Source organism: Erigeron canadensis, chromosome 4, assembly GCF_010389155.1.
Source record: "Erigeron canadensis isolate Cc75 chromosome 4, C_canadensis_v1, whole genome shotgun sequence".
NCBI classification, from domain to species: domain Eukaryota; kingdom Viridiplantae; phylum Streptophyta; class Magnoliopsida; order Asterales; family Asteraceae; genus Erigeron; species Erigeron canadensis.
Window position 1 is genome coordinate 41,705,587 of NC_057764.1, and position 106,508 is coordinate 41,812,094.

The following is a 106,508-nucleotide window of genomic DNA, read 5'->3' on the forward strand; positions in this document are numbered from 1 at the left end:
GTGAAATGGCTTAACATCATTTTATTTATATTCAACCCACGTTTATAGTAACTTTGCATAGTATGTATGTATACTGTATAGTATGTCAACTTAAATAAGAACATGCAAGGACGGTTGCGGCTTGGGGGCAGCGGGGTCAGCTGCCCCCACTTCAATTTTAATACAATGTAATTTTTCAAAATTTAAATGGTATATTTGTAATTTTTTTTTATAAAAGTAGAAAATAAATATAAATGTTACCTTCGTTGTCAACTTGTCATAAACTTATTATTTGGATCTCATTGGTCATCGAGCAGTAATTTTAAGATAGATCTTTTCATTAAGGTATTAAAAAACTTAAGTTGTTTTATTTTTAATAGAAAGAATGAAGTATAGTTTAAGAAAAAACTTTCGTTGTTTGAGTATGTAAATGTGTAGTACATTATAGTGGAACTATTTATAGAAAATGTAATTTCTTTCAAATTATTATATATATATTTATCATAAACAATTAATTATAATTATCATAAAGCTAATTATATCCAAAGAAGTATATTTTTGGGTTTCTTGCATTATATGATTGAATACGTTTTCATTTAATAATACCTTGTTCGATACGTGTGGTCATTATTTATTAAAAAAACCAGTATTTTTAAATATAAGTGTTAGACCCGGTGTAGATAACAAATTCTTTTGAGAGTCCATTTTCTATTTTCGAGATAGGCCCCTTTTTTTTTCCATTTTCGAATACGACTGTTATAAGTATGACAAACAACTTTTAGATTTGCCCCCTCGCAAAAAATTTCGTGGCTCCGTCTCTGAGAACATGTATGTTCTGATCTATTTAGACAATGTTTAAAGGCATTTAAAAAGTATACGGAAGATCATGTTGGTTGTTATTTACATTTGTTGATTACAAACCAATAAGACTTTTTATTATAATTGGAAATAAACATATTATGTTATTATAGTATAATGTATATACTAGATTTTAGACCCGTGTTCAACACTAGACACGGGGCTTACGATATTATCAATATTAGATCTTCATACATTTAATTTATAAAATCTTATAATTTTGAAGATATACGGTCTAAGTGTTATAATATGCAAGTTGTAGTACAATAATCGCATGCTCGTCACTGTCATATTAGTTGAGACATATTGATGGAATTGTTTGACGTAGTCATTCCACAAGACACATGCTACAATAATTTCCCTATTATATAAGTTTTTGAAACCAGTTATACTCATAATTTAATATTATTATTAAAATATAATTAAGAATTAAAATATAACTATTCTTGTGATCATGTACTTGACATTCAAGTATATGTATGTAGTCATAATGCAGGCTTTTTTTCAATCACCTTTCTTATGATAATTAGATAACAATTATGATTGTTTTCAATTTCTTTGATAACAATTAGGATTCTTAATTTGAGTGACAATTGTAACTTTAAAAAATTAAATATAAATACTTTTTGTAACTTTTTTTTAGAAAATTTTAAAAAAATCTTCTCAAGTTGATGGTTAAAAATAAATATAAATTAAGTATTGAGGGCTAAAAAGTGTAAATTGTTGATGAAAACAAAAAAATGTAAATTAATGAGACTTTTTCTACAAATTAATATAAATAATATTATAATAATATATTTGGATAATTATTATTAGGATTTTTAATTTATTGTTTATCTAAATGACGACATAAGTAAGAATCAATTTGATAAAATTGAGCGATTTGATTGATAATAAGTCATTAGTTCAATTGTTTTATAGTATATATTAAGATTAAGATATGGGTCGGGTATACGGGTTCAGGGCGGGGATCGGGTATACGGGGCGGGTACGCGGGTTTTCATCTAAAACCGTCCTCGGACCCGAACCTGCAAAAAAACTTAAAACCATCCCCATACCGGCCCTAGACCTGCATACCCGACCCCGAACCCGGACCAAAAATATTGGGTTTCGGATATCCCCGTCGGGTACGGGTCTATTTGTCATCCCTAACTACAGTAAAACCTCTATAAATTAATAGTGTTGGACAAAGATATTTTATTAATTTAGCGAGTCATTAGTTTATCGAGTGTTGATTTACACTAACCTCTTAAGTTGGGTCTAGATAAATTATTAATTTTATCAAGGTATTAATTTATCGAGTATTAATTCATAAAGTTTTGACTGTAATCTTAATTGAAAACAATATCAGATATTAGCATCCGTAGATGATCGCCCTTGATTAGTTGTTACTTTTGGGATAAATGTAACAATATTTATAGGGATATGGCTTCTATTATTGATAGCTCCGGTTAGACTAACCGGAGTGGGGCGAACCCGCCCCCATTTTGCCTATTATATCGCCATCCACACCACCCCTATGTGGCGATGCAACCAAAAATTTGAAAATGATGACTTATATATATTGTTCAACTTATACAATCAACTCTCTCTCTCTCTCTTTCTCTCTTTTTTCTTCTCACTTTATCACCCTCAACCAATCACCTAATGTCATTTGTCGGAAGTCCCTTTATCCAACTAGATAACCTCACTCCCCTATTTTCCTACCAAATTCTTGTTGCTTACGTGGCGGCAAATGGCGGAAGTCCCCTCCTTGGGAGGTTGCCTCACTCCATTCAACCTTAGGACCGACAATTTTGTTAACACGACATAACATGTTCTTAACAAATTTCGTGTTGGTTCCCATATCTTAAAACCTGTTAAGATTCATGTCTTAAAAGATCTATACCTGTTAGGACCTGTTAAAATTTTACATATGTATACAATATTAAAAATTGATATTATGATTTAAAATTTGGTTTTTAACAGCATAATTACATAAAATTAGTGACCAATGGTTTTTTTTAATCATTAATCAACATTATTCTTATAGTAACAACTAATTTTTTTTCTTGTCCCAAATTAAAAACTCAAATCACTAATATGATTTGAAGACATTGATATATATATATATATATATATATAGAAAAAACGCAATATACAAATTTACATGAAAAGGTTTAAGAAAAAAGTGTTACGTTTAGATGTACTGTAATATATATAATCTGTTCGATTTGTGAAATTCTTTCGCTTTGGATGCATGTGCTTATGGTATGTCTAAGAAATTTTCAGAAGCTTATTAATTTAGTTTTTTGAACGGCAAGGTCAAAGATGATGATAAATGATGATGAGTGTCTATTGGTGTAACAAAGATTTAGAACTACAAGAAGCATTGGTAACAACAATTGCATTAATATGAGTTTGTTGTTAGTTGTTTATCGTTTGGGAATTTGAATAAAGAATTGGAAAAATATGGAAAGCATGATGAGATAAACCCAAATTTATTCGAAAGGGCACGTAATGTGTGCCTTTAAAGGTCTATATAAGGAATGCTAGACTCCAGTTTCTTACTTGCACATAAAAATCAAACAGTAGTGTGAGTTCTAATACAATGAAACACCCCTGGTCTACTATACATACCATACTCGCTAAGTTAGAAAGGTAAAAGGGAGGTGACAGAAGAGAGTGAGCACCCATGGTCTTCTTGCAAATACTACTACATTTTCATATGCATGAAGCTATGTGTGCTCACCCTCTATCTGTCACCCCCGCCCCGTTTATCATTCTCAATCTCTATTTTGCTTTCTCGATGTATTTTGTTGTATACATTATTTGTTACAAATATTTTCTAGTTATACCACAAAAAGGAAATTTTGTAAAAATTTTGCGTTATGCACGCCTCTTCTAGTCATGTGAAAGCAAGTTAGAAAGAGTGGCGAGTTCAAAGATTTCAACTTCTTTTTAATAAATATCTAGTGTTTCAAATATGAGTACAGAAGATAGTGAGCACAAATGGCTTTTTCTTGCATTATACACGGAGTCATATATCAAAGAATTGGCACGGCAGGTGTTGGTTGAAGCTATGTACGTGTGCTTACTTTCTATCTGTCACCCAATAACACTCTTATACGGTAGCTCTTTCTCTAGCTAAGAGGCTTTTTTTTTTTTTTTTTGATTAACATGTCCTTAAACTTGGATCCAATTTGTTTGTTTTAGGAGAAAAAGGGAAACACAACATTGAAACCAAATGGATGCATGATCCTAAGCTCAAATAACATTGAAATAACATTCAATTTGTTTGCTAATTAAAATTTCTCTTTTGTGCCATTCCTAGCTAGCTACTTGATAGTCAAGCCTAAGAGAACTATATGGACTCTGGCCTATAGTAGTGCTATTATTCCTGTTTGTTTACTCATTATTTAATTAATTAAAAAGATTGGTCACTAATTAATTTGTTCACCACACACCAAGTTAGTGAACAAAAAATTGGTCACGACTTCTCATGTCTCTTCTATATATATATATATATATACACATACATATATATATGTGCTTGTTTTCTAATCTAGTATACAAGCTAGGTTTGTCTCTTTATTTTTCTCATCATCATGTAATTAAAATCCGAGTTTAGGTTTGCAACCGTCAAGTACATTTATTCAAAACCGATGCTTCTGGGGCTGGAAAATTAATTTTTGTAGAACTAATTAAGATAATGTCTTGAATCCTAAACATGTCATTCCAAAAAAAACCATGTCATTACAAAAAAGAGTACGGGTACATGGTAAGTGGCAGGTCATATATGGCCCCGGCCCCTTGTTTGGCACCATATATTGAGTAAATAGCAGTCATATGAATGGCCGGCGCGGCTTTGAGGTGATCGAGATTGTGACAAGTGACGAAAGATATATCAGTTGGAGGCTTTGATTAATTGCTAGCTGGTCCGTCGTCAATAAATTTTTAATAATGTCACATTTTCAGTTTGATTAATTAGTGCCAATATATGTTTGATTTTATTTCTGTTAGTATATATATATGGCTTTTGTCATTTTGATTATGGTTAATTATGTTTTAATTAAGGCCGGACGAGTTCGTGACCAGCTAGTTTATATATATTGTTGAACTTTTTATTCCAAACAGATCGATCTACAAATATGAATCTACTATATATATATATATATATATATATGCATGCTTATGATCAATGTAAATGTGTGTCATTAATTGGTAGAATTATATAAAATGTACGTGTAGAAGTACTATTCAAATTTGTAAGCTTCCAAAAGTGGGAAATCATATGTTAGACATGTGTGGACTACTTGATTAATTAATAACAGAAAAAGGACGACGTACCGTCGGTCCTAGCTTATAGACGAAAGCATCAGTCACCTCCTAATTGACATGATACGTACCGATCGATCGGAGATGCCTACCTACCTAACTTTATAGTTAGTTCGGTACTACTCGATCATCACAAGGTTTTGGTCTAATATTGAGACAAATCATGCATTACGGTGTGGGGGAAAAATCAGTCTCTCCAAAGAATATATATAATCAGAAGATATCGGCAAATATATTACCAAAATACCATATCTTTTACATTTTCTTACACTTAAAAAATGTATAAATGAATTCACATATGTAAAAGTGTGAACATTTATTACATTATTATATTTCACATGCATGGAAAAAATTCCACACTTTTAAATATATAATACGAGTAATATATTAATTGTGCATACTTAATTAAAATGTGAAAATAAAATTATAACACCAAGGGAGCGTGAAGAACCGAAGAAGTTAGGTGTTACAAATTAACTTTCATATATTTAAGTGTGAAATTATTTAACGGATGACGGTGTGAGTGTGAGGTAAAAATCAGTCTCGCCAAAGAATATGATCAAAAGATATCGGCATATATTACCGAAATACCGTATCTTGAATGTTAGATGTTGAATAAGTTAACTTTATTTACATTATTACGAGTATTAATAAAACTATAACAATTTGACATACAATTTCCACAACTATAGCCTGCGGTATTATATGTATGTATGAAAGTGTATGAATATATGGTAAGAGATAGTGATTCGACTTTAGCTAATTTTTTAAAAATCCAATTCTAGCTATTGAAGTTTGTGAATTGTTGACGATAACAAATTTGTGTTTGTATTTATATATTGTCCCACTGAAATGCAAGTATCTTAGACAACAATGTTACACTACAAATAATGTTTTATTTTCGTGTAAAGAAATTTCTACAGACTTTTATTTCTATATAATTTTACATACATAAAAGCGTGAACAAATTAAATTTACTCATGCTAACTAAAAGTGTGAACAAATACAACATCGTTTGTAGTGTTAGTTCAACTGGTTGAGTCACTAGGTTTTACATCGGAGTCGGGAGTTCGAATCCGAGTAAGGACCCAATGATACCATTCCAGAATTGTCGTTTTATTCCATGTTAAGACAACCGATTAAATGCATCTTGTTAGATGGCAGAGGTTAGGTTTATTCCAGAAGTGTCGTTTCGGGGTATGAAAAAAATGCAAGTCTTAATTAGTTGTATCAATACCTCTAAGTTTGGTAAAAAAAATAAAATTGAGTTCCACCATTCCATATATGAAAAACCCAATGACTACTGCTTGTTGTATAGAAATACTGCCATATGCTAGTTTGAATGTGTAAAAGGCCTTTTTTTTGACGTTTTGGTTTCTAATTAAAATCAAATTGTAGGTATGTTGAGCAAAGTGAACCTTACCTACTTTAGCACTCCATAATTAATACAATCAAACTCATTATTCATATATATATATATACTCATATATTTCAAACCCAGCCACAACCACAATGTATCAAAGACATGGCCATTATTTGCTATCAAATTAACTATCTAATGCGTACAGAATCATATTATACATAAGCATATAGAAGCGCGCTAGCTAGCAATGTATGTAAAAGAAAATCAAAAAAAGTAGGAATCTAATCAATCAACGAAGTTCCACTTCCGTGGTTGGGGTGAAATAATATTAATATATATACTGTAGCAAGATCGTCCGCGTATATATATAAATAGTGTCAAGTGGGGCACGAGGGAAGCTACACGTCAAAGATGCTATGGAATGGGCGAAAGTTATATATATATATATATAGAGTTGAAAGAGATTGGATGCATAGATAGATGAGAGAACATGCATTTATATGGCGCAGAAGAATTGCATCCACTATATAACTATCATTAAGTCAATCAATTGAGAAAAGAGAACAACAAGAAAGGTTACACACTTACATGCATGCTTGAAAAGATGCTAGCTAGCTTTATGATTTGGGAACCTTTTGTGCCAATAATTAATTATACTTAATCTATTTTTGAATCATTACTACTGTAATATGTAGCATGCATGAAAAATCATTGCATCATATGATGCAAGAATAATCAGATTGATCGAGTGATTAGAGGGCCTGATTAAGCTTGAAAGGCTTGTTGTTTTCATATACTAGCTAGGGAATTAGTATATATGCAGGTTCTTGCATTTGAATAAGTAGGTGATTATTTTCTTGGTAACTTTTTCCATACAACAGCATTTCTCAAATATTAACTTTAACATATACTAAAGCATATCTTGTATATATATAATATATTATTATCAATAATAATCAATAGAAAAGCATAAATACTTCAGGTTGCTTTAATTTTCCTGGTCTAAGATATACTATATATATATATATATATATATGCAGGTTCTTGCATTTGAATCGCTCTGTCGACATTTGATTGATTGCTTCTTTCATCCCTATATATATATATATATATCCTAAATTTAGTTATGAAATACTTACATATTTAATTTTTTAATCCATAAAATTTATAGGGTCAAACATTTATTCATTAAACAAAAAAATTATAAAATTAGTATGTGAGAGTTACACATTTAAGTTTAGGTACCGGACAGACTTAAATTCACTTTTCTAGTTTTCCATATATATATATATAGGTTTTAGGTAAAATAAAACAAATATTAATGTAAAACAAATAAAACAATAGGTTTTTCTATAGTGATAATCACCGTGCATCATAAAAATCATAGTACATCAATTGTTTCGTGAATCTTCGTGCATCAATTTAATCATGATCTAAGGGTCAAGATCTTGTCCTATTTGTTTTACTTTAATACTTGTTTTACAATACCCAACCCCTATATATATATATAATATATATATATAGGGAAAGGTTATTTTGAGAACCCTTTTTATGCAAGAACCTTTGAGAACTTTTCAAATCAAGCCCAACCGATGATCTTTACAAGAAAATTGTTTTTTGATTGTTTTCTGAATAACTTATGTGTAATTTTTGAAGTTTATAATTGTGTGGAGGCATGGATTATCATCTGTTATACAATTATATGAAGATTTAGATTCTTGATTACATATGCACGAATATTTCTATGATCACATGTATGCAAGTAGATCACATGTAATCATACATTCACTTCCCCCTTAGTATTATATATAGATAGATATGTCTTTATCTTTTGCTTTTTTTGTTAGAGAGGAGGAGGAGGAGGACTAGCACATGGTTTTTCGTCAATTTTTGTCTCTAAAGTTTGAATTGATGCCGACCACACCCTTCATTCGTTGATCCACTTCTAATAAGCTAGGATGCATGATCGACTCACATGCACTTATTGAAAACTATTTGTCCTTTTCTTGCTTTTATCGAAACAAATATATAGTCAATGTATGTAATGTGTTACAAATGAAAATATAACAAAGGCAGGAGTCAGATGAGGCAACGTACGAGTGGTCTTTTTCTAGCTAGAGGTGGATTTATAATTGGTTATCTAAATCGGGACATGATCTAGTTGTGGCCCATGATCTATAAGTGGTCTTATGCACATGGATTATAAAATTTCAGTTTAAATTTTGATGTGTTATATAATACGAAAACGGTATCCGCTCGTTGTGGCGGTGATGGAGGTGATCGATAACGGGGTGGTGATGTAATGGCGGCGGCAACGGTTATCCGGTGATTTACCTGACGGGATCCGTCATCGGATTTAAAAATTCGTCGAAAGTATATCGAATGACCACTCTAATGAAAGAGCATGAAATTTTAAGAATACCCATATAATTTTTATAATTTATCGATGTACGGTTTTTGAGATAAAAGATTTTGAATGAATTAGAAGGATAAAATGATATGCAGGAGAGACAAAAGAAATGATTGATTGAGATTTGAGGATATAAAAAGAGTATTGTAATTATTTTAATTAAATATAGAATAGATGGAAGAGACATTTTGAGAAAATACTTAAAATTAATATTAAGAATTAAGTTCAATATTGAAAATATAGAAGAAATCTGCTTTATAATATTATATAGATATAGATATAAATTTATTAAAATTTATATGAGTTGATTGAGTATTAAACGTGTTTTTATTGGTATAATTTTTGTCAGATACGAGTATTATAAAGCACAAAATAAAATTTTTCAGTTCAAAATTAATAACTAAAAATTTTAAAATAGAACATTTTTAATGTGACAAATAGAATATTTTTTAAAAGTGATAGCACGATTCTAAGAGTCAAATAACATCTATATCATGCTGTGTTAATGTTACAACTGACTGGGAAATGTACGATATGAACCTATACATACATCCAGAGAGTAACTACCTAACAAACTATACCCAAAAAAACTGCCTAACAAACTATACCCAGCTTGTAAGCGCTTAATGAGTATTTACAGTAAAGGTCCTTGTAGTTTCTGAAAATGATGTCTTCAGTCCTTGAAGTTGAAGACTAATTTATATGTCTCCAACTCTCCATAGTTACGCATTCTATATCATAATGATATTTTTCTACTGATCATTTCCATTATATTCAAAATCTTTAAATTAGGTGTTTTCAAATAAACACCTTAATTTGTGTGATTTTATGCGAAGCATGGAGGTAATGACGTTATGTGGAGGTCGTTTATCCATATATATCAAAGTGAAATATAATGGCCGGCAAAAGAGGGAAAAAAAAAAACTTTGACCTTTCTTTTAAGTTAAAATATAAAGAGTGAAAATTATCTAACTCACATCAGTTTATTTTTAATCATCCAATGTGGCAGATCCTTTGGAATAGTTCTTAAAAATGAAATTGAACGGAAAAATAAATTGAAAAAAGTTACTTGTACTTTTGACTGATTGGTAGTCGGCAATATATGGGTGTGACGGCACGGCGCGGCGCTCTTGGTGGATGGCAATTGGGAATGATGTAAAAGAGAAAAGAACAATTATCGGTGTTTTGGGAAAATAAGAACAAATCATGATTAAAAACATGTTGAAAACTTAAGTTTTATCTTTTACAGGTGACGGGGGATCAGAGAAAGCATTTTGATTAAGTTAGTTAGAATTAAAGAACCCTTACAAGAGATTTCAAGTTAATTTGAAACCATGCATCGATCATGGGTAAAAATCTTGAGGGTGACTAATTAGTAAATATATAGTCGGAAACAGTCACAAAGATGTCCTAGTTAATTAATCCACGTATAATACATCCGAGTAAAATTAAAAAACTTAAATAAACAAAATTTGAAAAGAGAATAAAAGATTGAAATAATGATCGAACCAACATTTTAGAATCTCATACGTACATAAAATATATGGTTGGGGTGCATTATATTATATATAAAAAATCCCTAGCCTAGCTAGCTTCCGAGAGATCGATTAAGTGGAGCACACTGGAAGCTAGCTACACGTCAAGCAAGCATGCTGCATATATATATATGATATGATATGATAGCCGAAAGTAATTTAGATCAAGATTGGGTGATGAGAACATACATGGGCAAAAAGGAATTTCAATTCGATCCATCCACCATTCCAATATAAGCTAGGCCAATCAAGAAGAAAGTTGTTCTAGAATAGTAGTAGGCCATATTATCTGATCACTGTATACATCTTTATGCTTTTCCAAACATACATATATAATCATACCCACTGCACCTTAATTACCTTAATCTATCTTGAGATGATGTTTCTATATAAGCGCGCGTGATATATATGATTGACTAATTAATTCCATAAAAAAAGCATAAGTTTATTGGATTAACAAGTAAGTTATTGCATTATTCGATACAAGCTAGCTAGCATATGAATATATGATGACATGATGGATTAATTAGAATTAACCTTAATCCTAGATGGTCCTAATTAACTAACTAATTATTGGCCTCAATTCAGATTTAATTTGCTTCTTTAAAGTATAGTACTGTATCATCATATCCATAAAGTAGCTACTAGCTAGGTAAAGTGCCTATATATATATGTGCGTGTCTCAGCCAAACCTATCAACCAATTAAGCATCATTAATTATTGCATATAGTTTATATGTATAAAGCATATATACTTTATTGTCCAAGATACTTGGTGTAGCTTGCTAAGGCGTGTTGAGCTTTGATTGATTTTATTCTTTTATCACCCCATATATATTCCTTTAGATCTTTTTCCCGAATTCCCTTGATTAATTATATATATGAGGAGCCACCATTAACATGCATACGTACTTATCAACACTAAAGTTCTTAATTATATCTTATAATTAATATATGTAAGTGTCTGTGTACTTATATACATATGTCCTAATATTTGTTTAAGAGATATATATATATATATATATTTATATTTATATTTATAGGGAATCTCCTCTATACACACCTACCAATTCCGCATAAACATCCACTATACGCGAGTATGTTCTTATACGGAAAGTATACTCATTTTGACTAGAAAAGTCAAAGTGTCATATGGGAAGTATCAATGTATACTTCCCGGTGGGTGTTTAAATACCCACAAACACTCACCATACGGTAAGTATAAATTACAAGGTGGATTTTATCCCAACGCATACAAATTGACATAAAAGTAACGCATAGTACTCTAAGCACTACTACAGAAAAGCCCAATAGCTCGAGACCGCTTTTTGGGGTCATAGAGACCGCCCGGTCTCTATAGCTAGTGGTCTGTCACGTTTAACCGATCTCTATAGTAGCTATAAAGACCTGGTACGTGGAGGACGACATAGAGCTTGGAATGAAAAGGGAATTGAATTCAGTTTCATCAATTCTAGACGCATGCATGGGCTTTGTGCATGGTTTGATGACACCCATATCTTAGTAAGAGTATAGTAATCAATTACGTACTATGATAATTTTGTTATTTCCTGGAAATCAATACTACTATTTCCTGGAAATTAAATAAACCTTTTCAAAAAGTGGAATCAAATTCAGTTTCTGGAGACAACCTGATGATGAAGTCATTTCACTACTCAGAATCAGCACTCGAATTGAATTCTATGAGTAACTATATATAATTAATTAATTAATTATCGTGGTATCTAACACTTTGGGGTCCAACTACTTACTCAAATGAAAGGCGTATCAATTTACCCTTTCACACTTTGCATCAAACATTATCTTCTTTAATATCGATTGTCAACTAATTAACGCAAATTAAGCTAAAATAAAGGGAAAATCATCTTGTGTGTTCGTGAAATCGATCGATCGATCATCTATTTATGAAACTTAGTCGTTAATATATATACTACACTGATTTAATTTTTGAACTGATGATGGAGGAGGAGAATAATAGCACTTCACCAGATTAAAATACTAATATTTTTGAGGACATGGAAAGTAGCTTTGAAGAGTCTATATATAAGGATGAAAACCCTCTACTTCTTACTCACATATCAAATCATGTACAAGAAAATGTATTTTCTAATAATGCATGGTACAGAAGAAGTACTACCACCAACCAAATCAGGAAAGCTAGCTACCTATATATATATATATATATATACATACTACGGTTTCCTTCTATATATGGCAGCCAACAAAAAGTCAGAATGTTCCTAAATATATGAAACTATATGTAAAGGTAAAGAGCGGTGACAGAAGAGAGTGAGCACCCATCGCCCTTTCTTGCATGGTACATGCTTGAAGCGATGCGTGCTCACCCTCTATCTGTCACATCCTCTACTACTCTCTCTTGATCTCTTATTATAATGTAATAACTACCTTCTTTTTAGTATTGATTTAGATATGCTAATTAAGATCGATACTAATACAGATCAGTTTTATTCGATCATCTTTAATTGGTAAGAACTTTGTAATCATCACTAGATGATCGACTTAAATTTTAGTAACTCTAATAAATTAATTTTTGTTCAAGCTAGCTTGTGAGATTTCAATCAAGTTAAAGATGTAGATCGATTATATATGGTAATTAATTATCTGCCTCCTATTATATAGTATGGACAGTTTCAATGGATGAGTGTCATTCGATCATATAGCTGTGTACATTTTCAAGTACGTCCTTTAATACAGACGTATATATATAATATATATGATCGAATCCTGCTTCAAAAAGTTAGTGTATTTTTATCTTTTGCCTTGATTGGTATAACCACTGAAAATACAAGAGATTAGATGTGGCTATGTATATTAATTATTCGTATCCAGAGGCGTAGCTAGTAGGGTACGTACGTACTAGCTAGGTATTTGGCCCCGGGCCTCATAAATACTACTAGCCAACTCACTATATAAGTTAATTTGAGCCGGGTTAGCCTAATTAAATCCATATAGAGTTTTAATGAAGATTTAACCATCAATGATCCATTGATCTAGCTAGGTTTGGAAAAGGGCGAAAGCAACAAGCAAGCAAGCACCAAAACATCAAATTAATTGAAATCCCCCGGCCGGCCAGGATCCTAGCTAATTACCTTCAATTCTATTAGCCAGTTGTATTATTCATCATATATATGATATGATCGACTTGTTCCTTTTCTCTCTTTATTCAATTCTGTGTACCACAATTTTATTACGTAAGTGCGCTAGATAATTACAAAGTTTAGACATAGAAAGATCAAGGATCAATTAATTTGCCAAATGCAAGTTTACAATATTTTCTTACTCCTCTACTACATATATATATATATATATCTCCAATTAAAAGAAAAGTAGAGATGGATGGTACTACGACGTCATTGAAGATGGCTAGCCTCCGGTTTGGTTAATCTCCTTGAGATCGATGGTTGAGGTGGTGATTCGATCTCCCATGTAACGTCCATGCATAAAACTAACAGTTTGTATCATATCATCAAATTGATCGACACTGCATAACATTGGGGAGGCCCGGATTACCAGCCCCAAGTCAACTGGTCAATGCCAGATGGATAGACTTATTTGATTCTTATATATATGTACATATTGTTATTATAGGAGCCTTCATTTAATTAGTCGGTATGCCAATAATTAATGAAGAACGATAATAAAGAAGAGAAGCGAGAAAACAACGACATATAGCTAGGATCGATCTGCATGATATTTAATTGCAAAAAGCTGTAGTTAATAATTAATTATGACTAGCTAATCATGAAACAAACCCTTTGCACAACTGCATGTGTGATGGTTATCAAGTGCTAGTAAAGACAATAGTTATAGTGATTATTGATGTATATATATATATATTTGAGGTTTCTTGATGTATAGAATAGGAATTTTGATTTTAAAAGGGAGCGCTGGACATGTCATCCACTGTAAATCAGATTGGAATTGTAATATTGGTTTTGTGATATAAATAAAATGGAGGTACTTTAAATCAAAATGGTCTATCAATGAAAGTATCATAACTTTTGATTTATTTATTATATGTACAACTGTTACTTCATAATATACAAATTTACAATACATATGACTATGATAAATTAAAGAAAAGTTTTGATACTTGGATCATCTCGCAATCTATAGTCTATTCTAAATCTATATACAAATATAAAATGACCAAGTATCTTGGAAACCAAATATTGTAAAAATTTAAAATCTCCCAACTAGAACTAGGACATTAAATGCTATTAAGATGTTGAGCTGTGCAAAAAGTTGACTTTTACAAGCCTCCCAATACGACTCCCCCCCACTATCTCTTTATAAAAATTCAAACACAATTTCATTTCCCATATTAAAAAAAGTCAAAATCCCCAAAATTTCTCTCTTTCATTTTCCCCAAACTTCCAATGGCCAATTACAGATCAAACTCATACAATTACAACAATCAAGACATGCAGATAGATACATACAGTGGTGAATTTAAGCCTAAGCTTCCTGATTTCAGATCTTATAGTGTATCCTACAAAGCCCCAAATTCAAATATGGATATTGTTGTGGCTGGAAATAATGATTTTAAGCTGAAAAAAGGAAAGTCAACAAACGGGTCAGCCTCAAAATCATGGAGGTTTAGTGATCCAGAGTTTCAAAGGAAGAAAAGGGTTGCTGGATATAAAGTTTATGGAGTTGAAGGCAAGCTTAAAGGGTCTTTTAGAAAGAGCTTTAGATGGATTAAAGATAAATATACTAATGTTGTTTATGGACATTAAGGTGACATGTTATAGTTATCTTGATTTTATATATTTTGTTATATATTTGTCTTGTTTCATAATTTCCAACTTTGGATGGTTAATCAAAGTTATTTAACCAACTTCATTAATTATGAGTTATATCAATATCAATCTTAAATGTGTGTATATAGAGGAAAAGGTTCACATGAGAACCAGAATAACAACTTTTGAATTATAACTTGATGTTCATATGTAATAATATATGCGACGTTCACATATGAACAAATTCGTTCACATACCGATCAAGTTATACATAATACTACCTATGTCCAAAGCAACATCTATGTTATATGCAAATCATTTTTGGTCATAGATATATTGCAACAATGTTTGTTTGTGTTAAACATATAGACGAGTTTTTTTAAGGTGTTCTTCATTCATGTAGATGATTGCAGGATTGTTATGTATTTGGATATAATAAATATGGTTGGGGTCACAGGATAACCGGTAGGCCAATGCTGGTTGTAAACTTGAGTACCACAAATTGTATGTGCGGTTGAATGTAGGAATCTGTGTTCAAGTTGGTGTCGAAATATGAATCTTACCAAGTCAATGTCAACTTTATAAAGATTGGAAGAAATATACTTTTCTCATATATATAATCATCTATGTGATAGTGTGAATATCTGTGTGAAATGTCTCAAAGTTTTTCTTTCCGGCATATGTTCATTATGTTGAAATAATGAAAGTTATCACTCGTATATGTTATACGTCGGACTTCAAAAAAGTTAATGCAGAAAAGATACAATAATTTGTAAAAAAAAAAAAGAAGCCATCTAAAATATTTTGATGGCTAAATCATGACGGCCAAGACTAGTTCTTGATGACTTTGTGATGAAAGAGTCAAAGCTTTAACTTTGTGATTAATCGTTGTATTTGGTTATGTTTAAGCCAAGCTTCAGGCTTACTAGAGAATTAACATTTCAAATTATACATTCGGTGTGTTATTAATCATATACAGTAATAGCAAGTTCTGTAAATCACAAAGACATTACATGAGTATACAGAAAAACACTTTAAAAGGTTTATTCTTTTTCTAGACTATATATTATCTAAAATGAACCAGTGACAGGACAAAACCGATTAATTATAAAAGTTGAACATTAACTACATTTTAATACATGCACTTTGACCATAACTAACCATTGACTGTGTAAAGCTTATTATAAATCTACCTTTCATTGTTGAAGATGACAGCCTTCAGTAATGTATTCAACATAAACAGTTGTGATGTTCACATCTGCTGCCATCATTTAATAATTCTTTAAACAACAATTCCATTGAAGTTAAGTTATTGACTTATGTAATATTTAATTTAAGCTAATAGCTAATTTGACCACTAACTGTTTAATGGGAATGGGGATATAGAATAAGCATGACATAATGTTCATCAAAAAAAAAATAATAAGCATGACATCAATTGTGATATTTTAAGAATATAAATCCAAAAAATTAGTGAGGATGAAATGTTGTGTCGTCAATAAAAAAAATTTTGCTCAACGGTCAAGTCTTGATTACAATGTCACTTGGAAGTCACAACGAACATGTTTTGAGGAAACACTGATAACAATAGGCTAAAGGACACTCCTGGTAAACTAAATGGCTAGAGAGTGAAATTTTGCATTGTATGAAATATTCAATGGTGTACCCATATTTGAAGACATGGGATTTAAAAATGTGATAGCTAGGAAATCACAGAATATGCACACAACACAAGAGAAACACCCAATTTCCTCTCTATAACATACAAGATTCCTTGCCAATCACCCCTTGATCTTAAGTGGAACACAGGCCCAAGAACAAACTTCAGTCAAATTCAGCACCACAAGAAAGGAGATCAAGATATTCAGATGCAAATAATCTTGCCTTATGATCATAATCTAAGATTGCATAGTAGCTAGTTACGATAATTTTTTTTAAAAAAAATATGCTGAAAATTATGTAAAAATAGAAGAAATTCAACCAATTTTAAGAACCAGGATACTGCTCGGAAACTGCCATTTCAATTAAGCAACTAAAACTAACACTAAGAAGGCAATATCTAGTTCAATCAAAGCTAAACTTCTGATTTTACAATCAATAAAAAATGATTTTTTTAAAATGTAAGAAACTATGTGAAGAATCGCTAAACTGGCAATCTGTGCTCCTGGGATCTATGTTTGAGCTCCAAAATCCTTTGGCAATTGTCAAACCTTTTACACTACATGTGTTGGCTTCTTCTCATGGATAATAACCACATTATGTGGATGTCTCAAGGGACAAAAAACTATTCATAAATCATGCGGTGAGTATTTACATATACCTGCTCAGCTGTAACATTAGTCCTCCATATTTACACGAGGCTCTTGCTTTTTGGATGGACGGAAAAGGACATTCAATCTGCTGGCGTTGATGTATCATTTTGTAACTTTCATGCACCCAGGTAATATAGACTCAGACAAGTACATACTCAGACAAAGCAGCGGCACCTATAAGTCCTAGTAGTGTCATAACAGATAGAATGTTTGCAATTGGCGCCGAAGAAGCCGATGAGAAGTAAATTTTGTGGGAGGTACTGTCACCCCTGAACCCTCTCACAGTCATCGCCTATTAAAATCCCACACCAGAAATTGTAAATATCAGGATGTTAAATTCGAGCAGTGGTCAACAATGTGATACACAGCGGTCCAAAATGTTATTCACTAAAGAATAAAAAATGACTAAGACAGAAATTAAGTAAGATGAGTATTGCAAACCTGGGTAATCTGCTCCGCATGATTAAATATATTTTTGAAGATCCGCCGGATGTAAGTAAAGAAAACTGAAATTTAAGAAGGTATGGTTAAGAATAGGATGCTAATGAATTCCAAGAGTTGCCAAGGGAGAGGGAGGTCAGGTAGGTAGGGTGATGGACCAAAAATGGGTGGTTTTGTAGTATGTGTTGGGTTGATCAGAGGCCTTTTGTTTCCCGTTTCAAGAAAATTTTCATAAATTAGTACAATAACAATAATTTTCTTGGATTAGGGGTTCCGACCCACCCAACCCACTTGAACTGTTGCCTTTTTGCAGCTATTTTCTACCCATTTTATAAATTTCTTAATGGAGAACTCAAGAGCAAATTACAAAGTTTATGCCTACAATTGAAAAGAGTGGCTAGATCTCATTATCATGATGTATTTGAGTCGTAAATACCTTCAATTGTCTCCATAGTAGCCAACTGCTGCCAATCTATCCTCCGAGACACTATCCCTAATGCCACAATCCGAACCTGCCATAATAAAGGCACTTCACAATCTAAGAGCCACCTCATTTTGATGAACCTCAAACACAGTGATGAAACAAATCCACCTCACCTCATCGAAGACTAGGTTGATAAATCTCAATGATAACAGAAGGGTAAGAATAACTTCGGCAACAGGGACACCAACATATGCTAAAGGCTTCATAAACCATTGTAGAGCATACGCAAGCTGTTCTGGTGTAGTAGTGGTCAAACAAAGACTTGCACTTTGAAAAATCTACAACCAAAATAATTAGAAAGGACCAATTCAAAGAAGAATCATAATTCAATGGAATATCTCGTTGCTCTTCAAAAATAAAGATATTATAAGATGTCAAGGTTCCATTTTCTATTGATAAAACTCATGTCGACATATGCAGTATAAACTAATATGGTTCTAAGAAGTTATTAAGGGATTTCTGGATACACTATTCGAGATGATGAATAGGACAATCGTGAGGGGAAAAAAAAGGAGTTGCGTCTTGTGAGACGGGATTGGGAGTTGCTCTAAATTTATGTTATTAGAAAGGGTAACAAGTTAAATTTGATTTCCCTCCCACAGTTGTAAAAAGAAAGATTTAGTTTAGAAAAGGCGAGAAAAGAATTCACAACGAGTGTCATTTAGTATAACTGGTATTAAGTATTAACCAAGTCCGTAATCTGATTGTTGCTACAAGATAGTCACTAACAAGCATGTGAGTTTCTTTACCGTTTCAAAAAGAAAAATAAATAGAAGAAAAACTTACGGAGAAGGTTAAACAAGCAGATGTGCTAGCCACAGCCAATCCTTTTCTTGTCATCTGCAATGGTCCTAATTTGAACAATAAATATGAATACCCATCAAAAGAAGGTGGGATACTGGGCAATCCCATCATTGAAGGCGGTGGAGTCCTTGACTGGACAATCATGGGAGCACTATCTGCACCAAGCCCCAACATTATGAACAAAATCCCAGATAAAAGGGAAACTCTTCCCAATTGATCCTACAAATAGTATTTGGGAGTTCCCCTGATTAGCAAATTATTATCTTCAAAAAATGGCGCATAAAAAATACATCAGATATTAAATAATATGGTCATACACACCATCCAAACTTGTCTAGGCTGTATCCAAACTGATAAAATTGCCAGAAACGCAATTAATCCAAACCGCATGTAGATATGAGACCGTGCTGGTAAAACCACCAGAACAAGAAGCCATACCTGCACAACCAAAACCTTATTCACTTTCTAGAGACATTATGTTCAATTGTTCATATAAATGATAATTTGCTATGCCCAAATTTCAGATGAGCCTGAATTATTTTGCACAAGAAGAATCAATAATTCAATAATCTGTAACAAAATCTCCTAAAAACCACGAAACTAATATTTAAAAGAATGAATAAAATTGAGCAAAAAGGAACATTCTACAAAAAGGGTGACCCGAACTCGAAGACCCACCCGCATATCATGTACCCAATATGGATGGGGTAAATTGCGATAACTGCATAAAGGGGATGAATGATAGACATCCCCTAGGTATAAATTCTGTAATAATCGAACTGACTTGGATAATGCTCTGATCACTATAAACTTACTTTTCTTAAGTAGTATTTCAACCCAATCAGGTCCCTAAGGATAAGCAAATTCTACTGCAAGACAATGCAAAAAATAAAAATAAAAAAAAATGCAAGAGCGTGAACTCCGCACCACCTAAAGTGCATTAAACTTAACTTTCCCGGCAACTAAGCTACCATCACAGAGACTACTAGTGACACTCTATCTTTTCTTACATAAAGATAAAAACAACTTTTTATACAAAAAAGCACGACCATCAAAGCCATGGCTATGTTTCACAACATATTTTCAACAACAATGAACAAATTGAACTAACACATACTAAAGCATATAAACCAATTTACAAAATACCCAATAAAGCAATACCCAGGAAGAATTGCAAGAATCCCCTAAAAAGTCATGGAATTTATCAACTTAAATCATAAAAGCACACCATCAGAATAAATGGGTAACTGACCCATTCCCCCTGACCAGCCCAACACTCAACATGAAAGAAGAAGGTAAATCACATCACAATATGGTTAAAGACTTAAAATTATCAATAAAGAAAAAACCCAAAAACCAATAACAAGAATTTTCAAAAAAGCAACAAACTTTACCAATTTAATCCTGGGGTCAACAGAGTGCAAGAAAGTAGTAGGTGAAGAGATGAACTGACAAATAGGACTAGAAGTTGCCCCAGCAATTGACCTCAATATTTTCTCAGCAGAGATTACATTCTTTGGCAACAAGTTTTCCCATTTTGGTGTATTAGAATCGGCATTTTGAGTACAGTTTATGAGAGTTTTGAACAGGGTTTTGTGATTGTAATGAAAGGATGAATTTGGGGGTCTTTGGTTTATGGGAAATTGGTGACTGGTGTTGATGAAGATAAGGGGATGGCTGGAAGAGATTGAACAGGGTTTGAAAGTGAAGATTGGGTGAGTTTGAAGAAGTTGGGTGTACATTTGGGAGACTGTTTGGAAAGACAAATAGTTTTGGTTTCAATGGAGGTCAAAGTAGTATTATAACCTTTTTTTTTTTTTAATGTCTTCAGCCTAAAGTTAAATAAAAAGGTGAACGAGCTAGAACTCTTTGGTCCTGTAAACCGCGGATCATTTCATAAAACATATATACTATTTTCTTATCTAGCTCGCACACCACATAAGACTCATATCCGATAAATCATTATTCTCACACATGGATCACAAGATATATGGTTTCTCCACTTGCTTTAACTTTTATATGTAAGATCGTGTGGTCACATGATGGGTACCACTAATCAGGTAAAATAATAACGAACTTTGATTACATTATGGAAACTACAAACCATGTAACCAATAATAAAAACTATCTATAGACTAGTAACCGGTTGAATGTGTAATACATTGTTAGTTTGACAATGGTTGAAAGATGGTTTTTACTATTGTAATTTTAGTAGATGATTTGTGTAACGATTGTTTCTATAACCAATTACTAGCTACTAGATGATAACATTACCGTAGAGACATTTGTTTTGATCTTAATCCATCAAGGTCTGAACAATCCATCCTTTCCTAGTTGGTCGGTTCGTGCATATGATTTTATTATGACCATTGACCAACACATACATGTTTCACATCATTGTATGATAGAACACATGTTTGTGATGTATAACTAAAAAATGGTAACGTACATCATCGTCATTTTTTTTAACTCGTTGAGATTCCTGACTGTGATTCCACAATATTAAGTCCATTGTTTTCAAGCAGGGAGGGCAAAAGAGATAGTTGTATATTTTACTTAGTTAAGTTATATAAATGCTTATTTAACTCTCTTGTATTATAACTCTCGTTGTTGTTGAAGTTCTAGTGTTCTACTGTTATTTAGCCTCCCTTTTCGCAGTAAGAATTGTAAGTATGAATTACATCATTTTCCAATTTTAACGAAATAATTAGCATTGACAAGCAATCTAGTAATAAAATTGACCAAAAAAGGAGCAGCAGCCCATCTAAACCGATTGATAATTATATGATATGATCAAATGAAGAGAAAATACCCCCAAAATGTGAGGGTGCTTTCTTTAAATCAAGAAGAGAAAATAATGTCTGCTCAGACCGGGTCAAGTGCACTTGTGCACACTTCAAATTGTGCATAAACTGTCCAATAATCATCTGAAAAACACCCATTTGCTAAAAATAGCTTGAATTTGAAGCAGTGATGACCTTTATTTACAAGATCTTCAAGAAATCAACTAGAAACAGGAAACCGAGTTTACGAAGAACATGGATGAATATGCATGTTGACACTTTCTTCGTTGTATATCACCTCGTGGGAGAGTCTTACACATTCAATGCCAACTTCTGGGCAGCAAGTGCTTCAGCCTCAAGGGTAGGCTCCCAAAGGATGGTTGTTTCGGCGAGTAATCCGGTCACGGTGTACGGGTCCATGTTTGATGCCGGGCGTCTGTCTTCCAAATAACCTGCACATAGTAAACATGACCCGTGAAAAAACAGATTTCGAAAGAGAATTTTTTTAAAGGTGGAAATTTAGACTCACTAATGAACGGTCAATTTAGGTTATTTCAGAAAGAAAAAATAAAAATAAAATCAGTTGGCGATTTGTGATTCTAATGCATTACACCTCCTAAATCGATTAATTCAAGAAGGCAGATTACTGTTGAAATTTTATAATTTCTGGAAACATGTTTGGTATATTAACAATATGTTTATGAAGATTTTGATAATTATATAAAATGTTTATTTGGTCATCCCAACACGTTGAACCATAACATATATTTACCCAGTTTGACGAGTTACCAATATCCAATTATCCACCAATGATAAAGACTGTAGTGTGAAGATAGCAATACCTTTGCCTTCCCTCTCAGTGTCACGCCCCACACGGATTGAGCAACCACGATTTGCTACACCCTGCAAGTTCACCGAATACAAAAACCATCAGTTGAGAAAGCTTATGAAAGTGTAAATTATTTTTTTTGGTTTATCTCTTATAATTCGATATAAAATGTTTTATACCCATGAAAACTGGTTAATGCTGGCAGTTTCGTGCTTCCCTGTCAATCTTCTCTCATTGCCTTCTCCATAAGCACTGATGTGCTCAGTGTGGCGAAGTGACAAGTTCAGAATCGCCTTTTTAATTACTTCAAACCCACCTTCTTCTCTCATGGCCAATGTACTGAAATTTGAAAGCACAAAAGTAAGTGAATGGATTTTTAATATAAGAAAGAAATCAACGTTCACACACATTAGAGCGTTTCAAAAACAATACGCAGGTCTATTATGAGTAAAGAAAACAAGTACCTGTAGTTAGTGTGGCATCCTGCTCCATTCCAGTCTCCCTGCCAATTCAAATCAACAAGCGTTGTGTAAGTTAAGAATAAAATCAGAATCATTCAGAGCGGGTAGAGGTGGCAAATTCAACCCGTTTAGTTATCAAAGGGTCAACTGAGGCGTTTTCTGTGCCTCCCATTGTTAAACCCAATAGAAGTAGCTTAAAATGAAATCGACACAAATGAGTGACCTAAAATGTATACTTTTATTAGCTCATAACACCTCCTGAAATTCCTTTTTACTCAAAAAGTTTAAATTTTTGAATTTTAATATAGCTTGAATTGCCAATTATCTTGTTCGTCTTTTTTGTAAGAAAAACAAAAGGAAAAAAGTGTTTATGGTCAACTAAGCTTGTGTCATCAAAGAATTGTACATTTGGACACATTAACCAACATGCCTATCTAACCACCTCTAATTACAAAAGAGTGACATTACATGTTGCTCAAATGTTCTCCCTAAGCAAGATTTGAACACTATGATGGAAAATTGAAGGAAAGTAGTCATCAAACAAGATATATCTTACATCAATAGGCTTAGGGTCAAGGGTCAACACGACACCAGCTTGTTCAGTAATTCTCTGTTAAATACAGTAAAGTCACAAGAAACAATTAGATATAGATTAAAAAAACACGGTAGGATATATTAAGTTGTTACTGTATCAAATTGCTGAAGATGATTTACCTCAAGGAGGTATCTAGCACACCAGATATGGTCTCCAGCTTCAATTCCCACACTAGGACCAACTTGAAATTCCCACTGTGAAACACAATTGTTGCCATGATACTTCTTTTCATAATTCATTAGATAATAAGGTGAAGAAGTAGAAAAAAAACCTGTCCAGGCATAACTTCTCCATTGGTCCCACTGATGTTAATTCCGGCATACAGGCAGGCCTTGTAATGTGCATCCGATATGTCTCTTCCAAACGACTTATCAGCTCCAGCACCACAGTAGTATGGACCCTGTAGTTTCAAAAGGAAATACATTTAATAAGAACACTTGTTTTTAAGGGTGGAAAATTTCATTCATTGCTTATGAAAGAATCGCTCTTCAGTTATGCTTTATCTCTAATGGTTCAAACGAGTGAATTTAGTATAATGGTTACTCAAAAAAAGATAAACTATTTTTGAAATTAAATGATTATAACAATATTTGGCACACTAATTATAAATAGGGAAAACTAAAAAATTAGTTTAAAAAAAAGTCTTTCAGGTCAATCTAGCCCACTCATTTTGCCACCTTTAGCTTTAACTGATATTAAATCCCATTTATAAATGAGGAAGGTGTAGAAGTTTACAAAAGTTAGATCATGAATAGTACCTGAGGACCAGGGTAGCCTCCAACAGGCCAACCCAAAGGCCACTTCACATCTGTCTGAAGCAAAGTGTACTCTTGCTCAATTCCAAACCTAAAACCAAATTTAAAATCAATTTTACCGGGAAATAAACAGAGGCAATATTTGTTTATTTTGTTGTTTTAGTAGAGTATCCCCGTTCACATAAAAGGGAGGTGTATGTTGACTAATAAAGTCAGACCTATCTGCCCCTTATTCATGTGACAAGAAGTTTAATGTATGTATCAATTATCAAACACAGGGATTTAAGAGTTTAGTTCTATGGGGGAAAAAAAAGAACATTTTCACCCAAAAAGCCTACCAGGGCACTTGCGATACAACTTTAGGATTACTGAAAATCTCAGCAGCCTTAGCACGTTTGTTAGTAGGGATAGGCTCGCCTTGCGGAGTGTATGCGTCACAGATCACCTATAAAAACAGTACAGAATCAGTTTAAGCCATATGTTGTCCAATTTCAGTTTGTATCCTTATTTTTCAAGGGGAAAAAATTCGCATGCACTTGTCCATATAGAACTCGAAACTGCAACCTTTTGGTTGGTGGGAGTTTCTCAGCTTATACATAAGACTTTATAGTATAATGAACCAACGTTATACTCACCAAGATGTTGTTGCCACCACGGAAAGGATCCTTAAAGATTGCCTGGGGGCTGAAATACAGAATTTCAACTTTGGTTACATCACCACATGTAAAGAGACTTGTGATTTTTTGAAATAAAACTTACTATAAGATAACTTCACTATCTTCTCCTGGAGCTTGTCCAGTACTTGATCCATCATAGTTCCATTTTGGAAGCTCAGAAGGATGCTCAACTGGTTTTGAGAGTGTCTACAAGAGATATAATGAAACATATATTACAATCTTTCCTTTTAGCGAAGCTATAGATAATTACTGAAAGAAACCAAAGCATCAAAACCCAACATACCCTTGATTTGCTGCGCACATCTGTCCCAGAACCTCCAATCCTGTTTCAGAAAGTAGAAAGCATAGGACTAAATAAGAATTGAACAAGCCTTTAGAGTAACGTAACAAACTTTTGTTAATATGTTAGTAAGCCTGAAATTTGTATGGTAAGTGTATCCAAAGAATGAAATATACCAAATGTATTCAGCAATGATCTTATTGGTGTAAGGAGTGACATCCAAGTTTAGTAGGTCTTCCATCCTGTTAATGGTTCCATTTGCTGAAGCACAGATGCTGAATTTTGTGGCGTTCTTAAGTGCTCCTTTCTTGCTTTGCTTCAAGGACAAAGAGTTCCACATTTTGGATGACATAGAGCTTGATTCCATACCATTTTTTGTTAACCTCATCTGCCATTGTACTGAAGGAGCCAAACATTGTGCCATTTTCACCTACCCATATTATCAGACACAAAAATATCAATAAATAAGATAAATGGTCAGCAATGCAGGTTCTTGTGATCATCGTAAGTACAGAGTTTTTAGATAAGAGGTTACACATTTTTAAAACAAGTAGGAACCCACATCATTCAACTTCAAGTAAACAACTTTTGTCTTATCAAAAAATCATAATTCACACATGAGAAAAATGAATCTTTAATATAAACAAGGGGGGCATTGCTGCATTTCTATTATTAGTTAATATGTAACGAATCTCGTCTATTAAGATCTAGGATCAAAGTAACACTCCAAGCTTTCGCCCGTGTCTGTAATGTACCACTGTACCAGTTCGGATCCAAAAATTTATCACAACTCTTTATACATTTACTTTTCATTCGACACACTAAATACAAACAGATGCAAAAATCATAAATGTTTAATTTTGTATATCTTTTCAATTACGTCCCACCAATACCAAGCCCTTTCTAGCTCCGGACTTTCAGCTATTGCTTATCAAGATCCTTTTACCTAAAAGTTAAAACTTATCATTCATATATTTATTTTTCTAAATTTATTTAACAATATTCAAGTAGCTGGCCAAAAAAAGATCATCAGATTCAAAAGGCAACATATATAATCACTAGCTAGATTAGTAAATATATATATAACCTTTTAAATTATGAAAAACATTGAACAGCATGGAAGGGCATTTTGGTCCTTTCATCCTTAGCAGATGGAAAAACATTTTCAGATGCAAAAATGTTTATATTAAAATGTTCATATGAAATTAATGATTAATCAAAAGTAGCAGTTTAAAAATAATAAAATAATCAAGAGTAGATACAAGTGTGTGGTGATCCTCCACTTGGCCTGGATCAACAGCTACTATTATCATCTGACCTACCTCCATCCAGGTCAACTAATTTAACCACTAACAACCCTTCCACATTTTCAGGCCTGGTTTTTATTTTAATTTTTAATATTGAACAAACTTTTAGGCTTGATTTACTACTTGTAGTTGCCATCATACACTAATAGGACGACGCCGTTTCTACTGATTTACTACTACTTGTTATACATCGTCATTTCGAGTAATTAACACTAGCAAAGTTATATATACATACACACACACACGCATATATATGCTATGCATATATTTGATATCTCTCTGTGTATATATATATATATTTAATATCTCTCTCTCTGTGTATATATATATATAATGGCTACATTTCCGATCAAAAAATTTAGTTCGAGTGTGCGGCTGATAAATCGCAAAAGTTCCGTACAAAATTATATGTATACATTAAGTCATATGTTTGTGTGTAAATAGTGATGAGTAAAACAATGACGTAATGTAGGGAGGGAGGGAGGAACGTACCGGCCGGAAAGTAGAGAAAAGTGATGGTTGAGAGCGGCAAAATGAATGAAAAGAAGAAAGTTGCAAGTTTGTTTGATAAATGGATGTAAAAATAAATAAATAGTATATGTTTTATTTTAATAAAAAGTATATATAAAAAATAAAAGGAGAAAACAAAGGAGGGGAGATTGGCCTTTCCTAAAGAGATAGGGGTGTGGGTGGAGGAAATTGGTTTTTGGTCTCTTTTTAAGGTCATCATAACAAAACAAAAGCCCCCCTCTCCCTTTCATTCCTTGCCTCAACTCAACATATATGATGAGAAACTAGATAAGGCTTTTTCTCACAACCTCAAACTATTTTTTTTTTCTTCTTATTTTCCTTTTTATCATCATGAAAATAAAATTTTGGATTCATTGATTGATTCATGGATAGTATATATGGAACTTAAATGTGTTGTTTGTTATGATTTGTCAATAGCTTTTTTAAATATGATTAATATAGAGACTTTGGATATAATAATAATATAAAAAAAGCAAGTTTTATCATATTGTACTTTGTTGTAAGTTATAATCACCACATCACAATACCAAATCGAGTTGGGTTAATGATCATAGACGTAATTTAATATAGGTTAGCATGTTGTAATTCATATGGAAATATGTGCTTGGTAACGTTATTTCCACAAGTAGAAGTCTGATGGTATGATATATATTGTCTTTTTCTAGCTAACCTTTTACAAAAGTATATTCAGGTGCTTAATAACTTTGTTGTTATCAACTTTTGTTATGGACCATATAGATTATGAGATGATTTTTTAATTGGACATTTGTGTGATATTAGTTGTACTTAAATCCGCCTGTTGATCAGGTAGTTAACGATTTAAATAAAAAGTTTGAGATAAATCACATTAAAAAAAAAAGAGTTCTTTTTCTAAATAGTGATGATATCAACACCGTTTTTAAAGTTTGAAAGGGTCTTCAATCTATGATATTTACACAATATCATCAGTCATCATACATAAAAAATATTTATGGCATAAAATCTTTCTGAAGGTTCATAATATTAATATTAACATATTTTTATAAGCCAATTTTCATGATGATTCAACACTTATAGCTTTCTAAATAAATTAAATGTCTTAATTCTTAAAAAGAAAAAAATAATAAATTATCTAATTTTGGAAAGGTCTAAAATTTTGAACCTTTTCAAGCCCCATCTTTTCAAACCACATGATCATAAAAAGGTTAAAGTTTTTTTTTTCTCTTCACGCTTTGTAAATTTCGTGTTAAAACCAATGTTAGCTATGCTTGAGAAACATACGCAGATTAGAATTAGAATATTTAGAGAAGAAAAAGGAAAAGTAAACGGCCGGACAATCCGTAATAGTAACGTTCAATTATTTAATTAGCATTATTATAACAAAATTTAGATCATAAAGGACAATAAATTAAAGAACATCATAATACGAGTAGTAAATAACTTAACTAGACGAATCAATTTGGCTTCAATAAATAAATATAGTTACTGAAAAAACTTTTGACATAAGTTTACGGCGTTTTTGGTAGGAAAATTGAAACAGAAGAAACGTGCCTTCAGATGGCAAATCCATCCACCATCCCCAAGTTTAATCTTAAGAATTGTGTAAAACATAATTGTGTCAAAACAACAACAACAATAACAACAATATCATTATCAACAAAAAACAACATGTTATTTTGGAACGAAAGAAACATAGTACATTCATCTGACAATAAGTGGCTACAAGCAAAAAAAACACATTGTTTTCAACGATATTTAACTGATTCATTGATAACAAAAATTTACCGGGACATTTTATATCATCCCGTTTAAGATATCACAAAATTGAGGACCAACCTTAACTTTAGCATTATTGAAATTATTACATATTCTATATGTACATGAATATTGTTTTTTGAAAAGCTAAACTCCGAATGTATTCTAAGTTCACCGATGCCAAAGATTGAACTTTGTGTTCTCCTCAATAAATAAAAGCCCCTATTACGCAGTTAAAACTAGAACAGCATATGACATATATCTTGTTTCATTGGGTTGAAGATTTTGGCTTTGTTATACTGTAGTTTGCTATTTGGTATGTGGTTTGTTAAATGGCATGGCCAGCACCGGCTATTTTCATACAATAAACGATATGACATTTTACTCTTAGCCATAAAATGTTTATCAAAGATTTGTTATTGCGAACACATCATTGATAGAACCTCAATTACATTGGGTTCTACCTTACGGTGATGCTAGGTCTACATATAATATACACAACTTTATCAGATTTGAGCATATCGCCTTAGGAAAAGATAGTTGTTTGAGATGGGATAAATCACCTTTCTATACAAACCACATGAATCATAGAGCAATGGAAACAAACACGTGTGTTTTGGACTTTTGGTTGTATATGTATTAACTTTCTCGCAAAAGTAAGCAATATGGTTTCCCATTTCCTTTGACTATTTCTCAACCAAAAGTAATCTGGGCCTTTACGGCCTCTTAAGGTTAAGAAAAACAACCCGAAAACCCATTGTGGGCCTTTAGGGCCTTTTAAGGCTAAAAAGAAAACATTTCACTTCGGTATTGATTTGTCTCATTGTCTGTTTTGGTTATAAAGGGATTGCTTAAAATGAAAATTTTAGATGCTTTTCTCAAATTAGTGAAACTACACTCGTTAAGTTACTATACAAAACTAGTGTGCATATTAAAAAAGAAGCATGGCCATGACTCCATGAGCATGTGAGAATGGAAACATGGGAATTGGAATTGCCTTACTCACAAGTCACAAGTCACAGTTATCAATTACTATGTCTATATTTCTAATAATATATTCTCATGTATATATGAGTAGATTAATATAATTACATTAGTTAGATATTTAAATGACTTTATGTATAATGACATTCTTAATTTATATAATCCATATGCTCATCGAATATAAATATTTATATCTATACTTATATATAAAGCATATTTTCTATCACTCCATTCATCTTTAATATGATAAATTAAGACTATTCATTCTAATATTGTACTAAGGACAATATGGTTATTTGATACACTTTTTAAATTCAATATAATAAAAAGTAATGGTCATTTCATATTTGTGGTCTTTATGGTCCATTTATATTTTTTTCTCTTTCTCTTTCTCTTCATTTTCTCTATCCTCTTCAAGAATTCACCGAAATTATAACATTCGCTCAAGTTAATCACGCATCTCAAACTTCTGAGTCAAAAACATGTATAAAAGTAGGGACTATTATATCCGTCGTTAGCGCGGACAATTTTTCTAGTATATATACATATATATTAAAGTTTTGTAATATTTTCTATTAATACATTTATGATAAATTTTTACCATCAAAATAGATAAATGTTCTGAAACATATAGTAATAAATTTCATACTCGTGAACAAGAAAGTACAGAGTATATATGTAATAAAGTTAGAAACGAAGTTTTTTTTTTTTTTTGAAAGATGAATTTCGTTTGAGAACTTCGTGTCGCAATACGACAGTGAGAGGTCTAACATACGTTGTTTTAACCGGGTCCGCGTTAGAGAACTCCTTCAAAGTAGAAATGCATATTTCAAATATCCGATGGGGGAAAAATCCCTACTAATCCGCCTGAAGACATGACGATCAATAAGGTTAAACTCTGCCTCTTCAGACTTGAACCTAGGTATACTCAAGTCATGCCTTCATGGAAAGACTTACTATATACTTTCTAAGTCTTGAACCCAAAAACTCTTGCTTATAAGGCAGATACTCAACCACTTGAGCTAACTAAGAATTAAAAAGTACAGTTAGAAACGAAGTTAGGTAACGTATAGTTATGAAACGAAAGAATTAAATGTAACATGACGAGAAAAAGGCATTTTGGGAAATGCTAAGCACGTGCCACACCACACCACAAACAGAGAATACATTTTCGTCTTCAATTTAGGGAAAAGAAAAAAAACGACTTTTAATATATACAGTATCAAAAAATACAAAAACTGTGTAAACCGACCCACCGTTGACACACACCAAAATTCCCAGTTTTTTTTTTTTTTTCATCAACAAACGAAATCACTACTCTAATTCCGATTTCACAGACTTATTAGGGTTTCACGAATCCAAATATATACATACATATATATATACATATAATAACTTCAAACCATACATATACACAAAAGCAAATTAGATCTATATATGGAACAGCTTATCAACTTCATCATTCGTCCACCTAGGTTAATTTCTACATCCTTTCACTTTTTATTATGTATACGTATACATATATATGTGTATATGTTATGTTAGATCCATAATTTACATTTGAAATGTTTATTTTGTGTGTATGAATATGTATTAGTTTCTTTCGTGATCTGAATTATACAGATTTTTTGGTTGAATTACTACTGATTTGGTTTGTATCTATAGGTTTTCTAGGGTTTCTCCTTAATTAAGTTGTTTTTATGCTCTAGTTAACTTTTTAGAGGAATTTGTATTGTATATTTGTCGAGCCGAGAAATTTCCGAGGTCTGATGGCATATTTAACTTTTTGGTGGTTTTTGATAGTGTTTGATGCTTTAGAATTCTTCGGTCGATATATTACGGTACTTATGCTTGTGTGTTTGGTAGTTCTGACATAGTTGAAGTGAATACCTTAAGCTAGTGTATTTCTATGTTGGATTTGCTTTTGTGGCGACTATGGCCGAGGGGTGTGTTTTTAAAACCGAGGCAGTCTGTGTGGTGTTTATGCTTTGTGGTATTAGTCTGGTTGTAGTTGTAGTGATGTTTTTTGTTATTTTTGTGTGCATATTGATGGACATGATTAATACACGTTGTGACTCATGGCAAATGTTTCTTCTTTTTGGTGGCAGAGCCGAGTATGAGCCTAATAATGATTTACTAGATCAAGAATTCATGCTTAAAGGGAAATGGTTTCAAAGGAAAGATATAGAGGTAAACCTTTGTTTTGTTGATGTAGTTCGTATTAGTTATAAGTGAAGAAATGCGTTGTTGTAATGAGCTTTGATTTCTCTATGAGTGCCAAAAGAAAATAAATTTTTTGGTTTACATTAATCAATAGCATTTGTGCATACATGTAGTTGTTAATTATTTTTCGTTGGTGCAAATTATTTTGGTATTGAGTTCAAGGCTTTGTTGTATTTCCAGATTTCAAATAGCCGAGGATACATTCTTCAGTGTAGTCATTACTTGCCTATTGTGAGTCCTGAAGGAAAGCCTTTGCCATGTGTGATATACTGCCATGGAAACAGGTTAGTTAAATACATGTTTCCGTTGAACATATTAAAGTAGACGCATGGATTTAGTTTGTTAAAAGTTATTTGAGTCCGAATTCCAAACATTTAATAAATTGGATCCAAATTTAGTAGCAAGATGTCTTGAATCTGAAGTTGTATCCGAAGGTAGTACATAGTCGAACTTGTAATCCTAGATTATTTGAAGAAGGTTTATAAAATTTACAAGGGGAATGGAAAATGTGTGAAAAGAAAATCAACAAAGCCCATACGATAGATAGAACACGATGCAAGTGTCACAAATAGATTGTATTCCGTCAAGGAGAAGAACATTGTAGTGTCCTATTATAACCATCCAAAATAAAGGAAAAATCTCCACTGAATATTTGATAGATATAAGATGTATGATAGTGAGTTTTAGCAAACCAAGAGGGTGAAACACACACTTACTGATACATAGGTTACATCATGGTTCATGGATTACTAATGCTGACCAAACTGCATTCATGTTTTGGCTTATCAGGTAACCATCCAAAATAAAGGAAAAATCTCCACTGAATATTTGATAGATATAAGATGTATGATAGTGAGTTTTAGCAAACCAAGAGGGTGAAACACACACTTACTGATACATAGGTTACATCATGGATTACTAATGCTGACCAAACTGCATTCATGTTTTGGCTTATCAGGCAAGGATAACTTAGTCATTTAAGAATTAGATATTGCATGTAGTCTGGTTCTTTTATAACTATTTCTAGATCTACTTACATTCTGAGCAGAAATACTGCTAGTGCTAACTGAACGTTATTAATCTCTTGATGAGAGCTACATGAACATTATAATTAGTTTTACCCCGCCACCCCGGGAATTTTTAATAAGTTGCTGTTTGCAAAAATCTATCATATGTCTACTTCTGAGCTGCGAAATGTATTTATGTTGTAGTGGGTGCCGAGCAGATGCCAGCGAAGCAGCTATAATATTATTGCCATCAAATATTACTGTCTTCACTCTTGATTTTTCTGGGTCTGGACTCTCTGGAGGAGAGCATGTCAGTCTAGGGTGGTATGAAGTAAGTGAATCTGTAAACCTACTCTGTCATAGTTGTGATATACATAAAGTTCTACATTCCTGCCTCATTTTTTATATATATATTAAACTTTCTTATAATTCGACTGGGCATTTTTTTGGTATGTATGTCGGCACGTTCTTATCTTGCGGTCTATCTGCCAGTTTGTAAGTTTGCATTATTACAACATGTTGATATGTGTATGTTGTCGAAGGGCCGTAGAACATTGGCAATCCGTGTTTTCAGGTGTTTGGTTATCACTTTCAGGGTCAATGTGAAAGAAGTAGTTAAATTTGGAGCATGCAACATTTATGTTCTTAAGCTTTAGCTGTTTATTTGTGACCTTCTGAGTTAATTGTTGGTTCTGTATTATTAGTACCCGGGAACTGAGTCACCCCTATCATGTCTTGCTCTCTCCAGTGCTGTTCTGTCACTTTTTATCTTCAGTAGTTTCCCTAATGCTTGGAGTATGGTGGGTTTTTTTTGTTAATTGGGTGGATAGTTACCAAAAGGCAAATAAGTAATATTAAATATTAATTGAGCATGAAATTTGATGAACTGTGATTTTGGTTATTAAGACTCACTGTGAGCCAAAATGTTGACTGATTTTTCTCTTATTTGATTGATTACTTTATTGTCTAGTGGGAATTCTTATGTGTAGTGCACTAATGCCACTTTTACCCTTCATAAGCTGGTAACATCTAGAATGAATACCATTGCATCATGTGCAAATCCAGATAGCTAGCTAGCATCATCAAGTGTCGATGCCATTTTCATCCTCATCTTTATATCGATAGAAAGTGTTGAGCATTATTTGGAAGCGTTTATACTCATATGATTGAGTACAAATAACTTGGTTAAATAGTAAACATTGGTGCTTTAATGATGATTTGTAATAGCTCCATATTATATCACTATTGATTGTAGCTAGGCTGGGCTGCTTTTTAACCAGCAACTTGACAAGGGTTGTTTTATTGCCAGAAAGATGATTTGAAATCTGTAGTAGATTATTTGCGGTCTGATGGAAATGTTTCATTAATTGGCTTGTGGGGAAGATCAATGGGTGCTGTAACAAGGTACAAGTTTCATTTAGTTGCATTAAATGATCTAAGATTGAATGGTTTGTGTGTTTAAAGAAAAAACCGTCGGTCTCAAAAAAAACCTTTGCAATGCATTTGTATGTCTTAAGTTGAAAAGATCAATACTTAAGTGATGCGTCATATCATCTCAGTTATCTCACTCTCTGACTTAAAATGTTGATGCCAGCCTGATGTATGGAGCCGAGGATCCTTCAATTGCGGGAATGGTTCTTGACAGCCCCTTCTCTGATTTGGTTGATTTGATGATGGAACTTGTTGACACCTACAAAATTCGTCTGCCCAAGTTTACTGTAAGTTGCTTTATATATATATATATATATATATATTACAAGTCATATGAATTCTCTCACAAGTTAAGTCGATGCTCTGTATTATTGTTATGAAGTCTTCAGTTTCTTAGTTAGCTGATAACAATCAGAATATAGAGTGATAGATGCTGCTTCCTGTGCGGCTGTGCTCTTATCTTATACTTGATTTTGTAATGTTTATCTTCAGGTTAAGTTTGCTATCCAGTACATGCGAAGAGCTATTCTTAAAAAGGCAAAATTTGATATTGTGGAGCTCAATACCATAAAGGTTTACACCAGTCCCTTCTTTAGTATTCTGGAACTGTATCTGGAATGGATTATACGATCATTGCGACATTAAGTTGCAATTATCAATTTTTATTGTTTGGATGAGTAGATTTTGCGTTTGATTATATAGCTGTCAAATAATTAGTTTTTCATACTAAGGCTAATAAAAAAGATCACCTTAGGATAAAATGTGTATCATTTTTCCCTCACCAAAATGATTTTTGATCATTTTTTGTATTGTTTTATTAAATAATAGAAGTTTGCCAAACACTAGAACAAATGAGGCTGCCTGCTTACTCGAACATTAAACAGCAGAAGCACACTCAAACAAAAGTTTTGACAACCCTTTCGATGTAGTTCAATTAATTCTGGGTATCAATATATTACATAATCACTTCCAATATGCATTGATTTTTTTTTTGTTTATAGCTTTTGTCAAAAACTGATGTGGGTTATTCTGATTATAGGTTGCGAAATCTTCTTTTGTTCCGGTTCTATTCGGTCATGCTGGTGATGATGATTTTATACAACCACATCACTCTGATCGTATCTATGAAGCTTACATGGTATTTACCCACTATATTATGTGTTATAACAGCAACCAGACACTTAATGTTGTAAAAGATGTATCATCTACGTCCCCAGTTTTATTAAAAGTTGCATTAATAATTATATTTTCTATGATATCTTCTCAGGGGGACAAGAATATCATTAAATTTGAGGGTGACCATAATTCTCCACGTCCCCAGTTTTATTTTGATTCTATAAATATCTTTTTCCACAACGTCTTGCAACCACCAGAAGATGAAGTTAAGGGGAACTTTTTTGATTCCTCCCTTGATTACCTCGGCAAGGTATATTTTGCACTCGCGTGCACACACACACACACACATTACACATATATGCTATTCAGAATAGGGGTTATGATATTAAACCTTGTTTTTATAATTAACTGTTATACATTCAGGAAATTCATGGGGTTGGATATGAAGATGATTTTTTAGTTGCACCTCAAGGTATAATATTTATAATCATAGCGTGTGCAATTGGGTGGTTTTGATTGCGTATTCTTTTAACAGCATGTGACTCAATAATTTATGTCTAATGAATCTATTCAGCATCAAGTAGCACTGAGGATGCAATTAATCAACTCCGCTCTAAAAGGCCTATGAGTAGAACTGAGGTTAGTAATTCGTTATATGATTTACATATTGTGGGATGTGCGCCTTGTGTTTTTGTCTTTTTGCATTTTTGGTACACTGGGCATAATGGGCTTTTAGTATGCTTGAGATCCAAAAATGGACTTTAAGTATGCATAATTTCCCATGATATTGTGAAATCTTACTTGTCTATATCAATTTTCAGGTTCCTTCTGATATCCCGTCAGCAGATAAAAAATGTAATTCTGAGGTATCTTTCTGTCTCTTATAGTTTGTAAACTTTATTGTTGTAAATTTTTTCTGATATTCTTTTAGAACAATGCATATCAACTTATGAATCTTTAACATCAGCTTACGGTGATACTTAAAAGTTGAATTTATACTCCTATTGCAAAATTAATATGTTATGGTGTTTGCATATAGTCTAGGGCTTTTTAGAAGTGAATAAGCAATATATTAACTTACGTTGGATATTACTGTTGCTTCAGGATGAAGGGACTACGAATAAACCTACGTCATCTTCTAAAATGATAAACATTGAGTTTTCTAATGGCCATCCTTGCTCATCAGCAGAGGATCACGAGTATGTCGAGTACCCACTTCAGCACGTGGAAGGTTTCCCATGCGATGTCGAGGAAGAAGAAAGGGTAAGCTTTGTACCTAGCCATAGAGTAGGCAAAGTGGGGAGCTCAGACAGGTTGGGTAACAGGATCGGTCAGAACCACTATCGTTGTAACATGAAATTCCTGGGTTCGGTTGTGTTGCAAATAAATTTATTCCATTCTCCTTGATTTTAATATATAATCAATGTATAAAGTACGACTTATAGAAACAATAATATTAATTTTGACTTTTGTTTCAATATTTGCTGTTTAACCAAGGTGTTAAACTTACTCCTTTGACCTGTTATAGGTAAAAGTAAACCCGAGTCAACCAATTTCATATTGAACGGGTTACAGTTTGCCAGAAACATGAAAGGCCTAAAATACCACCAATACACGACGTTGTTTATTTTTTGGGTAGGTACTTAATTTGATTATTGGCCGTTTAACTTTTTCAGATGCTCATGGAAGCCGTGCTCCTTTCGCTAAAAGATTTAGAACCGAAACAAGCTGGCGATCAACTACCGGTCAGTGATGGCAAATCTTCAGTGGCTAATGATTGCCCTCCAATTAAAATTGATCCTACACGGGCTTCAACAGCAAGTAGCAGTGATTCACCTTCACAATTCATGTCTCCATGTAACAGCACATCTTCAACTGAACTATCATCAAGTATGACTCCATCTGCTGATGGTTCGGGTAGGGCAAGTAGGAAATCTGCTGCAAATACTGGATGTATTGGTTCATCTGATGTTGACGTGGCTGATCGAACCAAAGCTACAGTGACAGTTGAAAGAACCCCGTCCAGTAACATAATGGACGGGCTGTTAAAACGTTGGGATCTTAATTTCTTTAAGAATAGATGATGATTTCAAAATCTCTTGGTTTTAGAGAGTGTGTTGTGTCAGATGAATATATATTCTTTTCTTTTTTTTTCTTCTTATTTGGAGGTGGTGTGGTGATTCATTGTTTTGATACTGAATGGAATTGGACATGTGATAGAAATACGGGAGGTTGGTGTAATTTGATGTATATAAGGTTCAATCCATGCTTGTAATTTACATTCTTTTCCAGTGTAGTTGGAATGTTGAAAGAAATGCTAATGTTAATACCTTTTAGTTCTGCAATGGTTTCATTTTGGTTGATTTGGACCGATTAGGTTGGTTAAGGTACCTTAAACTCATTTAGGTGTATGAGATCTAGTGAGGTGGGCTCTCCTATATCTATTTTGGCTGGATTTTGTTAGGTAAACTGTTCTGCTCATTCTTTCTATCCATTTAAGCCAGTTAATGGACATCTAGGATATCATGGCATGCCAGATATATTTAGGTAAGTGAAGGTCACATTAGACCTGTTTAATCCTACTGTTTAGGTGGTTCAGATTTGATGTAGTTGAATATGCTTCTGATTCTTTGGATTTGACTTGTTTTATTCTTAAGTAGATTTCTAAGTTCACCCATATGAGAGAACCAGAGCTGGAATACAACTAAAATTAGCCCATTGCCTACAAATTGATTTAAATCTGTCACACTACCCTCATCTTGTATACTAATGAAGGGTTATTCATTAGCGGATATAGGTCGCAAAATGGTCAGTTTGGGTTATGCTCACAACAGATTCAGAGTTCGATGAGCCGATTTTAAACAACATCAATGGGGTTGCAGTAAAAATGGGAAAGGAAATAACTTAAGTTGTCCAAGATGGTACATGCTAATTCTCGCATGTTGGCCAAGATTGTAAGTTCTATAGGTGAACATAGAGGTGTACAAAAAAACCGGGTTGGAACCCGAACCCAAAAACGAAACCGAACCCGAAACTGGTCAACAACCGGGTTTGACCCAACCCGGCGGTTACAAACCGGTTTGGGTTTTCGGGTTTTATTTTCGGTTAGAAACCGGGTTGAGTTCGGTTCGGGGTTTTTCGTAAAAAAAACCGAGTCAAACCCGGTCAATAACCGGTCAAAGTTTGACCCCAAACCGGTTTCAAACCGGGTCGGGTTAAACCCCGTTTTGGTTCCGTTGACCGAAAAAACGGTTCGAGTTCGGTTTCGGGTCGGGTTGGGTAAAAACCAGTTTTTGTCCGGTCAATAACCGGTCAAATTAATAGATAATGGGCGTCATATACTTGATGAACAATCAGCATGTACCATGCTAGTATTGGGTGTGCATGTACAAAATGACAGAGAAAACAATCAGCATGTACCATGCTAGTATTGGGTACAATTCTCCATGGTTTCGGCCATTTACTTTTTCAGACACGTGCGGACCGTGTTATCACATCCTTGGTCTCCCCAGGGTGCCTTCGGGTTCCAACCTCTAGCATACTGCCTGCTTGGATGTCATTGCTAGGGTTCGAATCATTAACCAACTAACACGCTGTTCTTGAAAAAAAAAATTATTTGGCAATAACAAAAAGCTGTAACATCAGAGATGATCACATTTGAAGTAACATCATTCTGTTAATTTGCTCAGAGTCATATATAAGGGCCAACATTTGATTGTAAAAATGTATTATTGTTTCTGCTTAAATGCATTACAAAATCCTGAAAGTTAAAAATAGTGACAACAATTACAATTCCTAACTTCACGCATTGTTGTTTACTAAGGGTGCAGCTTCTAATCATGCTAACACACCTTTAAAATCAACAAAATCAATACATAACTTTTGTCAACAATCAGTGAAATTTTTGAGCTGCAAGAATAACAAACAGTGCAGGCGGATCATTTTAAGCATGTAAAATTGTCCAGAACTTTATATTGTTACATTTGTTACCAAAATCCCGGAATAGCAATCATTGTAATTTCATACAGAGAGAACATACAAATATATGATGATTGGTAAGTAGCAACAAAATCACATTTGTAACTATCAAGGACCGAACTCAACAAAGATCATGTTTTCTGTGCAGGCCTCACCAACCCTAGTCCTGAACCACTTCCTAAATGCTTAAAATCTTTAGCTTCAAGATTATCCCCGTGACCCGCAAACCCAGTTCCACCCTTCTCTAAAGGAATCAGATTTCTCTCCTTGCAGCCCTTATTGCACACTAGGCAAACCTTATCTACCGCCATGAACTTATCTGCACACTTCTTACAGAAAACATGCCCACAAGAACTTAATGCCACAAGCGATGTTGTATTAGTTAATGTCACCTGGCAACTAGGGCAGATGTAGGTTTTATCTAAAGCAGAAGCTTTCTTTTCCTCATTCATGTCTTCAGTTAAATGAATAGAGAACAGGGATTTCATCTTAAGCTTCTCGTTACCTTCAGGGCAAGTTGTGGAAGTGGATGGAGCATTGACTTTGACGGAAGCTTCGGGTGTTGCAGAGGGTAACCAAAAAGCTTTCATGGTTCTGAGTGCTTCTTCTTCATAAGATGTAGTTTTAACACTGTTTGCTCCATGAAATCCGTTTCTATCTTTGTTGAAGTTTTTATCACTGTATTGTGGTAGAGCACCGTGGTTTTGCTGATCAAATGCATCAAGTTCTTTTGCTTTTTGTAACGCTAACTTCTCAGCTTCTTCATCTTTCTCTTGCTTAAGTTGAGTAGTATGGGCAGCAAACTTCCTGTGACAAATACGTAAAACATACTCTCAAAAAACAAAAAAAAAACAGCTTAAAAAGAAGCAAAGCTGATAAGTTATCTCTACTAAGTGAAAATCTATCAAATTTAGCCACAAGAGCAAAAACAATCACTTCGTAGCAGTCATCGTTTCTTTTAATGATATTGTGCGTTACAGAAAAAGTAAAATCACACAGTTTACACAGTTGTCAGAACACTCAGATCTGCTTAATCCACGACTAACAACCGAAATTTCATTGATTTCAAACTGGATACAGATTTACAATTACATTAAAATTCTGTAAATAGGGCCTGGTTACTATTTCGTTAATCAAATTATCACCAACTTGTTCACCAAAGAATCTACCACTCAACTAAAATCTCAATCCTAATAATTCTATACACGCTTGGCCCGCTTTTGGGCTGCTACTGTTTTCTCCTCACAAACATCCCTAGTTCCCTACCACATAGCTACCTTTAAAACCAAACCATTGATCTATTCAAATCCAGACCAAACTTCGAAATTTCAAATCAGATTACCAAAACTAACTAAAACTACAAAACACAGCATCTAGTCAATCAACCACTCTCTACTTACCAATCTACACACAACCCACATCAAAATTTCAAAACTTGATGCACACCCACAATGTGAATTCACATCAAACACCCAATATCACCTAATAAATACATAAAACTACTAGACATATACAAACATATAAGTATAAATATAGATATAGATATATTACCTTTGGATATCTTTTTTTTGGGAAAGCAAGCATTCAAAGATGCATTCTTTACAGAAAACATGACCCTTTTGACAACACAAAGGATCAATGAAAGGCTTCAAGCAAAGAGAGCAAGAATCAAAGGGCTTAATAGAATCTTTACCAAGCCTTTCTTTTTGGGTACCATAACCAAGCTTTTTCTTTTCATCATATGTGAAATATGCTAAATCATTGTTGTTTTTTGAGTGTCTTTGAGGCATGCTTCTTATTCGATATTAGTATTATTATGAGATTCAGGATTTCAGAGATTGTGTGTGTTTTGGGTTTCGTTTGAATTTGGTTTCGGATATAAAAGGGCAATGGTTTAAGATCGAGTAGAGCTCTTTGAAACCCTAGAACTATTTTTTGATTTATGGTACCTCTGTGTCAATTGTCATACATATAATTTTCTATTATTTTGGATAGAAAAATGCTAAAGGGCTGTATTTAAAGTGGAACATATAAAATTTGTACATGTTCATATTAAAAGTCTGACTCCTTGAACTTTATAATAAATGCACAACTAATTAATGCAGCTTAAAAAAAGCCCTTAAAATTTTTTTTAACAAAACCCTTTTGGATAAGGTCAAGGAAATGTTAGATGATTGAATTAAAATAAAAAAGATTTCAAGATAATTTTTGAGTTTAATTATTAGTTTTAGATATTTTGACTATTGATTTTAATATTAAAGTTGATTTTAATATAAAAGTCAATATAATGATAAATCAACCTACCTATATATTTGCTTAATAGTAAGATGATGATATGTGAAAAAATCAAGGGGAAAGATTAGAAAAGAAAATAAGTGGAATCAACATGTCAAATTCTTAAAGTTTAGGTTGATTTTTAGGTATATGAGTTAGGTTGATTAATCAATTTCCAAAAAGTAATATTCTACTACTTTTAACTTCTTAAAGATAGCAAGGATACATAAAACCAACTCTACTCGGGTGAGTTGGTTAGAGATATCTTTTAAATCTGCTATATGAGCCTCGAAGGTGAGTTTTTCTCAAGGTCTCGAGTTCGAGTCTTGGGTTTCTCATTTCAAGGTATTTTCCATGATGATGGGGTTAGAGGTCCAGCAAATCACCAGAACGTCTGAATCGAAACTAACTTTAAAAAAGAATAAAATAAAAGGATAACATAATCAAGCTAGCATATAATTTTGGGTTTTATTCTATTTTGGTACCCATATTGTCGATCCAGTCATACCGAGTATTTAGATGTCTCACGTTAATTTGGAAACACATCAAATTGGATTAACATTCTTTAAAGTTATTATTAACTTCATAGGTGAAGTTGAGAGAATCTTGACCTTTGGATTAAAATCAAAGGTTAAGATTCGAAGTTGATATTTGAATCTTGACCATTGATTTTAATATAAAGATCAAAATCATCAACTTTATCTATAAAGTTAATAATAACTTTAGAGGATCTCAATCCCATCAAATTTATATGGCTAAAATACATTTTAGTACCCTCAACTTGGTTGACTAGGTATTCTACTACCCTGAGTCCCTGAATTATTAAAGGTGTATTATAGTGCTCTAGACTTGATTAATAAGGTTCTTTGCTACCCTAACTCACTAATTAATCTACCAAATTATAAAATATCATTTACTAAACTAATTTATGATGTTAAAATGTACATTGATTTTAAAAAAATATATTTTTTCAACTTTAAATTCGTAATTTTAAAAATAACTTCGTTACAAATGTTGAAACTAATTTAACAAACAATATAATCTTTATAAGTTACGTATTCAAAAGAAATATGATTAAATATAAAATAAAATATTAAGTATATACATATAAAATAGTTTTGAAACTAGATATTTATATCATAATTTGAAATACATATAAAACATGTTATTATATTTTATAGGTTAATTTTTAATAACTTGATTAATCATACAATTTTAATTATTTAATTTTAAAAACTTCAATAAAATGATGATTATTTATAAACATAACTATTGAATTATACAAATGAAACTATCTTTTTATTAATAAGGTAATTATGTTTTTTTTTTAAAATTTTAGAAATTTAAATAGTAATATAACTTTAATGTTTATTTATAGTATAATTTTTAAGTATATTCTTTAAAATCGATGCTTTAAAATGTTAATCATGTTAAAGATAACATATATTTTTAATGTCTTTAGTTACTTATGGTTAGTCAAATATATTTTAACATCATATATTAGTTAATAAGTTTATATAAACTTTTAAAAGATTTATTAGTTAGTCTATGATAGTAGAAGACCTTGTTAACCAAGTTCAAGATACTATACTACACCTTTAATAATTCATGCTAGTAGAGCACCTAATCAACCAATTTATATTTTCTATTTTTCTATGCATATAGTTTTTTATTTTTGGGAGTCATTCTTATATGAATATATGATTATTGTACAAGTATTTAATGAATTAGAAATGATATTAGTACCATTTGTATTGATAGATGTATCATATTTGTGCAATATTGGTTTGTATAGTCAGCTGTAAAATTTATAAATTGTGGTACATCAATCAAAAATAATGGTACGAGTGTCACCTCTCTTGATGAATAGTTTTGGTAAATTAATAAACAAAAATTAGGTTAACATCGTTGTATGTAAAACAAAAAAATAGTGTCACTTACCAAATTTTCTATTTTAACTTGATGTCATCTAAAACTAGAATACTTTTGTCCTCCACCATGCTTTTTAAGACATATTGAAGGAAAAATGTGATGCGAGTCCAAATGTAGATGAACAAATCTTATGCATTTGGTGGGACATGATAAAGTTATATATGGGGCTTCATTGAAAATGGGTATAAATTGAGCTATGGTGATCCGTTTTCAGTGTATGACCATTTAAAACAACCGTTAAAATGATGAGCACATTTCTACCAACGCCTCTGGCCCAAAAAGCACTTTTTTCTATGAGTTTTTAGCATTTTTATACATGTTTTTTGGTTTTTATGAAATTTTATGTTGGTCTAACTTAAGGCTCACTTATATCTATAGGCTCGTTGGAATTTTGCTTTTTTTTTTTTAGCATTGTAAGCCATGGGAGGTGATCATTTATCAAGAATATGAAAAATTTTCTCCTAACACAAGTGTGTTTAAGCGTGAATTTTCAGTTTGAATAAAAAATTATCAGAATAATTTGTTTCAAAGTATTTTTAAAATCAAACGGTTCAATTGTTAATTAGAAACGGTCACATACTCATAAGGATACCAAGTCATGCCATGCACATCTAATCACATTGAGCAACAACGTAAGAATCTTGGTTTAGTAGCACTGTAGCAGAAAGATTGATGCCAATAAGTGAGTCTAAAACTCGTTCTAACCTAAACATGAAGAACCTCTTTAGTCTTTATATTATCGGATTTTGTTAACATGTGTACTACTCTATTTTACCAAAACTAATTTGGATCTGCCATTTATCATAAAATCTTAGATTAGATCTTAGGAGTTAAACAGAAGCAAAGAGGCACAATCTTCATCCTTTAATGTTAATATATAAAACCTCAGAGTAAAGCACAGATTTTATGCAATCTTGCTTATTTATTGGAGAGAATACATGTAATATCTTACGAAATCCTAACAAATAAGGTGCTCTAGATGTGGCTTAACATCTTCAATCACACTTTATTTAGCTATATATAACGAGGCTTCTCATCTCTCTTGTATCATATGGATATGGTATTACAGGGCTGAATGGTTTCTTTTGAGATATCTACTAAACCAATCCACAACATCTTGACAGGCTTCTTCTGCACACTTCACCTCCGCTGCATCATCATCATTATATCGAATTGCCCAACCATGTGACATCCCAGGATATATCTTCACAAAGTGGTCAACCTGCATACCAATGTAAACTCTCAATATAAAAAAAAGACATAGCAGTTTTGACCCATTTACATACGGATAAGTTGATTGTGGTTATTATGTTTTATCTGTAATGAGTTAAATGATTCCAAGTCAAAGGAGTAGAGTTGCCCAGAGTGTTTCTTAATGTACAGAATCCGCTTAGAGCATTTTATTCAGTAAACTTAACTTTTATCAAAATAATTTATTGAAACTCGTAAGTTGATTGACACAATAAGAACAGATAATTAAAAACATAAACTTTAGATAAAAATATTCCAACCCGTTCCATGTGTAGAGATTTTCCCATTTTGACCCATTACTCGGTCCCCTTGACCCATCCATTATGCCACCTTTAATAAAAAGTCAACAATTAACAAAAAATCTTGACATCTGAGGGGTTGGAGAATCCACATTAGTCTATACATAATGGTCCTTACATACTAGATATTATTACATTATGAACATTGGAAAGTACAGCTTAGGGTGAAAGGCAAACATTTAATTTGCATTTGCTAGATGATATTACCTCGGGCTTGGCATCTAGAGCAGCCTCAAATTCATTGATTAATGCTGGTGGAGAATATATATCGAGCTCACCACCTAGTATTGCGATAGATACCTTAACCCCTGAAACCATTATATTTAAAAGACAAAAAAGTGAAAGTTGCTCAGAATGTATTATGCGACAAGTCTGAACACTAGAAAAAGAAGACCAAAGAAAACGAAGAAGCCTACATTGCCATTTTTAAAGGAGGTCTGATTCTTGTTCCTAAAATTTTCTCCCAAAATTCCAACTAATTATCACATAAATGTAACATGTGTAACCCACTATACCTTTCTCCAAATCTCATGTATCGCTATTAACAAGTGTCTTGATTTTGTAGTTAGAAGGATTTTTTTTTTCAGGAAGTTTTAGGAGGCTATATCGCTTTTTAATTGGAGGAAAAAAAACATACCCTTGATGTCATCTAAGGTGACGAATGAAGGATGCAAGAGTGCAGAAACTTGTATTATATCAGCCTCCTTTGCTAGCTCTACAACAGCCTTAGCTATTACAGACAATCATACAATTGAGTCAGCCAACTGGAACTGAAATAATAAAAAAGGTGAGAAAATGGTTGGGTTGGGTCCAGTTTGTCTTGACCTGCTTTTTGTCCAACATTATAGAACTTCAATTTTATTGGTGGTCGACTATGCTTAAATAATTATTATTTTAGTAATCATCTAATCTTTTGAACAATGTGATTTAGGAGGTTTTATACATAGGTCATTCCATGTACATCTAAAATTTAACATGTTAACTTCGCCCATTTGACCAGTTTTAGATTATAACCAAATCAACCCATTCATACCTAAATGGGTTGAAATTTAAACATTTGTGTAATAGATATGCCCGGAAAGTAGTCTTACCACCCCAACAGAATCCTGCAGCGCCAATCTTAGACATACCCTTCTTCTTAAGAGCCTGAATAACCGGCTTCACATATTCTACGGTTTGCTCCTATAAAAAGAAGAAAGAAGAAGAAATAGATATGATTCTTAATTTTCGGTATATGTATCCAATCAGAGTTTAAAAAGAATCTAAAAAGTTATAGCAATTATTAGTTCATTGCATTTCTTTTAAATTCAAAGCAGGCATGAGGCATCGCTCATTTCATAAAACTTCAGCATGTTTTTGAAGTTAAGACCATTTGAGCCATAATGAATATTAAACAGATAACGTCATAAAGAGATATGAAGAAAAAAAACCCATAACTAACCGGTCTATGATTTACTACCCAATCTTGTAAATTAGTTTCAGAAGTCGCGGGATCACCATGCAATAAATCAGGAACAACTACATAGTATCCTGCAGATGCAACTTTATCTGCAAATTTCCTGCGATGTTAAATAAGACACCAAAAAAAAAAAAAGTTATTCTAGATTAAATAAGTCCACCCAATCCAGAAGTAAAGATAATATGTGAATTCTTCAAACTCAATATGCTTAATTGCTACTATAAGATTTCAAGAAACTGATATAATTTCTATAAATGCAACAGCAGCTATTGTAAAATTCTAAAATTTGCATGCTAAAATTCTCTTTTCACCGCCACATATATATTTTCTTAAGGAGAATTAATAATAGATACATAAAGTTTAAAAATACACAATGAATACCTCAATTTTGGAGCTCCATAGCCTGAAAAAAAATGATAAAAAAAAGTTTTTGAGACGCCGATGAGACAACAAGCATACAACCTATTTATACCGTGCCCTCCAAGCGTTATAAGTGTAACAACAAATTTTCTAACACTGCACCATGATTTTTTATAGAACTTTGATATATAATAGAAAATCTTTTGATATTTATACGAAGAAATGAAATTTGTAACTAGCAACTAAGATTAATTGCCTTCATTCTTTTAATAAGTAAGTTTCAATGACATTTAAAAAAAATGTATTGAAATAAATCCACATTTCACAAAATTATGACATTAATATGAACACCCCAGATGCTAATTTCGCAATGTAATTTAGAAAACTGAAAACTTGATTACCATAAACATCCGATACAAGAATAACAGCTGTTTTCAAATCAGAGTTGCCGGAAACATAAGAACTAAGAGAGGCAATCTGCTCAACTTGGCCGCATTGGTCACCGGATGAGACTACCGGAGGATTTTTACAGCATTCTGGACCAGACATTTTGAAAACTGAAATGGGAACAGGTGGATTGGAGGAGGGTAGGTTGGATTTAAAAGTTGATCATTACTCACTACTGTATTAAAGGCGCCAATCCCTATCAAAAATAAATAAATGGATGTATTTAAGGCACGTGAAGAATACCTGCAGTTTTAAAACATGAAAATTACACTGTCCCATATTGGTCTTAAAAAAATTTATATCACCCATCCTGTCCTATGTCCATATATATGTTCTTAAAACACACTTCATCACATTACAAATTTCTCTACATTGCAAATGTTTTATAAAGTGTTTAAGATTCATCACATTACACCAAGCCTTTAAAACGATATAACACCAATCTTCAAACACACCTCATTAGTTGAATGGACTCCATCTCTCTTTTGTTTCATGATCCTGATTTTACAAGGCTGAATGGTGTCTGAAGACACTTTCCAAACTAATCCACAAGATCCTGATGAGCCTCTTCTGCACATTTTCACTGCAACTGTATGTTCATCTATATATTGAATGGTTCAACCATGCGTTACACCAGGATATACCTTCAGGAAGTAATCAACCTGCATACAGCATACCTATAAACCAGATTATGTAAAGTTATACACATAAACTGCTTCTACATTTTTTTAGAACGGGTAAACTACTTCTACTTCTTGTTATTACACATTATGGACTATATGTGTGAAATAAAAACTTAATCAGCAACTTCAGATGACCACAGGTTTGGCTTGCAATGCAGGCCTCAAACTGTTTAATAACTTCCGGTGGAGATATTTTGTCCCTAGTACTGCACTACTGCCACTGGAACCTTAACCAGTTAACCCCTAGAAGCATCATTGCAATTTTGTAAGCCCTCAATCTAACAAAACCTAAAATTGCTAAGAAATTCCTGATCCAAAAAAGTTTGAACTTAGAAAGGAACAGATACAAAGAAAGCCCACAACACATTGTTTGAAAGATGAATAGCTCTGCAAAATAATATGGTTTATGGTTACAACAAATTACTAAACAGATGGTACTAAGAATCTACAAACAAGAAATGAACTTATGAAGCTGAATACATAAATATTCGTCTCTTTGAATTACATGAAATATGCTAGTTTGACATAAAACTAATTTGAAGTTGCTATGTATTCTGAAATCATAGAATGTAGCAAAACTTCAGAAGTTAAACAAAAACATAGTGGCTTAAAGAGTTAAGATTGTAATTGCAGGTTTAATAAATTTAAATAAGTTTACAAATTCATGCAATCTTGCATTTTTATTGGAAATAAAACATGTAATATCTTTTAAATCAGGTGTGGCTAAACAACTTAAATCACACTTTATTTATGACAAAGCTTCTCAGAAATCTCCATCTCTTTTGTGTCATACAAATCTTTTGGCTGAATGGATTTTTTTAAGATGTTTACCAAACCAATCCACAAGATCCTGACAAGCTTCTTCTGAATACTTCTTCTGAGCTGGAATGTCATCTTTATATCTAATGGTCCAACCATGCGGCATCCCAGGATATACCTTCACAAAATAATCAACCTGCATACCCACAAACAATCGATGTAATAAAAGGCTTTAACCCATTTACTTATGAATGAATTGAATGCGGTTGTCTTTTTCATCTCCAATGAGTCAAAAAAATTAGTGTGAAAAGAAATGAGTTAAACGATTCTAAGTCAAAGTCAAAGCGGGTAAAGTTGCATAAAGTGTTATTCTATAGTATTATGCATAGAAGTATAGAACCTGCTTAAATAGTTGTATTCCACAAGTTAGGTATAACGAATCATAACAAATAAATAAAATTCAGCTTTAGACAGAAATATTCCAACCCAAACCATCCAAACAATCATTACCCGGATCTAGCCCACTTGACCCATCCACTTTGCCACCTTAAATAAATATAGACACAAGCAACAAAAGATAATTGACATCCAAGGGGTCAGACAGTTTGCATTAGTCTATGCCATGACGTATGATGGTCCATAATTATTCGAAATTATGACATATATAGGAAGCATAGAGTCTGTGTACCTTTATTACGAGGTCATATGAATATATATTGGAAAGTAATTAAGTGAAGCTCAAGGTGAAATTAAGACAAAAACCTAGCTGAAATTACCTGGTTGGCTTTTAGAGCAGCCGTACTCTCTTTGACATATTCTGGTGGGGTACCATTGTCGCGCTCACCAACCAGTAACGCCATAGGTACCTTAACTCCTAAAATAATCATATAATCAGAAAAAAGTCAAAGTTGCTCGATATGTGCGAGAAGTCTGAATATTAGAAAAGAAAAATAAAGAAAGCCTAAATTGCAATTTGAAAGGAGAAATGCTTCTTCTTCCTAAGTTTTCCACTTAAACATCTTTCTTTTTTTTTGAACAACCCCTTAAACATCTTTCTAATTCCACATAAATTTGACATATTCAATCTGCTATTTCTTTCTGCCGAGTTCTAATCTCATGTGTTAATTTTTCCAATTGTCTCGATCTTATAGTTAGGAATACTTTGCGGAGGAAATTTTACAAACGTATAGATTAGTCAGAAACGAACATACCCTTGATATCATCTATAGTTGTATACGAAGGATGCAAGAGTGCAGCAACTGGTATTATATCAGCCTCCTTTGCTAGCTCTACAACGACCTTGCCTATTCCAGACATGTGATGCAACTGAGTCAGCGATCTGGAACTGACATAATACTAGAAAAGATGGTAAAATGGCTGGGTTGAAGTTGGTCCAGTTATGTTGACCAGTTAACTTTTTGTCCAACGTTATAGAACTTAAATTTTATTGGTCATCAAACATGCTTATAAAGTTATATTATTCCCTTAACAATCTAATCTTTTATATAATTTGATTTAGGAGGTTTTATGCATTATAAATATACTTTGGGAGACTTTCGGATCATTCATGTACATCTAACAGTTAACTTCACGTGTTTGACCAGTTAAAGCTTACAGCCAAATCGATCCATTGATACTGAATAGGTTGAACTTGCCATCTTTGAGTAATGGATTTGTTCAGAAGGTAGTCTTACCACCCCAACAGAATCCCGCAGCTCCAATTTTATGTACGCCTTTCTCTTTGAGAGCCTGAATAAGCGGCTTCACATATTTAACTGCTTCCTCCTACAGAGAGGAAAAAGAAGAAAAAGTAGAGATGGTATTTGTTATTACATATTAGTATCAAAGCAAAGTTTATAATAGTCTAATTTTATAGCATCTTTTTAAGGTCAGGGATGTTTGATCTGTAATAAAATAATCTAGTTAACATAATAACAAGATTTGCATATGAACTATAACCAACCGGTCTATGTTTTGCTAGCCAAACTTCTTTTTGAGTGGTATTGGTCGTGGGATCACCAAAAAACAAATCAGGAACGACTACAAAGTTTCCTGCAGATGCAACTTTATCCGCAAATTTCCTGTAATTTTTATCGAAACACCAAAAAGTTACATTCTACGAATTAAACAACTCCATCTAACTTAGAATGCTAAAGATAAACTATGACCTTAACAAACTCAAGATGCGTAATCCTCAAAAAAATACAACAAACTAATATAACTCGAATTACGGGATATGATCCGTGAATCTTATGTACCGCATAAGGTAAAACCGTGATCCACTATCCTATGATCCTATAATTTAAATGTCTAAACCCATGTGCCGTTTTAGGCTGTTCAACATTTCAACTGCATTGCAGCACAAATCATTTACCCTTTTAATATATGATATAACAATATTGTAGACAATCTAACAGTTACATGTCAGAATTTACTGTACTCCATATCATAATGCATTTAAATTTTCCCAAAATATGAAAGAATACCTCAATTTTGGAACTCCATAACCTGCAAAAATAAATAATAAGAAAACAATTTAGAGCAAGCTGATAACAATGATACGAACTACGTATACTATCATATAACTCAACCCTCACGTCACCCTCTCGTACACCACCAAAAGTTAACCTCAACCTTTGGCTGCCGCAAGCGCTGCCAGAATGTTATTCTTGAAAATTTTGATATTTATATATAACCAAAAATTACTAGTAAAATGAACAGGCTTCATATATACTCGTCGTAACAACTAACCAAGTAAGATGGAAAAAAAAAAGACTGCTGGAATGAGGTATAGGAATTAGAAAAAGGAAACTTGATAACGTACCCCAAACATCAGAAAGAAGAATAACAGCAGGTTTTTTGGAATGAGGTTTGCCAGAGAAATAAGCACAGAGAGATGCAATCTGGTGAACTTTGCCTTGTTCATCCCCAGCTGGAGGGTTTTTGCTGCAGTCTGCATATGTATATGTCAACTAAATATATATCAAAGCAAACCACAAGGTACTAGTATATAAAACTGTACCCTTTGAAATTCTTTTATCTTTAATGAATTAATTTACATCTAATAATCTCTTATTTTTTTAAATATCTTCACTACTCACTTTACCACGGTGACAGAGGTAGTGGCAGTGGAGGAGCTATGTGGTGGTCAAGGGTCTATATTTCTAGTACTATATCTAAGTATTTATTCAGTTTTAAGGTAATTGGCGACCCCAAACTAATGTAATTGAACTTTGTAGTTAAATTTAACACTTATTAGTATCATAAAAACTGTTCGGCGACCCCAGAACAAAAATCCTGGCTTTGCCACTGGGTAGTGGTGGTGTGGTTATTGATGCAAAGATAAGTTATGAAAAATTTGTACAACTAAGAACAATTTCAAAGTCAATGGTGTTTTTAGTATTTTACTCAAAAAATTTTGCAAAAATGGGAAACCCGGCATTGCAAGGCTGGCATTGGGTTGCCGGTCTTGCATGATTTCGTAAAAGCTGGTATTACAAATATCGGGTTTCCCAATTTTGAAAAGGTTTTTGAGTAAAATATTACAACACCATTAACTTTGAAATTGTTCATAGCGGTATAAATTTTCCATAAGTTATGGGGAGTGATATTTATACAACAAAATTTAGTCATCTACAACAAAAGTACAAACTATATTACGCAGTGTACAATTGTATTACGCAGGATTTGTTGTAAATGGCTAAAATTTGTCGTAGCAATATCACTTTCCAATTCCCATAAGTTATAGAGTAGATCAGTAGACTTAAAAAATGCCCCTAAATCAGTTGTGCACTTTTCATAATTTTATCTAAAAAGTGCCAAATAATTAATAATTCTACACAATTGCTGACTAGGATTAACTTTGTACGTGGTCGTGGTCTCCTGTCACAATGGTGCACGTTTCATAAATTTATGTACCTTTTTAGATGCGTACATAACTACATATCCTTTATGCATTATTTCATATATTTAATTGTGATAGATTACGTAAGCAGTGACATGACGTTGAGGAACAAGTTCAAAGTTGTTCTTTTAAAAATCATTTTTGCTTTTCAAAATTAGCAGCTCGTTCATAAAAAAGACCCTTTGCACAAATGCACAATAATATATTTATTTCCATACCTACCTTGACAAAATAATAGTACTTGGAAACAAAATAATTATTATATGAAGACCGGGTGAGTGAGACGTACGTATATATAGAAAGATGTACACACACACACATAAAAATTTCAAAAAATCTATTTAGTTATGGTTTAATTTCTAATTAATTGAAGTAGTAGTAGTACTTACCGACTTTGCGATCATCGTAGGCGGCGTGGACCGATGATGATGGTATGATAATTAGTACCGAACATAATAATATAATTATACATACAAGATTTGCGAGGAGGTTCATGGAGGTGTTGTTGTTTTAAACAGACAGAGAGTCCAATTACTTAAGATATGTGTATCGGCGAATTTGATGGCGTGATTTTTGTTGTGTGTGAGATAGCTAGATAGATATTAGTATATTAATAATTAGATATATATATAGAGAAAGAAGGAGAATCAATGGAGGGAAGCAGGATGAAATTGAAGATGCTACTGATATTATTATTATTATTATATATACTCGTTGCAAGCAAGTTTTCAAAGAAAATAAAATAAAATGTAGCCGCCAAGCCCCACCGATTATGCTATTATTGATTTGACTTTCTTTTAATGGCGGATTTCATATTATTCAACTGCTTTCCGGATTTTGTTGGTGTCAAAAATGTGACTTCCAGTAGACAAAGACATCTTCAAACCGATTTGATACGATTCAACTTTTTTTTTTTTTTTTTATAAATATAATGACCGCCCTACGGTTGTCACAATTTTCATGTAAAAAATAATCATTGGTTATGCTTGATTTGAAAAGTTTTCAAAGGTTTTCGCAAAAAAAATTTCTTAAAATAACTATATATATATATATATATCATGTGCATCCACTTTATAAAGGAGTTATGCATCCATTTTATAATAGCGGATTGAAGTTGTGCATCCAATTCATAAAGGAGTATCGCATCCATATTATAGTGAATTGAAGTTGTGCATCCATTTTATAAAGGAGATGTGCATCCAATATAAAAGTCATTTTCGTAAGTTTGAGAATTGCTCTGCAACAAAGTTTATTTTTGCATCCCTCTGGTAGACTGCTTACATCCAATGTATTAATGAGAAAAACCCATACACAATTACTTATTTGTTTTAAACACACGCACACACACACATATATATATATATATATATATTAATACGCATATACATACACTGATTTATAAAATTTAAAAAGGCAGTTAACTTTATATAATCTAAAACTGATTGGTAAAAAATTATAAATTAATTATATTTTTCAATTGTCTGTATTACCCTTTTTAATGATTGATGATTTGGAAGTTTCATATTGGTTCTTACATGTTCTTATTTTAATCTTGTTCTTATTGGATGGCTCTCCTATCACTATATATATATATATATTTAAAACAAATCTTGATTTTATCTAATTTGTTTTTCTAGGATTGTGTTATATGTAAAAAGGGTTTTGGCGGGGCACTTTTGGGAGTTCCAAATGCCAAATTCTCTAGAAATGGAAAAGATGAGAAAATACTCGCGGTGTATTGGCTTGCTGTTTTTTAGTAGTGGATTATTTTTTTTTTTAACGACGTGTTAGTTTATTAGCAGCTCGAACCTTAGCAGTAACATCCAAGCGAACATTATGCTAGCATTGGGAATTGAGATTCGATCCCTGGTCTTCCAGCCAACATCCTCTCCTCTAGAACCCTAAAGAGGGTCATGGGTGACCACTTAATCTAAGACCAAGTGGTTAGTATTGAATGATATATTGGACGTTACAAAAACAAGGTCATATTTATTTCTTTTTATAAACATCTATTTATCTTAGACGGATGCTCACACGATGTGGCGGCGATGGTGGTAACGACGAATGTGTGCCAACAGCAGCAGTGGTGGCGGCGATATGCAACAGTGACGGTGGTGGTAGCGTGGTGGTGAATGTAAATTAATAAATGTAAGAGGGATTAATTAATATGATTATTTAAGGGTTTGAAAATATATGTTCACGTTATTTCGTTAAGAGTATTATAGATATATAGGTGAAGATGTTTAGACTAGTGAATAAAAAAGATGGATAATATGGTCATTTCAAATTCTTAATTATTTAAAGAGAGAGTAGTTTTCTTTATATATAAGCATAGATATAGATATAAAAGTATAAAAATAGAAAGTATAGATATAGATCCAGATATAGATTTTGGCATACCACAAAGGGTATGAAGTAATGATGTCTAGATAGGGCATTGGCTATTGCGTGTTTATGCTTGGTCGTTGTAGGACACCAAAACTTATATGCTGGGTATATATAATGCATGAATAGGTGTGAAATACCTTTATACCCCAAAAAAAACGAAAAAAAGTAACAACTCATGAATATACTACTTAAGCCCCCTTTCCTAGTTAATAATAAGGAACAAAAATATAGTAGAATGTTGGTATGTCATTCAATTAAGGGCTCACATTTTATCCTATTATTGCATTAATAATCATATAGCAATAGCAAAAACATACTCCATTACATGAAAGCTTGTCTACGGAGACAAGTACAATTACAAGGAGTTTAAGATGTGAAATGACATCTTCAACACACTTTATTTAGATTGTGATGGACCTTTTCAAACCTTTTCATCTCTCTTTTAGTACATGGTTCGGTTTTTACAGGCTTTAATGGTATGTTTAAATACACTTGCGAAACCAGTCCACAAGATCCTGATGAGCCTCTTTTGCTAATTTCACCACAGCTGCATCTTCATCGTTATATCGCACGGTCCAACCATGTGTTACACCAGGATATATCTTCACAAAGCAATCAACCTGCATACCCATTAACCAGACATATTTAAAGTTAGACATGGAAATGAGAGGTAGTAATTTATGATTAGATCCTGTGTGCCTTGATTAGAAGTTCTTAAGAAAATTGGATGATAAAGTTCAAGGTTGAAGACAAAACATACACTTCACAGTAGCAAGCCTAAAAGAAATTACCTCGGATTTGGCTACTAGAGCAGCCTCAAATTCTTTGATTAATTCTGGTGGAGATCGTTGATCGATCTCAGCACCTAGTATCCCAATAGGAACTTTAACACCTAGGATCATCAAACACAAAAACTGTTCAGAAAGGTCTGATGTCATATTTCTGAACATAAAAAAAAAACAAAGAAAGACCGGCCACATTGTAATTCTGAAAGTCAAGTAAATAACTCTTAGGTTCAAACCAGATTTATTCCATTCGGATTATCCAAAAACTGATGGGATATCTTCCCTGGTATACAGGGATTACAACAGATGATTGAACAAATGAAATAATTCTGAATTTCTGACAGAAAAAAACCGTGCGACTATGTTGTTGAATACATACTAGGTTAGTCTTAAGAAGTCCAACATGTACCCCTTTAAAGAAAATGAAGCATACCCTTGATATCTTCTAAAGTGACAAGTGAAGGATGCAAAAGTGCAGCAACTTGTACATCAGCATCCTTTGCTAGCTCTACAACGACCTTGGCTGTTGAAGTCATTTCGTACAATCGAGTCATCCAACTAGAATTGAAGTACTGTAATAGTAAAGGTGGCAAAATGGTTGGGCCGGGCAGGTTAGGTCATTGTTGTCCACATTCTTATTTTATAGAAATTACAATCAGTAGCAGTCTAGTCTGCAATTACAATCCGTAATAGTCTAATCTTCTAGATTAAATATGTTAGGAGGTTTTATGCATTATAAATACACTTTGAGCAACTTTCAAGCTTTTGGAAAAACTTTTTATACTTTATCCGTTAGAGCTGTTAGACACAAAGTTAATCTGATCAACCCATTCATAACTAAATGGGTTGAAATTCGAAGTTATAATCTAATAGAGTTGTTCCGAAGGATTCTTACCACCCCAGCAAAAACCTGCAGCCCCAACTTTGGATATACCCTTTTCTTTGAGAGCATGGATAAGCGGCTTCACATGTCCAACTGCTTGCTCCTAAAGGACGGAAAAGTAGTAAAGAGTTATAATGATTACTATTCCTAGTATTTTCTTTTAACTTCGAAGTATATATCATGTATTTATAGGAAAGGTATTGATAGCTTTTGAAGTAAATAAAACTCGACCTTAAAAAGTCGAACTCGCCTCCTCATTCACGTATTGATGAGATGATAAATTTAATTGATAACAAGATGCGAATAAGAAAGATAACTAACCGGTGCATGATTACTTAGCCATTCCTGTATGTTACTTTCAGGAGTCAAGGGGTCACCATGCAAGAGATCGGGTACAACAACATAATATCCAGCAGATGCAACTTTGTCTGCAAGTTTCCTGCAACAATGGGATAATTTGAACACTATATCACAGTCTTGATGTTTATTAAGAGAGATAGGATCCCTGCAGATTACATCACGGGTCTTGCTGGCTGCACAAATCATTTCCCTCTAATAAGTCCACCCATTCCAGAATCAGAAATAAACTTTGACCTTTGGAAGTCAATACCCAGAATTCCTTTTATGCAGTTTTAGATAGAATTATCTAACTTTAGAAAACGGAACTAAAACCATTGTCAACAATCTAAAAGGTGCAGGGTTATTGTTGATACAACATCGGGTTTAACATTTCTAACAAAGATTTAAACGATCAAAACACATTTCTTATTTCAGAACACTGTCAAAAGTAAAGTTTTTTTTTGTTCTTGGTATGAAATATACCTTAACTTTGGCGCCCCATAACCTGCACAGAAATACGAAACACAAATCAATTAAAACATGATCATTTTGACAACAATCATATAAAATATTCTAACTTTAGTAAATGCAGCTCTTGTAGTCTCGTTTGGCCACGTTTGGAAGAGCTTTTATTTAGTTCAAGTTTGTGCGGCGGGGAAGTCTTAGCCGGCCAAAGGTCAGACCTCATTCTATTTCAAAGGCTAAAGGTCGGACACCATGATTACCAAAATTTAAGTTTAAACTCTTACTATTGACCTCTTATAAACCGGTTAAAATGATGTCGGTTGGCAAGGTGGCAGCTGTATCCAAGTCTTAGCAAATAACGTTACAAACTTACGACAATCAGAAAGTTACTAATTACCATATGAAAGGTCATAATATATACAGCAGCAAATATTAAAAGTTATAAAAAAAAAAAACCCTTTTAAGTATGATATGTGCAATAACAATACATTAAATTTTTCAAGATTCACAAACTAGCATCAAAAAATATATATGTGTGGAATCTATATCTATAGCGAAAGGAGTTGATTACCAAAAACATCTGAAACAAGAACAACAGCACTTTTCAGATCAGAGTTGCCTGTGACATAAGTATTAAGAGATGCTATCTGCAAAACCTCGCCAGATTCACCGCAGGAAGAGGCTGCCGGAGGGTTTTCACAGCACTGTGGGCCAGACATTTTCAATAATACAGTAGCAACTGGAACTGGATTTTGGTCAACTCCTCGAATGATTGGGTGGGAATATATATGGGACACACTACTACTACTGTCTAGTGTCTACTACCTTTTTTGAATTTGGATTTTTTAGCGTGTCATGTTTACATCCTACTACGAGTACATTCTAACCTTAAATTTTATTAAATATCCAAATCCATCATTCAATTATATTTTGATTATATTCATTTTAATGTTGATAAAAATTAATTACTATCTAGGAAATTCACCACATTTGTATAAATGGATTTTTGGAGGAGTTTTTGAAACTTTTGAGTTTCACGCGAAACATAACTACAATATAGGACTATACTAGGAGTAGATTAGTTTGTCTTTAAAAAAAAATTATTATATTTCTATCCTATGATTTAATTAAAATCACATTATATATACATATACACTAGCCGAGCCACTTTGGTCAAAATATGATCTTAGGAGCCATTCAAAACAAAGAGATTCAACTTTTTCTCGACCAACATCATAATGGCATTAACTCACCAGCTAGAAAGTACACTTGTGAATAACTAGTTAAATGGGTCGTATGGTCTCTTAAAAAGTGTAATATTTTAGGTTATCTCTATCCTTACAAATTTTTAAAATCATTACACATCCTTAAATTCTTTTAGTTTTACCTCCAACCATACAAATATCCTTATATATCTTTACATCTATATACACCAAAAAAAATTAGTATTGTGGATAGCATAAAGGCATGCATCAAAAAAAGTTAGTCAAACTTTAATGACAAAGGATATTCATAAATAACTAAGGACAACAAAAGACACCTACATTAGAGATAGTCTTATTTTGGCATGCCATAATGGATCCCCCTACTTTGGTGGCTCTCCAAGACCGAAATGGTTACTTTGGTTGTTGCATGTATATGCTTGGTCGTTGCAATTGTTGTCCTATTATTCTAAAATAAGACACTAAAGCTTATTTGTTGGGTATATATAATACATGAACAGGGGGTGAAATACCTTTTTACTTAAGAAGAACTTATAACTAATCTACTTAAGCCCCCTTGCCTAGTTAATAAATAAGTAACAAAAATAAAGTAGAAGGTTGGTATGTGCATGTCATCCAATTATTGGGCTCACATTTATCCTGTTATTGCATTTATAATCATATAGCAATAGCACACACATAATCCATCACATAAACTCTACCTTTGTACGGAGACAAGCACACATACAAGGAGTTTAAGATGTGAAATGACATCTTCAAACACACTTTATTTAGTAGTGATGGAGCTTTTCACACCTTTTATCTCTCTTGTAATACATGATTCGGTTTTTACAGGCTTTAATGGTTTGTTTAAATAAATTTTCCAAACCAGTCCACAAGATCTTGATGAGCCTCTTCTGCTAATTTCACCACAGCTGCATCTTCATCTTTATATCGCACGGTCCAACCATGTGTTACACCAGGATATATCTTCACAAAGCAATCAACCTGCATACCCATTAACCAGACATATTTTAAAGTTACACATGGAAATGAGAGATTGCTGTTTTGATTAGATGCTGTGTGCCTTGATGATAGAAGTTCTCATGAAAATTGGACAGTAAAATTCAAGGTTAAAAGACAATACATACACTTCACAGTAGCAAGCCTAGAAGAAATTACCTCGGGTTTGGCTACCAGAGCAGCCTCAAACTCTTTGATCAATTCTGGTGGAGATCGTTGGTCAATCTCAGCACCTAGTATCCCAATCGGGACTTTAACACCTAAGATCAAAGACACAAAAACAGTTCAGAAAGGTCTAAAGTGAAATATTTCTGAACATAAAAAGAACAAACCTAAAAACAAAGAAAGACCACATTGTAATTCTGAAAGTTAAGTGAATAATTCTTAAAACCAAATTTATTCATCTGATTTATTGAGAAAACTGATGAAATATCTTCCATAGTATATGGGATTATAACAGATAATTGCACAAATGAACTAATTCTGAATTTCTTTAAAAAAAAATCAACTGTGTTGTTGATGCATACTAGGTTAGTCGTATAGAGTCCAACATGTATTCCTCTAAGAAAATGAAACATACCCTTGATATCATCTAAAGTGACAAATGAAGGATGCAAAAGTGCAGCAACTTGTACATCAGCATCCTTTGCTAGCTCTACAACGACCTTGGCTGTTTAAGTCATTTCATACAATGGAGTCATCCAACTAGAATTGAAGTAATAGTAAAGATGGCAAAATGGCTGGGACAGGCAGCTAGGTCATTGTTGTCCACATTCTTATTTTATAGAAATTACAATCAGTAGCAGTCCAGTCTGAAATTACAATCAGTAATAGTCAAATAAATTATATATGTTGGGAAGTTTTCTGCATTATAAATACACTTTGGGCAACTTTCAAGCTTTTGGAAAAACTTTTTACGGAGTATTTTTACTCGCTGGACCTCTTAGGCACAAAGTTAATCTAATCAACCCATTCATAACTAAATGGGTTGAAATTCCACTCTAAGTTATAATCTAACAAAGTGGTTAAGGCGGATTCTTACCACCCCAACAAAAACCTGCAGCCCCAACTTTGGATATACCCTTCTCTTTGAGAGCCTGGATAAGCGGCTTCACAAGTCCAACTGCTTGCTCCTACAGGACGAAAAAGTAGTAAAGAGTTAATAGCAATTACTATTATAGTATTTTCTTTAAACTTCAATGTATGTATCACATCTTTATCGGAAAGGTAACTAATAGCTTTAGAAAGAAAGAAAAAAAAAACTCGACCTTAAAAAGTCAAACTCGCCTCCTCATCACGTTGATGACATTATAAAATTAACTGATAACAAGAGGCGAATTAGAAAGATAACTAACCGGTGCATGATTTTTTAGCCAATCCTGTAAGATACTTTCAGGAGTCACGGGGTCACCATGCAATAGATCGGGAACAACTACATAATATCCAGCAGATGCAACTTTGTCTGCAAGTTTCCTGCAACAATGTTATATATGAACACTATTATCAGTCTTTATGTTAGTTATGAGAGAAAGGATCCGTGTAGCTTATATCATGGGTCTTGCATGCAAGAAGATCCTCGTTGCTCGCTGCACAGGTCATTTCCTTTGAATAAGTCCACCCATTCCAAAGTCAGAAATAAACTATGACCTTTGGAAGTCAATACCCAGAATTCCTTTTATGCAGTTTCAGATAAAAGTATATAAGTTTAGTAAATGAAACTACAAATATTGTTCAATGATCTAAAAGTTACATGCTTATTGTTGATATCAATATCGGATTTTACATTTCTAAAAATTGATTTAAACGGTCAAAACACATTTCTTATTTCAAAACATTGTCAAAAAAAAAAATTTGTTCTAGGTATGAAATCTACCTCAACTTTGGAGCAGCATAACCTGCACAAAAATACAACACACAAATCAATTAAAACATGATCATTTTGACCATTTGACAGCAATCATATAAGCTATTCTAACTAAGGAACTACTAGCTGAAAACAAGAAGGTCCGTTTAGTGTCTTGAGAAGAAGAATTTATTACTTGAACGTAGTCTCAACAAAGTTATCTCATTTTGGTAAATGCAACTATCGTAGTCTTGTTTGGCCACCTCAGTTTCTCTTTGGAAGAGCTTTTACTCAGTTCAAGTTTGTGCCGCTCTTAGCCGGCAAAAGGTCAGACATCATTCTATTTCAAAAGCTAAAGGCCGGACACCATGATTACCAAAATAAGTATTTTGCATGTATATGACCTCTTATATAACCTATAAACCAGTTCAAATGATTGCCAGTTGGCATGGGGGCAGATATATCCAAGTCTATGCAAATAACATTAAAAACTTACAACAATCAAAAAGTTACTAGTAATTACCATATGAAAGGTCAAAATATATGCAACAGCAAAAATTAAAAGTCCTATGCACACACAAATAGAACTTAAAAAGTATGATATATGCAATAACTTTAAATTAAAATTTTCAAGATTTACAAACTAGCATCAAAAAGTATGTATATCTAAAGGAGTTGATTACCATAGATATCTGAAACAAGAACAACAGCACTTTTCATATCAGAGTTGCCGGTAACATAGGTATTAAGAGATGCAATCTGCAAAACCTCGCCAAATTCACCGCCGGTTGAGGCTGCCGGAGGGTTTTCACAGCACTGTGGGCCAGACATTCTCAATAATACAGTAGCTTTTGGAACTGGGGTTTGGTCAACTCCTCAAATAGGAAATGATTGGGCGGTTGGTAATAGGTTAATGTGACGGACAAGGTTTTGACTCGGTTCGATACGATACGGGTATCAAACTCATACGTTACGGTTTGTTAAAAAATAATTTTAATTTTTCTATAAATACTCTTTAATACAGTAAATTAATTACTAAAAAATGTTTAATCTGTATTTAAAATATACATATGATGATAAAATCATATAAAAAATTTGATATATTTAATAAATATGATAATATCATCAATATATGTATGTTTTTAAGCATACATTCATATTTTTGCTATATATTCTTTAACTTTATGTCTCTTATAATATAAAACACGATATGATTCACGATTTAAAAAATCATAAAACGAGTCCATACACGATACACAATTCGACAACTACGGTTACACTAGCTGAGCCACTTTGGTCAAAATATGAATTTAGGCGCCATCCAAAACAAATATATTCAACTTTTTATCAACAACATCATATTAGCATTAACTCCCTGGACTCACTACTATTTTACTTTTTATGCCATGTGAATATGTGATTCATTCTGATGTGTTTTAAATTTTCATTCCCATTATCATTCTCATTCAGGGCCAGAAGTTGGACTCCCTACTTTTCACTAAAGTTTTAAGACATGTGGTATGATAGGCACAACTCAAGTAGGACTACCCATTACTTTGGTCTGGCCCAATAGTACGTTGTTCATTCTAACATGGCCCCCACAAACAATTTTTAAGCTCGAATCAAATATATAAACAGTTTTGTAATCAGGCTAACTAGTCAATGAAGTCAAGAAATGAGAAATAATCTTCAAACACCCATTATTAGTTGTAATGGAGCTTCTCAACCAGAAGCGCCTCCATCTCTCTTTTGTTTCATAATTTAGGTTTTACAAGGCTGAACGGGTTGTCTGAAGACACCTATCAAACCAATCCACAAGATCCTCATGAGCCTCTTCTGCACATTTCACTGCAGCCATATCTTCATCTTTATATCGAATTGTCCAGCCATGTGCTACGCCAAGGTATACCTTCACAAAGTGATCAACCTGCATACAGCATACCCATAAACCAGCCCATGTAAAGTTATACACAAAATGTGTTTCTAATTGACTCCTTGTTCTTACAATCATGGACTTATAACTTATATTTTGTAACATAAAAGCATAATCAGCAAGTGCACACAACCGTACCTCAGGTTTGGCTTGCAATGTAGCCTCAAACTGTTTGATAAGTTCTGGTGGAGATATCTTGTCGTATTCAGCCCCTAGTACTGCCACTGGAACCTTAACTCCTAAAAGCATCATTGCCATTTTTAAAGCCTCAATCAAACAAAGACTAAAATTGCCAAATAAATTTCTGATCCGAAAAGTTTGAACTTAAAAGGAACAAATACAAAGAAAGCCCATATTGCAGTTTTTAAGCCAATTAATTGAATAACTTGGTGCAAACTAATATGTTTTATCCCATTACAACAAATAATTAAACAAACGGTGCCAAGAATTTGCGATAAAGAAATTAAACTTTTGATGATAGATGCACAATTTCACTATCCATAAGTAGATTAAGAACTCTTTTCAAAGAACAAATAGATAAAAATAAATATCGTTGAACGGGAAACATACCTTTGATATCATCTAAATTGACAAATGTAGGATGCAAGAGGGAAGCAGCTTGTATATAAGCATCCTTTGCTAGCTCTACAACCACCTTGGCTATTAAAAAAATAGATTAATTCTAATCAGCCATGTAACTGAAGTAAACAACATTATATATCACACAATTTAAAAGTTACTAAAAGTCTTCAAAATCTAGTCTTACCACCCCAACAGAAACCTGCAGCCCCTATTTTTGATATACCTTTCCCTCGGAGAGCCTTAATAACTGGTTTAGCAAATTCAACTGCTTGTTTCTATAGAAAGAAAGAAAATAAGAACTGCCATTTAGGCCTTTAGGGACCAAAATCAAGCAGCATCTTCTATATAAGTATCAAACTAGCCCAGTTTATGCTGAGTGGTGACTTGCTACACATTTTTTGTATACCAGCTTTACATGTCCATTGTATTACCATTCTAGTCCATTGTCTAATAAAGTTTAACGCATAAATAACTTGTTTCATTGAAACTCAGATATATATTCCACCTCAAGTTAAGAATATTTGACCGTAAAGGTCATAACCTACATCTTTATTTGAATATGAACGTGATGACAATAAAACGCAACTGGTCATAAGACATGATATAAAAATAGAACTAACCGGTGCATGATATTTTATCCAATCTTGTAGCTGATTTTTACGAATGAAGGGGTCACCGTGAAACAAATCAGGAACAACTACATAATATCCAGCATGTGCAACTTTGTCTGCAAGTTTCCTGCAGCAGCAATGTTACAAATTATACACCAAAACTTTATAGGCTAAATGCAAACTGCATCTATCCTGTAAGGACAACTTGTTCTTGCTACAAAGCATACCTTAATTTTGGAGCTCCATAACCTGACAAAAATTACCAATAAAGTTAGAGCAAGCTGATGAGCTAATGATCATATATTCATATATAGTCTAGCAGTTAATACTTTTACCAATGTTAGCATCTGTATACATGTGTCATACCGCATAGTTAAAAAAAATACTAAATTACATTTTTATCAGTTAGAATAAATAGCCACTTGCTTTTCCATTTATCCTTTATAAATTATCAAACTATTACTTAACCAAGGTAAATAATATTTGATGAATAACTGAAAAATTACATGTGTATTATAGAAAACAATCCAAAAGATTATATATCAAAAGGTACCAATCAAAAATTGAAAAGAGAAGATTTATTTGATATGGGTTAGGAGGTAGTAAGTAAAAGTCAATGCGCGTCCGAACCCAAACAGCAAGGGTCAGCGCCCCACCCTTTGCGGGGTCCTAGTGGGCAGCGCCCGAAACCTCAAGAAAACTTACTTGGTCAAAAACAAGTACACAAACAATACAAATAATACTAAAACAGAACTTGTGATAACCCAAACTATAAAAGGTCAGATTATTGTTGCTGGAAATTGATCACACGAAACGTGTTGATATCCGGTCATTGAAAATCATACCAGCATTAATCAACAAGAAAGAAGTCCGATTACTTATACAAGATAAATGAAACCGGTAAGTAAAAAATGGTATGCTGTTGTACTAAACTGGTACTAGAATACTTTGAATAAAAAATTACATATATGATTATCTATGTTTGTACTAATCAAGTGAAGAACAACACATATATGAAATTAAAAAAAAAAGGTGAGTGATGGATACCATAAACATCAGAAACAAGGATCACAGCGATTTTGGAGTCAGGATCCCCAGAAATGTAACAAGTGAGTGATGCCATCTGCAGAACATTCCCGGATTCACTGGGTGCAGCAGGATCATGATCAGGTACAGGAGGGTTGTTGCAGCACTCTGGACCTGACATACCCTGGATGAGGAGTAGCCTTTGGAGTAAAAGTTGGGGTCAACACTGTCAACCCCATTTTATCTTATTTTCAAATGAGTTCTTTTAAATTTTTTTTATTAAAGCTAAATATAGAATAAAGTGATTATGGGTTGTTATGTACCAAACTTGGGTTGGGTGAAAAACATGTAACATACTAATATTTTAATATTTTGAATAAATGTTTGACCCCATGATTTTTATGGTTTAAAAAAAGTATGTGAGAGATTTTTCACCCAACTTAAATGTCTAATAGCCTCATATTCTTTTCCCAAACGTTTTTTTATAATTTTCATAAACAAAACGTTAATCCAAACACACAAAAATACTTTATAAGCTATGTAACATAAACAGTAAAATTATCATATTGAATTGAAAAATTAGGTCAAACATTTTTTAACGTGGTAATTAGTATTTTATCCATAAAAAAAATTATTGTGATCAGATTTAAATTAGATTTTTGAGTTTCAATCAACACATAAAAAATAATGATTGTGGGTGACAATCAGCTTCGCCAAACACTGGCTTTGCATTGCACAACCCGCAATTATACAAAAATTATGTTTGTTAGTATATGTTGTTGAAATATCTATAAAGATAAAAAGAATTAAAAAGGTTATAAAAAGAATTGAAAACTTTTAAAAAATAAAAAGGTTAAGTATGACAGTATGTATAAATATACCATATGATTTAGGTATCAATTATTTTCTTAATAATCAATGTATAACAATTTGTAAATACGAGCATGGTAATCACGCAATGCGGCGACAGTAACAGTGATGGTGGTTTAGTGATGTTGGTGACGGGTAGTGATGACATCGACAACTGGTGTTGAGTGATGTAAGTTGATGCAAAGATAATAGTGAAAATATTTAATAAGATAAGGACTTAGAATGTAAATTAGCAAGATAAAGGTTTAGAGTGTAATTTGATTCATTAAGAGCAAATTTGGTAATTTCTAATAACCATTTTCCATAGGGGTGTTTATTAAGGTCAATTTCGTACTTTCGTATGTAACTATTGTGTAACACTTTTTATTTTTAGGGGATTAATAATCTTTATAAAGGAGTATAAATGAGACGCCGGGGTCCTATTCTAGCACACTTGACTGATTTTGTGGTTCGTTTTTGATTTGTTGTTTTTAAAGTATTCAAGTTGTTTTTGTTTTACATTTAAATTGGTACCTGTATGTTGTTTCTATTTACTTGGTAGATTGAGAAGTGTCCAATGTTACTATTCTGACTTATACATATACAATTACATCTAATATATATTTCACGTTTGGAGGAAAAAAATTTGTAAATATATTGTGGTTCTTAGATTTAGGCACATCTATACATTTCTTGAGGGGGCAGATGGAACATCATATAACTTCAACCCACATCTCCCACACAAAACGGTTTTGTCCATACACCTAAAATTGCCCGCAAAAAATTAGTAAAACTCAAAAATATATATATATATATATATATACGATAAATATTATAATAGCAACCGTCAAATTGTTGGTCAAGTTATCTTAAAATTTGGGGGTTTTGTAGGGTTTTGTGCCCATTTTCACACACAGAATTCTATCCATAAATCTAATATGGGTTCTTTGAAAATTAATGAAACAGAGCAATTTAAAGAAGAAGATGAACCAATTCTAATGGAGCAGAGCCAGAGATTTTGTATGTTTCCAATTAGATATCATCAACTTTGGGAGATGTACAAGAAAGCACAAGCTAGTTTTTGGACTGGTAATTCACTTCTTAATTTTGGATTGAATTAGTTTTTTTAAGATAAGCTTGTGCTATGCAATTCAAGAAAGTTTATGACTAGGGGTGTTTTTAAAAAAATATATATATATGAAATTTATTATGTATAATATCTTGGTATCTTAAAGATTTTGTTCTAGAAAACTAACTTCTTTATGTACTTGATACTTTTTAAAACACTTTTAAAAGGGTCTTTCTGAAAGCAGTCTCTATCTTGGGTAGGACCGTAGGGGTATGACTTTATATCTCACCTCCCTAATATCCTGCATAGCCTTGGGATTAGGTACTGTTGTTGTAATTTAGTATGATTTTGTGCAAGTTTATAACTTGGGTGTGTTCTGTTTCTGATTTATAGGAATGTAATCTGTTTCTGATGTTTGTGTAAGTTTTGTAACTTCATGTGGTTTCTTTCATTGAGTTATGGATTATGTGATGATGGTCTATATTTTGTTCAATGTGTTTTTCTATATTTTACATTAAACCAAGTATTTTTATATCTTAGATTCTTAGTTATACTATACATTATTATATTTTGGGTATTTATGATTTTATATAGCTTTGTTACTTTTTTTATGATTGTATGGTAAACATGGCTATCGGTAATTATTATTTCTTGAAGATAAAAGAAAAGTAATTAGTCATACATAATTAAATGGTATGTATGCAAATTATCTTTTACGTTGCTTTTGGCATGGGTTCTTTTCGTTCTTGATGGCTGTATAATTTGTTTGTTATCTTTTGTGATAGTTAAAATCTGGTATGCTTACAAAATGAATTTTGCCTGTTGATAATAAAGTTCTTATCAAATGATAATTTGGCTGTTAATAATAAAGTTTAAGGAACATGTCAAATCTTTGGGCAATGACATTCGGTTTTAGGAATAAGGGACTAATCTGTTTGGCAAATCTGTGTGATTCGCTGTTAAATGGATTAATGGCCTGCATGATTCGAAGTGAAAAATGAACAGCTAAAGTTACCATGCCAACGCTACATAATACGAGCCATATTCTGGAAGAAACATTTCAATGTCATGTCACAAACTACACAAAGCTAGAACAATTCCCATTTGGGATGTCCCATGAAAATTGAACATATTGTCCATCTATCATCCACTTTGTGTCCAGGTGAATGCCACTAGTATTTATTTCAATCAGCAAATGAGTACATTTATTTTCATTCTTTTAGCGGAGGAGGTTGATCTCTCTTTGGATATACAACAGTGGCAAAATTTGACTGAATCTGAGAAGCGATTTATAAGTCATATTTTAGCCTTTTTTGCTGCATCAGATGGAATTGTTTTGGAAAACTTGGCTGCAAGATTTCTTAACGACATTCAAATACCCGAGGTTGCATATAGTTTTCTTTTCAGTTGTTTTTTTTCATTAATTCAGGGGTATAACATTGTGGGGTTCCTTGGATTTTTGACTAGTTTAATGCTGTGTTGTTCTTTAGGCTAGGGCATTTTATGGATTTCAAATTGCAATGGAGAACGTACATTCTGGTAAAGATTTTTAGTTGATATGCGTGTATCGTAGATGGTTTTTTGAGTTGTTTCACTCATTTTCTGTATTTGTTTATAGAGATGTATAGCTTGCTTTTGGAAACACTCATCAAGGATTCCAAGGAAAAGTACAGATTGTTTAATGCAGTTGAAAACATTCCATGTGTTGCAAGAAAGGCCCAATGGGCTTTGAACTGGATTAAAAGGTTAATTCCTTACTTCAATATCAAGAACAACAGGATGCGAGGCTATGTGCATTAAGTAACTGAAACTATTGTTCTTGCTTTCTTGTGTAGCTCGAATTCATTTGCTGAAAGACTCGTTGCATTTGCATGTGTCGAAGGGATTTTTTTCTCGGGAAGGTACGTTAACTTATCTTGTTATAGGATATATATACGTATAACTGGAATTAATAAGTATCCATAACACACATTTAGGCATTAAGTTAATCTTATGCATGTGAATAGATATATCTCAGGGTGTGATTTATGCATGTGTATTCACTTGTTTTAATTATTGACTTTTCAGCTTTTGTTCAATTTTTTGGCTCAAGAAGAGGGGAGTGATGCCAGGTTTGGCTTTCTCAAATGAACTCATATCGAGAGATGAGGGTCTCCATTGTGACTTTGCTTGTCTTCTTTACAGGTGATTTTTCTGCTCACCTGTTGAGTAAAGTAACTTAATGTCGTTAAGATCATCTTGAAAAAGTCTGCTCAACTTTATTTACAGTTTATTACAAAAGCAGCTTCCTGTACAAAAGGTCAATGAAATAGTAGATGAAGCTGTTGAAATAGAGACTGAATTTGTTTGTGATTCCCTTCCGTGTGCACTAATTGGCATGAATGCAACACTCATGAGCCAATACATAAAGTTTGTTGCTGATCGTCTCTTGGTATGATTTATATCCTTTCATGTTACCACAATGTCATGCTTTCGACTTTCAAGTCATAGAAATAAAGCTGGCATATAATGGGCTGGTTGGGTAATGGCTACTTTATTTGGTTCAGGCCTTGCTGGGTTGTGACCGGTTACACTTTTTGTCCAATTTTTTAGGTTATCATCAATAGTAGGTGTCAAATATGATTGCAAAATTTATAATATTTCAGTAGTAGATCAATATTTCAATACATGATATAGGAGGTTATCAATGTTTGACACTTCCGGGTGACTCTTGATTCTTTTGGCTTGTTTCCTTCTAAACAATTTTGTTACCCTTGTGACCCATTAGAAATAGTACATAACCCGGATGGACCATTCATAAGTAAGTGGGTTAAAATGGTTTTACATCAAATGTGGCTTTCTAAATTAACAGGATTTGATCTTACTGCTATATAACAGGTTGCATTGGGTTGTCAAAAGAAGTACAACGTAGAAAATCCTTTCGATTGGATGGAGTTCATTTCACTTCAGTAAGTATTATTCTAATGGATTGTCTTTCATAGCTTGATGTTAGGTATTCAATACGTTGCTTTTTCCTTACGTTTACACATTGTAAACATCGTTAGCTAATAATCCTTTTTTTGCATTTCTTGGTATGATGATGATTAAACAGAGGAAAAACAAACTTCTTTGAAAGAAGAGTGGGCGAGTATCAGAAAGCGTCTGTTATGTCAAACCTTCAAGGCGGTGACCAAAATTTCGTTTTTAAAATGGATGCTGATTTCTAGCTCTATTACACAACACAGAGCCATTTATATTTAGTGTTTAAATTTTGATTCTAAAGAGCTCTTAGAACATGCCTCCTTAGTTATTCTTATTCTTATAATTAATAATCACCGAATATTTTGAATGACTTATAATATTTGTATCCCATATTATTAAAATCACTTTCAATATATTACGGGGTGTTTGGTATAATGGAATGAAAAGGGGAGAAAGGGAATGGGAAAGACTTACGTTGTTTGTTTGCGACGAATAAAGGGAATGAGAAAGGAGAAAGGGGAATCAATTCCATTCTCTTCATTCTCTACAAATTGTAGAGAATTGTAGAGAATGGGAAAAAAAATAATTTTTTTTTTGAAGATGTTATATGTTATAAATGTATTATTATTTAAAATTTTAATTTTTATATATATTCATTCTCTCTGGGTACCAAAGAACGAAATCCATTCTCTTTCCAAATACTCATTCTCTTTCTCACTATTTTCATTCTCTATTACATTTCCATTCTCTATGATTCCCTCTTACCAAACACCCCTTAAATTTACTGGATTTAATTTAGTTTGTATACATAAACAAAGTTTATAAATGTTTCGTAGTTTATTTGGTAGAAATACAACATTGCAACTTTTTCGCAACATGTATTAAAATTTTGTAGGGTCTATTTTAAATATATTGCGTTTTATACTTTTATATATATATTGTTACTTTAGTAGCTTTGATGTATTGCATGGGATTTCTGAAATTCATGGAATTCCCTTGCTTAAATCTAGTTAAATTGTATTTCAAATTAAACATCATGCAATTTTGAATGCATGAAGTAATTTTCTTTTGATATTAAAGTATAATAATTGGGTATCTCTCGTAATCAATGATATGTTAAAACTGATGATAAGGAAGAGATGGCATACCAAACTCTTTCTTATCAAATCATGATGTCCATTGGTTAAAACCGAAATCATGATATATTTAGTTACAATCACATTATTAAACTAGAATAAGAATATGAATTTACTCTTGTATTGTGCAAAATAACAGTGTAGCTAAAAAAAACAAAGATTTTACTATGTTATTGAGTGTAACATTTCATTAAGAAATTGAAGATAATCCCTTTCAACAGCAACACAAAGTAAATTAAAAATGCAGCTTTTAATATAATATCATAAAGACTAAAGATTATATCTCCTTAATATATGTTACTCCGAATTTCATTAATTTGATTAAATAAAATATAAGACAGTAAACTGTCCGATTTTAGGCCGTTGGGATATGAATAGAAGGGGTTAATGGCATGGGGCCCAAATGCAGGCGGTAGTGAAGTGAAATTGGAGACGAATCTTATATATTGTATAAAAATAAAAATATGAATAAGAATTAATAATAATAATAATAATAGTATGAAATTTTAAGTTTTAAATATAATTAGTGAAACTACAAAATAGAAAGGTATAAAAATAATGTTTTATCAATGCATCAATAAATAGAATGATAACGGTTACCAATGCATTTTGGGTCCACATTTGAAGTTGAGAGACACTGGTCCAATCTTTAAAAATGCCTACATATGTGCATATTAAATGAATATATTAGTAACATCATAGACATTGGGGTGTTAGATTAGTCGTTAGGGTGGTTTTCACATTGTGATTTTCTCATGAGGGTCTCAGTTTCGAATCTTGTCACATGCAAATGTAGTAAGGGGGTCTTAACAATCTTATATTCATCTAACACATGGGGAGCAAACCTTTAAGGGCATTGTCATGAGTTGAATCGGCATAGGTGCATCCGTATGAGGGGTGTTAACCATTTATCCGTTGTTGCATTTAAAAAAAAAATTAAAAGCATCATAACACTTTGAAATAATGAGAGTCTAATATAATGAGAGTCTAATGTGGTTCAGGGACAAAATGGCCCTTTTATCTTTCTTTTTTTTTATAAAAAAAAATTTAATTGGGTTTTGTTAAATACACGACCCTAAAGGCAATAATTAATGGGAACATACACTAGTCTTATCATAAAGTCGAGAGATAGATTTTAATATATGGAAAGTTATCATTCTTGAAATAATTGATAAAATGAAAAATGTGTGGTTATGGGTTGGAAGTCATGAAAGCCGAAAGCTAACCACGCTTACCAACCAAGATATCATCATCAAACATGTAAATACAAAAGTTGTCATAAAGTGGAAATATATCGACCCCTCAAATTCCCTAGGTTTCACTATCCTTTATTTTGGTCCATATTCAAGACTCTAAGAGTGGGGTATTCTCCAAAATGTATATATTGCATTATATATATATATATATAAACAGAGGTCATATCTCTGGAAACAGAGGTCATAAGTTTGATTCTCATGTCCAACAAGGCTGGAGGTCCTTTCTACCTATGGTAGAACCTGGAAGCAGTTTCTCTACCTTTGGTATGGGTAAGACTGTCTACATATCAACCTCTCCATACACCATCGAATACGGTATTGGGACCCAAAACCCGTGGAAGACGGCATTGGGAGTTACTTCTACTTCTACTTCATATATATATATATATATATATAAGGAAATGTTAGGTAAAACATGCAATATTTATTTTAGGTAAAGTAGAGGTAGTTTATGTAAAATTCAGGGGGGGTTATGTAAGATTAAGGGGATTATGTATGTTTATCAAATTCAAAGGTTTAATCTGTAACTTTTTTTAATATGTCATTACCTAAACTTAGATAAAGTTTGCAGTACGGATTATTTTTCCATAAATTATTATAAAGTTTACTTATAAGTTTACAAACGATGACTTACAAAAAAAAAATTCAGAGTTTTGCCATTTCTGACACAAGATTAGGGTTAAAGTGAGTTAATACCAAAAATGGTGTAGTTGAGAAAAATATTTCCCAAAATGGTGTAGTTTAAAAAATATTTACCAAAATGGTGTTTTTATTAGTTTTGTAGTATTTTGACTAAAAATTAGATTATATTTGTTTTATCAACTTTGCTAAACTATTAAAACTTAAAAACTTAAATCAAACTAATATCAATCTATTAATTACCAAATACTATTTAACTTTTCATTGAGTTTTTCTATAACTCATTCATTGTCATAATATCATAAAGCCAATTCGATATGTCTTGAATAAGTAAGGTACCACATCATAAAAACACCAACAACAATAAGCAAAAAGTAAAATAAAAATGGAAATCATCCGGTTTTAGAGATATCATGTGATCATTGGTTTCGGCAAGACAAACAACAAAAGAAGCACTTCATAACATAAAACAAAAAGAAAAGAAACATTGAATAAAAATTATAGTATATGATAAGCAATTAAACTCACAAAGTAGCCAAAGCTTTACTCGTTGATGATTAAAATTTTAAGATAAAAAAATATGAGGTAGCAACATCAATGGTATAATTGAGAAATAGAGTTTATTTAATATTTAAGAGAAATAGGGCTTATGTATATAATCAATAATTTTTAGTCAAAATACTACAAAAATTAATAAAAACACCATTTTAGTTTATATTGTTACTAAAAACACCATTTTGGTAAATATTTTTTAAACTACACCATTCTGGTAAATTTTTTTTTCAACTACATCATTTTGGGTATTAACTCGGTTAAAGTTGCCTGAGAAAATAATTAAAATATAAAAAACACGAACTTTGTTATACTTCATGATGGGATAACGAGTGTAGGTCAACTCATGATGATAAAATAGCCTGCTCAACTCATTGACTTTCATAATTGGTCACCATCATATTACCCGTTCTTCCACCTCAAATGATCACTATTTCATGATTTTCATTTCAAAATGTCTTAAAAACAAATATACTTTTGTATTAAACCAATAAAAAGAAATTTGCAATTCAATATAAACTAGTATTTTGAACCCGTGCTTCGCGGCGGATGAGAAAATTACTTTTATTATCTGATTATACAGATAGGAAAAAATAGAATAATGATAGTAGTCTCTCTTTTTAAATGGAGATAAAGTTCTACATATCAATGGATGAGAAAATCATTCCTTTCCAACTACCTTGATGATTTGGTCGTTACAGGGTCGACTATTAAAGACAAGGCCTTCCCATTGAATTTCTTTTTCTTTAATTTAGTGAAGAAACAAAAATGTTGATATTTCTTTCTTTGATGTTATCAACACAATAGTCTTTAAAAACAAATAATTTGAACTTCAATGTGAAGTTTCAACTCTAAGAGCATACGGTATGGAATGAAAACCCCGATCCTGGACATCTACATGGCAATCGGCGCTGAGCTATTTTCCATCCCTCCTCTATTCTGCACCGAACCCTACATCAAGATTCTTTATTATCATGCCGATGTCCGGGGTTCTTGAATTGTTTTGTTTTTAGTGAATCAATGGTGTCACTTTTCTTGTCTTATATCTTTCTTGCTTTCTACTTTCCCCAATTTTATTCTTTTATGTTTCTGCGTTTTTAAGTTTTTTAAATTTACAATGACATATATATACAGATATATGTATGTATATAAATTACAGTAAAGAAAAAGCACGTGAAATGATGAATTAGAAAGTCAAAGAGTGCAACTTAATATATTCTTTTTAATCTAAATTTCAATTTAAACCCTGAATATTATCATATTTACAAAGTTGTTATTTTAGTTTTGTACTTTTGTTGGGATAGTTTATACTATTATGTTTCTTATAATATAATGTTTTACTTTATTAATACTATCTTTATGTTATTGAATGAGAAAGAATAGTTTAAAATTTTATGTAAGAAATAAAATAAATGAAAAGTATAGTGTTCTGTGTTTTGGATCGTTCTGCATCCATAACGGCTTAAAAGTGATGAAATGATGAAAACTGACGTGAAACTGGGGTGGCGTTCTGGATGGTTCTGCGTGCTGTAACCATACCTGATGCTCTAAGATTTAGTGAACTTAAGAGCAAGGAAAAAAGTTATAGTCCAAACCTGAAAAGACACAATTGGTGTCATATTCTAGTAAGACAAGTTAATTCTATTCTAGGGTTTCTGTTTTTTTTTTTCAACTTAGTTGTTTGCTTTAATTTATTTTCAATTAATTTTTTTTTATACCACTTCACTTTTAGTATTGCAGTATTATTATAAAGAAAAATGCTAAATATTCTACACAAAAAAGTATGGATTTAATATTAAAAAGAGCCTTAAGAATTTTATAATTGTAGAATTTGCTTAAATTAAACCTATAAGTACTTGAGTCAAACATTACATACCATCAGGCATCAGCACAGAAGACTTGCAATTTCACGCAAGCGAGGGTCAACTAATCTTTTTTAAATGGTTTGATCTTGTCAACATAAATATTTGATCTTTTGATTTTTTTTTTTTTATTATATTTTTTTAAACTAGATTATTGTCCCGCGTAATATGCGAGTAAATACATTTTTATCTTTATCTTATATGTAGAGTTTAAATACGCGGGTTCAATCTTTCGGGGTACCCAGATCATGTGGGATTAGGATAGAGGTATTTTACCAGCATCATATGGCTCATACAGTGTGGGTCAATGGGTATCTCATTGTGCTACCGGCATTGGGGTTCCCCCATTACCTTTTTTTTATATCTAATAAAATATAGTACATACAACATAACTATATATATAATTCATTTTTTTTCCTCAGCAAATGTGATACATTATTATGAATAAGAAATAGAAGGTATAAAGCTCATGTAAACGTTATGAATTATTTTTTTTAGTCAAAAGTTGATTTAGTTACAACATCCAGTTTTAAGTATCATGTGGTGATGATAATCAACAAAGGTCAAATGAAAAAATACAAACAAATATTGCCTACAAAAAGATATTACAAAAAGATAAAGCCCATTATATGCGTTTAATGTTTTTAAATTTTATTCTTTAATTTGATTGTTTTTAATTTTAAATTTTCATATTTAATAAATCTAGTCATAATCTTAATATATATTAAAATGCAACTGACTTAACTTTAATTGACCAATTACAGCTCTTAATTTTTCAAATTTAATTAAATCAACACATGTCAAAATTAATTTACACTTTTTGGTTTTTTATCACTAATTTACACTTTCACTCAATTTAAAAATTAGTAATTTACACTTTTTGTTTTTCCATCATCAAATTACACTTCAACTTAATTTAAAAATAATTAATTTACACTTTTTAGTTTCTATCACCAATTTACACTATAATCCAATTTAAAAATAATTAATATTTTATTGCATAATGTCTTTCTAATAACAATATATAGTTAAAAGTTAAAGAGGTTAAAACATTTGGATTAATACGAATTAAAACTAATCTCATTTTTCGTATATTCAGTATCTTAATCTTCTATTATACTAAAGCACAATTGCTCTAATAATTTATCGACCAATCACAACTATTGATTTTTTTTAAGTTGACTTTCTTTACAATTTTGACTTGAATTTACATTTTTTTGTTTTCCATTAACAATTTATACCTTTTATCTAATAATTATAATATAATAAATAAATAATAATAGTTAATATTTATTCAATAAAATAATAACTAATATATATCCCATAGTATGTTCTATCATCTTTATATAAATTAATTAATTAAATATAAATAAAGCTTAATGTATATATATTAAGATTTTAGAAGTAATTGTATTATTAAATTGTATTGAGGTGTTTTGTAGTAATTGTCATTATATATAAAATAAAAAGCATCTAAAAATATAATCATTATAAGTAAAACATAGAACATTATCATATCTAATTAAAATATTTAAAATATCTTTCATCTAAATATAAAATATTATTTATAATAGTGTAATATAAGATTGTAATACACCATGTGTAACAATAAATCAACTAAAATGATAGTAACTTATTATGATTTTTTAATGTTCAAATATCGTTAAGTATTTCAAAACTTACAACTTTGATAGATCTATTATATTTTGTAATATTTAAATATCGCTAAGCATTTTATAGTAAACAATCTCGATGAATATATTTTTAAATTAATATTTTAATATAAACCCAAAGTGTTGATATATAGATCAATATTTTATTACTCATAATAGTATATTTTATTTTAAACTACAATAAATTAACATTTAATATTGATAATGCTATAATCCATGTGTATTAAACACGAGTCTAAAAGATATTATATACTAAAAGACAATTAACCTAACTTCAATTAATATTATTTTTAGCTAATTAAGAAATTAAAGAAATATAATAAACAAACCTTTTTTATTAATTATATTATAATTCTATATAAATTCTTATTAACTTATACGTTTTTGTTTTCCACCACTAATTAACATTTTTTTGTTTTCCATCAGATATTTACACTTTGCATCATTAATATATAATTTAGAATGAGTATATTTTGACTAATTATCTAAGTGTGAATATTAATATTGTCTTTAACCAAATAAGACTTTACAAAATTTAATCTAGTGGTTATAAATAAAACTATCACTACTTTACAATTTTTTTTTTGTTTTTCATTACATATTTACACTTTTCGTTATTAAATATTTAACTTAAAAGTGGTATATTTTGATTAATCTAACCCGTGGTATTAATATTGTCTTTAACTAATTAAGAAATTAAAGAATATGATCCAGTGGTTATATATAACAATTAAAAATCATCCAACGGTTTTTATTATTTTAAAGATGATTTTTGGACTTTGTTATATATGAATTTTAATATTGAACTTTAAGGTTCAATTAAACTATAGATCTACAAAGAAGCAGAGATCTACTTTAGTGTTAATAGAAAGATAAAGAAAAAAAAGCTAAAAACCATGAAAAGCAAAAAATTTGACCATTGTATTTGATGTACGTAAACTGATGTTAAGTTCTTGAGGTTGCTTAATGGTTTAAATTACTATTTATTTATGGTATACATATAAAGGAAGGAAAGTTGCTACGCCTTTACATAGCCTATTAGATTTATTTACGGATTATGTTTTAAAAGGGGGTTATTTGTATAATCATATAAAGTGAAAGTATTAATACCGTCTTTAAAAAAGATAAAATAATTATATTTGATCTAATGGTTCTAAATAAAAGTTAAAAGTCATCCAAGGGTTTTTATTTGTTTAGAATTGAATTTTGGACCTTGTTATATATACATTGGTAGATACTTGAAAACCACACAGTTTTGTATATCCATCTTTTGTGAAGTCTAATCAAACTATACCAAAAAATAATTATTTTTTTAAATAGGAAAACAAAATATGTACTCGTATATGCATATATAAAACAAGGAAAAATAATAGTTATACAATAATTTGGCCCATCAAATAATTTAGAGAGGATTTTCATCTATCTATAATTGTATACATACAGTGTACCTTACCACTTGTTTTTATTGTATACAAAAATAACATTGTTGTATTGTATTATATATTTATATATCACCTCCTATAAAGTACATACTAGTAAATAAAAGTGGTTATACATCTTAAGAAGTAATTAGTTGCTTGATTGTATACCAATATGTTCTAAGAACACACAAAGTAACAAATAAGGAAAACTTTTAAAAGAATTATATATTTTCGTAGATTTTTTCATAAGCCTGTAACTTGTACGAAGTTAATCTTTATTTGTATATGAAGTATAGTTAAATAAATACATGATTTCCTTATAATAACCATGATACGACAAAAATTGAAAAGCATCACTCATCAACATATATCCAATAAGTCATCATATGTGCATCAATTAGTATGTATAACTTTTTAAGATAGTTAAGTGGATGATGGAGGGTATGACTCGCACTATCTATGATAGTTGAAGGTGGGATGATGGAGGGGGGCCCTTGAAGCATATAAATCGCAAAGAAACCAACAAACCACCAACTCTTTTTAGTCTATAGTATGAATGGGGTGTGGTGTGACCTTTTCTCACCTTTCTTTCTCATCTACCTACCCCAACCCCAATTAACAACTTTCCCTAACTTCTAAAACAACACTACACCCACTCCTTCCTTCCTTCCTATCCTACCCACCATCTTCGAATTCTACTTTATGCCACCACATCCTATTTAGTATTTACAACTTTGAAGTAAGATTATAAGTATTTTATAATACTTCACATGCATTTTCTTAGTCACTACTGGTATTAATTAACAATTACACTAATATTAGTTTAAATATTTATTAGATACATACAGAATATTTTGGGCAAACCCCCGTTAACTTTTTATATACGGAGTATAACCCAAAAGTAGTTATTACAAATAGTGTGCAGAATACATGTTAGAAGTTTAACAAAATAATCAAAAAACGAAAAAAGCCTCTAATATACAGAACAAGTAGAATTAGATATACAGAGTTGACAAATGACGATAACAAAGCGTCAAACAACTTTTTTCTACGGAGTATTATATACCTTATCAAGTGTCCCACTAAAAAAAGTATCAAGTTGAAAAAAGTTTTAAATGTTGACCTAGAAACAAGATGACATTGTTAATTCAACTTTAGAGGTAATTTAGTTTTTCAATAGGTTTTAAAAAATTAGTTGCGGGAAAAGAAAAAAAAAATTGGTAAAATCAACATGTTATTTAACTATTGTTTCTTCCGTTTCAAAATAAATTATACATTTTCATAATATTGCCTTCGATGTAACATTATTTTTCCCCCTACCTTATGAAGTATGCCACTTGTTGTATACATAATATATTACCTTCGACAACAAAATATTTAAAAGATGTCATTTTATACATAATAATACTCCTTTGGTAATCAAATTTTAAACAAACCAAGATAATACGAGTATAACAAATACAGTTAAGTATATTTATTTTAGTTTTTTCTTTCTTTTCTATAATGTATTAAAAAAAATTTTAATCCTTTTTTACTAGTTTAGGTCAAAACATAACTCGTTGTGTCAAAGTTATAGTTAAAAGCAAAGTATTTTTTTATACTAATACGAGCATGCTACCCGCGCGTTGCAACGGATATTATTGAGAGAGTTTCGATCGTTGTAATCATAAAATCTTTTAATATCGTTAATCACGACATCCTCTTGATCTTGAAATCTTTTTATCTCGTTAATTACGACTTTTGCTTGATCGGAATCCATATTAATAGACGTTGTAACGTCATAATTCCCGACTCCATATGAATATGTTGTGTGTGTTTTAGGGTATAAATAAGACAGATATTAATGTTTAATGTGTCTGCTTTTGATGAAAGGGTATTTGTATTTATTGAAAGATATTTATTGGGAGAGAGAAAACTTAAAGGAGTGAGAAGAGCAAAAACGTAAAATCGTATGTTCCAACTCTTGTAAACTTTCAACATGGATAGATAATTTTTAATAAGGAGTATAGATATACAAACAGATAATGGTTGTAATTATGTCTAACAAATGGTCAATGAAAATGATGTTTCACTATATTATAAAATCCTACATCATTTAATTTTATGCTATATCAAACTATGTATAGATATGAGAACAAGGAATATTGCGTATGTATGTATTTTATGACAAAGAACAATAACTTTATTTGTTAGAAATAGCTAACAGAAAAGAACTATATATATATAATATGTATAGAAATACCAAATAATAAGTTTTCAATTTTTGTGATAATATATCCAAAATAGTAACTTGACATGTTGTTTGCCATCACATGATACATGCCGGATCTATAATATATTAATGGGGTACTTTATGCGAATGGTACATGTAGTTCGCACAAATTTCGAATCATATTTAACTTATAAAATTACGTTGATATATAAACTTCATGGCTACCAGTCTACCACTTGGCTTCATAGAAGTCCAAGGACAACCATTAGTTCATGTTCGTTAAGTCCCATATAACTAGCAGATAACATTTGTAAAACTTGTATGATACGGATTTAGTATTCAATCTAAATTAGGCACGAATCAGTTGTCGGAGTTTGGGAATCAATCATAATCTCGTTTGAACCAGTTGTTGAAATTTGAGTTTAAACCCAAAAGGTTTGCCGAGATCCGGATTGCCAAAAAAAAAAAAAAAGATAACCCTCGTTGACTAGATACAAATCTACACATAATATGTATTTTTTGTAAAAAAAAAGAAAGAAAAAGTAATCAACATGTCTGAAAATCAAAATCAAGCTACAATCATTTGTATCACTCACTTAACCTCCAAAATGAAATTTTTTTTCTTTTTGAACAACAAAAAGTTATAAATTTATAATAAGAGATAATCGACTAGCAAAATGCTAGTGATCTACTACAATAGTCTAGAAATACAACAATTACGCATTCTAGACCTATCTCGAAACTTTAAATGCAAAGGTAGTAAAAGGGTAGAAAAAAACTCTAAGCAGTATAAAAGACAAGTTTGAAAGAAAAATTTTCAAATAATTGATATGAAGCAAAAAAATGAATAAATATATAAGAAATTGATAGAGGAATCTGACATATTCTATTGTTTGGTAATGATGAAAAAATTGATCCGGAAAATGCTAAAAAACATAATACTACGTATTTTGTAAATAAAAACCCTTAAAAATCCAACTAACTTTGCATAAAATTATTTGAGAAATGAGCAATTCATATAAAAATCAAACAAGGACATAACGATTTATGGTGCTTATGATCATTTCCTTCTATCAAACGTTCAAAATGAAATAGTATCTCATCTTAATTCTCTTTACCAAATCTGGATAGTTTTTTATAATACCAGCTTAAAATATATTAAATACAAATACAACTATTAATATTTGTGTAATAGTTATATATGAGGGTTAATAACATGTTAATTTCTGAACTTTGATATTAAAATTGTTATATACTTAATTTTTTTTTGGAACAATATAATCCTAAACTATGAAAGAATAATCGTTTTAACCATTTAACTTTGGATCTGAATGATTTAAGCACTTAATTTTTAAAACCATGATCGTTTTAATTACTTAACTTTTATTCAAAATGATAAAAGCACTTAACTTTATTCGAGTTAGTGTTTTTACACCTTAAACTTTCAGCTAATGACAATATTCAACCCGTAATAACTAACAATCCATAAAACCATATAATGTGTTTGACCTGAAATCAGTCTGTTCAATAATCAATTTAATAACTTTAGTTTTATTCAATATGGTATAAACCTTAAACTTTAGACGAGTTAGTGTTTTTACTCCTTAAACTTTCAACTGAAATAAGGTTGACAATATTCGACTCGTAATAACCCACATTCTATAAACTCAAGTGACATGTTTAATCTAAAACCAATTCATCAACCGCATATATAAGTTTCAAGCTAAACATATCATATGAGCTTATGGGTTATGGATTATTACTTGTTACAAATTGAATATTGACAATTCTAGTTAAGTTGAAAGTTTTAAAAGGTAAAAATTTCAACTCCTATTAAAGTTGAATACTTTTACTATTTTGTTAAGAGTCAAGTGATTAAAACAATGATGGTTTCAAAATTAAGTGGTTTAACTATTTTAAATAAAAGGTAAATAGTTAAAATGATTATTATTATTGTTTTAAAGTTTAGAAATTAGAACTATATCATTAAAAAAGAATCAAACGGCTAAAATAATTATCGTATCAATAAAAACGTTATTATCCATTTATCCTTATATAAAACCAAACTTTAATTTGCAAAGGCAATGTCTAAAGATGATGTACCATCTTTCTGTTAAAAGACCATTTGTGCTTTCTTAATTTTTAATTTGTGTTTATATAAATAATCAAGTACTCTTGTCTGCCACCACTCTCCTTCCTTACATACCCAATGCCTTGAAACTCTTTGACTTCAAAACATTCGGACCAATTTTTACAAACACATCAACAAACTTTCCAATAAATCTTGTATCTACCTATATCTATCTCTCTCTGTATCTATATCTCCAAAAACACAAACACAAAGTGTATGTGCCATTAATGGCTTTGTCCTTAGGGACCTTAAGTCTATGGGACAGTGTCCTGGAATTAACAAAGAAGTCACAAGATAAAAACAGTGATCCATTATTATGGGCTATTCATCTTTCTTCACAGCTAAACTCAGCTGGTGTATCTCTTCCTTCACCTCAGTTAGCAAATCTTTTGGTTTCTCACATTTGTTGGGACAACAATAATCCTATTTCATGGAAGTTTCTTGAAAAAGCATTGATCTTTAACATAGTTCCTCCTTTGCTTGTTCTTGCCCTTCTATCTAACAGGTTTCTTGATATATACATATTTTTTTTATGTGTTTTTTGAATAAAGTTTCCATTTTTAGTAATGGGTCTTTGATTTAGCATTGAAAAAGGTGATAAAAGTGTTTGTGATTATTGATTTCTTGAACTTTTTGTGCCTACTTTGTTTCTTGAGGATTTACCATGGTTTCTTGATTTCAAGTTTTCAACTCTGTTATTATCATATTATATTATTAACTTTTTCTTAGTTTCCCAGAGTTGATTCTGATTTGTTGGATTTTAGTTATGGGGGTCCCTCATGACATTGGTGTATTTAATTTCAAGAAATATAAGTTTACTATATATTTTCATTTTAGGTAGAAATAATTTTTATGGGCCCTTGAGGTACCTTGAAGAGTTTAACTGTTGAAGTTATAGCTGAAGTTGGTATCAATTTTCTAGTGTGTTTTTGACATTTCAACTTTTTTCCATTTTCAAGAATAGGGTATCCATTGATATGTTGCAATTGTTGTATATTTGGTTTTTAGTCTTTTACCACATTGTCTTGAAAGGAAATTTTAACTTGTAATGCAATGGCTTTACATATTTGGTTGATATGAATTTATAGGATTTAATAATGATTAGGATGATATGCTATTGTCATTCTGTGACTGTATTATGTGTGGGGTTCTTATGTTCATTAAACAGCTGGTGATTCTGTAATTTTGCTCTATTTCTCTTTCCAAATTTGGAAATAAGACCAAATTATTACAGCACATCTATTTTTAGTAAAGATGCATCTATATATCATATATGTTAGGAAAATGCTAAACGCAGCCTATAAAAAAATGTACTTTTCCATATAAAATTTTATGGTAAATGTAAAACTATTTAATGCATCTTAACAAAATCCCTTATGGCTCCGTTTAGCAAAACCCTACATGTTAAAACCACATTTCAAGAAAAAAAGGCATGGGAAACAATATTATGAATTTTGTATGAAATAATATTAATGATGAATGTTACCTTTGTTATAGTTCTGTTTCTTGGATCTTTTTCTGACTTGCAACATATTGTTTCAACAGGGTTATTCCAATGCGGCATACCCAACAAGCAGCATTTCGGCTATATATGGAACTTGTTAAAAGACATGCTTTCAAACTCAAATCACAAGTAGAATTTCAAAATTATGAATTGTAAGCAATCTTATTGAGAATGTGGTGTTTTAATATATATTGTAAGGATTAAATAACTTTGTATTGTTTCTTATGCATAAACTACTTGTTAATGCAGGATCATGGATTCAATAGACAATGTTCTCCATCTTTCTCAAATATTTGGCATCAAAGTCAATGATCCTGGCACTTTATTACTCGAGTTCATCTTTTCGATTGTTTGGCAGTTAGTAGAGGCGGCATTAGGAGATGAGGGGCTTCTAGAACTTACAGAAGAAAGAAACATTAAATGGAATAATGTACCTCAAGATATGGAGATAGACAATTACAGTGGAAAGATGAACGAATACCATGAGACATTGCAAAGTAAAAATACCGTGATGGCTGTAGAGTTGATTGGCATTTTCCTGCAAAACAAAGTAACTTCCAGAATTCTTCTTTTGGCTCGCCGAAACATGTCAGAACTTATTTCCCTTAACACTTTGTGTTTTGAACATTACTTTGAATTGAGATAGTAATCAGTTTGACCTTCAAGGTCAATGTGCATTATCTAAATAATGAAATTATCTTTACTCAGGCCTACACATTGGAGAAATTTCATTCAAGACATTGAGGTTCTTATGGTCAACTCTTCAGCACTGAGAAAGTCAAAGGTGGTGACACCAGAAATTCTACTTCAGCTGATATCAGATGATCGTAAAATTATATCCGAGGAAAAGAAAGCAACTTACGTGCAAGAAGTCCACACAATAATGTCTTCATCTGCTAGCATATCTCATAAAGTTGGTGGTTCTTCTTTGTGGATTCCCCTTGATCTTGTGCTTGAAGATGCAATGGATGATACACCAGTTGATACAACAAGTGCCATTGAAATTGTCACACGTAATGCTCTCTTTATACTACATATCTACAGAATAGAAATGGCATTTGATCAAGAACTGTTTGAGTAAAATATGACTGATATTTCTCTTCGTACAGGTTTTGTAAGAGCTCTTCAAGCTTTAAACGGCGCCACTTGGCATGAGACTTTTCTTGGTCTTTGGATGGCTGCTCTTCGTCTCGTTCAAAGGGTTGGGATATTTATCAACTTACTCCATGATTTTGCTTCTTTTAGAAAGTTCCTCAAATGTTTAACCATTTTACATATTTTCAGGAAAGAGATCCAATTGAGGGTCCTATGCCTCGCCTAGATACTCGATTATGCATGCTATTGTCTGTTACAACTCTTGTTGTTTCTGATCTAGTTGAAGAAGAGGAAAGCACTTCACAAAACAATATAAATTATCAAACAACAGAAAGTAGTAAAGAAAAACGACGTATGGAACTGGTTTCTAGCTTACAGAGTTTGGGTGATTACCAGAGCTTATTGACTCCACCGCAGTCAGTAATTCCTGCTGCTAATCAGGCTGCTGCAAAAGCAATGATATTAATTTCAGGCATTAATGTTGGTAGTAGTGCACATTTTGACCTCAGCAGCATGAAAGACATGGCAATCAACTTTTGTAAGTAACATAACTGAAGAAACTATATTCTCAGTGTCAACCTATATAGGGTTGTTTGGATGGGTTTTTATGAGTGAAATTATATCATATCAAAAAAACGGAGTTAGATAATAATTTGTGACAGGTTTTGTTGGGCAAATCAAATTACCAAAACACAATCTGAACACCACTATAGACATGTGTCTTTGCCTTTCATCATAGTAGACAAATAAAAGGGTAATAGAAACACGATTAACTTGGCTTACAGAGACCATGATAAGATTGCCGGTACTTGTAATAAACATTTCACATTTCATCAAATTTATGTTTCTGATTTTGCAGCTGGAAACTTGCATCATTTGATAGTTGAGGCTTGTATTGCCAGAAATTTGTTAGACACATCAGCATATTATTGGCCTGGTTATGTGACTGGTCGAATCAACCAAATACCTCATGGTGTACCTGCTCAAGTGCCTGGCTGGTCAACGTTAATGAAAGGAGCACCAATGAGTCCAGTTATGATGAATGCTCTAGTTTCTGAACCTGCTTCTAGGTATACATATAAAACTTTATAAATGATAATACCATTTGTCAACGAAAATGCAACTGAATTTAGGCTAATGAATTAATGGAAGCCTAGCAGAGCTTGAGAAGGTCTTTGAGATTGCAGTCAAAGGTTCAGATGATGAGAAAATAGCCGCTGCTACTATACTCTGTGGCGCCTCTTTGATTCGAGGTTGGAATGTCCAGGTATAGTAATCAGTTTAAATGTGTTTTCCTAGATAATCCAATAAAAAGGTTCACTGGTGTTGGTTAACTTAAGAGTTATGTTAACTGCAGGAACACAGTTGCTATTTCATTACAAGATTGTTATCACCTGCTCCACCAGAAAATTATTCTGGTAATGATAGCCATTTGATAGCTTATGCCCCTATGCTGAATGTGCTTCTAGTCGGTATAGCACCCATCGACTGTGTTCAGATCTTCTCTCTGCATGGACTCGTAAGTTCAGATATAAATTTATACTATTACTAGAGGTGTCAAATTCGACCCGCTTACTTTTGAATATGTCGACACGGGTTAAGTAATTATGTTTATTCTCTGATGTTCAAACAAGTAATATGATGTGATAAGCTGCCTTGGATATGAGGAATTCTAAATAAAAAAAAGAAAAGGGAAAGTCCACTATTTGACTACTCATATTAGCTTAAATAATGGGTCAAATAGGTCTAAGGTTGCTTAAAAGTGCGTACAACCTCTTAATAGATGTTCATATGCATCCCATTTTTGAGGGTGACCAGTGACCACGACCAACTGATGTAGAAAAGCCAGCTGCTTGAACTCATTTTTCATTCGGGTCTCTCAGGTTCCACAGCTTGCTGGTTCTTTGATGCCAATCTGTGAAGTATTTGGATCATGTGTACCTAATATATCATGGACTCTCACAACGGGGGAAGAGATCTCTGCATATGCTGTGTTTTCAAATGCATTTGCTCTGCTTCTAAAGCTGTGGAGATTCAATCATCCTCCTCTTGAATACGGAGTTGGAGATGTTCCTCCGGTGGGATCACAACTCACTCCTGAATACCTATTATTAATGAGAAATTCCCTGTTGATTTCAAATAGCATATATGAAGATCGAAATAGAAAAAGACTCTCTGAAGTGACGAAAACATCATGTCCTAATCCCATATTCGTTGATTCATTCCCAAAAATGAAAGCATGGTATCGTCAACATCAAGCATGTTTAGCTTCTACCCTTTCTGGTCTTGTTCATTCCCCGGTCCATCAGATTGTTGATAGTCTTCTAAACATGATGTTTAAAAAGATCATCAGGAATCAGCCATTGAATTCTGTATCTGGAAGTAGTACTTCATCTGGGCCTGGAAGTGAAGATACAACTCTAAGACCTAAACTACCCGCTTGGGATGTTCTAGAAGCCGTTCCTTTTGTTGTTGATGCTGCTCTGACAGCATGTGCTCATGGCAGACTATCACCTCGTGAGCTGTGTACAGGTTAGTCGAGTGTGTGTCCATGGATTCCTTTAATTCTATAGCTTCTTTAGGCTCATGAGGTGTTTGTATAATCCTGTTTTCACAGGACTTAAGGATTTGGCCGACTTTCTACCTGCTTCTTTGGCGATTATTGTGAGCTATTTCTCGGCAGAAGTGTCTCGTGGGGTATGGAAACCGGTGTTTATGAATGGAACAGATTGGCCAAGTCCAGCTGCAAATCTTTCCAATGTTGAAGAACATATCAAGAATATATTGGCTGACACTAATGTCAATGTTCCAAGACTTTTTGCAGGTTCCGTCTCTAAGCTATCTGAAAAAGATATATACAATTCTGATGTTTGACCTTCTCTTATTAAAGGATGTGACTTATATATTGCAGGGATAAATTCTCCATTTACACTTCCATTGCCCCTGGCTGCCTTTGTGAGCCTCACCATAACCTACAAACTCGATAAAGCATCACAACGATTTCTCAATCTTGCTGGCCCGGCCTTGGAATCACTTGCAGCCGGTTGTCCATGGCCATGTATGCCGATAGTGGCAGCCTTATGGACCCAAAAGGCAAAAAGATGGAGCGACTTTCTGGTTTTCTCATCTTCACGTACGGTTTTCCTACATGACAATGATGCAGTGGCACAGCTTATCAAGAGCTGCTTCACCGCCACACTTGGGTTAAATAACTCTGTTGTCTCAAGCCATGGTGGTGTGGGAGCACTTCTCGGGCATGGTTTTGGGCCCAACCTTTATGGGGAGATGTCTCCTGTAGCACCCGGGTTTCTATATTTGCGGGTTTATAGATCCATTAGAGATATAATGTTCCTCAGAGAAGATATTATTTCGCTATTAATGCAATGTGTGAAAGATATAGCTTCAAATGGAATTAGAACTACTAAAGCAAAACCGGAACCAAGGTATGGACAAGTTTCACTGGCTACCAGTTTAACCAAAGTCAAACTAGCCGCCCATTTAGGTGCTTCGATCTTATGGATATCTGGAGGGCATGGTCTAGTTCAATCTTTAATAAACGAGACGTTACCTTCTTGGTTCATATCCACTCACAAGTCTGATCAAGAGGAACGAGGTGGTGCTGTTTCAATGCTATCAGGATATGCTCTGGGGTACTTTACTGTGCTTTGTGGAGCATTTGCATGGGGTGTTGACTCGTCCCTGTCAGTATCCAAGTGGCGGCCAAGATTTCTTGGGTCCCATATGGAGTTTCTAGCAAGTGCACTTAATGGGAAGATAACGCTCGGGTGTGATCCTATCACCTGGCATTCTTATGTGACGGGGTTCGTGAACTTGATGGTGGGTTGTATGCCTAATTGGGTGGTGGAAGTGGATATCGAGATTTTGAAAAGGTTGAGTAAAGGGTTGCGGCAATGGAATGAGGAAGAACTAGCCCTTAAACTATTAGAGTCAGGCGGTATTGGTTCAATGGGTGCAGCTGCTGAACTCATCAGTCAAACCAATTCCTGATATTATGATATTCTTTTAGATATATGGAGAACTGAATTTAGCCTTTTATAGAAAATTTTGTAAATTTTTGGGTGTAATCTATCCTTCAGATTTAGCTGTACATTAGTTCTTTTCTGACTATAGAAATCCTGAATCGGCTTGAAAACAATTTTTTATATATAGGCTTCTTGAAACACCGAAAAGCAATTGATAACTGAATGTATTGTGAATTTATACATAACCAAAATTTTATAACTTATATATATTTTTTTGAATAGCGAGTTAGTAGTTAGTAATTAACGGTTAGCATTCGAGACACCACAGTGACATCCAATGTATGCGATGCACGAACCACGCATGCCTGGGATAAAACCCAGGACTCTCGAAACCCCTCTATAATAATCCACTCCTACAAATATAAAAAGTGAGATTCGAACCCTGGTAGCTTTCCCCAAGGTCAAAGACCTTACCAATGGGTCACCAACCCATTGGCTATAACTTATATTGACAAGTGAAAGAAGCTTATACTATTAGTTTTGAGGAATGCACTCTAGCAACATTGTTAATGGAAATGATAATGTTAACTTCAAATGGTGCAATATTTTGTTTCATTAAATTATTTATTTAAAAAAAAATCGAAGACTGTGAATTGATAAATTTGGATATGAGAGTGAAAAAAAACACAAGTAATAACTCATTTGCACGCCAAGACATGGTCTCACATTCTCACCCACACAATGCATACATCCAACATGGCATGTTTGATGTTTCCATTTAGTATCAACTCTCATCCACTGGCATTCAATGGATCCAAACCATGTGACCATCAACTTGGCTAAAACTCACATCTTTTCAGCCTCTCCCCAGCCGACTCCCGTAACAATCTAGCCATCATATGTTGTCAAACACTCATCTCTTTGATAAACACATTGCTGGATCAATAAGACTACATTGTTCCACAAAAAGATTCACTCCTGTTTGAAGATACTCAAGCACATGCAGTAAACTGTTTATGTTTTATTCATATTTAATTTAGTATTACTCTTAAAAAAGGTTCATATACCAACCAAACATGGTCAACAATCTGTCTTTCTTTTCTAACTATAAGTTTGAAGAATTGTTCTAATTATGTCTCAGAAAGAAGAATCAACCCAATTTCTGGAAGGGTAATAATAATAGACAAAGAAACACAGATGACTCTAACACCAACTGCATCTCGTATATCAGCCATGATTTCCTCAGTTGAGACTCAAACTCCTGCAAAAGTACGAAAATTTAACATGTTACTATTGCCGTTTATACAAAAAAAAAAAAGAAAAAAAAAAGACAACTTAAGTGAAATTCTCACAAAAGCAACACAAAGAGCTTTTCAGAAAAGTATACCTATCTATAAACAACAAAAAGCAATGGAAATAACATTGAATATCAAGTAATATTTGCCAAACCATACATGCCAGACACACGAACTTGTTAGTTTACATGCTGTCTAGATGCAAATAACTTAACAGTAGAAATTCACTTTGAAGATCATAAACACTAGCCTGGCCATGTATAACTTCAGTACTTCACATACTAATTCTAATAGGTTTGATGTTACAGATAAGAGATTAACAGAGACAAGTTCTACAGAAAAAGAAAATAAACATAAATACCACAGGCACCGTCTTAGCCACGAGTCCTGACTACAAAAATTTTCACGTAAGTTTGAACTAAAACATTGAAGAAAATGATAAAGACGAATAATATAGAAAAGCACATACAGTATAATGCAGAAAAGGAACAACCATGTTCCCACATGGCCACATCTAAACATTCACAGACTAAAGTGAGTATTCAAAAATTTCTGATCACACACACAGTTCACAGTATAATTAAGTTAGCAAACAATCAAACTCACAAGTTCAACCCCCAAGGACTTTGGCCATCTTCCTATCAATACAATACTCTGAATCCAAATACTACCATCATACCCTTACTTAAAAATAAAACCATTTCTCCATCTTATGAACACTCTCTAAAGCAACTGAACATTAAAAAAACCAATAGCCTATCTTCATTTAGCCGAGGCTTCCACCTTTGTCAACTAAGCGTAAATCGTCAATGCAAAAACGAACTCATATCATGTTAAACAATCACAAACTACAATATCAACCCATAAATAGCCTACTTCGATATCTAAGGTAAAATAAGCCTGGAATAAACAAACTCAGTTCTGCCTTCTCCTCCCATCTTTGAGTCCCTAACCTTGATCAAAAAACAATATATCCAGGTATGAACAAAATCTAGATCAACCAAACATGTGAAAATCAACAACCAAACATGTGAAAATCAACAACCAAACTTCATTCCACTAAAAGCTTCCGTCTTTCATCAGCTAGTGATAATCTAAACACAACTCATATTATGTTGAACATTCAGATATAGCTATCAAAAGAATCCACGATCAAGCATCACCATACCTATATTAACTTCTTGTTTTGCTTACACAGCTCTGCGCCTCTGCCATTCAACATAGCCATTTTCTTCAACTCGATTCTCAAACACTCATGATCAAAATTCACCTCACTCCCTTACTTCCATAAAAAATCGTCAACCTCTGTCCCTAATTCACCAGCACCAGTAGATTTCAAAATCTCTCTCGTCTTTACAAATCAAACTCCCTCACCTGCTTCTATCCTTTACATCATTCACTTTGACTCTCTGATGACCTAATTCTGCAGCAGATTGCAAGACTGATGACAGGAATTATAAAAAGCATGACAAAACCCAATTGGCAATGAGAAAAAGAGGGAGAAGATGTAACTTAAGTATGATGAGATCGGAATAAGAGCCAAAGAATAGGACTAAGATTAGGATAAAGACGTCCAGAACTACATAGTGCTTAATGCATGTGAGTGCATACAATTGTTGCTAGGGTTAAAGTTTGAAGATGGGAATTGGGGTTTTTGTAGTTGTGGTGATTATTAGTGGCAGTTAGTGCAGGTGTGTGTGCAGTTGTTAGAATTAGGGTCTGAAGATGAGGATTGGGATTTTTGTAGTGGTTGTGTTTGTGATTAGTGGTGGTGGCGGTCATTGAGGTTGAAAGGAGGTTATAGTGTAATGTAGGTGAAGGATTGCGGTGAAGCTGCAGGTCGGGACACAGAGAAGTTTTCTCTGGTGTTGGTGACGTCACATGTCGCATGACTTATACGGAAGTCAGATCAAGAGCCAGACATGGGTGCATGCGTTAGTCAATTCCTTTACTTTCAGTGCCTTGTTGCTTTAATGATCTTTTAATGAACTGCACAACTGGTACATATGATAGATGCATCCAGTTCAGAATAAGCCGATCAAAAATATCACCTGAAAAATTCCTATATTTCTCATATTCAATATTCAGGCGATCCTTCTGCCTCAATCCGCCAAAACAGAACTCTGAAGCACCAAATTCCTCACCCTATTAATTAAAGCATAGAATAGTGGATGGAACATAATATCCTATCTTAGGGAACCCCGGTACACCTGCTGGAGCACTACGCAAGTTATTCCTCATGTTTAACACACAAACAAATAGAAGAGCGCTGCAGACCTCATAAACAAATCTTCTGTAACCATCAAATCACCACCCAGATCTTAGAGAAATCCAATCAATCCTCTAGCTATAAGAATATCGTGACCCTCACCCAAAACCAATTACTTGAATCGCAATTGAGTTCACATCTGCCTACCATTATAAAGCCTACTAACAAGTGGTTCTTCTTATCACGCACCAAATTTTATCCATGCAACCCATATATCTCTAATGCAACAAGCGCAAGAACTGTGTTCTGATACTCCTATCTACTAGTGCAATAAACCAAAACACTTACAGCAATACTGCAATACATATATCTACATCAACAAATAAGAAAGGGGTAATAAACATGTAGTCAAAAATCATCTCCAACTATGAGCACTAATGTACCTAAATCCAATAAAGGCTCCATCTTTATCTTTAATAAACTAATAAGAATATAGCCATCAATGCAACAAAATAACTCATAAAATAAAAAAAAAAAAAAAAAAAAAAGAAAGAAACAAAGAAATTCACAATAAAAAATCAAAAATCCAAAATCTTGCAAGCCATCACATACACTTCTTAGTTCTTACCTTCAGGCACCAATTATTGACACTAATTCTAGGAAAGTCAAACACATGAAAATCAACAACCCTGGATACATTTAGCTAAAGCTTCTGCCTTTCAAGATAATAAAGAATAGTGGTCACACACTCATACATACATTACATTATCATTAGGTCATCACATAATCTAATAAAGCTTCCACCTTTGATTAACTAAAAGCAATCCATCACTTCCAAAACACAATCCACATCATGTTAAGCATTCAAAAACATACTTACATAAAACATATATCATAACAAACCAAAAAATGAACTCACTTTTTGTTCCGTCTGCCACGTTTAGGACCCCAACCTTCAAGTTTAGCAACAGGACAACCACATTTCAACCTAAACAACAAAACAGCTCTTCCATTAACAGGAGCCATTTTTCTCAACTCACTTCTCAAACACTCGTAGTCGGGGTTCGTCTCGCTACCGCCTTTCCAAGGCAGATCATCAACAACTCCACCAATTCCCCCAACCTTGCCAGATCTCAACATTTCCTCACTCTGCAACTGCAAATCAAATTCCATTGCTTTTTTCAACCCTTTACACCCCTTTTTCCCACATTTTCTTGACCCGGTTTGACAAAGCGAAAAACTTACAATCAAAGTGAGTGTCAAAGAAATTACGAAAAAAACAGAGAAAAATACGATATGGGTCTGAGAGATAGATATAGAGAGAGAAAGTGGTGGCAAGATGAGAGATAGAGAATGGAAAATATAGTTGAAATACGATGAGATTAAAAAAGCACCGGAAAATAAGGTTAGGGTTAGGATTAAGATGTCTAAGGTGGCTGATGGTGTGTTGTGATGGTGATTGTTGTGTGTACATGTGTTGTTGTTGCTGCTTGTGGTGTTTGATGGTCTTTTAGTGGTGGTCATTGAGGTGGTTGAATGGTGGTTATGGCCCATGGGTTACGGTGGTTTATGGTGGTTGCGAGAAATGGGGTTTTTTCTTGGTGTAATTTGTGCGACTTTTATTTATTTTGGAAGTAAGGTTGAACGAGAGGGATGGATACATTCATACATATGTTACTAGTCAAATACATCATGCTTTTATTTTTTTTGCTCATAAATCAAACAAACACAAATGTAGAAAACTCGAATCTTAGTATAATCCTTTCGAAATTTTAAACCTCATCAAACCTATAGAAGCATTACAATTTTCGTTTCTTAAATGGTATATGTTTTAGGGTTTTTTTTTTAAAACTTGGTTATAACTTAGAACAGTTAATTTATACGATTTTGGTTTTTTATCATATACACTTAAACTTGGTTATGACTAAAAGAGATTGGAGGAATGCTTTTAACTTTAAATAGCCAAGGTTCCAACTTTGTATCAACATATTCTTAACTAAATAAATATTCGATAACTATTTTAACACCTTTTGATTGTAACATATTGAATTCTAAGCACACATATAAAGATTAGGCTGTTAATAACTATTTATGCAGATACAGATAAGTCTTTTTTTCTTCAAGTAATTTAGAGCTTGGCCATAAAAAGTTCCTATTTTATTGGCTACTTGATTTTTAAGTGTAAAATGATCGATGTGAAATGAATTTGGTCGATGAAAATTTGTTTGTAGTTTTGTGATCAAAGTCTAAGACTCCATGTATTATAAGAAAATAGAACAAGTCATAATCTGTGGTACGAATTCTGTGTGGCACAATTCTCTTAATGGTTCGATATTGTTGTGGAATACATTATGCGAGGTACGCTTGGATGAATGGTAAGGTGTATGCTATTACCCCTAGCATATGTGTATTCGAAATGCTTGATTCGATGACGTGGATCAAAATGACGTAGGCATATATCATAGTATAATGCAATCCAAAATCTGGTGTAAGAAGCACCACCGCTCGAAGGTTCTAAAAGTTTCTGAAATATGGAAACAGGTTTGCCGTACACCTAATTGGAAGATATCTGTAGTTAAAAATGTTTAGCAACAACTAATCTTGAGTTGGTGAATACAAAAGAGTAGCCAACCCCATTTCGCACCTATCATATTCACATATTCATCCTCATATACGAGTTGTTTTCCTCCTGATAGAAGATTTCCCATCACAATTGAGTGTATTACTTGAGTTTCTTCAACCTCTTACAACACAACTCCCAAATTAAGGCTTTCTTCGGTTAAACAGTGTACAAAGCTACAATGTCGGCGGTAATTTTTTTTTTTAATCAAACTGTTGGTGGTCGATGGGTAAATCTAATACGGTATGCGGTAGTGAAATGTTAACCCTAGTTTTACTCTTTTCAATATGAAAAGGTAAAACCCTAATTTATTTGGTCCAATGGGCCACTAAATAGGGCCATTGATGATGTTTGTTACATAACATGAAACTAAACTTATAAGGATTCAATTCGATTTTTAAAATCGATATACGGATTTAAGTTATGATTGTGTGATCTTGAACTCTTAACTTAACTATTTTTTAGCATACGACATGGTACTAATGAAATTTCTAACCTGAATATAAATAATATTTTAGTTTTAACTATACAAACACTTAAAATAACTTAATTGACCCCACAAAACTAAATCTAGAAAAGATGATGACGGTGATGGTTCATAGTTTATACGAGATTGAGAAATAATCAATAATGGTAGTGGTTTACAAGTTTTAGTTGAAGAGTGGTAGTGGATTGGTGGCCGAGAGTGGTAGTACGGTGGCTAGTTTTGTTAGATGAATCGACAAAAAGACACAGAAATATATCAAGGCCAATCTAGGTGAGAAAAGAGAAAGAAACCTTCTGCCTTATAGTGCATACTTGAGTTCTATTTAGATAAGAAAAGGAAGGAAAGGAAAAGAGAAAAAAAATATTCTTGAGTTTTTAATTATAGGAAAGGAAATGATTGGATAGGAAAAAGTGAGCCCTTTTTTAATGCTAAACTTTTTGGCCAAATTGGGTTGATTGTGAAGTAAAATATTATAGCTTTTATAAAATGACTATTCTGCCCTACTGAGTTTATTCCTTCACTAAAGTCGTGAACTGATATTCTGGAAAATAGCTTTTTTCAGATTTACAACAATGGATATTAACCTATTTAAAATTGCAGAATTTGCAGCTACCGAGTTCGTACTTTCTTTCACATTTTCAGAAATGGATATTAACTTTTGGTTTGATGACTATCACCTTATTCCAATTTCTATCTAACCATATTTGTATTTTTTATTAACTTGAAAAGTTTATAGTTAAAGTGTATATCTATTTCAGTATATATGATTGTTATTGAGTAATTATATAAAAAAGACATAATTGTAATTTAATATTTTTTTTTCCTTTGTTTAACTATTTTTTTAACTCAAGCATGTCCTATTATTTATATAGTTCTTTGCTTTTATGGTCTTATCTATTCTTATCATTTCCTTTCTTTTTTGTTATAAACTCAAGAACTAAGGTGGCGTTTGGTAGGATGGAAAGGAAAGGTGGGAAATGGGAAAAGAAACATTTCTCTTGTTTGAGTGATACAAAGAATGGAAACAAAAGACCATATATCCATTCTCATTCTCTAATTTTGATTGATGGAAATACGGAGAATGAAAAATTATATAAGAGCCTTTCCCACTTCTTATTCCCTTGTGAATGAAAGGTTGCGTTGAAAAACAAGAATAATATAAAACTCTCCTATCACGTGAGTTGCACATTTGTCCAAAACCAAAAAGAGAATTTCAGATCTATTTCTGGTAAACTCCAACCCAACTTTCAGATCTACTTCAAACTCATAAATTTATTGTTCATCACAAATACAACGGTTAATGTTTTCTTTTTTTTTTTTCTTCAATCAAAATAGTTTTCAAACCTAGCTAATGTTCTAATCTATGATTGTTCTGTCAAAACCCCCCTCCCCCCCCATAAAAATATTGATCGTCTGATTTTTCCTTCTCTCTTTTGTCTCGATGTATGTTGTGTGGTGATGATACAATGTTATTTAATTTGTGGGTGAAGCTGTGTTTTGTTTGTTAATTTATTTCACATTATAATTTTTTTTTTTTTGATTTACTATAAATCACAGGTTAATTGAAGTTTTTGATGGTATACTCGTATGAACACATAAATGATCAGCCTTCTTTAATTCCATTCCTTTGCATATTCAAACAAGAGAATAATTCTTTCTTAAAATTCTCAAGTTTAATTCTCTAGACATATCAAACAAGAGAATGTTTATATTTCTTTTTAGGTCATTCCCTTTACTAATGTTTCCATTCTTTATTTTAATTTCATTCTCTTTGATTCACTCGTATCAAACATCCCCTAAGTGTTACTTTACAATTTATTTATTCAAAAGATAGGTTGTTTTTACTCAAAATCAATTGATGTTGGGAACACATCATCGTGTTGTTGTTAAGCTCAAAATCAGTTGATGCTAGATTATACACACGTCTTGGTCTACCCACCCTCCATCTCCGATTAATACTTTTGTATAAAAAGCACTAGGTCCTTTGGTGACTTGGATTAGTATCACGGTAGGCATAGAGTATATATGATAATTAACACCGTGCGGTGAAAGTATCAACACCTCCCGAGGGTTTTGAAAGGTTATGGGAAGTGGAAACATATTTTGAGTGCACCGGATTCTTGCTGGAAAATAATCCCATCTAAAAATGTTAACTGCCAACAATTCCTGAGCTGGATGAATACAAAACAGTAACCACCCCTTTTTGGCATATTCATCATCAAATACCAGTTGCTCTTCTTGTCTTAGCAGAACATAGTCTTCCATCAAAACTATGCATCTTTCAGTAATACCTTCCACTCGAAAATAAACAACTCCCAACCTGGGGTATTCTGGGGTTAAAATGTGCACAAAGCTACCAGCAGAAAATGGGTGAATCGATATATGTTCGACTGACAGTTCAGCCACCATTTGTGTGTCGGTAGGGGATTATCATATCATAAGTGGCCAAGTGGGTGGGTGGTCGGTGAGTAAATTTCGGATTTGTAACTGTGGGAGGTTATTTTATGGGTGAAAGGTGAACATAGATCTAGATATATACAACGGCTTGGGGGAATGTGGGTTTTTACAAACCCTAAGTTTTACAACTTAAGTAAAACCCTAATTTTATTGGACCATTGGCCCGTTAAATAGGGCTATTGTCACATAATGAACAAAAATTAATAATTTCTTAAAACCGGATCAAACATTAAATCACTTTATTGACATTTTAAGGTTTAACCGAAATAGCTGGACTTTAACTTTCTACTAATTAAAACTATCATATCTTCCAAAGAGTTGTATAAATTTTGTTTTGACAAACTAACACAAAAACATCACGGAAGCATTGGAAATGTGCGTATGTTTTCAATTTGCACATCCTATGTTCGATTTCATGTCGTAACATATTCGCACTAAAGTGTAACACCCAGGTTCGATTCCTGGTTGCTACCAAAGTTTTTAAACATTTTGCACAACATTAGACTGAATCGTTTTTATGAAGCCACTCTCCCCTCCAGTTCAACCAACCGGTCCAGTTTGATTATAAAAACCATTTAAAATTGTAATCTGTTTATTGCTACAAAATTATTGGTATCCTTCTATTAACAAAATAAAAAAACAATAATTTTTTGGGAAGTAATTTGCCTATAAGAAAATCCGAACCTCTATAGTTAAACTCAAACATTTTTTTTTAAATAATAATAATTGTAGATTTTGTAAATTGTACCATCATTCCTATCATCATGCTATTCATATACAATTTTATTGGAGTTAAAAAATATGTTAGGCCCATTTATATGTTATTACAATAGACATTTGTTTCTCTTCTATTTTTCATCTTATATTATATCTTTAACTGTATCTTCTACAAGTTTTTATTAAAAAAATTTTTATTCATGTTTGAACAAATTGTAAAATTGCAATATGTGGGTAATTATCGTTTTAATTCAAACGTTGCAAGATTTTTTGGAGCAAAATAAACCATCATTTTAATTCTATCTCAAAATAAATATCCAATATGAATTATTATTATTATTATTAATATAAGATAGAAGAATGATGAGAATCAACTAGTTAAACAAAAGACAACATTATATAACAACGGGCTTAAACCCAGTGACCAGAGATATTTTCTAAATCCACTATGTGGACCTCGATGGTAAATTTACCGAAGGTCTCAGGTTCGAGTCCTGGGGTTCTCATCTCATAGGAATTTTACATTGAGGAGGGGATTGGAGGTTCAGAAAATCTCATGTTAAAATTGTCTCCAACACATCTGAATCGAAACTCACTTAAAAAATAAAAATAAAAACAACAACATTATATAACATAAAACCTCACTGATTGTACACCAAACCGAGATTAGGTTTTGAAGAGGGGATGATGGGTGTTTTTAGTTGTTTGTTGGCAATTCCCCGAAGGTAGAGTGAATCTCTTTACGCCAATCGAATATGATTGATATATGGCCAATTGAGGTCATGCCAATGATTATGGATTTGGTTGATTGTGTTTAGAATGCTCATGGAAGGATACTATTATATCCGATATCCAAGGATGCTTTTGCTTAATCATTGTAGGCTGTGGGAGGCTACGGGACGGAGAGTCATTGTCCCGCCGCATGTTGCTGATATGTGAGGAATTTATTGTAGGTTGCTGGAGCATCTCTTATAGAGAGAAGAGGACGTCCAGATATGTGTGTGTGTTTTCTGGAGAGGAGAAGAATGAGAATTTAGGTTTAGGTTCATCCATATATATAGGGATAGAAATCTTGGTGAATAAGTTTAGGGTTTTAGAGAATATTCTTATATTATATGTCAGATCTGGTATTTAGGACGAGATAAGAGCAAATCTCTTTAATTTAGGAGGAAGAGATTGAGATAATCTCTTCCATATTTAGATAAGGCTTACAGCGGATACCTTCGTCACGCAGGGTCGGCTCTGTCACGAAGGTCGTGTTCCGTCACGAAGGGTGACATATACCAACACTCACCCTGCAACAGATTTTTTGGTTGAAACTACTGTCGATGCCTCTGCCTCTGGGAACAATGGTATCTAATCTTATGGTTGATGCATTTCAATCCATTAACTCTTGGCTTATGTTACTATTGTGTTTGATTTGCTGACTTTGCACCTTGTCGTAGATGCGGTTTCCCTGCCCAGTTGTGGTGTTAGGATTTAACGCCCATCCGCATAGCAATTTTTATTATTTGTACACATGGCAAACTTAAAGCTAACGAGAGAGAATATAGATTTTAAATAGATGTATGGCTAATTACAGTCAAACGTCCGAAGAGGCTCCCCTTTTCAAGTGCTGCAAGAGTCTTGACAGTAACCTTAGTTTATTTTAAATGTATGGTTGATAGTTACGAAAGAAGATGGAGTTCGACTGGCTCAAATGTCTCAAGCGTTGCAAGAGTCTTGGCAGTAAACCTTAGTTGAGAATCCAGACTATGCAGTAAAAACATGCTTCTGCTTTTTCTGGTTGCACTCTGGCTGCGTTCTACTTTTTAAAAGTTATTAAGATGTGTAAAAAAATGTTCGGATTACCTGGTCCATTGTAATTTTAGCATTTTATTATCAGATTCCTTTTTTGACATTTTATTATGTACGTGAATTGCTATGGTTGGGGGACTCTATTGTCATGATAAACTTATCTCATGAGTGAATGCCCTCTGAAGGTCTAAAAATTTCATAACCTATTATATGAAACGAAACTTCAGAAAATGATATTACATGTAGCAGCATATGTATAATCATTCATATTACTAGCATGGTGCCCGCGCGATGCAGCGGTGGCGACGGCAATGCGGTGATCACGGGTGGCGGCGACGAATGGTGGTGGTGACGACTAATATTGTAAGTTATTGATGTAAATCTAATTGATTATAATTAGTGTATATACGTTAAGGTACGTGTATTTATTTCATTAAAAGTATTTTTAGTATATATTAGTAGAGGTAATTATATTAGTAACTAAAGAATAAGGTGATTTAGAAAATAAGAAAGGAGTATTTCTGTCATATCGCATAGAATAACTTTCAACATTTCTAAAAATAGAAAGGGCTATTTTTTTTATAATATAATAAAAGTATTTTTAGTATATTAGTAGAGGTAATTATATTAGTAACTAAAGAATAAGGTGATTTAGAAAATAAGAAAAGGGTATTTCTGTCATATCGCATAGAGTAACTTTCAACATTTCCAAAAATAGAAAGAGTTATTTTTTTTATAATATAATAAAGCAAATCTCTCTTGTCTACATTTTAAGTTTCAACATTTACTTTTCCAAAATGCGCATATATCAATACTATATTTACCTAACACCTTTTTTCTCTTCTCAAATCTCAACCAATCATTTTTTTTTCTCTCCCCCATAAATCATTTAATCTTCCAATTTATTCAAAATCTTTTATCTTAAAAACCGTACATCGATAAATTATAAAAATTATATGGGTGTTCTTAAAATTTCATGTTTTTTTATTAGAGATGTCATTCGATATACTTTCGACGAATTTTTAAATCTGAAAGCGGGGCCCGTACGGCTAAGGTATTTGGCTATCACACTCTATGACCTATCAACCCCACCATCTCACCACCACAACGCGCGGGTATTTGCTCTCGTGTATAATCAAAATGAAAGAACATAATTCAACGGTATTTTCCTAAAAGTACAACACCAACATTATTCAATCAGCACTAATGACTAGTGTGGTTCTTCATTTATACATATAACTATGGGCACGTTAACTAAGAATGTTTATGTACCTAATTTGCTTAGAGCAGGTAGCAAGTAATTAAATAGAGCAATGTGAAAAAAGATGTATATAATTGACCATCAAATCCATGTATTTAAAGTGAATGAATAAAAAGTGTTGGTTATGTGATTGATATGAGATTTTATTGTTGGTTTAGAATTTATAGGAATTGCAATACCCGCTTTACCTTTAACCACTTATGTTGTCACTAAATCTGTGACTAATTGAGATAACAGAGCTCGGAGCTCCTTTAGCGGAGCCCTATTGTACCGACTTTCATTCAATAGTGACGAATACAGTATTTAGAAGTAGTGATAATCTCATAATCATACCATTAAATTTTATACATCTACCACACCATTCATATACCATAACATATTATTTAGAAGTAGTGATAATCTCATAATCATACCATTAAATTTTATACATCTACCACACCATTCATATACCATAACAAATTGTACGAATACGCAAAATATCACTTTCCAACATTCATTTAGTGGCATAAGTGGTTGTCATATCACACAGATCATTATTACACTAATTGACAATATGTTTGATAAACACTACGTTTCATTGCAATACACCATTACAAATTTACAATGACATATTATTTAACACATACATAATAATCATAGACACTAAAGCTCAGTACTTTCCATTACAGCTCAGTGGTTGAGCACCAGTTTTACATGATAGAGGTCTTGAGTTCGAGACATGAGAAGGACATTAAAAGAATTCCACATTAAAGTCCTCCAGTGAAGCAGGTTTGAATCCTGCAAAGGGACAGGGTTTTATCCCAATTAAATGGCGTACCTTCGGGCAGTTTAGTTGGGAGTTTCTCCTCCTACTAGGTATTGAGGATGAGGGGGTTCTTTAGTGCGGACCCATTTAAAACAACATAAGCTAGATACTCTGTTCCGAGCAAATGATCCACACCTTTAAAAAAAAGACACTATAACATAAAACATACATAATATTTCACTAAATTACACAAATGTGAAAAGAGATGTCATGTCAAAACAAACTCAGCATACAATTATCCTTCTAAAAAAAAGGAACCCTAGCTTACTCTATTATCTCTTATATAGATAAAACAAGATTGTGATGACATCAATATTTTTTAAGAAAATTTTATTTGGCATCATTAGTCTTTTTTTATTAATTATTTATTTTATATCTAACTAATTATGACATCATCTATGAAGTTATTTTTGAGATAAGTATCTTGTAATGTAACAAACTTTGAACGAATATCTATAGTTGGAAATAACTAAAGTTGTGTGTATTGTATGTAAACAACTCGAAAATAATGTTTATTGTATGTAAGAAAATGTATTCAACCAATTAAAATCAGACAAGTGGCACCTCTATATGGTTGACACGTATGTTTTTCTACATACAATAAACATTTTTTAAAGTTGTTTACATACAATACACAAAACTTTAGTTATTTCCTACTATAGACATTTGTTTAAAGTTTGTTACATTCCAGGATACTTATCCTTTTATTTTTTAGTCCCATCATTTAAAAGTTTTTAAAACTATCAAGCCTATTGTAAAATAAGCCTAATGTATAATAACTTTTTTTTTATGATGTAGTAAAGGTTGAATCTTTTTTTTTTTTTTTTATTATAGCAACATTGATAAGTGATAATTTGCCATTAAAAATATAGACATTTTTATCTTACGGGTTTTTCTATGCTTCATTATGATAATAGATATGTATTTACGAAACTTGTTTAGAATACTCGAGTTGAACGCGGGCTAATTAGCTAGTTGATTATATATGAAGCACTTCTTTTTCGTCCTCTAATAGTTCTGATCTTTAAAATGAGTTATTAAAATATATAGTGAATAGTTATATGCGAAATTATCTATATTAATACATATTAATGTTGACTCATAATGGTATTTTGAAGTTTGAACTAAATTGTAAGTATATGGGCTAAGCAAAATAATATAATGGGCTATTTGGATAATTTGAAAGTGGGGCAATGGATCTTCCTCTAATGGGTAGATTTAGTCGATGATTTTTATTGTTTCATTTTCAATTTTTTAAATAATGAAAGTAGTTTTTTATTTTTAAAAAACAAATATAATTTTTGAAAACATATTTAAAACTTGAAAATAAAATTTTCATATTAAAAAATATGTTATAATATACTTGGTTAAGTGGGAAGTTGGGGAGAGAGGGTGACATGAGCGGGGTGAGCGGTGACGCGGGAAGGGATGGAACATAGGTGTTAATATAATTTGAGGTTTTTAAAATTTAAAAAATAAAAATAGAAAATAGAAAACAATAAAAAAAAAAAAGTATTTTCAAGATTCTTAGACTAGTGAAAAAGGTAGTTTCTGTTTTCAAGCAAAATAATTTTAGAAAACTATGATTTAATCGCGTTTTCTGTTTTTCATGTTTTTTTGAAAAATAAAAATGAAAAGCAAAAAAGTATTTTCTCCAACTAAACGCGCCCCAAATTTTTAAAAAAAGAAAATGATATATTCTCCTAATAAATAATTTAATAATCCTTTTTAAAACTTTAAAATATGACATGTATAATTCATTTTTTAAAAATCTCGTTCTTTAATTCTATCAAATTCTATACTTATATTAATAAGAGGATTTTAAAAGAATGGTTTAAGAGGAGTAACCATTTATTCTTTTAAAAAAAACTAGCATGCTATCCATGCAATGCAACGGTGGTGGTTCGCGATAACGGTTTAGTTGTGTGGGTGACAGGTGACAATGACATCGACAATTGGTGTCGAGTGGTGTAATAGTGTAAATTAGCAAGATAAAGGTTTAAAGTGTAAATTAATTAATTAAGGGTAAATTTGATAATCTTTAATAACCTTTTCCATAAATGGTGTTTATTGAGGGTAATTTAGTACTTTTACA

The 106,508-nt window shown here is 32.4% G+C and overlaps 13 protein-coding genes across 13 annotated transcripts; 4 read left to right on the top strand and 9 right to left on the bottom strand.

Moving 5' to 3' along the window:
• Positions 1-14,807: 14,807 nt before the first annotated feature.
• On the top strand, positions 14,808-15,349 carry LOC122597851. Its single transcript, XM_043770425.1, has one exon. It carries the CDS (start codon positions 14,880-14,882, stop codon positions 15,237-15,239), a length of 360 nt encoding a protein of 119 aa, XP_043626360.1. The 5' UTR covers positions 14,808-14,879; the 3' UTR covers positions 15,240-15,349.
• A 1,877-nt stretch (positions 15,350-17,226) lies between these two features.
• LOC122595991 (protein ABCI12, chloroplastic) lies at positions 17,227-21,068 on the bottom strand. Its single transcript, XM_043768484.1, has 7 exons — positions 20,678-21,068; positions 19,605-19,721; positions 19,266-19,502; positions 18,593-18,757; positions 18,432-18,507; positions 17,996-18,060; positions 17,227-17,846 (listed from the first exon to the last, which is right to left on the bottom strand). The coding sequence occupies exons 1-7, from the start codon at positions 21,023-21,025 to the stop codon at positions 17,694-17,696; spliced, it is 1,161 nt and encodes a 386-aa protein (XP_043624419.1). The 5' UTR covers positions 21,026-21,068; the 3' UTR covers positions 17,227-17,693.
• A 1,013-nt stretch (positions 21,069-22,081) lies between these two features.
• On the bottom strand, positions 22,082-27,568 carry LOC122595675 (glutamine synthetase, chloroplastic). The gene is made up of 14 exons (XM_043768095.1): positions 27,463-27,568; positions 25,840-26,093; positions 25,667-25,706; positions 25,466-25,569; positions 25,342-25,390; positions 25,045-25,151; positions 24,710-24,797; positions 24,223-24,351; positions 24,071-24,145; positions 23,913-23,966; positions 23,360-23,397; positions 23,075-23,234; positions 22,909-22,969; positions 22,082-22,518 (listed from the first exon to the last, which is right to left on the bottom strand). Exons 2-14 carry the CDS (start codon positions 26,085-26,087, stop codon positions 22,379-22,381), a joined length of 1,293 nt encoding a protein of 430 aa, XP_043624030.1. The 5' UTR covers positions 26,088-26,093; positions 27,463-27,568; the 3' UTR covers positions 22,082-22,378.
• Positions 27,569-31,462: 3,894 nt separating this feature from the next.
• LOC122595468 lies at positions 31,463-38,341 on the top strand. Its single transcript, XM_043767834.1, has 14 exons — positions 31,463-31,694; positions 32,328-32,409; positions 32,623-32,726; positions 33,654-33,780; positions 34,759-34,853; positions 35,044-35,167; positions 35,373-35,453; positions 35,920-36,018; positions 36,148-36,306; positions 36,420-36,468; positions 36,571-36,635; positions 36,818-36,862; positions 37,101-37,259; positions 37,673-38,341. Exons 1-14 carry the CDS (start codon positions 31,657-31,659, stop codon positions 38,078-38,080), a joined length of 1,635 nt encoding a protein of 544 aa, XP_043623769.1. The 5' UTR covers positions 31,463-31,656; the 3' UTR covers positions 38,081-38,341.
• Positions 38,342-39,937: 1,596 nt separating this feature from the next.
• On the bottom strand, positions 39,938-41,925 carry LOC122596094 (E3 ubiquitin-protein ligase CSU1). Its single transcript, XM_043768614.1, has 2 exons — positions 41,526-41,925; positions 39,938-40,781 (listed from the first exon to the last, which is right to left on the bottom strand). The coding sequence occupies exons 1-2, from the start codon at positions 41,762-41,764 to the stop codon at positions 40,106-40,108; spliced, it is 915 nt and encodes a 304-aa protein (XP_043624549.1). The 5' UTR covers positions 41,765-41,925; the 3' UTR covers positions 39,938-40,105.
• Positions 41,926-45,025: 3,100 nt separating this feature from the next.
• On the bottom strand, positions 45,026-49,198 carry LOC122595336 (endo-1,3;1,4-beta-D-glucanase-like). The gene is made up of 8 exons (XM_043767678.1): positions 48,452-49,198; positions 47,951-48,192; positions 47,571-47,592; positions 47,172-47,289; positions 46,822-46,912; positions 46,368-46,460; positions 45,938-46,038; positions 45,026-45,402 (listed from the first exon to the last, which is right to left on the bottom strand). Exons 2-8 carry the CDS (start codon positions 48,096-48,098, stop codon positions 45,244-45,246), a joined length of 732 nt encoding a protein of 243 aa, XP_043623613.1. The 5' UTR covers positions 48,099-48,192; positions 48,452-49,198; the 3' UTR covers positions 45,026-45,243.
• Positions 49,199-49,282: 84 nt separating this feature from the next.
• LOC122595335 (endo-1,3;1,4-beta-D-glucanase-like) lies at positions 49,283-54,013 on the bottom strand. The gene is made up of 8 exons (XM_043767677.1): positions 53,732-54,013; positions 52,263-52,391; positions 51,925-51,946; positions 51,402-51,519; positions 51,133-51,223; positions 50,650-50,742; positions 50,215-50,312; positions 49,283-49,634 (listed from the first exon to the last, which is right to left on the bottom strand). Exons 1-8 carry the CDS (start codon positions 53,835-53,837, stop codon positions 49,467-49,469), a joined length of 825 nt encoding a protein of 274 aa, XP_043623612.1. The 5' UTR covers positions 53,838-54,013; the 3' UTR covers positions 49,283-49,466.
• A 2,012-nt stretch (positions 54,014-56,025) lies between these two features.
• Positions 56,026-59,061, bottom strand: LOC122595766 (endo-1,3;1,4-beta-D-glucanase-like). Its single transcript, XM_043768202.1, has 7 exons — positions 58,774-59,061; positions 58,221-58,242; positions 57,720-57,837; positions 57,411-57,501; positions 56,949-57,038; positions 56,522-56,622; positions 56,026-56,350 (listed from the first exon to the last, which is right to left on the bottom strand). Exons 1-7 carry the CDS (start codon positions 58,919-58,921, stop codon positions 56,213-56,215), a joined length of 708 nt encoding a protein of 235 aa, XP_043624137.1. The 5' UTR covers positions 58,922-59,061; the 3' UTR covers positions 56,026-56,212.
• A 975-nt stretch (positions 59,062-60,036) lies between these two features.
• LOC122595656 (endo-1,3;1,4-beta-D-glucanase-like) lies at positions 60,037-63,178 on the bottom strand. Its single transcript, XM_043768069.1, has 7 exons — positions 62,954-63,178; positions 62,301-62,322; positions 61,783-61,900; positions 61,470-61,560; positions 61,008-61,097; positions 60,587-60,687; positions 60,037-60,412 (listed from the first exon to the last, which is right to left on the bottom strand). Exons 1-7 carry the CDS (start codon positions 63,099-63,101, stop codon positions 60,275-60,277), a joined length of 708 nt encoding a protein of 235 aa, XP_043624004.1. The 5' UTR covers positions 63,102-63,178; the 3' UTR covers positions 60,037-60,274.
• Positions 63,179-63,791: 613 nt separating this feature from the next.
• On the bottom strand, positions 63,792-66,646 carry LOC122596298 (endo-1,3;1,4-beta-D-glucanase-like). The gene is made up of 7 exons (XM_043768847.1): positions 66,444-66,646; positions 65,624-65,645; positions 65,406-65,523; positions 64,970-65,060; positions 64,774-64,863; positions 64,342-64,442; positions 63,792-64,197 (listed from the first exon to the last, which is right to left on the bottom strand). Exons 1-7 carry the CDS (start codon positions 66,601-66,603, stop codon positions 64,039-64,041), a joined length of 741 nt encoding a protein of 246 aa, XP_043624782.1. The 5' UTR covers positions 66,604-66,646; the 3' UTR covers positions 63,792-64,038.
• A 1,467-nt stretch (positions 66,647-68,113) lies between these two features.
• LOC122596191 (ribonucleoside-diphosphate reductase small chain A) lies at positions 68,114-71,714 on the top strand. The gene is made up of 9 exons (XM_043768722.1): positions 68,114-68,360; positions 69,564-69,724; positions 69,831-69,879; positions 69,959-70,085; positions 70,176-70,241; positions 70,408-70,524; positions 70,609-70,771; positions 71,218-71,288; positions 71,432-71,714. Exons 1-9 carry the CDS (start codon positions 68,210-68,212, stop codon positions 71,544-71,546), a joined length of 1,020 nt encoding a protein of 339 aa, XP_043624657.1. The 5' UTR covers positions 68,114-68,209; the 3' UTR covers positions 71,547-71,714.
• Positions 71,715-84,326: 12,612 nt separating this feature from the next.
• LOC122595638 (mediator of RNA polymerase II transcription subunit 33A) lies at positions 84,327-90,947 on the top strand. Its single transcript, XM_043768045.1, has 12 exons — positions 84,327-84,688; positions 85,729-85,839; positions 85,937-86,275; positions 86,396-86,700; positions 86,797-86,888; positions 86,972-87,320; positions 87,642-87,852; positions 87,935-88,049; positions 88,140-88,301; positions 88,666-89,314; positions 89,400-89,606; positions 89,694-90,947. The coding sequence occupies exons 1-12, from the start codon at positions 84,411-84,413 to the stop codon at positions 90,788-90,790; spliced, it is 3,915 nt and encodes a 1,304-aa protein (XP_043623980.1). The 5' UTR covers positions 84,327-84,410; the 3' UTR covers positions 90,791-90,947.
• Positions 90,948-91,766: 819 nt separating this feature from the next.
• On the bottom strand, positions 91,767-95,935 carry LOC122596446 (uncharacterized protein At5g19025). The gene is made up of 2 exons (XM_043769023.1): positions 95,189-95,935; positions 91,767-92,026 (listed from the first exon to the last, which is right to left on the bottom strand). Exons 1-2 carry the CDS (start codon positions 95,821-95,823, stop codon positions 92,008-92,010), a joined length of 654 nt encoding a protein of 217 aa, XP_043624958.1. The 5' UTR covers positions 95,824-95,935; the 3' UTR covers positions 91,767-92,007.
• Between the last annotated feature and the right edge of the window lie 10,573 nt (positions 95,936-106,508).

Coding starts and splice junctions, on each gene's coding strand:
- LOC122597851 (XM_043770425.1), top strand. CDS start 14,880: ATGGCCAATTACAGATCAAACTCATACAATTACAACAATCAAGACATG.
- LOC122595991 (XM_043768484.1), bottom strand. CDS start 21,025: ATGTACACCCAACTTCTTCAAACTCACCCAATCTTCACTTTCAAACCC. Junction 18,758..19,265: donor CTGCTTGTTTAACCTTCTCC/GTAAGTTTTTCT, acceptor TTTTGGTTGTAG/ATTTTTCAAAGTGCAAGTCT. Junction 18,061..18,431: donor TACTATGGAGACAATTGAAG/GTATTTACGACT, acceptor CTTAAATTTCAG/TTTTCTTTACTTACATCCGG.
- LOC122595675 (XM_043768095.1), bottom strand. CDS start 26,087: ATGGCACAATGTTTGGCTCCTTCAGTACAATGGCAGATGAGGTTAACA. Junction 24,352..24,709: donor GAGGCTACCCTGGTCCTCAG/GTACTATTCATG, acceptor TTGAAACTACAG/GGTCCATACTACTGTGGTGC. Junction 24,146..24,222: donor GAGAAGTTATGCCTGGACAG/GTTTTTTTTCTA, acceptor TGTGTTTCACAG/TGGGAATTTCAAGTTGGTCC.
- LOC122595468 (XM_043767834.1), top strand. CDS start 31,657: ATGGAACAGCTTATCAACTTCATCATTCGTCCACCTAG. Junction 34,854..35,043: donor TCAATGGGTGCTGTAACAAG/GTACAAGTTTCA, acceptor TGTTGATGCCAG/CCTGATGTATGGAGCCGAGG. Junction 35,454..35,919: donor TGGAGCTCAATACCATAAAG/GTTTACACCAGT, acceptor TTCTGATTATAG/GTTGCGAAATCTTCTTTTGT.
- LOC122596094 (XM_043768614.1), bottom strand. CDS start 41,764: ATGCCTCAAAGACACTCAAAAAACAACAATGATTTAGCATATTTCACA. Junction 40,782..41,525: donor CAAAAAAAAGATATCCAAAG/GTAATATATCTA, acceptor TATTTGTCACAG/GAAGTTTGCTGCCCATACTA.
- LOC122595336 (XM_043767678.1), bottom strand. CDS start 48,098: ATGTCTGGTCCAGAATGCTGTAAAAATCCTCCGGTAGTCTCATCCGGT. Junction 46,461..46,821: donor TGCAGGATTCTGTTGGGGTG/GTAAGACTACTT, acceptor TGTCTGTAATAG/CTAAGGCTGTTGTAGAGCTA. Junction 45,403..45,937: donor CTCTAGATGCCAAGCCCGAG/GTAATATCATCT, acceptor ATTGGTATGCAG/GTTGACCACTTTGTGAAGAT.
- LOC122595335 (XM_043767677.1), bottom strand. CDS start 53,837: ATGAACCTCCTCGCAAATCTTGTATGTATAATTATATTATTATGTTCG. Junction 51,947..52,262: donor TCTTCTTTCTGATGTTTGGG/GTACGTTATCAA, acceptor TTATTTTTGCAG/GTTATGGAGTTCCAAAATTG. Junction 51,224..51,401: donor GGCTAGCAAAACATAGACCG/GTTGGTTATAGT, acceptor TCCTCTCTGTAG/GAGGAAGCAGTTAAATATGT.
- LOC122595766 (XM_043768202.1), bottom strand. CDS start 58,921: ATGTCTGGCCCACAGTGCTGTGAAAACCCTCCGGCAGCCTCTTCCTGC. Junction 58,243..58,773: donor TCTTGTTTCAGATGTTTTTG/GTAATCAACTCC, acceptor ATTTCTGTGCAG/GTTATGGGGCGCCAAAGTTA. Junction 57,039..57,410: donor TGCAGGTTTTTGCTGGGGTG/GTAAGAATCCTT, acceptor TGACTTCAACAG/CCAAGGTCGTTGTAGAGCTA.
- LOC122595656 (XM_043768069.1), bottom strand. CDS start 63,101: ATGTCTGGCCCACAGTGCTGTGAAAACCCTCCGGCAGCCTCAACCGGC. Junction 61,098..61,469: donor TGCAGGTTTTTGTTGGGGTG/GTAAGAATCCGC, acceptor TGACTTAAACAG/CCAAGGTCGTTGTAGAGCTA. Junction 60,413..60,586: donor CTCTGGTAGCCAAACCCGAG/GTAATTTCTTCT, acceptor ATGGGTATGCAG/GTTGATTGCTTTGTGAAGAT.
- LOC122596298 (XM_043768847.1), bottom strand. CDS start 66,603: ATGTCAGGTCCAGAGTGCTGCAACAACCCTCCTGTACCTGATCATGAT. Junction 65,646..66,443: donor CCTTGTTTCTGATGTTTATG/GTATCCATCACT, acceptor AATTTTTGTCAG/GTTATGGAGCTCCAAAATTA. Junction 64,198..64,341: donor CATTGCAAGCCAAACCTGAG/GTACGGTTGTGT, acceptor TGCTGTATGCAG/GTTGATCACTTTGTGAAGGT.
- LOC122596191 (XM_043768722.1), top strand. CDS start 68,210: ATGGGTTCTTTGAAAATTAATGAAACAGAGCAATTTAAAGAAGAAGAT. Junction 70,086..70,175: donor GCTTTGAACTGGATTAAAAG/GTTAATTCCTTA, acceptor TTTCTTGTGTAG/CTCGAATTCATTTGCTGAAA. Junction 70,772..71,217: donor TTGTTGCTGATCGTCTCTTG/GTATGATTTATA, acceptor GCTATATAACAG/GTTGCATTGGGTTGTCAAAA.
- LOC122595638 (XM_043768045.1), top strand. CDS start 84,411: ATGGCTTTGTCCTTAGGGACCTTAAGTCTATGGGACAGTGTCCTGGAA. Junction 86,889..86,971: donor CTCTTCGTCTCGTTCAAAGG/GTTGGGATATTT, acceptor ACATATTTTCAG/GAAAGAGATCCAATTGAGGG. Junction 88,050..88,139: donor TTCGAGGTTGGAATGTCCAG/GTATAGTAATCA, acceptor TGTTAACTGCAG/GAACACAGTTGCTATTTCAT.
- LOC122596446 (XM_043769023.1), bottom strand. CDS start 95,823: ATGGGCCATAACCACCATTCAACCACCTCAATGACCACCACTAAAAGA.